This window comes from Urtica dioica, chromosome 11 (assembly GCF_054948205.1).
Source record: "Urtica dioica subsp. dioica isolate 48M chromosome 11, U.dioica_male_clone48M_v1_H2, whole genome shotgun sequence".
In the NCBI taxonomy this organism is placed as follows: domain Eukaryota; kingdom Viridiplantae; phylum Streptophyta; class Magnoliopsida; order Rosales; family Urticaceae; genus Urtica; species Urtica dioica.
The window spans coordinates 12,229,210-12,352,186 of NC_142766.1; the positions used below are offsets into that span (position 1 = coordinate 12,229,210).

The 122,977-nt window shown below is 34.8% G+C and overlaps 11 protein-coding genes across 16 annotated transcripts; 3 read left to right on the forward strand and 8 right to left on the reverse strand.

Annotated features, from left to right (window-relative positions):
- Positions 1 to 13,852: 13,852 nt before the first annotated feature.
- Positions 13,853 to 16,682, reverse strand: LOC149381284 (ATPase complex subunit). Of its 4 annotated transcripts, none has more exons than XM_089629784.1 (7): positions 16,440 to 16,682; positions 16,290 to 16,353; positions 15,733 to 15,894; positions 15,482 to 15,553; positions 14,608 to 14,786; positions 14,384 to 14,502; positions 13,853 to 14,125 (listed from the first exon to the last, which is right to left on the reverse strand). In XM_089629784.1, exons 1-6 carry the CDS (start codon positions 16,625 to 16,627, stop codon positions 14,385 to 14,387), a joined length of 783 nt encoding a protein of 260 aa, XP_089485910.1. In that variant the 5' UTR covers positions 16,628 to 16,682; the 3' UTR covers positions 13,853 to 14,125; position 14,384. The 4 variants fall into 4 exon arrangements, with proteins under 4 accessions (XP_089485910.1, XP_089485911.1, XP_089485909.1 ...); XM_089629785.1 differs by having other exon boundaries at positions 13,853 to 14,159; XM_089629783.1 differs by having other exon boundaries at positions 13,853 to 14,502.
- Positions 16,683 to 20,719: 4,037 nt separating this feature from the next.
- Positions 20,720 to 25,262, reverse strand: LOC149381285 (uncharacterized). Its single transcript, XM_089601328.1, has 9 exons — positions 24,837 to 25,262; positions 24,400 to 24,586; positions 23,808 to 23,941; positions 23,592 to 23,704; positions 22,342 to 22,603; positions 21,663 to 21,815; positions 21,147 to 21,226; positions 20,983 to 21,032; positions 20,720 to 20,867 (listed from the first exon to the last, which is right to left on the reverse strand). The coding sequence occupies exons 1-9, from the start codon at positions 25,260 to 25,262 to the stop codon at positions 20,731 to 20,733; spliced, it is 1,542 nt and encodes a 513-aa protein (XP_089457454.1). The 3' UTR covers positions 20,720 to 20,730.
- A 1,136-nt stretch (positions 25,263 to 26,398) lies between these two features.
- Positions 26,399 to 31,298, reverse strand: LOC149381286 (uncharacterized). Of its 2 annotated transcripts, XM_089601947.1 has the most exons (9): positions 30,809 to 31,298; positions 30,207 to 30,393; positions 29,730 to 29,863; positions 29,510 to 29,622; positions 28,265 to 28,511; positions 27,506 to 27,658; positions 27,037 to 27,116; positions 26,873 to 26,922; positions 26,401 to 26,773 (listed from the first exon to the last, which is right to left on the reverse strand). In XM_089601947.1, exons 1-9 carry the CDS (start codon positions 31,238 to 31,240, stop codon positions 26,637 to 26,639), a joined length of 1,533 nt encoding a protein of 510 aa, XP_089458073.1. In that variant the 5' UTR covers positions 31,241 to 31,298; the 3' UTR covers positions 26,401 to 26,636. The 2 variants fall into 2 exon arrangements, with proteins under 2 accessions (XP_089458074.1, XP_089458073.1); XM_089601948.1 differs by lacking the exon at positions 27,506 to 27,658 and having other exon boundaries at positions 26,399 to 26,773.
- Positions 31,299 to 42,593: 11,295 nt separating this feature from the next.
- On the reverse strand, positions 42,594 to 46,983 carry LOC149381287 (uncharacterized). The gene is made up of 2 exons (XM_089601329.1): positions 45,331 to 46,983; positions 42,594 to 44,378 (listed from the first exon to the last, which is right to left on the reverse strand). Exons 1-2 carry the CDS (start codon positions 46,981 to 46,983, stop codon positions 42,594 to 42,596), a joined length of 3,438 nt encoding a protein of 1,145 aa, XP_089457455.1.
- Positions 46,984 to 47,195: 212 nt separating this feature from the next.
- Positions 47,196 to 54,702, reverse strand: VPS41 (vacuolar protein sorting 41). Its single transcript, XM_089630389.1, has 19 exons — positions 54,138 to 54,702; positions 53,084 to 53,353; positions 52,820 to 52,999; positions 52,448 to 52,708; positions 52,045 to 52,177; positions 51,863 to 51,953; positions 51,141 to 51,243; positions 50,923 to 51,026; positions 50,656 to 50,749; positions 50,417 to 50,572; positions 50,251 to 50,313; positions 50,073 to 50,138; positions 49,723 to 49,923; positions 49,365 to 49,442; positions 49,167 to 49,286; positions 48,981 to 49,061; positions 48,263 to 48,348; positions 48,060 to 48,141; positions 47,196 to 47,964 (listed from the first exon to the last, which is right to left on the reverse strand). Exons 1-19 carry the CDS (start codon positions 54,399 to 54,401, stop codon positions 47,548 to 47,550), a joined length of 2,850 nt encoding a protein of 949 aa, XP_089486515.1. The 5' UTR covers positions 54,402 to 54,702; the 3' UTR covers positions 47,196 to 47,547.
- Positions 54,703 to 57,239: 2,537 nt separating this feature from the next.
- On the forward strand, positions 57,240 to 69,439 carry LOC149381289 (coiled-coil protein). 2 transcript variants are annotated; one of them, XM_089630460.1, is made up of 25 exons: positions 57,240 to 57,657; positions 58,429 to 58,596; positions 59,201 to 59,275; positions 59,353 to 59,431; positions 60,117 to 60,181; positions 60,291 to 60,380; positions 60,561 to 60,650; positions 60,747 to 60,833; positions 60,946 to 61,029; positions 61,182 to 61,300; positions 61,693 to 61,722; positions 61,814 to 61,946; positions 62,726 to 63,286; positions 63,650 to 64,182; positions 64,288 to 64,351; positions 64,467 to 64,560; positions 64,745 to 64,911; positions 65,429 to 65,554; positions 65,944 to 66,014; positions 66,230 to 66,292; positions 68,183 to 68,255; positions 68,514 to 68,633; positions 68,712 to 68,789; positions 68,915 to 68,965; positions 69,041 to 69,439. In XM_089630460.1, the coding sequence occupies exons 1-25, from the start codon at positions 57,400 to 57,402 to the stop codon at positions 69,140 to 69,142; spliced, it is 3,381 nt and encodes a 1,126-aa protein (XP_089486586.1). In that variant the 5' UTR covers positions 57,240 to 57,399; the 3' UTR covers positions 69,143 to 69,439. The 2 variants fall into 2 exon arrangements, with proteins under 2 accessions (XP_089486586.1, XP_089486587.1); XM_089630461.1 differs by lacking the exons at positions 57,240 to 57,657; positions 58,429 to 58,596 and having other exon boundaries at positions 59,196 to 59,275; positions 60,122 to 60,181.
- A 741-nt stretch (positions 69,440 to 70,180) lies between these two features.
- On the reverse strand, positions 70,181 to 77,188 carry LOC149381290 (serine carboxypeptidase-like 51). Its single transcript, XM_089601688.1, has 13 exons — positions 76,932 to 77,188; positions 76,677 to 76,771; positions 76,463 to 76,570; positions 76,125 to 76,365; positions 75,997 to 76,040; positions 75,851 to 75,918; positions 75,669 to 75,774; positions 75,370 to 75,578; positions 75,206 to 75,275; positions 74,807 to 74,857; positions 74,424 to 74,476; positions 74,052 to 74,184; positions 70,181 to 70,720 (listed from the first exon to the last, which is right to left on the reverse strand). The coding sequence occupies exons 1-13, from the start codon at positions 77,080 to 77,082 to the stop codon at positions 70,655 to 70,657; spliced, it is 1,395 nt and encodes a 464-aa protein (XP_089457814.1). The 5' UTR covers positions 77,083 to 77,188; the 3' UTR covers positions 70,181 to 70,654.
- An 8,464-nt stretch (positions 77,189 to 85,652) lies between these two features.
- LOC149381291 (PLATZ transcription factor family protein) lies at positions 85,653 to 87,063 on the forward strand. The gene is made up of 4 exons (XM_089601066.1): positions 85,653 to 85,763; positions 85,911 to 86,108; positions 86,328 to 86,546; positions 86,761 to 87,063. Exons 1-4 carry the CDS (start codon positions 85,761 to 85,763, stop codon positions 87,007 to 87,009), a joined length of 669 nt encoding a protein of 222 aa, XP_089457192.1. The 5' UTR covers positions 85,653 to 85,760; the 3' UTR covers positions 87,010 to 87,063.
- Positions 87,064 to 96,193: 9,130 nt separating this feature from the next.
- Positions 96,194 to 97,123, forward strand: LOC149381292 (Histone superfamily protein). The gene has a single exon (XM_089630208.1). The coding sequence runs from the start codon at positions 96,220 to 96,222 to the stop codon at positions 97,024 to 97,026; it is 807 nt and encodes a 268-aa protein (XP_089486334.1). The 5' UTR covers positions 96,194 to 96,219; the 3' UTR covers positions 97,027 to 97,123.
- LOC149381293 (uncharacterized) lies at positions 97,090 to 103,031 on the reverse strand. The gene is made up of 8 exons (XM_089630207.1): positions 102,928 to 103,031; positions 101,315 to 102,347; positions 100,277 to 100,395; positions 98,730 to 99,689; positions 98,299 to 98,617; positions 97,827 to 97,992; positions 97,583 to 97,688; positions 97,090 to 97,479 (listed from the first exon to the last, which is right to left on the reverse strand). The coding sequence occupies exons 2-8, from the start codon at positions 102,107 to 102,109 to the stop codon at positions 97,362 to 97,364; spliced, it is 2,583 nt and encodes an 860-aa protein (XP_089486333.1). The 5' UTR covers positions 102,110 to 102,347; positions 102,928 to 103,031; the 3' UTR covers positions 97,090 to 97,361.
- Positions 103,032 to 120,316: 17,285 nt separating this feature from the next.
- LOC149381294 (uncharacterized protein At1g08160-like) lies at positions 120,317 to 121,218 on the reverse strand. The gene has a single exon (XM_089600976.1). It carries the CDS (start codon positions 121,163 to 121,165, stop codon positions 120,560 to 120,562), a length of 606 nt encoding a protein of 201 aa, XP_089457102.1. The 5' UTR covers positions 121,166 to 121,218; the 3' UTR covers positions 120,317 to 120,559.
- Between the last annotated feature and the right edge of the window lie 1,759 nt (positions 121,219 to 122,977).

Below are 122,977 nucleotides of genomic sequence, written 5' to 3' on the forward strand. Positions count from 1 at the left end.
ATCCAAATAAAATGGTTACCCAAATGAACAAAGCTAACGGAACAAAACTAAAATTAAGTGGTCACCAGGCAGTTGACATATAAAGCTTGGAGAAGTCAAAGAGATAAAATGTCACTAGAGAGACCACCTCGTAGCTACATAGATCGAAACAACTTGCCATAGTCAAACTTGAGATCGGGCCTCTAATATGTGTCACACATGTCGGGGCCGCCGATGAACCTAGCAAGAGACAAATTTGACATTAGCTACCCGTCAAAACCTCACAAGTCAAGCGAGCTCCCATGAACCGCCCCGTCTCTGGTCATCGCTTTGTCCTCGTGAAAATAAGTTCATCGCCTTCTTAGCTCCAACGACCGTCGTCTTTGGTTGTCCATTTGTCGTCCATGGTCGTTGCACACCCCAGTACCATAAAGTCCATCCAACCACTCCATATCATTGGTTGTTGCTCTACTTTTGAAAAATTTGACTGCTTATTTCCGATGTTCATTCCTATCGCCATCATATTTCACTCCCCGCCAACTGCGCTTCAAAGAATTGACTACATTCTTGTCTTTCTTCTTAGAGCATCTTCAATGCAAATGCAATTTTTTTATGCAAAATATATATTTGCATAAGTGAATAGTGTTTTACAGTTCAAACTCATCTCTATTTACATCTGCTTAAAGAATACTCTGTGTATATTCTTTTCCACTTTAATTTTCTTAAAATTATAATTTTAAGCCTCTAATACTTTTATTTTTACAAAATTGCCAAAAATAATAATTTTTTTCATACCACAATATATATATGTCATTTTTAATATGCACAAAATCGAATGAAATAATAATCTATTTCTCTATTTCATAAAACATGCTATGTAGTAGTGTGACTTAATTGTAGAAGTTTAATTTTTTGAATGAATGAGTTGTATTTTAATTGATGTATTTTAGAATATATATATATATATATATATATATATATATTTAAATATCTATATTTAATTAATAATTTAAGCAATCATATTAAAAAATATATATTAGAGAAAAAGTTGTAACTACAAATAAAAATAGGTTAATTTTAGAATTATTAAAAACTATAATATTAACAAAAATTATGCATTTACTAATAGTGGTGATTTATATTTGATATCAATATTGAAAATGCATCAAAATTTACATTGGAATAAAATCTCTAAAAGTGAATGTAGTGAGATGGTCTTGAAGGCTATGACAAGCAGGCAAGGGGAGGGGAGTACGAGGGAGAGTTATCGAGACTATAGAGGGAAAGAGTAAAAAAAAAAAAAAAAAGGGCTTTACACGTCAATTAAATAAATAACTAAAAATTGTGAAAGTGGGTGGTAGTGGTACAAGGGGTTTCGCTTCCCAAGAAAGTTGTGTGGTGTTCTGGTAAATGGCAATTACTTATGGGGGAAGTCATCGTAAATTACGAGATTTTTTTTTTCTTTTTTGGGGAAATTGTTTGAATTTCTTTCAACAAGTTCCTACTTTCCAGATTGCAACAATCAGTCTTACTAAAAAAAAAAAAAAAAAAAAAAAAAAAAAAAAAACAATCTGCCCTAAAAGTGTCTCTACGACATACAAGTAAATAAAAAGATGGAGCCACTAACTAGAATAAATCATGCAAACTACAAAATATTAAATATATTTGTTAATAATAGTAAATCAATAAAAAGATCTCCTTTTTTTAAGGTGATGTAACTAAATAACCAATTTAAAAGTTATGAATTTATTAAATAATCAAGGTTTATCTCAATATAGTGAAATAATCAAAATATGCATCAATCTGGTTTAAAAAAAATTGACACAAAGATTAATTTTTTTGAAAGTGATAAGTTGCTTATAATAATCGTCAAAAATTTTAATCTTGATCGTAAAAAAAATTAAAAACGAAAATTTAACTACTTTGTTGAAGAAAAAAAATTGAAACTTTGGCTATTTTGCTAATCAATATGTTTCAAATGCTTATTTTGTATCATTTTTTTCATTTTTTGGATTAGTTACACAAACTGAATAAAATTTATTACATGGGATTTTATAAATTCATATAATTATGTATTAATATTAAAAATTACGTGATAGTTAAACTTACTTTAATTAAAATAGGAATAATGTTATTTATTAATATTTTGGAAGATATATATACATATATATATATACTTTTTTCATAAAGAAATAATTATATTAAATAGGAACTTCTACCGACCATTGGAATTGCAAAGCAGGTTTCCGTACATTTGAAAGTGTAAAGTGTTCTCTCTAAAATAAAGTGTAAAATGTTAAAAGAAAAAACAGAAGAAAAAGTGTACGACTAAAAGGAATTTGTTTTGGATGTCTCGTTCATTAAGTCATGACTCATGAACATGTACGATAACAATTTATTATTGATGCCAAAAAAAAAAAACAATTTATTAACTATTGAAACAATATATATGAACAATTTTGATGAACAATTTATTAACTATATATGAACAATTTATTAATTTTTTTGTATATATAATAGAAAATACAAAATTATTTCATTAAGGGTATTTTGGGGAGTTTTTTATTATTATTATTTTTTTTGTAAAAAATAAACGAAAATGGTGATATTTGTAATATAACATTTTCTTACTGTTGATATTTTCCATTAAGTCTACACCATATCCATGACAAGCATGTGTCAGGTGGACTAATTATACCTAATCATAGTAACCAACCAGTTGCTTGATTGGTTAGATATCAGTTGCAACTTGTAACTAATCAAGGGCAGTCAAATGTATATAAGCTCATTGAGCTCGATAGTGAATGGTAATGAAAGTCAATTCATTCACACAAATCCTTAATCTCAGATCTAGATTCTTCAATCTATTCATGGTATCAGAGCTCGAAATCTAGTCTCTTTTCCGTTTCGATTCATTATTCTTCTTCGACTAATGTCCATGGCTCAAAGCTCGGGGACATCGTCAATAGAGAATCTATCATCTGCTCTGCACGCCAATCAGGCATTGTCGATACATCTGAATCCTCCCACGCCCAGACTTGAGAGGTCCAACTACAACCTTTGGCGATCACAGATACTTCTAACGGTTCGCGCTTACAGCCTCGACTGAATCCTCCTTGACACGGCTCTACGTCCTCAACACTTCATCACAAGCGCCGAATCCAATGGCGTCACCACTCAGGCGCTCAATCCGGAGTTTATGCGCTGGTTCCGATTTGATCAATTCATCGTTAGCTGGCTCATCTCTTCGATCTCATAGTCCATGCTCGGATATCTGACTCGCTATGCTTAGTCGGCGGAGATCCGACAAATGCTTCGCTACCTCTTCATCACAATATCGAAGGTTCGAGTTCTTCAGATTCGTTTTCAATTGCGATATTTGAAGAAATTAGCTACTCCAATCGAGGAATACATTTTCAAGATACGTAGTCTCACAGACTTGCTTAACTCCGTTGGACATTTCATCGCCGATGACAAGCTCATCCTTTACATTCTTGGCGGCCTAGGTCAGGAATATGAGTTCGTCGTGGTCAATTTGACCTCGCGACATGACTTTCTCTCTCTCTCTAGGAGGTCCAATTCATATTACAATCACATGAATTACGTCTGGAACAACACAACACTGTTATTGGCTCACATGTTTATAACCCACTCACCGCTAATGTGGCATATCGCAGCGAGGTGGAAATCCAAACAATCGAGGTCGTGGCCATGCTCGTGATCGTGGAAACAACAGATATAGACCGTAATGCCAACTTTGAGGCCGCGTGGGCCACATTGCTGTCAAATGTTTCCATATTTTTTTATGTGAGCTACTCCGGTCCTGAGCAATCCAACTCCAACAATGCCAACACAACGAACAACGCCAACTCTGGAGCATCAAGCTAGACCTATCTCTCATCCGCTCAAGATGAGGAGATCGAGGATGAATCTCAGGCCTTCACCAACACTCCGACTGTAGATGTAGCTTGGTATGTCGATAACTGCGCCACCAACCACGTCACTCCAATTACATCTAACCTGGTAAACAACAAGAAGGACTACAAAGGCAAAGTGAAGTTGATCGTAGGTAATGGTTCCTCACTTAACATCTTTGACATTAGTGATTCTGTATGCTACACGAATATTGCCTATAAGAATTTGTTACTGCAAATCATTCTTCATGTTTCAAGTATCACCAATAATCTTTTGAGCATTTCTCAATTCACAAAAGACAATCGTATTTTTATTGAGTTTAACAGTACTTATTGTCTTGTTAAGGATGAGGAGTCAAGTCAAGTCTTACTCAAAGGATACCATAAAAATGGCTTATATCAACTGGATATTGCTGCTTTTTCTTCAAATCCAGGTCTTGAAACGTCTGAGTCATGCCTTGTTTTCTCTGTTGTAGATAATTGAAGTCCAATTGTTGATGTTATTGATTTGAATGTTGTCAATTATGTTGTTAAGCCTGTAGAACAATCTAAAGCTTGTAAATCTTTACCTGTGTCTAAACCTAGCAATGTTAATATGTGACATGTAAGACTATGGCACCTCTGTAGCAATGTCTACAAACAGTTCTAAGATCAATAAAAGTGTCAAATTCTGTTAATGATATTGTGTTTTGTGATGCTTGTAAATATGGTAAACTTCATCAATTTCCTTTTCCTTTGTCAAATAACAAAACCACAAAGCCCTTTCAACCAATGATCGAAATATCGTTACCGTTTCGGGACACAGATTTTACTAGTATCCGAAGGTAAGCTAGAGGAATACCGTGGAATTTAGAAGAAAAAAAAAAGAAAATGTATAGTTGAAATTATTGTTAACGTCAAGGAATACCGTCAAATACTGTTACCGAGAGGAATATAGTGAATAAATATTTTTTAAAAATTCATACATAACATAGCATAAAAATGAAAAAGTATATAATAATAGTTCAACAAAATTCAACACAAACTCAATGACATAGTTCAATACAAAGTACAAAATCACAATAATGATAATATTCATGTTAAAAATCAACTAATTATACATAAAATTTCATATTCAATAATTAATTCAACAAAAAAAGCTAATAACACATTCAAATCTAAACACAATAATGAAGTTAGAATCTAAGAATTTGAACTAAATCATCAAAAAGTAACGAAAAATTTCGTGAAGAACACTAAATATCATCATATTTTAAGAATTGTCGGTATTTGACCACATACCGGTAAGTTTCTATCGGAATGCATTAAAATTAGCCTAAAACAACTGGAAAGTGGACGAATTCCCCGAAAACACAAAAAATCGGAACGGTTTTCTCAAAATCCAAGAAAAATTCCGATTTTGTACATACCGGTACGGGGACTCTTAAAAAACGGTTTCCTATCCGGTTTAGGGTTTAGGGCCCTAAACGGTATCACATGTCAGTTTCGAGTCCCATGTCCCAACTTGTGCTTGCCTCGTCACCTAAACCCCCATTTCATGCATGTCGTTCATAAATTCTTATCCTTGTGCCATTGTAAAGTTAGCTATGTCCACAAACTGGCATTCCTTCCACTTCATGGCACGTCATGGTAATCAGGTCTAAAGTTGGCATTTTCAAACCTAAAGTGTTTAATGTGGAATCATCATTCTTAGATTTGTTATGTAAACCATTTACTATACAATAGGCTCTCTCGAACCCTCGATGGACTAACACTATACATGCTTAGCTTAGTGCTATCAAGTCAATGACACATGGGATATTGTCCTATATGAAGACAACATGCACACAGTCCACATTAAGTGGATTTACATGATCAAAAGAAAGACGGATAACTCGTTGGATCGATTCAAAGCATGCTTGGTGGTCAAAGGATTTCAACAAACAAGTGTCATGGGTTATTTTGGGACCTTCAGTCCGATGGTCAAAGCTCCATACGTTCGAGTTATTCTCACGCTCGCGATGACCTATGGCTGGGAAATCCAGCAAGTCGACATCAACAGCGTGTTTTTAAATGGTGTGTTTCAAGAGATGGTTTACATTCTCAAACCGACTGGCTTTGAAGACCCAACAATACCCACCCACATTTGCAAGCTCAAACATGCTATGTACGGCTTGAAACAAGCTCCAAGGGGGTGTGGTACGATAGCTTAAAGAACGCTCTATCACACTGGGACTTCATTAATGCCATTTGTGATAGCTTCTTCTTCTACAAGCGCTCTAATGGAAAAATCCTCATTATGATCATCTATGTCGACGATATTCTAATAACCAGTGATGGTATTATGGAAATCAAGAAAGTCATCACGGATCTTGACCAACAATTTGCTCTCAAGACCCTAGGAGATGTCAATTACTTTCTAGGATTCGAGGCTCATCGGACGGCAACGTGCCTATATATCTCACCCAATGTAGATACACCTTGGAGTTGCTCGTGAAAACCAACATGATACCCGCTAAGCCAAGCCCTAACCCGATGTGCCAAAATAAGAAGTTGTTCTCTATAGATAACAAGCCATTCGATAGCCCTAATCTATAAAGAAGCACAATTGGCTCGCTCCAATACCTCACTAGCACGCAATCGAACATTGCTTTCACCGTCAAGAAGCTTAGACAGTTCATCTATGTTAGGAATTCTTGCCCATGAGAGATAATGAATAAATCATAAATGATTACTAAATAGAATAATAGTTTACTTTATTAGCATCATATGATTAGTGGATTGAGCTCTGAATATCAGAATCAATAACAACTATCATCCGTAACCTCCGTATTAAACCGAGTCACGTGCTGGGCACCTGAGTTCGGAAGGTGAGCTAAAACATGACCGATGATTGATATACGTCGGAATAGCTGTATCTAAAGTCATATATATGGAACACTAATGAAGGTTGACCACGACGTGCGAGCATTCTGAACTTGTGATAGGTGCACGACCCGGACAAGGTTGTAGATGTTTTGTTTAAGTACCGTTACGACACACTAACTTAGGTCGCTATGATGGTCACAGTGAGACTTGATCTAAATTCTGAAGTGATTATGGACACTGGATCATGTTACCGCGCTCTTTGACTTATTCGCTAAAAGGCTACTATCATGCTAATCACAGCTTATGTCTTGAGAGTTTTGAAACACGATTCGAGTGAGAAGTGGTTGAAAGATACAGAATCCAGCCTTCCTGAAAGAAGGTCTATGTTCACTCGCCTAAGGGTTGATTCCAGAACCGATAGATTGCCGGCACTTCCAAAGTATGTACGTTCGAAAAAAATCTTTCGCTGGGGAAGCAACGATGCTTAGGATATATATGTATCAAGAAAGCTATACCGAAATAATTGACATTTCTCGATAGGGGTTAAACCTGGAGGATATTGATCACGAACTGACCAGATCAGTAGACACTAGTCACGATAAGTAAACATAATTCTAGTATAAAGGAGGGTTCAGTCTTGGCTTACATAGTGGAGTATTTGATCAAAATTCGTCTTTTTCATCGAATTTGGTAAGCTTCTATTACTAGGTCTATAGTCCCCGAGATAAGAACTCTCTGGTAATAATGAATATTATTATTATAATCTCACAACTACAAATTATTTAGCACCATTCATTCGGAAATTTATCTATTTGACGAATTAAATATTTATTGTGGAATTAATTATTTATTGTTGGATCAGGTAAATCATTAATTGAATTTATTGTTAGGCCTCCTGAACACTGTAAAATTCGAAATTCCTAGGCCCAATAGCACTATGTTGGGCGGGCGCCTACATTAGACTATTAATTACCCAATATTCTATCCTTGATTAGTTGCTAGATTTGTAGTAACTAATTAAATAAGAGAGAGAATAATAATAGTAGAGATATTCTCTCTCCATTAAATAAGTAAATAAGATATTCTCCTAATATTTATGATAATAATAATGGTAGAGATATTCTCTCCGTTAAATAAGGAAATAAGATATTATCCTCATTATTGTCAAATATCTAAATTCCTTGAATATAGGAGAAAAATAAGAAAAATAAATATCATAAATTATGATCTGATGGATTAGAGCAAAAGTAAGATTTATAGTCAAGATCCAATGGCTCATACTTAACTACAAAATAGAAAAGAATAAAGGAGAATTAAATATCTCTAGGATCTTCATAGAATAACTCCTTTCTACCACTATAAATAGGGGTCTAAGAGGAAGCCAAAAATACACTTTTGCAGAGGCAAAAATTTCGCCCATCACACCTAGTGTGGACGAAATTCTCTCTCTCTCTCTCTCTCCATCTCCATCTCCCTCAGAATTTCGTGATTCCATTCACATAAACACGATATGATCTGAAATCATAAATCAGAGTCGTAGTGAGATTCAGAGTGTGCCCACACTGTATTCTTGTTCGTTCGGAGATTACGTTTTGGCAGACTAAGGTGTCATCAAGGCGAAACAAAGGAAATCCCGAGAGTTTCAGAGACATCCCAGAGGGCTGATCGAAGAGGACGATACTGGGAGGCTGAGACGAGACGAGAAGAAGATGAAGAGCTAAAGGATAGCCCGATTTAGGAAGCTTAAGGAGAAACCAGTAAGTTTTCTAATAACTCGTCTCTTTATATTGATTGCTTGACACATATATTAATTAAACAAAACTAGATCTTTTTTTTAACAATCATTAAATTGATTAGCTTAAGATAGCGTAATTAATTTTTTTCCTCACGGTTATTATGATAAGGTGAATAATCAACAACCCTTGGTGTCAGAGCGATTGTTCGTGTCTGATACCAACCCGGTTTATCACCAACACTCTCCACGCTAACGGTTGATCACTGGTCAGTGTGTAAATGACTACCCATGGAATTGTTAGCTATGGTGTCACGTTTTTACCTGTAACGCGCTTTTCCTTCCACATCTTCACCGAAGGAGATTGAGCGGGAGACATTGATGACTGGCACTCCATAAGTGATCATTGTCTTTACATTGGCGATAACCTCCTCAACTAGAGTTCTCATAAACATTAAGCGGTGGCTCGTTCTAGCACTGAAGCAAAATATCGCGCCTTGGCCTCGGCGACAAAGGACGTACTCTGGTTTAAATCTCTGTTCCACGAGCTTGTTTTGGTTGTTGAACAACCACTTCTGATATGGTACGATAACATTGGGGCTAGTCTTTTGGCATTCAGCCTGGGGTTTCAACAACGCATAAGCATATTGAGATTGACATTCATTTTTTTCCGAGATAGAGTGCTCAACAAGGAGCTCGACGTTCGTTTTTTCTGTTATGAGGAACAAGTTCCAGATGTATTAACCAAGTCACTCTCAGTGTGTCAGTTCACTTACATGCGAGACAAGCTACACCTTGAAGACCTCGCTTCCTCATCTGTAGCGGAGTCAAGTTTGAGGGCGGCTATCAGATTTAGTTAGCCATCAAGCCTATACTAAATTCAACCCGGTAAGTATGTGCTAGGTGGACTAATTTTACCAAACCATAGTGTAACCAACTAACTACCTACATTTCTGATACCGACTACAGCTACAACTAAAGCTATTGTTGCAGCTCCAACACCTATTGATTTAACCCCGTTAGATATCAGTTGTAACTAACCAAGGTCATTCAAATGTATATAACTCATTGACCTCGATAGTAAATGGTAATGAAAGTCAGTTCATTCACACAAATATTTAAGCTCAGATCTAGATTCTTCAACCGTTTCATGAACTCAACCTATAATAATGTATAGAATTCAGAAAAATCATTCACAACTTTTCAAAGCCATGGACGATATGATTGTGCATCTCCAACGACTCTTTCTTTCTGGCAAGAACGAGAGAAGAGGTCTGATTAAGTGTTTTAGGAAAAAAAAATCACTGCTATTTTGGTACAAATAATTTTTTAAGGACTTCGCCTTTATGTAGAATTCGAAAGGCAGTTTTGAGATTAATCAGCTGGAAGCAAACAATTTCCTCTATAATACTAGTGATGAAAAGGAAATGAAACTAGTATTAGAGAACGAACCGTGATATTTCGACAAAACATTATGCTATTTAAATATGTGCATGTGGACCGGAAGAATGAGAACACGTGTAAATTTACGACTATGTGGCTCATGATTCATGAATTTCCATATGAGTTCTACGTATATGATCACCGTGCAACCATGCTATACAAATTCTTTTGGACCCGACCCAAGTTTCTCAGACGATGCAATCGAAACAATTCTGTCTTGAACTTTGGTGGTTTAAGGAGAAAGAATTCCAATAAATAATTCGCAATTCATGAGGTTATGGGCAAACCCATGAACAAACTAGTTTAATTATCAATGGATTGTCAATGTGTAGTAATTCCCTTTACAAATATAGCTCAGTAAGATTTTGCAACCTCCCTAGGTGAAGGAGTCTCAGCGGAGGCTCTCCACTCTTCAATGAGGCGATCTATTTATATCCTAAAGTTCAAACTAATGTTGAAAAGATAAAGAGATAACATTAAATATTAAATAGTACATAAATATCTAATGGAACACTAACTTTTTTTTTATTAAATGAGGCATTTGATTAAGAACCACCGGCCGCAAGGTCTAGGAAAAAGATATTCTCACAGACAGAAGAGCTTACTCGACTCCATCGATACCATTCCAACTGAGTATGATAACTCAGTTACAAATATTTCATTGAAATAAGTTGGCGTGACATGTGACGCGATACTCGTTGCGAGGAGCACGATTTCCAGCGGAAGGATCCTTTTCTCCACAAGTTTGGTGACTCCGTGACCTAACGCCTATAGAGACGCGAACCTTGGAATAACGAAGACGCCACAAACGATGGTGAAAACTCGTTTGATAAGTCGGGGATTAAATGACGCCATGATCGGATACGAAAGACCGATTGATAAGTCAGTTTGAACGCCACAAGACTCGTCTTGATAAGTTCGATAAAAAGTTCATATAGAACTCAGGAGAAGACTCTTATATATATATATATATATATATATATATATATATATATATATATATATATATATATCAAAATCTGGATATTTTTTTCATTAAAATGAAAAAGTATATATAAGCATGAAATATCTGAAAAAACAAAAGTCACACATTAAAACTTACTAACAACCATTAAACCATGATTAAGAACCCATAAGTAATCAGACCACGTTATCACACATTAAAACCCACTAACAATCATTAAACACAATCATAATTAAAAACCATTTAAACCCACTAAAATAATTAAAACACACAATAATAATAACCTTTCAGTTTAAGGCCATTAATAGCGCCACTAAATGGAGCTGAAATAATGCTGGTAACATAATAGCCACTCCATTTCAGAATCTGATCAAGGCAATAACGTTTTTGCTTCAAAATATCATCTCCCATTGATAACGTAATCATTTTGACTGCAAAGGTGCAGATTAGTCTACGGCTAACTTTATACTTTTTCCATTCGTCTTGACTTAAACCATGAAATTTTTCGTTGAAGTCTTCAGCCTTTGAATTTAGAATTAAAGCTTTAAAATACCTTTATTTCCGTGCTCGGAGGATCATATCAACATGAGACCAAATTTAAGAAAAAAACTGATAAAATTTGATGCTGAAAATTCATTAGAAATCGTTAAATTCAACATGAAAATTCATTAGAAATCGTTTGTGAAGTAAAACGTCCAAATTCATTGAAAGTCAAAATATGAATCAGAAGTTGATCAATATGGCTAGTTAAAAAAAAAGGTGAAATTTGTTTACATACATAATCGCTTTATCTAACGAATATTTACAATTTTATTGCGATTGTTATCATAATCGAAAATTCGGTGGAAAGTTGATTATGGGACCTACGTTGTAATGCAGTCTTCTTAATTATAATATATATATATATATATATATATATATATATATATATATATTGTTTCCCTTGTTTACGAAGTTTGGCACAAAAAAGGGGCATGCGTTTGAGGATAGAGACGTGGTCACAAATTACGTAGAGAAGTGACGTGTATTCGTTCTACGTCACAATCCAAAGGAAACTTCCGAGGAAATGAGATTAAATAAAAGAGATGATAGAAGGGAATAATAAGACTCTTCTTTGCGTCGAGACAACGCCCAAGAATATGCATGTGGGAAACAGAGGGTATTTTGGTACTCTCACCCGTCTGAGAAGAAAAGTGAAGTCTCAAAGTGAAACTAAACAAAACCAGAAATCCCAGTCAAAGAAATCAAAATCAGAAAGGGTGACAATCGTCCTAGTCAATACTATTTGCATGCAATGCTAGTTGATCTGTTTCGCGTTGAATTGGAAAAGACGTGTCATATGTATTAATTGGGTCAACGTAAACGTGACAATGACACCATAAGTTTTTAATTTCCGGGAAAAAAACCAATTACTACTCAATTTTTTTTAGTACAATTAATTTGATTGAAGATTTCGTTTAGAATTATTAGTAAAATTTTCCAGGTTGATCCTTGATTAATTAATTTTTATCTTGGATAATGTAACTAAATAGTCATTTTAAAAGTTACGGATTTTGTAAAATAATCAAAGTTTGTCTTAATTGAGTGAAATAACCAAAATGTGCAGCAATCTGATTTCAAAAAAAAAAATTTGATCCCAAGATTAATTTTTTTTACGTGATAAATTGCTTATAATAATCGTCAAAATTTTTAATCCTGGTTGTCATACAAATTTTGAAAACGTAAATTTGGCTACTTTACTGAAAAGTTGAAATTTTGACTATTTTGTTAATCAATAAGTTTCAAATTGCGATTTTGTATCATTTTTCCTTTTTATCTTTAAAAAAATAGGATGAATATATCCATTTGCAAAAGGGACAATATATTAAAATTAAAATTAGTGAGTATACTATAAAGTTGGTAGGCCCTAAATTTCGTCATTCAAAATAGAAAAACGCAAGATATGGTTCTATTAAAATCCCAATCTTCATTAATAATTTACCTCACTTTCCTAGCAATACCAATTTCTAATTATGATACTTCCTTTAAGGTCCTAACAACAGACAAATCGATAAATTGGACGGCAAAATACTAGAATAAAACCTTATGATATTGTAACTATTTTTTTTTTAAACACCCGTTTACCCTAAAATATCATTTTATGATGAAAATCATAAAACATGCAGTATAAGCAATGTACAACATGAGAACAAGACTCGCAAACTCGACAACCACTCACCGATAATATATTGAATCACATGGACGACGAGTCCTTGGGTCTCCTGCTCCTAGATCAAATTGCATAGCCGCTGGGCATCCGACTACAGAGAGAGAGAGAGAGAGAGAGAGAGAGAGAGAGAGAGAGAGAGAGAGAGAGAGAGAGAGAGAGAGAGATCTTTGCAGAACATTAGGCCTTCATGGAGATGGGATTGTAAATGGCCTTTGCGAAAGCGCTAAGTTTCTCTGATCACATCAGAATGCAGCCCAATTATACTTGTTCATGCCTTCATCAGTTTTACATCTAAAGGATTCGATCGATCTCCCGTAGTTAGTAACTACATTGGTGCTCGGCGAGAAGTGTGATGTAATTTTTTTTATAAATTATTTTTAAGGAGATTTATAACTGTCGGAAAATATGTTATTTCTTGTGGGTACAGCCGGAAAAATAAATGGCTAGTGGGTCAGCTAATATTATACTGATATGAAGTTTAAAATAAATGCTTTGTATTGACGTGATATTGTGTAAAAACAACAGGGAAATTGACCGCACTAATATCAACAATAATATCATTTGCTTGACACTTACAAAAAATCACAAAAAACTCAAATATTGACATATTTAGTACCAAACCGGTCACGAACTGACTGATTTCGTGACACATTTGGTATTAGATTTGTCAATATTTGAATTTTGGGTAATTTTTAGTAAGTGACAAATAATTGTTGTTATTGCTGTTAATTTCCCAAATAAAAAACGTGTAGAAAAACTCTTAGTATTAAAATGATCACATTATTAAATGAAAAGATGCGCAAAAATCTCAAGTACTCTAAACAAACACTGAAGTCTTGCGTTAAACAATCCAAACATTCCAGAAATCCCCCACCTGAAGTCAAAAACAGGTATTCGTTTCCTTTTCCTTGTTATTTGCATAACTAGCTGAACTTCCTTCCACAAGGTCAAAACTTCCGTGGCCATCTGAGCTTATTTGTTGCTCATTGGTGTGTAAGAATGGTGTTCAAAGCATACATTTTCATGCTCCGATGACACTGAAAACGATATTACTCGAATCAAGTGATTACTCTACAAGGAAACAATTGAAGGCTTTTACTTCAAATTTCGTGTTTCTAGTTTGAAACACACAAACTTATTTATTAACTTCTTAATCCATAGTATGAATCATCCTCAAGAGGGTTTTGGTAATTAGTAATTTTCAACTCATGAGTGGAAAATGCTCATCAATTGAGCTCTCCAAAGTCACGAGAAAGTACGAGTGAACGACCATGCAGCTGATTTAGCTCTTTTACCTCAATCCTCTTCTAAAAGAAGCTTTGTGCAAGAGCAAAGCGATGCTAGCTCCTCTTGAGACGCGGACCCGAATCCTTGCCATCTTATTCTACCGAATTTGTCGAGAAGGAAAATATAACTGCACGATAACCCATATTTACGATGGTGATTACTCATCCGAAGTTTTTGCATTTAGCAAAGCAAAAAAGAAAAAAGAAAAAATGGCAATGAAAAGATTTTGTACCCAGTTAGAAGGTTCAGTATATGAAGTTCTTTTCTGAAGTAATAATGGTCACCAAATGAATAAACAATTTGCCTCTTAAGTGCACCACTCGCTCCATCATCTTTGGATTTCTTCATGAATCGAAGGAGCAACTTCTTGATCGGAGTCCTACACAACAGCCACGAATCTATAAACGATACCTGAAGAATAATATTCTGTCAATAGATATTACGCAATAGCTTAAATACCGAAAAGTAAAAACTATATCCAATTAAGAACATTAAGTTGAAGATGAGTGAACCAAATGTGCAACAAGTGAAATACTTTCAATCTCAGAGCTTTGAAGCGCAATTTCAGATTAAAAAAAAAAAGAAAGTGAAAATTGGACGCACGAGCCCTTGAATTATATGGGAACTTTCACTTCGGCCCTTAACTAAAGTTAATTTTAGTCCTCGAGCTAATTACTTTTGGCAATTTCAATCACTTTGCAGGGATAAGTTAATTATGGAATCAAAATTAACAAGTGATAATAAGCACATGACTAGTTAATAGAGTCATTTATACATTCATCCATGAGGCCCTGGCATTATCGACTGTGAGACTACCCCAGTGGCTCCAATTGTTGCGTCCAATGGGAATCGAACCGAGGACATACAAGGTCCCAAGAATCGCCCTTACCACTAGACCAACCCCTTGGTGTTGAGTCATTTATACTTTTTTATTATCATTTCATTACATCACATGCCTCTACCATGTATCAATTGTCCTAAAAAACAATTATTAACACAAGGACTTGGGCTGTCAAATGATAAGTTTGAGGACTACGTTAACCAAAATTACAGTTTAAGGGCCCAAGTACGAATTCTCGTAATATCGAACCGAGATGACACATCACCTCATATAGGCGGATATCTTCTGAACTACGAAAGGCGTCAAGGAAAGGCAAGCTCCAAGATTCAACCATCGACTATAAGAAAAACGTAAAAGGAAATAGACATATTAACATCAATATTGATAAAAAAAAAATATGAATACAAGTTCTTAACACGATATCAATAGACATCAATATTTATAAAAAAAAATTAATATCCATATAATCCAAGCTCTTAATACAGATTTCTTAAGTTCTATAATAACATCTTGTACCTGTGAGTTTGCTCGGAACGAAATGCAAATTAAAGATGCCTTTGGTGATTCTGTTGAACTCGTCGGTATGGGAACGATTCTCCCATCGGAGAAGCTAACTTCTAAGGCGGGAAACTTCACCGCCGACATTGCAGGGATCATCACCTTGTTCGCCGAAGCAATCTGATACATATGTTACAAAAACAATTAACACTGACAAAATCTTTTTCATAGATATTCTCAGTCACCAAGCACTTCAAATCTCGCATCCTATGTTACTTTATTGTATCTTTTCTCCTAAATCAAGATGATCAGAGACCGACAAATGAATTATATTATGGATATCATGACAGTCATCACAAAAACATCAGAAACTCGGGAACTATGATCTTCCGTAACTTTTCAAATAAATAGGAAATAGAACAAGGGACTCAAATCAGTTCAGTACCTCAAAACAATTATCCAGACCAATGGTACTAAATTACATTCCACAACCTATTTCAAGTCAAAAGTCAACACCGAGCCACAATGGCAGAGGGTAAAAATCGATATTCTTCGAATTAATGGCCTTTTGTTACCTTACCACCATGTTGCTTAAGCTCGGACATATCGGCAAAGTAACCTCGGGTCATCTCATCTGCACTGCCATAGTCAATTGTTCATATGAGAAATGGGTATGGGACCCAAAATCAAAAGGCGGGAAGAAGAAGTAAAAAAAAACAACTCACAGTCGAGCTTGCTCTTTCTTTATGGCTTCTTTGTTTCCGAGATTGTAAAAGTCGAGGAAACGAGTTGAGGATCTCTGGGGAAGGAAATGGTGGGAAAGAGGGATTTCACGAGAGATTTTGTTCTTCTTGATGGTGTATTTGAGAGCTGTAACGGACGATTGAGACAGTACTCTCTTGATCCCATTCATCTCGAATTGCTTTCTCTCCCTCACTCTTTCTCTTCGATGGGGGGTTTTGATTTCTCTGACTATAGTGGAAGGGTTTTATTTAACGAGGCGATGTCAATTTAGTCATTGTCGCACCAAAGTGTTTTTATTTATTTATTTATTATTATTTTTTTTTATGTTAAAACAAAATCAGATGGGCCTCATCAAAACTCAAAACATAGTCGTCCCTTAAAAAGGTGCAACGAAGACAAAAGAGTAATCTTTCCATCTCATTTCACAACAATTTTCAACTATAAAATTTATCGCACAAAAAACGGAAAATCCCCGTCATTACAAAACCATAATCACTTGACTCAATAGCTCATTTACTCAAGTGGTGTGCCACTTGATTACAATTTCTAGACACCCATCTAAATTCACAAAAAAGAAACCTCGTGCTCAGAGTAAGAATCTGCTCAGAAATAGGGATACAAGTAGGACTCTTGCTTCGCAGAGCAAGCGCGTCCATGACCGCCTTGTTATCTCCCTCCACTAAAAACAACTCTGAAGGTTCCTTAATCTTGCCAACCACATATTCATCATGATCCCTAACATTTCAGCCTCCAGCGCACATCTAGCTGCATTGCCAAGCCCACCTAACCCGATCATTGCAGTTTTTGACCACATGATAGATGAATTCGATCTTGGTCCCATTATCTTGCCGAAGATTCCAAAAATTCCGCAATCGTCGCTGAAATCCCAAATTCACAAGAACTCGACCTTTAGATGTAACCATCTCTAATTCAGGGATACGAAAAAATACAAGTACCTCAGACATCTTCGATGATGTGAAACACCCTCTTCTTAATGAAGTCCCTATGCTGAAAGATGTCGTGCCAACTTCTAGTGGGTGACATGTGGGTCTTATTCAATGAGCTTGAAATTTTGTTTTACTTAAACCTAGAAGATTAAGATATTTTAAGAATGAAATATTCTAAATAACAGTCATGATTGTGCTAAATTCTAGGAACTGAATACAAAAATAAGGGGAAATGGTGACAATAATACTCAATGTTTGTTCAAAATACTACTTATATATAACATGTTACATTATAGTGTTCGTTACTACTCGGACCGTTAAGTTCAAACAGAAATTTTAACGACAAAGTATTTACGTGTAATTAAATTTGAAACTTTGAGTATTTTTGCGCTAGAAAAAAAAGAATGAGTATATAAGTAGTGTTTTGTCTGAACATTGAGTATTTTTGCCATAATTTCTCCACAAAATAAAGTGTTGAGATTTTTCCTCTCAATTAGGATTTTTGGAAAAAGTATAATTATGAATACAAGGCAAAGAGAAATAAATTTGACCAACGAAGGCCATTCTCATCCTAGAGAAATTGGTCACACACTCTCTCTCTCTCTCTTAAATATTTATTCCAAAATTCATCTTCCCAGAAACATTTGTTACTATTTCAACGAATCCCTCGTTGATTCAATTAAGCAAATAAGGAGTTAGCCCACTCTATTCGTCTTCGTCCATCTTGAGAACGACTTGGAAGCCTAATGTGTCAGTTTGAAGAACAAGCAAATAAGATGTGCGAAGAATCGAAGAATCAAGGAGGATCCCGAGAAAGCTCAGCCGTCCGAATGAAGAAAGAGTTGAGGATCACAACGAACTGTTCATAAGGGTGTAGCTTACATAAGGACTTCCATGTAAATATTACGAGGTTCCTTTTGTAATTGATTAAAGTCTACTCTTTCGTCTGCATTAGAATATTTGCGATTATGGAATTCATCACCTCATGTTATTAATTCGTTATTAAATTGAATGTAATTTGTTATAATTCAATTATGCACTTAATAATTAATTATATATGATCTGAATTATAATTTAATCATAATTAGAGAATTAGATCCGATCTAACCACACAACTTAAAATTTTGGTGCTAAATTTGACAGCTCGATTATCAATAGATATCCCAGTTAAATTTGTTTAGCGTACTTCCCAACATTATCATCACACGCCACGTATGTGAAGTCTTCGCCACGAGTCTTTGGGATCAGTCTTCTAGTGGTGTAATCCTTAACCACATTGAAGAAGGATTTCAAAACCATTGAGTGTAATTGATGAACACCACGAATATCAAATAAAACGCTTTAGAAAAATAGGAAAAAAAATGAAAAGTACATTTAACGTAGGAATGAAAGAAAAAAAAAAACTAGAATTAAAAATTTATCCCCCATATTTTGCACTTTCTTTGAGAGTGAACAGGCGTACGATCATCTGTTTGCCACTTTAGTATCGTTAGCTCTTTGTACTGACAGTCATTAGTAAGTCCAAGATGATAATAGCAGATAATCATAATATTAAAGTTATCATAATTATAGCAGTTAGAGGAAATGGTGGGATAAATATCTAATATTTTCAGTTTTATACACTTATATATTAATTTTTTTTTTCCGTTATCTTCAAGCCATTAAATTTAGATGGGAAGACACGTGGCAACCACTGAAAAAAAGAATGAGTAAATAAGTGTATAAATTCGAAATCATTAAATATTTATGCCAACATCTTCCCCCAAAAATTAAACTTGACTCTATTTTAACGTAAATTTTTGAGAATTTTCTTAAACAAATGTATTGAAAAGAGAATCTTTATTGCATTGATTTATAATGAAACTCGGATTCTAACTTTAATACAAAAAGGCCATCTATAAATCAAATTTAGTCAATGCCGCTCATTGAGGTCTAATCAGATCAAATTTTTATTTCTCCTAAGAATAACATTATTAAATGAAATATTATCTTTTATCCTTAAAAAGTTTGGGGAGTATTCTCATTTTCGGGTACCTCAATTTCTCTTTAGAAATTTGTCTCACCAAAATAAGATCTAAAGTTGAAGATTTTTTGTTTTCCAATTACAATGAGCACAATGATCTCTATCAAAATACTCAAAATAACAAAATTCCCAGTTAGAATATAAGTTTAAGTATTATCTTGTGAAATAGAGCTTCTCTTTTCAATAATATACTTTAACATGTGTTTAAAAAAAAATTTCAAAATTTTGTGTTAAACTAGAGTCAATTTTTTTTTTTTTTTTTGAGGAAATTGCGGCATACATACTTAATATTTTTTTTACTTTAAATACTTTTACACTCATTTTTTTTTTTTTTTTTTTTTTTTTTTTTTTTTTTTTTTTTTTTTTTTGCGGTTGTCACGTGTCTTACCATTCAAATTTAATGGTTTAGTAATAACGGTACAAGTAAAACAAGTCAGAAAAAAAAAGAATGAATATGTAAGCGTATAAAATTGAAAACATTAGATATTTATGCCGCCATTTCCTCCTTTTATTATGGCAAAAAACAACAACAGGTAAATTTTAAAATTTCCCCCATTTTAAATAAAAAAAGTGTCAAAAGTACCTATTGCTGAAATGTATCATAGTAATCAGAGTATACTCAGCTTTAGAATCAGAGACAAACTATAACATATGAAGACGGGGGTATAACATAATACACTTTCAAGGTAGTGTTTCATAAGAAAACTAAAAGTAGTACTTAATAATTAGATCCAAACCGAGGAGAAACACTAAATTGTTTTAGTGGTAAGAAAACCACAACAAAAATAAAGTCAAGTTCAATGGAAGATGAGGGTTTTCTTCCATGATCTGTGTCACAATCACAATATTAATATACTCTTTTAATTAGTAAGAGCTAAAAAACATTTATTTTTCATCATAGGGTTTGAGACAAGATGATATATCAAACCTTGTTCATTTTCATTGGAGGAAGTTGTTTTGGTGGGAGAGGTCGGCACGCAACGAGACTTCTTGTCTTTGAGTGGACATAATTCATTTTTATACATGTGTAAATGTAAATATGTAATCCTCGTACTATCAGATAGACATCGATAATTAATGTATTTTCGTATTTATTACATTGAAACAGCTCATTAATTAATACAAACAAAATATAACGCGATATTCATTCAAATTTTAATATCTTTGCATCACATATAAGGTCTCGATTTTGTTGGAGTTTATCCCTCGAACATGAAATAACAGTCTTAATACATATATTATATTGCATTAATTTATTGAAATTAGGAATGAAAAAGCCACTATTCCCCTTTTGACTTGTTCCTATTTTTTGAACTTTCGAAGATGTACGTAATATTGATGAATCCATCTTTTGATAACGTTAACCTCAATCTTTCGCTGCTCGACTAACCAATTTGGATCGGTTTCCTTTGCGTACAATATATCCAGGCAATGAGACCCTGTAAAAATCAAGGTTATAGATTTAGCTGCCCAGATATTAATATTATAAAACATGTGAAGACATAATAAGATATAATCATAAATTAATTGTGAAGACAAATTATCAGTAACTACCGTTGGCTGTATGTATGGCCAGAATACTTTTTGATATATCCTCCAAAACCCTATTTGAGGGAAAGAAAATTTTAAATTGATAAACCGTAAACAAAGTTAAGAGAACAATAATTATTTTCATGCTAATTTATAATTTTTTAAACACGAGTAATTAGTATAATTACCCGCCGCTGCTCCAAGGATCTCTGAGGCCGTTGGAGAAAATGATATTGCTACCGAATCTGTTGAGTATCAGCTTTATATCCTGCAATATGCATTGCCACATAATGTGTGCAGTTAGTTACATAAAAATGAGAAATAAACACTGGGAATAATAATACTAACACTTTAAAGAAAAAAAAAACATTAAGATACCATTATCTTCTCAAGGTATTGATCGGGATATGTGACCTATAGCTCACTAGGTAATTAAATGAATAACTATTACGCTAAGATCAGAATGACGCCTATATATAGAAAAAAATACCAAGACTAAAACAAGTCCCTATTACTTCTGCAAAATACCATTATTAGCTACCTAGTGCCACATGCTAACTAATAACCAAATTTAGTCTCTCTCTCTCTCTCTCTCTCTCTCTCTCTCTCTCCTTGCTGCTTCCATACAAAGTACTAAAAATTCGTTTTATTCAACTGGAAAAAGAGAGTAAATTAAATTATGAGGATGATGATGATAAACATACATGGCCACCATAGTAAGAAGTGGCCCAATGAGGGCGAGGAGGGACACCATAGAAGTCAGTGCAGTCCTTAATGAAGACATCAAGATCGAATGCCGAATCTTCAAACATGCTATTATTCTTTCTTCCTATTGGAATCACCATCTCACTGCATGTCTATATATACATATATATGAGAAATATATATTGGTCGCGGTGAGTTAATAAATCCACTCATTTATATTTATATAGTCTCTAAATTATAGGTTACATTTTCCCAATACCAGAATATGAGAATCAATTTTAACTTTTAACTTTTAAGGCTTAGGGTTTGAGGGCACTAATAATCTCCTGAATTTTAAAATTTTGGCACTTTGACGAAACTTTGAGTGTAGGGCTATGCGACTTTAATTTTTGTTCTTTTGGTACGTATAATGATCATCTGAACAAATGATAGCCAAATGTACTGTAATTATTCATTTTTTTTTATCAACGATGTCTATGGAGCGCATGAGAGCTGACTATTTTAACCAAGAAAAAAACGTTACACGTTTGAGATTTTGACAAAAAAAGTCACAGTTACTGATTTTGAAATTAAAATGAAAAAAATACATAATGACGAATATTAAAAAAAATTAGGAGTCACGTATGGAAAAATAAGCCGTAATATTATTGATGAATATAATGATGAATGGATGATTACCTGCCAACTCCAACCAGTCTCAGTCTCAGTCTCAGTCTCAGAAAGAATACGTGGCTGGTTGATGTAACAGGGTTGACGAGATGTAAATGAGACAAGGCCTGATAATATTTTCTCCAAAATATCACTTGAATTATTAGAGGCGTTGTCAATGCCTTGACACACCATATTCACTGGATAATAGTTCGGTGGTTGGCTGTACTGCGCTGCCGCGGCGTACGTTAGCATCAGCGACTTCTTTAGCTCTGTAGAGTTATTCAAAGGCCTACAAATACATGCATGGTAGATGATATACATCAATGATTTCCTCAGATTGATTTATAAGCTTTGTATATATAGAGTCACTGTTGCTTGGCTTACCCTTGATCTGATTTTGTCAACTTACTATAAACGTACGACTCGCTGTTACTCAATACTAAGTTACTATAACTGATAAGCCTTTTCAATGGCCAACTTTTTGCTTTGAATAGACATTCCACGTATTAATTAGTTGAAAATTATTCTCTTTGTAAAACAATATAGGTGGACCAATAATATACAGAATCAGTCGTGAATCTTTTTCTTAGAGGTATAGAAACGAATCTTTTTTTTTTGTGCCTGTGTATTACTAAATCTGCTATGCGCATTCATTTGTAGAGGAGCAAATCTTGTGTCGTACATAGCACTCGAATATCTTATACACAACTAAATACTCTTGCGACCTTATTAATTCCAACCCTAGCACTGAAAATATTGATATTAATAAAGAGTATGGAGTTTTTCTTTAAGCAAGGACATAAGGGTAATTTGATATTTATGTAATCACTACAAAACATAATGAATAAAAAAAAAACGAAGCTCATCATATGCAGCTTCTACAGATATTTATATTTGTTATCTTAATAATAATTTTAACTCTAAAAACAAAATTAAAGGATGGACTTCCAGAAAGTAGATATAAGTTTTGTTTTTGTTTTTTAAATAAGAAAGTAAATAGATAAATGTGCGTACCAAGACTCCAAGTCTCCAAGATAAAGTAAACGGCCAAACTTTTATAATTTTATGTTTTTCAAAATTTGTAAAAGTAATATTTAGTATGTATAATAATGAATAGTCAATATGAAAATTTGTCTACAAACGTAACTAAAAGAAGAAAAAGAGTTGAGTATATATATATATATATATATATATATATATATATATATATATATATATATATATTCATGTAAATATACAACTAACTAGATTACTATATACGTACATATTAAAGTTACCTGCAAGTATTGAATTTCCGATTAAGTATTGCAAGTCCGCCGGGCTTCGAAGCAACTTTATCAATTTCGGACCACGATTTCGCTATTGTGTCATGACAACTCTGGCTAGCTTCCTGTAATTTTAATTATTGATACGTATGATATGTGTTAAGTTTATAGGTATGAAATAAAAATTTATGTATTAAGACAAATATAAATAATTTGTGTGATATTAACTCTAAATTCCTTGGTGACAATTTCGTAGAAACCATTTTGTGGTGTGATATCATCAAAGTACAGAATCGGAGCTGATGAGGCCAATGCTCCAAGAGCAATATGAGGGTATTTCAATCGGAACCAAGAAGCCAACACTGCATAATTATATAAGGAAAAATCAATTAAAATGAAATTAAATATGCTTTACAGATAGATAATTTAGATTAATATGAGAAAATAATTAAAAGACATGCCGCTTATAATTATTATTTTGAAATAAAGTAAAGAAAAACGCACTTATATTTAATGACAAAATTATTCGAAATAAATTATATTCAGATCTATTACTCGATCTATAACTTGTTAAGTTCTGTAGTAAAAACATCTTTTTATTAGTCTATCGAATATTTGGTTGAGAAAGAACCTGTTTATTATCTTTCTTTTGTGAGTGGAAGAGGTAAATTAAGTACTCTATCACTTTTTTTCCCTTCATTGGTTCGTTATCCTAAGGGTGATAATTGATTTCACGAGATAGAGAAGACTAGGGTTTTGTCTTTTGAATTGATATCAATTAGGAGTAAGGATATTAAAAGAAAATCATATTATTACTTACTTCCTCCATATGAACCACCAATAACAATTACTGGAGAATTTGGAGCGAGGTATTTATCCTTTACATGTAAGAGAATTTCTGCGTAATCTGCAATTGCTTGAGCAGAGTTAAAATACCCACGTGTGCTTGCATTACCCATCGCCTCTTTCCTTGACCCAAAAGGAATCGATTTTCCATAATATCTATGCTGATAAAAAAAAAATAGTATATATGCATAAACCAATAATCAGCAACACTTTTTCATCCATATGATATTCGCCTAGAACAGTAGAGCAATGATAAACTTATCCAAGAGTAAGAACATAGGTGCCACATGTTTTTAGGATCTCTTGTAATATATACGTTGACATACAATAATTTTAATAATACAAATAGATATTTTTTTATTTAAAAAAAGCTTAATTATGACCAACTTATGGTTAAAAAAAAACTTGTACCTCTATGTAGACAAGTAGGGCTTTGAATTGAAGGGCGTTATTGTCCAAGAACCCGATCACTTGAATGTCACCGTCTAAAGGCGCTTCCGCTCCGAAGTAAGCGAAGATCGGAGCATTCTTCCCACCCCAATATTTGGAGTTCACAACAAATCTTTGTGGGAAAGTTTTATAGCTTTCGGGCCTATAGTTGAAATGGTCAAGGGTTTGGTTGTAGAAATAAGTCTCTAATAAATCGTTGGAGACTGAGTCCAAAGAAAGGGTTTGATAATCATGAAGGAATGGTGGTGTTCTTTCTGTTGGACTCAATCTTGGAATCAAATTAGGTTTAATACGATGAGAAGGAAGAGAAGAAGAGAAAGAGACTATTGAGAAGAGGAATACAAGAATTAGGCATGCTTGCCTTGAAATCTTTTTAGAGCTCTTCATTTGGGGGAAAATGTTAGGATGACTTTGAATCTTTTGCTTCTAACCTACACGCTCTTATATAGTAATTAATGGTAGTTTATGTAGTGGTCTTTATTTTTTTCTTAGGAAATAGTACATTGAATTTTAGGAACTTTTTAGTTTACATAAAATTAGTCACACTCAGTTTCTATAATGAGTACTTTGAATATTGTATCTAAAGAAATTGCACACTAAATATGTTAATATAGTTTAATACCTATTGGTGTTGAGCCTAATCGGTAGTCGAGCTGAAGACCAGCACCGAGCTCACGAGTGGAATGCGAGGTCGATTGTAGAGTTGAGATCGATCGTTGAGCTGATCACATAGAGCTGGAGACCAGATGACAGTGTGTGTGTTGCCCTAGTTGTTTATCTATAAATATGTTGTAGCCGTCACTCTTATACGCGTGGAAAAGAAAATAGAGAGAGTCGGTACAGAGATAAAAGAGAGAACAAGTTTTGTAAACATCATTCCATTGAATTATAATGATTTTGTAGCGACAAAGTGGACGTAGATCTCATTTTGAGATTGAACTACTCTAAATTTTTGTGTCCTTCTTTACTATTGTTTTATTTAGTTTTCTATTTGTGAGAGGGATTTCGGCGTGGAAATTTCAACAATACCTTTGTTCCTCCAAGAGATATTTAGTGAACGAATTAACATAATGTCGAATTTTCGGAAGATTTTATTTTAAAAACAAATTAATATATATATATATATATATATATATATCATGTAATATTAGATTTTGTAGAGAGTTCGAGCTTGAGAGAGAAAACTACTCTATATATATATATAATTGAAGAAATGAGAATGCATAGTATTGGTGTTATACTCATATGAAACAGCAAAGAGAATGCGTAAGATATGACTAGACATATAGCAAGAAAAGAATCAACAACACATATGAAAATGACACATCACTTTTATGTCTTAACAGCCCACTCAAACTCAAGTCAGAGAAACTATCGGCGCAGCTATAGTGTAGCCACAATAGTCGCAGCTATTTCGTAACATCGATGAGCTTTCAACCGCGATAAATGTCGAGACTAAGATTGCGGCTAAATTAAATTTAGCCGCGACATATTCTTACGGGAGAAATTTGTCGCGGCTGAATGAACTAATTATTATAGTGTGTAATTTTGTATTTATTACAGTGTAAAATCTCTCTGTTAATACAAACAAAATATTACGCATATTCATTCAAATTGATTAGAATTTTTCATCGACATATATAGGGTCAAATGCTTTTTGAGTTTATCACTCGAACATGAAAATAACAGTATTAATATATAAATTACATTCGATTTTATTGAATAAGATCGAAAAGCCCACTATTCCTCTTTGACTTGATCCTATTTTTTGAACTTTTGAAGATCTATGTAATAGTGATGAATCCATCTTTTGATAATATTGACCTCAATCTTTCGCTGCTCGACTAACCAATCTGGATCGGTTTCCTTTGCGTAAAGAATATCCAAGCAATGAGACCCTGTAAAATCAAGGTTATAGATTTAGTTGCCCAACTAATAATACTCTAATATTTGAAGACGTTATTAGGTATAAACAAATTAATTGTGAAGACGCGTACCATTGGTTGTATGTATGGCCAGAATACTTTTTGATATATCCTCCAAAACCCTATTAGGAAAAAAATAAAATTTTAACTTAATGAACAACATTAAATAAAGTTAAAAATAATAAATTTTCATTCTAATTAATATTTCTTTAAACACAAATAATTAGTTTAATTACCCGCCGCTGCTATAAGGATCTCTGAGGCCGTTGGAGAAAATGATATTGCTACCAAATTTGTGGAGTATCAGCTTTATATCCTGAAATATATATTGCCGCATAATACGTGGAGTTAGTTACATAAAAAAGGAAATAATTAAACATTTAGAATAATAATATACTAACCCTTTAAAAGAAAAAAGAAAAGAAAAAGAAGAAGATATAATATCATATTCTCAAGGTATTGATCGGGACACGTAACCAATAGCTCGCTAGGTAATTAAAAGAAATATGTGTTACGATCAATAACAGTGTGACACTAATAGTAGAGTGCATTATATAGAAAAATGCCAGACTAAAAAAACAAATCAGCAAATACTATTATTAGCTATCTCTCTTTCCTTGTTTCCATACCAGGTAATAAAAAAAGCCATTTATCCAAAAGAAAACAGAGTAAATTAAAGTATGAGGATGATGATGATAAACATACATGACCACCATAGTAAGAAGTGGCCCAATGAGGGCGAGGAGGGACACCATAGAAGTCAGTGCAGTCCTTAATGAAGCTATCAAGATCGAATGCCGAATCTTCAAACATGCTATTATTCTTTATTCCTATTGGAATCACCATCTCACTGCATGTCTATAAATATATATATATATATATATATATATATATATATATATATATGAGAAATATATATTGGACACGGTGGATTAATATAGGGATTTATATTTATATATGCAGTCTCTAAATTATAGGCTACACTTTTCGGAATATTAAAATTTGAGAATTAACCTTTAAAATTTAGGGTTTAGGATTTATGGCACTAAATAATCTCTTCTCTTTGATGAAACTTTTAGTGTAGGGTATGTGACTTTAATTTTAATTTTTAAGGTATGTAAAACGAAAATGTGAATAAATTAAAAGCAATAATAAAGTCATGTTACTTTCGACAACAATATTATGGAGTCATCCACGCATGTGGATTTGTCCAAAAGTTTATTTTATGGTTGTTTTAGAACGTGAGCTTACTATTTTGACCCGAAAAATAAGGTTATGTGCATGTTGCACATTTGAGATTTTGTAAAAATAGTTACAAAAATGTCACAGCTGCTAAATTTTAAAAATTGAGAAATTGTTAGTGAAAAAGAAACTATGGAAAAATATTTTAAATTTTTTAAAAAATTAGGAGTCACGTAATGCAAAAATATATTAAACCATGTTTATAATGATGAATATATATACCTGCCAACTCCAACCACTATCAGTCTCAGAAATATTGCGTGGCTGGTTGATGTAACATGGTTTACGTGGTGAATATGAGACAAGGCCTGAGAATATTTTTCCCAAAATATCACGCGAATTAATAGAGGAATTGTCAATGCCTTGACACACCATATTCACAGGATAATTTGGTGGTTTGTTGTATTGCGCTGCCGTGGCATACGTTGATATCAGCGAGTTCTTCAGCTCTGCAGGCTTATTCAAAGGCCTACGCATATATACATACACACATGATATACATATATATATATATATCAATGATTTACTCAGATTGATTTATAATAAGCTCAGTATATAGAGTCACTATTACTATTTACTGCTATTATAAATTAAATAACTAATCTGATTTTATTGTCAACTTACTATATTACGAGTTTACGACTCCCTTTTACACACAATATATAAACGATTTTCAATGGTCAACTTTTTGCTTTGAATAGGCATTCCATTTCCATGTATAAGTTGAAAATTCTTTCTTTATATAAAACAATATAGGTGGACCAATACAGAATCAGTGTTGAATATTTTTATTTTGAAATATAGAACAATTCCATTTCAATGTGCCTGTGTATTACTGTTTACGTATATATATTGCGGAATGTGTACGTATGTATATATGCCACCTATATATATCTATATCTCGATGCGCATGCATTTTATAGAGGAGGATAGTCAATAACACAAAGCAAACCGTGTGTTGTACGTAGCACTCGAATATCTTATAGACCACTCAATATTATTTTTTCTTTATGAAATATATTACTCTTATTACGACCTTCCAACCCTAGCACTGAAAATCATTGTATTACAGTGAGTATGGGTTTTTATTTTTATTTTTTATTTTTTTTATAACAAAGAAATTCGGGTAATTTAATATTTATGTAGTCACTAGAAAATATGTAAATGAATTCATATCAATTAAAATATTCCGCTTCTACGGATATTCACATTTATTATTAATTAAAAAAAAAAGAATGTCCCAGAAGATAGATATTTTTATTTTTATTTTTTTAAATCAGACAGTAAATAGATAGATGTGTGTATACCAAGACTCCAAGATAAATAATAAAAATCTTATAAATTTTATGTTCTTAAAAAATTTCTAAAATAATTTACTAACTATAATATAAAGTCAATATGAAAAATTTGTGTATAAACTCGACTACTATATGCATACAGGGATACACATGAATACATTAAAGTTACCGGCAAGTTTTGAATTTCCGACTGAGTGTTGCAAGTCCTCCTTTCTTCGAAGCAGCTTTATCAATTTCGGACCACGATTTCGCTATTGTGTCATGACAACTCTGGCTAGCTTCCTGTAATTTTAATTATTGATACGTATGATATGTGATGTGTGTTAAGTTTATAGGTATGAAATAAAAAAAGTATTAAGATAAAAATCAATAATTTGAATGATATTAACTATAAAGTCCTTGGTGACGATGTCGTAGTATCCATTTTGTGGTGTGATATCATCGAAATAAAGAATCGGTGCTGATGAGGCCAATGCTCCAAGAGCAATATGAGGGTATTTCAACCGAAACCAAGAAGCCAACACTGCAAAATTAGATATATATATATATATATATATATATATATATAGATATATAGATATATGTATATATATATATATATAGTTTAAAAGAAAAATTAATTAAAATGGAAACAAGTATGCTTTACCAATAGACGATATGAGCGCGAGAAAAAAAAAATGTTGCTTATTTATATTTGATGACAAAATTAATTGAAGTAAACTGTATGCAGATTTATTTTTCGATCAATACCTTGTTAATTCTGTAGTTAAAACATGCTTTTATTAGTCTATCTAATATTTTTTTTTCTTTTTCTTTTTGTGACTGGAAGAGATAAAATGGATTTAAAGATATATATTATTACTTACTTCCTCCATATGAGCCGCCAATAACAATTATTGGAGAATTTGGAGCATGGTATTTATCCTTTACGTGTAAGAGAATTTCTGCGTAATCTGCGATCGCTTGAGCAGAGCTAAAATACCCACGTGTGCTTGGATTACTCAGCGCCTCTTCCCTTGACCCAAAAGGAATTGATTTCCCATAATATCTATGCTGATAAAGGGAAAAAATTTATGAAACCCAATAATCAGTATACTGTAAAAGCATAACCTTTGTAAAAACATTAATATTTCACAACAGTACAAAATAACCATTGTAAAATGTTGATTTTCCACAACACTTAAATTAAATGTTGTGAAAAATCCGTTGTGTAATCCACAATTTGTACTAGTGGTAACACTTCTTCATCCATATGATATTAGCGCAAAACAGTAGAGCAATGACAAGAGTAAGAATATATAAATCAAGTGCCATATATTTTTAGGACATATCTCTTGTAATATATATGTTAAATAATAATAATAATAATAATAATAATAGTAATAATAATAATGATAATAGCGATTTACTTTTGTATTTAAAAATAAGCTTTAATTATGACCAACTTATGGTATAGAAAAATTTGTACCTCTATGTAGACTAGTAGGGCTTTGAATTGAAGGGCGTTATTGTCCAAGAACCCGATCACTTGAATGTCACCGTCTAAAGGCGCTTCCGCTCCGAAGTAAGCGAAGATCGGAGCATTCTTGCCACCCCAATATTTGGAGTTCACAACAAATCTTTGTGGGAAAGTTTTATAGCTTTCGGGCCTATAGTTGAAATGGTCAAGGGTTTGGTTGTAGAAATAAGTCTCTAATAAATCGTTGGAGACTGAGTCCAAAGAAAGGGTTTGATAATCATGAAGGAATGGTGGTGTTCTTTCTATTGGACTTAATCTTGGAATCAAATTAGGCTTAATACCATAAGATGACAAAAAAGAAGAAGAGGAAGATATTATTGAGACGAGGAGTACTACAAGATTTAAGCATGCTTGCATTGAAAATTTGTTAGGGCTCTTCATGTGGGGAAAGTGTTATTGAGAGAGAGAGAGTATTATATTATGGCATATAGGATGACTTTGAATCTTTTGCTTCCAATCTACACGCTCTTATATAGTATTGGTACATAGTAGCTTTTTCTTCTAAGGAGTAGTTTAAGTTGAATATTACTAACTTTTTATTAATTTTTTTTAAATAAATAAAAAAGCGGTAATAAAAATTATTAGAGTATCGACCGTCCATCATAAGTTGTTAGAGATGGATGACCAGGATTAGAAGTCAGAATTGTATTTATATCTAACTAACTGATTGGTTTGTTATACAGTCAAACAGTCAATAAGAATTTTCTCACTCTGAATCATTCTCTCTCGTTTCTCTCTCCTCATCTTGATTCTGTTAAAAATACATGGTTGCATGGTATTCTTATAATTGAATTATCAATATGATATTTCTGATATTGAAATCTAAAAGACAATATACTATAGGCAATTTCTGTACTTAGATAAACATATTTAAGTGAATTTTGCTAGAATCAATTTCGTTGGCCCTTACATTATGTTATTTCTTAGAAGCTATTAGAACTTTTCATTTAGCTTATGCCCCTTTACATATATATGTCGTAACAATATATATTATGATAGTTCTAGGGTATTTAATATTTATAACTTCTTACTAGATATAAACAAATAAATAAAATTGGAACTTTTGACCTTAATGACATAGGAGTTGATGGTCCATGTGTAATTATAATATATGCTCTGGTTTTTTGTCACGCGGATAAAATTCTCAGTGTATACCTATCAATTAAGAAATTGCACTGAAAATGCGACCATCTCTTCATCTGGAAGGAACTAACTCGGATAGTGATCAGGGAATAGTGATAGCTAGGGCCACTGCTATTTCCTTTCTCACTATGCTTTGTATACAATCATCAAACCACAAAAAATGTTGTCATTGTATCTGGATTCTAACTTTCAACTAAAAATATATCACATATGAACATAATGTGATGTAATATAAAGTGATTTTCCATTAAAAAAATGGAAACTCTTATTTATCCGAAAAATTTGTTGTAACTAGTCAATCTTTTAACTTATTTTAAGATGATAGTCAAACGTTCATTTTATTAAAAAATAGTCGATCTACAGTAAATTAATTAATTTATTATTTAGTTTATTAATTTACCACGTGAGCTGTTTTTTTTAATAAAATAAAAATTGGACTATTTTAAATATATATATATATTATCGGACTATTAGTGTGAAAGGAATATTTCAATAATACATGTAAACACACACAATGCTAGCCAAAAAAAAAAAAATGTAAACACACACAAAAGCAAAATAACTAATGGATGGGACCAAAGTTCCACACAAAGTAGAAACTCTAAATAGTCCGTTATTTGTGAAAGCATGTTATTATTCTTATTATATTTAGTTTGAGAGCATTTTCATCTGAACCAGAGAATTAAAATGTTGATCAATAAAATATCGAGAATATGGTTTACTAAGATATTCTGTACCAACAGATATATTGGCGGATATTTTATATTTTTATTTGGAAGGGTAAATGGTTCACTCCCATCCATGGTCAGACCGAGTGAGATAAAAAGACCCCAATTCATTAATTCACCATAAAGTCTTTTAAAAGAGTTCTCCGAACAAGGAATGGAGCTTCCTGAAAAATAAAAAAATCACTCAAGTCCTGATGCATAACCCATTTGCACAACTGATGCATGGACTCGTTCTCACACCTAGGAACCCAAGAAAACATTATAGACTCGAAACATCTCACCAAACTTCGAACCTACGCATAGAGAGGGATAAGAGGCCAAACCGGGCAATATTTGTTGTTCATCAAATTCTCCAAGAGTACCTTATTATCCCCCTCAATAATGACTCATGAGATATTACGAAATTTTGCAAGTTGAATAGCTAAAACATAGCCCATTAGTTCTGCCTCCATTGATGCGGCCGTCTTGATCTTACTTCTCCACATCCATTAGATCTTCCCATTCGCGCCTCTGGCCACTAATCCAATCGCCACTCTTCGGTTGCTAAATGCCGCGTCTGAGTTTATTTTAATGAATCATGTAGTCAGATACTTCCATTTACTCTGTTGCTTTCCTGCGCTCGCCGTACCTTTATCCTTTGTGCCCCGGTCCAGGTCACAAAGTTCAGGGATTCTTGCTTCAGTCCTTTGCATCAACTCATCGCTCAGCCTCGTGACCCCGTTGAAAATTTTATTGTTTCTCCACATCCAGATGGCTTATGAGTGTGATTCATTCACACGAAATCCGACCCTTTTATACGAAAATCAAAGCAAGTCCTTAGGTTATTCGATAACTTTTGGTAGTTTTTAGTGATTTTTAGATTCAATAGAGCAAAGAATGGTTACGGTGCAAAAACAAGCAGAATTGAGCTTAATGGCCCAAGAAACGACCCCCGGGAGCTAAAGTCAAAGCTGGAGAAGAAGTCAACAAAAGCCTCACGCGTTGCGCAAGATGTAGCACGCGACGCGCTGGTAGGCATCAGAGGAATCTCCACGTGTCGCGCAATCCATTTTCACGAGGCATCCAAAGTTTTAGAGTCTAGCGCGCTGACCTCCACGCGTTGCGCTTAAGGCCTTGCGCGACGCGCATGATGGCAAACCAAGATTTTAAGAGAGCTCATTTATGAGCTAATCTTGGCTCTTGGATTCCATCCAACGTTTCAAAATGCTCCAAAAATATGGTATCCAATGCCATAAGGTTCTAATCTAGTCCAAATACATCATCATTTTACCCATTAGAAAAATACCAAGTTTTGGTTGCTCTTGAGAGCCATTGAAGAATAAGAAGAAGCTTGGGAGTAAAGAAGAAGAAGAAGAAGAAGTAAAAGAAGAAGCGACAGTCTCCCTTACCATCATCCTCTACCTCATCTCTTGTTACCTTTTCATCTCAATATTTTCTATTTCTATACTTGTAGTTTTACTTGCTTTCTAAGACTCATTGTGATTTTGTTATTTTTGGAGTTTTGAACTTGGATTTGAGTATTGTTGAAGTTTGTTTATACTATTGATTTAGATTTGAAGTTTGTTGAGTAATTGTGGATTTGATAATTGCAACCTCACGCCTCCACCACAAACAAATTCCCCCGACCTTTCCCACCGCCGAAACACCACATCCACCCCAATACCCAAAGCTGATATGCAACCTCTGCATCTTCTCATAACTAACCTTTGTCTCCATAAAAAAATTACATCCGGATTGCACTCATTTATTCGATTCCGCAGAGCTGTCTTCGCTGCGTCTCGGTTGAGACCACGACAATTCCAAGAGAGTGTCACTAACATTGACGCGGTAGGGGTTGTTAAGGCCTGCCTCCTCGGCCAATGTTAGTGAGGAATTAGCAAAAATCCTCATTGAGCTAGCCTCCTCGATGCTAATCAGAGCTTGTTTGGCCAGATGTGAACTTTTCTTGGTCAACGTCTTCCTTGGTTTGATCAGCTTCTTTCCCTTACTTTCACTTTATCTTCCTTTCCAGCTCTCTTAGAAAAACTCAAGTGGAGATTCCTTGCGATCGCCATTATTTCCCATATGTTCATCTCGCTCGATCCTGCTTCTACATCTCCATCTTCCTTCGTTTTCTTTTTCTTCCTAGATTCATTATACGACACATATCTGCGTTTACTTGAACTCTCATGGGTCAGCTCAATGTCGTCGTAAATTACAATGAGAGCATCCCTCAAGCCCAGTTCCCCTTTCATGGAAATCAGCCCACTAGGCCCCGCTGCAGCAAGAGGCGTTTTTAATATCGGCTCATGCCCATCTCTCAATACCAAAGTCTTGTTCCACCTCATGCTACTTCCTTCCACATCATCAGTGGATAATGTCTCTCCCTTTTGACTGTAGGGACCACTCCCGACAATCTCTATCGTTGTACCAGCCCCAATTGTGCGCACCTCCATTACATCGTCTCGCAATCTGACATTCTCAGAGCCCCATTTCGTTGCATTTACAGTCTTTTCTTCCCCACCACTCTCCATACTTACGCCTACTTGTGACGGTCGACTTTTTCAACTCGTAGCCGAGGAAATACCAGCCGCAGAGCTCATCTGGTTCGTCTTCGGACTGGGCGTCCTGATCTCCATCCCCTCAAGTTTCCTCAATACTTCTCGTTGTTTCGGGTGGATGGACGCTTCCTTAACTGACAGTTTCCCCACCATTTCTGCCATTCCCTGGAAGCAAGACATTGTCATGGATTTAATGTATAGCCACCCTCCATACATATACACTATTGGAGAATGTTTTGACTGGACCAACACCCAATTCCTCTCCCCATACTCATCTTGCTCGTGGCCAAGAAGTCCGCATATAAAGAAGTATCTTCCCAATTTTTTTGTATTTACATTGGATCCTGAGAGGGCTTAAACCATCTCTTTCTAGAAAGAACCCTGCTTTCAGAGGCTTCCTGCCGCCACTTCAGTCTCACTCTCATCGACGTGGCATCTCATTCGGTGTTCCCAATCACTCTTCCTACCATTGCCCCAAGCTGTCTCTCATTCCTCTCATTCAAGTACCCCGATAGAAGACCTAACAAGGCAACTCAGAATGGCGACTCAACAAACGTCACTTCGTCGATTGTCAACATCTCTTGCCAAGGAGTTAACACAAATTGTGCTCCTTTGCAAGTCCAATGACGACCATCCACAAGACTCCACCACCATCTTCCCTCATATCAAACCTGAGCTGAAAAATTCCTTGTTTAATCTCCTTGATAAACCAGGGCCTCTTGCATCTCCACACCATCGAAAACACTTCGTAGATATATTTAGTCCGGACCAATCACGACGCTAGAATTTTCTCCGCCATAAAATACGCTTTCCCCCTCACCACTTCCGCCGTTGTAACAAGGGAAATTAATGTGCAGGTTGCTTGCCAAGAACGACGTGGTTAGTTCCAACTCCTCATCCTCCTCGCTACCCATCTCCAAACCCTTGAATCTCTCAGCTTAGACATTTCGGCCACCCTCACCACTCCTTACTGTAAACCCGAGATCTCCGTAAAAACAGAGCTCTCACCTACACTCGTGTTTCCCACACATCACAATAGTGTTTCCCACCCATAAGAATAAACGCTCACCGCACTACTCACCGGAACAACTCACAAAAGAGAAAACTTCAAAACAATCCAAAAACCCTAAGAATGCTAGAGAGAAAACGCACTCACAAAAAAAGGATAAAAGCCGTCCCACTCAGGCCCGGCCCAAGGGTGGGGCGAGTGGGGCAAAGGCCCAAGGCCCCCACCCAAGGACAGCCCTCTGATTTATTAAAAAAAAAAAAAAAAAAAAAAGGAAAAAGAGCCTCACGTAAAAGAAGGCTGGGCATCTGATTGTGATTGTGGGCTGGGCAGTCTGATTGTGATTCTGGGCTTAGTTATTTTTAGGAATAAGTCCATTGGCCATTTATTATACATGGTTGTCACTTGCATAACGGTAAACAATTAAATGCCAAAATTTGTTGCGATTTTCTTGGTTTGGATGCTGCGATTTGAAGGGTTTGAATGCTCTGGACGTTGATTTTTTTTTTTTACCGTTAAATAGATATTTTATCCTCCTATTTATACTTGTCTAATTCAATTGCTTTTACAATACTCAAAAGTTACCAAAAAAAAAAAAAAAAAAAAACGTTCAAGTGGCCAAAAAAAAAAAAGATCTGGAGATTTTCATATTTAAAAAAAAAACTCAACTTCTTATTGTTTTATTTTCAGGTTTACAAGGAGAAGAGATCAAGATACCAAGCTATTTCAATATTTCCGGGTTTTATCTTTCTCTCTTATTATTTTTTATTACTATTTGTTTTCTATTAGTTTTTATATTATAAGTTTTGCTTTTGTGTGTGTTGCGTTTTTTTTTAATATCAGCATTTTAGTAATTAGTGTTAGATATGTCGAATAGGAAATACCCATCGGGATATGAAAAAATTCAAAAAAAAAAGAAAATTAGAAAGCTTTGTTAAATCACAAAAAGGAGCAATTGAAAAATTTGTTTTAAGCAATAAAAAAGATCAAGCAAATTCAAGCAAAGAATCGAATGAAGAAATAAATGAAGAAGTATTAGGCGATAGCACTGACCCAATTGTAGAGAATACCCATGAAATTGAGAATTCACTAGATGATAATGAAAATCAAGAAACTATTGATGACTTGAGTCGTATTTATGATCCGGGAAGATGGAAAAATTTAGATAACAAGTCAAAAAATTTAGTAATAGAGAAAGGTCCAATACGTGAAAGTGATATAATTTTTCCCAAAGATGAAAATTCTAGACACTTTGCAATTTCTCATTATGTAAGAAATTTATCAAATGGAGAGAAACATGATAGGAGATGGTTGGTTTATTCTAAAGATTTGGACAAAGTATATTGTTTTTGTTGCAAACTATTTGGTGTTAAACAATGTATGAGTCAACTAGGAAATGAAGGAACTAGAGATTGGAAACATCTTAGTTCTAAGTTGAAGAGTCACGAGACAAGCAATGAACATTTGATTAATATGAGTGCTTGGTTTGATTTTCAAGTGGGGTTGTCTAAGAATAAAACAATTGACAAAGATGTCCAAGAAAAATTTAATAAAGAGAAGGAACATTGGAAAAATGTTTTAGTAAGAATCATAGCCATTGTGAAAAGTCTAGCAAAAAATAATTTGGCATTTCGTGGAAGTAATGAGAAAATATTTCAAGAGAACAATGGGAATTTTTTGAGCTTAATTGAAATGATTAGTGAATTTGACCCAATCATGAAAGAGCATATTCGTCGTATTCAAAATGGTGAAATTCACAATCATTACTTAGGACATAATATTCAAAATGAATTGATTCAAATATTAGCAAAAGAGGTGAAAAATACAATTTTGAAAAAAATAAAAGCGGCTAAATACTACTATATTATTCTTGATTGTACTCCGGATGTAAGCCATCAAGAACAAATGACTATGATATTAAGGTGCGTCGATATTTCTACAAATCCTATTATGATTCAAGAATATTTTTTAGGATTTCTAAATGTAGACGACACTTCCGGAAAAGGACTTTTTGATGAGCTTGTGGAAGAACTTAAATGTTTAGGGCTTGATATACAATGTGCAAGAGGTCAAGGATATGATAATGGATCTAATATGAAAGGAAAAAATCAAGGTGTGCAAAAAAGATTATTAGATGTAAATCCTAGAGCATTATATACTCCTTGTGGTTGTCATAGTCTTAATCTAGTCATTTGTGATGTTGCAAACTCTTGTGTTAGGGCCGTATCTTTTTTTGGAGTTCTTCAACGAATTTATTCATTATTTTCTTCTTCTCCCAAACGATGGAAAATTTTGAAAAATAATATATCTAATCTTACAGTCAAGTCACTATCACAAACTCGTTGGGAAAGTAGTATTGAAAGTGTTAAAGCAATTAAATTTCAAGCACCTAAAATTCGAGATGCTTTATTTGAGTTAGAAGAAACAAGTGAAGATCCCAAAATAAAGAGTGAAGCTAAATGTCTAGCAATATATGAATTGGAGGATTTTGAATTTTTGCTAGGTATGACTATTTGGTATGATATTTTGTTTGTTGTCAATTCGGTTAGCAAAAACTTTCAAAGTCAAGATATTCATATCGACGATGCTATAGATCAACTAAAAGGTCTTGTTTCTTTTTTTGAAAATTATCGTGAAAATGGATTTGTATCTGCTATGATTTCCGCAAAAGAAATTGCAAATGAGATGAAGATAGATCCTAAATTTCGTGAAAAAAGAGTTATCCGTAGAAAAAAACATTTTGAAGAAAATGATGTTGATGATAACATAAGATCTCCCGAGGAGTTATTTAGGGTCGAATATTTTATTTTTATGGTTGATCAAGTAATAACTTCTCTTAGAACTAGATTTGAACAATTTAAAGTATTTGAAAATCTATTTGATTTTTTGTTTAACTTTAAAAAACTTAAGCTATTAGATGAAGATACTTTGAAAAAATGTTGTTTGAATCTTGAATGTTTTTTAAGGTATGATGGAAATTCTGATTTAGATGGTTTGGATTTATTTTCTGAATTAAAGGTTTTAAGGGAAGTTTTCCAAAAGGATGATAGCAATTCGATGGAAATACTTAATTATATTAAGCATATTGATTCTTTTCCTAATGCTTATGTTGCTTATAGAATAATGTTGACTATTCCTGTTTCTGTTGCTTCCGCAGAGAGAAGTTTTTCCAAGTTGAAGTTGATAAAGTCTTATTTGAGGTCATCTATGTGTCAAGAAAGACTTAGTGGACTTGCTATTTTGTCAGTTGAAAAAGAATTGTTAGACAAACTTGAGTATAAAGATTTAATTTCTGAATTTGCATCTCAAAAAGCAAGAAAAGTGGATTTTGTGTAATTTTCTTGCTTTATATTTTGTCATTAAATATAATTATAAAAGGCCCTCATTTTTCTTCTCGCCCCAGGCCCCCAATTTCTTTGAGCCGGCTCTGGTCCCACTTTAGTTTAACATGATATTTTATGTATGTTTTAAATATTACATAAAGTATAAATGTAAACTGAAATTCTATATGTTTTTTAAGATTTGGATTAAGTACATAAAATCTCCGCACCAGTCACCACATGATCGTGACAAATGCTTTTCATAAATGTAGCCACTGTTTCATTATTGTCGTTCTCTCAAATAATTAACCGAGCACATACGAGGCAAAAGAAAGTGGTAAAGTTATATATACAAGCATTGTCTGCCTCCATCTTCTATTTAATTCCTCAAAAGTCAAAACACATCTTTCTCTTCTTAACGAGCAGTTGAAACAAAAGATAGGAAACTAAACTGCCTGAATAATCTTGATGGATTTCTCTGGCCACAAAGATTAGTGAAAAATATTATCTAGTTCAACATTTTAATCTACAAGATTTTTAATATAATGCAGTTTGTTTAAGATATGTTCTAGAATACATCAAGATAAAAGATTTGATTTCAAACTTGGAATTCTTCTAAAAGGTGTATCAATGAGGTAGCATATTTTGAGTGAGTTGAAGCCTAATTTTTTATTTTTTTTTTAATATCATAGCAATCGTCTAGAAGGATGACATGCGGCACACTAAGGGATTTATTTAAAATTTTGAAGCATGGAGAAATGACAAATATGCTGGAACATAATGTATTGATTTTTTTTTTTTACTTAAAAAAATTAATATATATATATTGATTTTGATATACTATGAGTATGTCTAATTAACATGACCGAATCTAAAAAAAAAATATTTTATTTTAACTAAGAAAACCATAAATAAAAGGTAAACTTTAAAGAGATTACTTACGAATCATGTAAGAGATTTACTAACTCGGATGATGGAATTATGAGCTACGTGGAAGAATTTTTATTTTAGTATAAATATTCATTGAACAATCTTCAACATCGAGACAACTGCGAATAGGAAATCAACACTATAAACTCAAAGTAATTTCGTAAGAGTTTAAATATGGGGTTAAGTGAAGGGTTGAGAACAACGCGACCGCCCCAGCGATTTCGGGAGCACATAACTATGCAGAAAATCCCTTACCTTATTTCATAGGGACTCTCATCCGACTATGATTGATGGTTCGGATGTGGGTGGAATAGACGCAGAAGCTACAATGCTTGGACAACCCCCATGCTTTGTGTTGCTCGGATTTAATATTTTCATGACTATTGACTTGCTTATGACAACAATCAAATGGTCGAAAGTACGTAGTTGTTGGCAAGTCTATGGAGGATTTCTTCATCAACATAGTTGTTCTCCTTACTCGATGGAATTAAGTCACGACACATCGCTTTCACAAAGCATGGAAATGACATAGCAACTAAGCAAGTTGCTGCACTTCTAGGTGCTCCATTGGAAAATTACACTTCCATCCCCAAGTTCATGAACACGTCATCATTCAAGATCATCACGATTGACCAACCCCTCGCACAAGAGCCACATTACCATCGTGCTTCATCAACTAGACGGAGATAACCCCAACTTGCATTTGAGAGACTATGACGTAGGGTTCTCCCTCGACTCAGAGCTGATGTCTGCGCTTAGGGTGGGGTCCACGATGCTCTTGTTGCACAAGCACGAGACAGGTTACAGTTTGGCAAGCGGTGCAAAGCTCCTAACTTTGAGGATAAAGGAAAAGGTCATTTTGAAGAGATCGAGAGTGATCCATGACTCGCTAAACTGTGTCCTATCTCATATTTAAGCAACAAGAACATCTTGGATCCCACCCTGAGGGCAGACATCAGCACCGAGTCGAGGGAGAACCCCACATCATGGTCTCTCAAATGCAAGTTGGGGTTATCTCCATCCAGCTAATGGAAAGCTGCCGAGGCTACGAGCTCATTCCCAAATCGGAAGTAATTTCTTGAGATCAATCAATTCGAGTTCTTGGGGTTGTTTGATTTTTTTAGTTTATTATTTTTTAAGAAATTATTCTAACTAATCAAAGGATTACCCTCTATTAAAATTATAGTCCAACTATTCAAATATTAAATAAATTGTCCATTCATATAATACATCTCTCTCAAGGATTCTACATATAATACCAAGCAAACCCACAACTGTCCATTCAAATAAATATATTTGTGCATATTATTTAATTTTTATAATTCTGATGTGTAATATTGTGACTTGTTTAGCTTATCTAGCTAATATTTATATTTTTTTATGAAGTCAACAATTTATGAGTTTTTGCATAAATAATAAAGATTCTACTGGACTGGTATGAAGAAAAAGTAAATTCTGTCGTAAATTGATAGAACATAGCTATTATGAGGATTTTTAAATAAATCATAGAAAAGATTTTTTAATTTTAAAAATATACATAAATCATAGAAAATATTTTTTTAATTAAAAAAATAAAACAAGTAAAATCCATCAATTAGAGCTAAATTACGCTTACAAATACCGACGACTCTGGACCACCATCAATTACACCCAATTGACACGGAAAAAGAAAATTAGCTCAGAGTGATGATTTGAGAATGAACGAAGAAGAAGAGAATCAAGATTCTCAGGAGAGAGAGTGAACGAAGTTGTTACAGTGAACAAAACAAATCTTCATTGATTATCTGAGATGTACAGATTTTACTTATATACTATCAGTAATGCTAACCACTCTTAACAACTTCTAACCAATCATACTAACTGAATTATACTAATTACAATAAAGCCATCTTGACTAATATAGCTGAGCTGTCACGCCACCTCAGCTGTGTACTCTATCACTCCCCTGCAAGCTCATGGGGAAGCTTGAAGAACCTTGAGCTTGGAACGCAGGACCTCGAAGTTGGAGCTAGAGACTGGTTTAGTGAGAACATCCGCCACTTGTTCAGCAGCTGGAATGTGATGAACTCAGAGTTGCTTAGTGTTGATCTTCTCGCGGATAAAATGCAAATCGAGCTCGATGTGTTTCGTCCTGGCGTGAAGGACAGGATTTGCAGCAAGATGGACAGTACTCAGATTGTCACACCACAGAGTAGGTGGCTGTGAACTGGATATGTGCAACTCGGAGAGCAAATTCTGTGTCCACACAACTTCTGAGACCAACGACGCGAGACTTCTGTACTTAGCTTCAGCTGAAGAGCGTGAGACTGTTGTTTGCTTCTTGGATTGCCAAGAGATGGGATTGGACCCAAGAAACAGGCAAAACCCTGAGGTTGAACGACGATCAAGAATATCAGATCCCCAATCGGAATCAGAGAAGCCCTTCAAAGTCATCGCTGAGGTTGGATCGCTACGAGTGAAGTTGAGGCCGAAATCAACTGTGCCACTGAGGTATCTGAGGATGCGTTTGACAGACTTCCAGTGGTCCTCTAATGGCGCGTGCATAAACTGACAGACCTTACTTACACTGTAAGCTAACTCAGGACGGGTCATGGTAACATATTGCAAAGCTCCCACAATGCTTCTGTACAGGTGTGGATCTTGGGCCGGAGGACTTCCATAATCTAGAAACTTGTGGCCCGTTGTCAGAGGAGCTCTTGTGGACTTAGCTTTCTGCATATTTGCCTTACACAGCAAATCCTTGATGTACTTGGACTGGCTAACAAAGAGACCTGTCGGAGTCTTTTTGACTTCTAGGCCAAGAAAGTAACTCAGTTCGCCCAAGTCCTTCAATGAGAACTGATTGTCAAGGTTTTTAATCAACTGTGTCACAGCGGCTTCATTACTCCCGGTGATGAGGATATCGTCCACATAAACAAGAACGTAGATAGTCAGCGTAGACGTGTGGAGGATAAACAGGGAATGATCGGAGCGAGCCGAGTGGAAGCCTTCAGCGACCAGGACATCATGCAACTTTTCAAACCAAGCACGCGGTGCCTGTTTGAGGCCGTATATGGACTTGATTAACCGACAAACAGCCTGCGGCCTTGATTTGTCTTCGAAACCGAAAGGCTGTTTCATATAGACCTCTTCCTTCAAATCGCCGTTTAGGAAGGCGTTATTCACGTCTACTTGGTGTATGACCCACTCCTTTGTCACAGCAATAGAGAGAATAACCCGAATCGTCGCTGATTTGGCAACTGGACAAAAGGTCTCCGAGTAGTCGAACCCGGCGACTTGATTGTAGCCTTGAGCCACGAGACGTGCCTTGTGACGAAGAATGGTACCATCTGGGTTCTCTTTAAGCTTAAACACCCATTTGCATCCTATGGCCCTCCGATCAGGTGGTAGATCAACCAAACGCCATGTAGTGTTCTTCATCAGAGCAGAAATCTCCTCGGTCATGCCTTGCTTCCATTCTGGAATAAGAATCGCCTCCTTTGCATTGTCAGGCTCTCGAGTGGCAAGGAAAACACGCGGCTTGAAAATGCCATTCCGAGACCGGGTGACCATTTGATGAGTAGGAGCTGCTTGTGGCGCTGTAGTGTCACCGAGTTGTACCTGCTCAGAAGAAACCAAGCGGCTTTCCACTATAGGATCGCCGGGTAAGGGAATAATGTGTTCAAAATTCTGATTATCAGCAATAATCTCCAAATGAGGGGACGGTGAGGACTGAGATTGAGAGCTGTGTGGTTGTGTGGAAGAGATAGATGGAGAGGGAATGGGTTGTGATATGGGTGTAGATGAGAGAACTTTGAGAGGCACTGTACAGGGAATGTCAAAACTGGGTGGACTGTGTGAGACAACAGCGGACTGTGCAAAAGGAAAATTCAGCTCATCAAAAATTACATTTCGTGCAATATAAACACGGCCAGACACAGACAAACACTTGAACCCTTTATGACTCAAACTGTACCCGAGAAAAGTGCATGGGGTTGACTTGTAGTCGAACTTATGTCTATTGTAAGGTCGCAGATCAGGGTAGCAAAGACATCCAAAGGTTTTAAGATTGTCATATTCAGGGTCTTTGTGGAAAAGAACAGTGAGAGGCACTTTGTTGTTTAGAACACTGGAAGGAAGTCTGTTTATGATAAAGGCAGAGGTTCTAATGGCTTCATCCCAAAATTTGAAAGGCATAGAGGCATGGGATAGAAGAGTTAATGCTGTCTTGACAAGATGCCTATGTTTTCGCTCCGCTAACCCGTTTTGCTCATGAACATGAGGACATGACAGTCTATGTTGAATCCCCATTTCTAGTAAAAGGTTTGTAAAGGCTCGATACTCCCCTCCCCAATCGCTTTGAATAGCCTTTATTTTAGTACCTAATTGTAATTCAACCTGAGCTTTAAACTGCTTAAAAGCTTGTAAAGCCTCAGATTTGGCTCTAAGAAGATACACCCATGTATAACGTGAGAAGCTATCTGTGAAATGGATGTAATATCTATAGCCATTGGTGGATATGGTTGAGCTCGGGCCCCAAAGATCAGAATGTATCAGTTCAAGAGGTTGAGTGTACTTGGTTGTAGAGTTTGAAAAAAGGCAGTTTGTGTAATTTACCAAGGCAACAAGCATAACAAACAGAATTTGGCATTTTATTTATCGTAGAGGAATTACAATGTTGTAACACAGTCTTGATCACCTTATCGGAGGAGTGACCAAGACGGTTATGCCAAATTTGGAAAGTAGGTACAGTAGATGCTATATTGCACTCAAGACTAGACAAAGACTTTGTAGAAACAGAAAAACAATTTGACTCTGAACAGACAGTTTGCACAGATTGACCTGGTGGTGGAGACTTTGTGGTTGATGCATGGACAAGATTAGGCTGGTGAAGATTGATCTGAGAGGTGTCGAAAACATACAGGCCTCCTTTGAGTTTTCCTCTCATCAGAACAGATTTACTGTCAATTTCCTTAACAAAGCACTCGTCAGGACGAAATTCAAAGAAGACAGAATTATCTTGTGCAAACTTAGAGACACTGAGCAAATTCTTAGTGATCTTTGGGACATGTAAAAGTTGTTTGAGACACAGGAGTTTGTTATGCACATAAGGAGATTGAAAGCATGAATAACCAATATTTTGAATTTTAATTCCCTTACCATCTCCCATGTGGACCTGGTCTGTTCCTTGGAACTCTGACTTGGTTGAGAGATTGCTCAAATCAGAGGTGATATGATTTGTAGCTCCCGAGTCTGGATACCACTCTGCTTCTTCACTTGGATACCAGACTGAGTCTTGATAGGTTGATGAAGATGCAGCCATTGCATAAGCACTCTGATCTTGAGAGAAATCATCGAATTGGCACGCCTGTTCAGAATAAGGATTGAAGAGAGTACAACCTTGATTCTGGTGCAAATGAGCCACATTGCCTTGTATCGGAGGTGCTTGTAGTTGACTCGGTCCGGAAACAGAGTGATCAAATCGATAATAGCATTGAGTCGCGACGTGCCCAATCTTTCCACAGACCTGGCATTGAACACGATTGTTCTGCCATTGTCCTCTTCCAGCTTGATTGTTTCGTCCTCTTCCTCGTTGTGATGGCGCTCCTCTTCCTCTGCCATTGTTGGAGTTGAATCCACTGTTGTAGCTTTGGCCTTGTTGATTTGAGCGCTGTTGTTGATTGTAGTTCGTCGAGGAGTAATTGTTTGGCTGGAAAGGCTTTCGTTGTTGGTGATTTCCCTTCGCATAATTCGCTGACGCTGTGTGACCTAGAATCTCATTCTCGTTGTTCTTCTTTTCCAACATTACTTCATGGTTGAGAAGTAGAGATTCCAGATCTGTGACGGAGTAGGGCTCGACGCGAAGGTTGATGGAGGTAACAAACATCTCGTACTCTTCTGGAAGACCGTTCAGAACGGCGTTGATGTGTTCCTTCTCCGATGTCTTCTCTCCGACGAGAGCGAGGAGATCCACAAGGTTGCGAATCTTCATGAGAAACTCATTGATCGATAGCGATTGTTTTCTTGCATTTTGCAGAGCTAGCTTGTATTGAGCGACTTTCGCGCGGACTTGAGATCCGAAAAATGCCTCCAATGTCGAGAGGAGTTGAGCGGTGGTTTCACAGTTCAAAAACCTAGAAACCAGGCTATCTGTCATTGACGAGAACAGCCATGAGAGAATTAATTGGTCTTGTTGCTCCCAATCCAGGAACTCTGGATTTAGGTTATCGGCGAGTTCGTCTTCTTTTGTGAGAAACTTCACTGGTACTACGGAGGTTGTGGATGTGAATTTCTGAAGCCGATGGCCTCGAATCGCGAGCAAAACCTGTTTCCGCCATGACAGGAAATTGTTCTGATCGAGCTTTGTGGCAATTGAATGATTGAACGAAACTGGTGCTGATGGTCGAATCGTCGCCGTGAGTTGGTCGCCTGAAAAAGCACCTGAGAAGGTCTGCGGATTGACCTGCTCTGATACCATGATATGATTTGAGAATGAACGAAGAAGAAGAGAATCAAGATTCTCAGGAGAGAGAGTGAACGAAGTTGTTACAGTGAACAAAACAAATCTTCATTGATTATCTGAGATGTACAGATTTTACTTATATACTATCAGTAATGCTAACCACTCTTAACAACTTCTAACCAATCATACTAACTGAATTATACTAATTACAATAAAGCCATCTTGACTAATAAATGTTGTTTATTTTTAATAAAAAAAAAAATAGAACACGCAGCTTGTGCGAGACAACTATAAATTATTACAATGCTTCAACGAATTAGAAACTAATATCCCAAACAGAAGATATCAAATAAACCGAAACAAAAGTAAAGAGGGCTGAACAACAAAAATGTTGCTCAAACGGAGAAGAGCTTGAAAGTAAAAAAATAAACAAACAAATAAAAAAAAGCCGCTCACTGTTGTCATATTATACAACAACAATAACTCTGAAAACAGACGAAGAATAGTAAAAATAATAAACAATATAGCTACAAATAAAAACCCTATTCACAGATAAATGTGCGAAACCCGATAGCAAAGTCAAGTAGCAGCGGTGGTGCACAAGATGCAACGCATACGAGGCGTACCTGATCCTTCGCCGTCGTTTTCATCTTCATCTTCATCTTCATTGCCGTAACCATTTTCGTAGTCTCGGTCGCGATTAGCTTTGTTGTCGTTGGTGTAATAGTCGGACTCGGTGAGGCAAGTCGTGTGGTAGGCGTGACAGCAAAAGAAGACAATGACCGACACGCTCTGTATAGAGAAAGGGTCGAAGCACATGCAACACCTTCCACCGCCTCTGCTTTTCGACTTTGCCACCACCGTGCTCGCCGCCGTTTCACGGTACCCATTGTCGCCGTCGTTTCTCTTTCCTCGCGCCCCATCCTCTTCGTTGCTCAACAAAACGCCGTGCCTCGCCTCTTTGTAGTATTTCACCAAGAGGTTCACGCAATCCGCCTTTTTTTTTTTTTTTCCAAAGTTAAAAAAACAAAAAATTACAAAAACTGTTTGAGTGAAATATCTATTTATTAGCATTGAAACGCTAGATTTACCTTGAGGATGTCATTGCATCCATGTCTGAGAGACGTTTCTGTTCTGTAATCTGTGACAATTTTCACCAACCGGTCCCTAAGCCTGAAAGGAAGAGAAAAGAAAACCCCCGCCCTGACTGAGTAAGAGCTTAATAACTTTTTAAGAGTCATGATTTATGTGTGAGAAGAAGCGAAAGGGAAACAACTGTTATCGTACAACTGACCTGGGTATCTCTAAGCCGTTGGGTACCATATTGACAATGTAGAGCGGGTCAAGATTGCCGACTGTGTGCTCCAGCAACATTCCAACCTGGCCATAAGCAGAAACAAGTATTTATAATACATTATTCATACTATTATCCATATGTATATATGTGTCTGTACACACACACACACACACACACATATATATATATATATATATTATACTATATATATATATATATTTGAGTAAAAGGTTGATAAAGATCAAGGCTTGGCATTACAGGTCTGATTCCAAGAAATGTCTTAATCATAATATATATATATATATATATATATATATATATATATATATATATATATCACACGTGCATTAGTCTTTCTTAACTTATTCTTCTAAATATTCTGTTTCTAACTTATAGAAATTAGTTGCTGATTTATCTAATATGTTCACATTAGTAAGTCAACTCTTGATTTCTCTTGACATACTTTCCTTCATTTCCCCTTGTAATCTTCTATATAATTACCATGTATTATCAGTTATGAACATATATCAGAAACTTATCTCTTTCTTCGAGCAGTGTTATTATTTTCTATACCACTAGTATCAATATATATATATATATATATATATATATATATATATTTTAAAAGAAACTCGATATATATATATATATATATATATATATATGTGTGGTATATCAACCGTTTCTCTTGAAAAAAATTTAATGACATAGATACCATTTCCGGTTTATGGAGGCACTGCTTAATCAACTCTTCCCAAAGGTCGTCGTCGTGTTGCATTGTCACAAACTCCACAGCCTGTATATGTCAACAAAACTTGTCTCGTCACAGACAAACGATATAAGTATGCAGGGATTTAAAGACCAACCTTAAGCACGCCGTAAGAATAAAACATTTTTTTACCTCTTCCATATCCCCTAACTGATTAATAATAACAGCCAAAGCTTGTTTTGTGTTTCCCATTCTTCCAAGAATGAACACTTTCTCTTTCAAGCGATCCCTTTTCACACATATGTCGTACGCCTGAAATATGATTCATGGGTCAATTTACAAACAACATAAGTAGTGATTCTACAAGTGTAGCTAATTTAGCGTGCATACCTTCTCGAGGGTGTAATGTTGACTATTTCGAAGAAAAGGAAGTAGCATCTTTGGATCATACTCGGCATAGAGCTCAACCTAGTACAGCAAAACAAAAGGAGAGTCACACATGAGATAATAAAAACAAAAGGAAATAGTGAGACCAAATTTTCATACAACCGTTTAACAGGGAATTTTCCCAAAAATTTAATGCGAGGTACAATGTAGGATAAAATTATGTTCATGTTGCGAGTAGATGTGAAATATATATATATATATATATATATATATATATATATATATATATATATACATATATGCTTTCAATACGTTATGAGTATAACGTGTACACAGAAACTTATCTCAACCCTGTCAGTACCTGCATATCGTGGTAATCCTTCCCAGCATGAGGATTCACTACAAATAATGAATGTAGATATAGATGCAAGAAATAACGAGAGTCACACTTCTTGGTTGAATTTAAAAGCTGCGAAACAACTTCCGAGGGAGCAATCAAATCCCTATTTTGGATAAACAATGGAACCGCACGCTTGCAATCCAGAATCATCAGTTCCACGGCCTGAAATGTAGGTAGCTCGCTAATCAGAAAGACAATGGTATAATGGACCAAAATTGGAGCCGGGGGTCAGAGTTTAGAAATCAGACACAAAATTAGAAACATGACGTGAAAATTCTGACAAATATTTTGTTTCTGGAACATAAATATACCTTTTCCCTTATAGAATCATGCAAGTTATGTTTTTCAATGAAGTCAAATATGTCTGGCTTCAAAAGCTGCAATATGTATAGGAAGACAACAACAAACTCGTCAGCGGCGTACTCTCAACATCTTGACAGCCAAAGGCATTACAATAAATTTCATTTAAAAATGTGGCTTAAGGCTTACATCAGCATATAAAGAAAACGCTCTCTCGTATTGCCCATCAATTACATACAATTCAGCTAGTGCCTGAAACAAAGACCGGAAACACGAATAAGACCATATTCATCACAGTTTATTAAAAGATGCAGATTAATAATAGTAATAATAAAAGGACAGTATATATATGGACCTCTTTCAATGCATCTGTCATAGATGAAGTATTTAGCTGAGGTTCAATGGCTGAGATAACAGGGAGTGCAGAATATAGCACAGATGGCCAAGATTTAACAGTCGACAAAAGATCCCCATGGAACGCTGGATTGGTTGCCAGAGCTACAAGGGCAACCTGTGGTAGTAGAAAATTGCACACTTAAGAAATTAGTAGATAAACAGCTATAAAGAGAGCCGAGTTTTTTTTTCCTAGCATACCTCATAAGCAGTATCACGCAATCTTGGGCTGTCAGTTGGTATATATGGAACCAAGACAGGAAGCTGGCGGAGATGAGCAAAATGGAAAACCCACCTGTGAAAAACACTTTCAGTCTAATAATATCTCTTTTTGTAAAAAACTGCAACTTAATGTTTAATCAATGAAATCATCATAAGAGAGAGAATCATATCAAATAATTAGGAAAACCAGATGACAAAGAATTTACAAGAATCTATAGAGATAAATAAACACAACAGAATTTAGACCTCTCCCACGCTGAAGCAGATCCTCGCAATAGTTTCGGACACAAAGACGCCGCTTCAGCATACTTTCTTTCCACGATCAAATGATCAAGGTATCTAGATCCAACCTGCAGATTAAACAAGTATATGTCAATAATGCTCTAGTGACAACCAAATGATTAGATATGAGGTGGAAAAAATAAAATTCTAAAGAATGTACACATTGTATAAAAATAAGATACCTCATCAAGGAGTTCACTTCGGCCCTGTCCTGCTTCAACTGCAGCCAAAGCTTTTTCATGCCATCCATGTTCAAGCAGCCAAGCTATGTGATCTTCTGCATCCCTGAATTTTAGAAAATAAATCATATAAAAATAAAAACAGAATATATATACATATATATATATATATATATGTGTGTGTGTGAAAACATCCATGATAGAAAAGACTATAGGTTATAGCATATAATACAATATAACATGGGGGGTAATAGCTGCTTTGAGTAGTATTTGTGCTGTCTTTAAATGTAAAAAAGATTACTAGCACCAGCTGAAACTTCATTGTCAGGAAACAAACTAACAACAAAAAGACAAACAAACAAAAAAACTAAAAAAAATTAATAATTAAAGAACTCTGTTAAACTAGTAATTTGAATCACTTACATCGAGCCAGTGATGCTAAATGTAGGATAAATCTGTTACTCATGTTAGACACTGATGGACGATGTAGTAATTCAATTATTAGTATAAATAGGCCATTAGAGCATTAGGGTTTCATGTTATGATTTCTCAATATATTTTGGAAAGATTGATTCCCCTCTCGAATTGTGAATTCTCATTGGATTATAATCCTTAATTATTCCTATCAAAAGAAAAAAATCCATTCTCATTGTCTTAGGTGTTCTAGCGTGATAAGATCACACCATCCACTAAATAATCTGTCAAACAATGAGAAGAAAACTAACCTGGGTTTTGCAATGACTACGTCCTTCGGTGACACGATATAGTACAGTGGCTCATCTCCTGCAGCCCACTGCCCACCAGCATAGCTGCTACCTAGAGATGCATGAAAAAGCCTTTAAACAATGCTAAAGCAAATTATGTAATCACCAGACCATAAGTTAAAAGGCAAGCATGTTAGCCTTACCTGAGAAAGGAGCATGAGCAAGGGAATAGTCTTTTGCCTTGTAATGCTCAAACCCATGTACAGGTAACGCATCTGTTGAAATTTCATCATTATTCCATGAGACAATGCGTATTTCTGGTCTCTGTGCGTTTCCCTACTCAAGACATGTCATAAATGTTAGGAAATACTATAGACATATTAGACAAAGTTGAAATGCAAATTTGCTTCTGTCTTGTGCCAACAAAATGGAAGCTTCTCGAATTCCAAACTATGATGGTTTGCATAAATTAATTGACCCCACGTCACAATTCAGCAGCAATATATGAAGTAAGATCAGATAGAATGTTATAAAAAGAATCATCTAAGTAAGTGGGAATAAACACTTTGCAACTTAGATGTCTCCCAAAATATGAGGAGAAAGTACCTGTCGTGATGGGATTGAACTGCTAAATTCCTTCTCCCGATCTTCTTCACCAGGAACATATGCCAGAACAACCAAAGTGTCACCAAAAGGAGCAATTCCAGAGATTAAATAGTTCGTTTGGAAAGATGCCACAATATCGACTTTATTCAAGCTGGACAGTGGAACATGCTTGTACGATCCATTGGATGCCTTCTGTTGATTTGTCCTTATTGATGCAATTTTGACTGATGTTCCCCATCCAATGACCAAGAGCATATCATCCTACGTACGATGAATATATAATATAAATCACAGCACTGTGCTACCGTGTGCTTCTTTGATTTAAGGGTCTAAAATCCTGACTATATATGTTTTTACTTAGTTACTGTGTACCTGCCATACTAAATGGGGTAGCAAAATCTCTGGTCGTGGGCTACCTCGTGGTCTTTCAATGAATGTAATTCGTTGATCATTAACTGCATCGTAAACTTTCACACCAGCGTCATTTGCCCAAGCAATAAGATTTGCTCTCCATTTTACTGCATGTATTGGACCTTCCCCAGAGTGCAATACCTATCATAACAACCTTTTGAGTTATGAGGAACTAAAAGAATGTATAGTATTCATTGTTCCAACAAAAGTGAAGAGTGCTCAAACCTGGTCTCGAAAGCCCAGCCATTTCTTAGAGTTAAAATATAAATTACCAGCCAAACCCCCTGTTACAAATCTTCTAGATGTTTTTTTGGCATAATCCGGGTCTAACGCAACAGCCTTCATAGGACGATGGTAATCAAACTTCATTTTTTCATCTGTGAAGAGGCTGTTAATCACAATAGATCCATCATCAGAACAGCTTCCGATGTATTCACCTTCTGTGTCAAAGCTGAGGTCGTTTACTGCTGCAGTATGAGCATTGAATTCCTTAACCTGTATATGGGCCAAACTTCACAAAATTTATACCTTAACAAAGCACTAAATCCACCATAGAAGATGACAAACGTCGATTAACACTGTAATTTTTCGTCGCATAACGAAGAAAAATGAATTAGCCATATAACTTCTTACAGAGATCTTTTAAGATCCGTACAATGCTATAAAAATGGCAAAATAAGCTAATATCTGACACTGGAATTGAGTTCGAAAATAATGAAAAGAGAAGCAAAACACATACTGAGATCAACCAATGCGTAGGGTGTTCAGACAAGAGACACCTACAACAATCAGATAACTTTGACTGCCTAATTCGATGAAATGCAAATCTGAATTCAAATTTCAGTCGATTTGTCCTGCCTCAGCTTGATGGTTTTCAAGACAAGAACCAATTAAAGTGCCAAGTCTAGGAACTACAACAACACTGAAAGTAAACTACATTACTCAGGGAAAGCAAGATGGCACACAATCGAAGTAGCTCTGCTGCTCGAATAGAACAAAACTCAAACTGAGATAACAGGTGAGCTCCAAAAAGTCCATATTTTAACCAAAACAAAGAAATAAAAATCACAGCTCATTAAAGTTCATATGATCTTCGATTCACCGAAAGCAGAATTTAACCAATCACCACAAATCAGAAGGAACATAAAAAACTAGATTTAATGATTCTGGAGAAAAATCGAATTCAAACAAAAGTTCAAGTCAGGCTAAACGTAAGCGATGATCATCAAACGGAAATGGGGAAAGAAGAAAAGCCTAATCGGAAGCAACGAAAACAGACCTGATTGCCGAGAAAATCGAGGATGTGAACTGAGCCACCTTGTGTTCCGAGAGCGATCATCCTCTCGGCGACGGCAACGCACGACGCGGCATCGCTGGCCAGAAGCGACGGTATACTTCCTCCGAGCCTCTGGTACTTCAGTTTCGGCTCTTCCTCTTCTTCTTCTCCCTCTTCCTCTTCATTTTCTTCTTCATCTTCTTCTTCCTCCTCTCTCTCATCGTCTCCTTCGCCACCATTCTCCGACGGAATCGGAGCCATCTGCATCGAGAACCTCGTCGCCGTCGGAGAAACACTCGCCGCCGATCGAACGATCGTTCGATTGATCTGGTACGGTTCGTTTGTGAATTTGGGTAATACTGTTTTAATATATATATTTGCTTGGTATTAATTAGCTAAAAACAACAAAACACCTTGCAACAATTCGGTTACAAATTAATAAAAATAAATATTTCTTCTGGTATAGGTGGTTCTCCGGTATAGATTTCTCGGGGGTCTTTTGATAGGGACTTGGGTGATTCTGTGAGTTGTCATTTAATTTATGGGACGAGCTTATAGCTGTACCCACCTTTTGGGTTTTGCACATTATCATTTTTTTTTACATAGACATCCTTTTTTTTTCCCCCATAATAAGGTTTACACATTGATGTGATATTTCTTTGGAAGTCTATATCTTTATCAGTGTTTACGTGATAGATGATAATATACTACTAAAATCAAAACTTTAATATCATCGATATAAATATCAGTATTTTAAACATTAGCTAAAATAAATAAAAAAATCATATTCTGATTTGAGATTGTTAAAATGGATTTGACATCAAATGAATTGTACATAAATTGAAGAAGAGTTAAGCATAAAGTCACTTTAAACTCTCTGTATTAAAATTTTAGTCTAATAAAAAATAGTCTAAACAAAAATAATTTGCATGCGTGGAGACATAGTCATGAGTTTGACTGTATGCTTGATATTGAATAAATAAGCGATAATAAGTAAGCGACTATTTGATATAGTTTATTTTAGGGTCAAGCGGCTAAATGGCCAAATAGAACTTAAGGATTTGCAAAATAGCCAAAGTTTATCAAGTATAAGCAAAATAGCCAAGCTGCGATTATTAATCCAGGCAGGATTAAATTTAATCCAGACAAGATATCGGGATTAAATTTAATCCAGGCAGGATTAATTTAGTCCAGAGATTTTATTCAGCCTTAAAATTTAATCCTCGACCTTCTCCGATCTTCTTCTTCTCAGACCTCCTTCCAGTCACTGCAATCGCACAGATCTTACCTCCCGTCGGACTCTCCGTCACGGCGGCGAAGGCGAGGAGATCGACGGAGATTCGTGACTCTCCGTCACGCTACGGCGACGAGGCGGGCTTCCTCGCTGGAAAGGTTCGTCGCCCGAGCTCCTGCCCTCCCTCGCCGGCGAGATAGTCGCCGCCGCCCGCCACATGGCCGACCACCGCCCGCGGCCGGGCCCCGCGGTGCTGCGCATGGAAGTCGAGATGGTCCTCCCGGTCGACAGAATCCCCGGCGGCGAGGCGATCGAGAGTCTGCAGAGAGTGGTGGCTATTTTGGCTAACCTATTGAAACTATGGCTATTTTGCAAAAGCCATAGTTTGAATTGGCTAGTTCATGCCATTTTTCCTTTATTTTAAAGGTCAAGCGGCTATATAGCCAAATAGAACTTAAACTTTTGTAAAATAGTCATAGTTTATCAATTATAAGCAAATTAGTCAACTTAATCTAGGTTGGATTAAATTTAATCCCAACGAACTATAAAGACAAAATGTAAGGTTTATGACCGCTGGATTAAAATTAATCGAGGCAGGATTAAAAATCGTAGTACTCTCAATTGGCTATTTTTTTATACCTAATGAAGACAAGATTAAAATTAATGAAGGCAGGATTAAATTTAATGACAATCTGAAAATCCAACAGATCTAGCCGTGCATCAGATCCGACACCGGAGACGAGGATCTGAAGCAGAACCGATTCCGATGCCTCGGCGCATCCGATTCTGATGCCTCGGCTCACCCCTTGTTCTTCAAGCCCATCCGATTCCGATGCCTCGGCTCCTCAGGCGCGTCACCGTCGATCGCCCAGAGCCTTCGAGGCAGTTCCGCCGGAAAAGCGACAAAGAATTCGTCGTCTTCTGAGCGCTGGCTCCACAACACGATGAGCAGAAAGAAGGAAGTTTTCAGGCCGAAAGTGGAAGGAAATGTGGGAATGTATGTCTGTGGAGTCACTGCTTACGATCTCAGTCACATCGGCCATGCTCGTGCTCATTTTTGGTGGAGAGAGTGATGGCTATTTTGCCTAACCTAATGAAACTATGGTTATTTTGCAAAAGTCATAGTTTGAATTGGCTAGTTCATGCCATTTTTTCTATTTTAAATTGAATTTGAATAGCATATGTATGCATATATTATATTTACTAAAGAGAAAAGGTAAAAAAAAAAAAAAACTAGAAACGTAATAAATATCAGAGAAATTGACCAAATCAGTGTCATTTGATAATTTATTTTTCATTTTCCGCCAAAATACTAATTTGGACATATTTATTAATAGACTATACATACAAATACATTTTTGCCCTCCTTTTTTTAAATTTTGTTTTCTCTTATTTCTCTATCTCCTCTTTCTACATCTGCCCAAATTATCCATGGATTTCAAACCTTCGACAACTTCAATTTATGATCAACCCTCAATCGCGTCGGCTCGAAAAGCTCGTCCAGAACGTGAACGCGCTAAGAGCATCGCGATTTGACTCGCTGGAGGATTTGGTTTTCTCGGTGATCGCCTATGACGGCGAAGGGATCTACTTCTTCGTCGAGCAGTTCGTGTGGCTAATCAAATCGGGGCTGATCGATCTCAATCACTCAAAGACGTTCCAAACGATCAACGCTTGGGCAGAGCTCGACGGCTACGTCGTAAGCATTGCGCTGAAGTATTTGATTGCAAGGTATTTTTGTACTAAAAAATATAAGATGATCATAATTTTATATTAAATTAGATATATTGAATTTTGGTCCGAAGCCTTGTAGTTCAGAAATAATTCCAAAAAAAAAAAAAAATCAGATTTCTATTAAAAAAAAATATCCTCAACAGCAATTAACTTCACCAACGAAAATAAAAGAAAAAGAACACAATCACTAAACACAACTATTTGATCTCAAATTTAATCGCAGAAGAAGCGAACACTCCGAGACTCAGATCTCTGCCGAAATCTAGCCAGCGATTATGACGGTCTCGACGGATAGGGATGCTCTCGCCGGCCGGAGCTGAAATGCAGCCGAATTTGTTCCCCTTCGGCACCGTCTTGGGAAACCCCTTCCTCTTCAATGGCGATCTGAGCGAGGGTCTCGAGTTCGATAGCTCTTCTAGGCTTTTCTTCCTCGCCCCCTTTTTGCTGTCCCAAGGTGGTGGAATGGACCTTTCCAGAGTGGGAGAGAAGATCTTGAGCTCCGTGCGGTCCGCAAGATCTCTCGGTCTTCTTCCGTCTTCGTCCGACCGCCCCGAGGTAATGCGCTTCATTCTCCGATTACAGGGTTCTCGATTTCGATCGAGTTCTTTGTTTCTGTTATGCTGTTGAATTTGGCATTTTTGGAAATGAGCTTGACTCTTTGTTTTGACGGATATGCTGCGTTCCCTGACTTAGTTTCTTCGTGGATTTGAGAGTTCTTAAGTCTGATCGAACTTGTGCATTTCGATGATTTTGATACGCAGTTTTAGTTATGGTTAATGGATAGCTGATTTGCAATAAGCTTTGCAATGCGGAAAGGATGTTACTAAGTTAGCTAACTTTATGTTTAGTGATTTGAAGGTATTTACTAGGACAGTAATTCAGCTACGAAGAATGAGATTGAGCTGGGTTTTTCAGAGGCCTATGTCTTTGATGTTATATAGTGGTGTTAAATTATGTTATCCTCTGTTTGTAGGTATTGCATTTGACATCTGAGCTTATTATCGATTGTTTAAATCTTTTAACTGCTCTTTGTAATTATCCTTGGTTTTTGCCAAGGTACCCGTTTCAAATACATCATGTTTCTCTTAAAAGATAAATCTCTTAAGTGGTATAATGTCTTTTCTCAGAAGCTATGTCCGGAGATTGTGTTTCAGCTATCTTTCCAACTGTGGGGTATTATAAAATTTGAATTTAAATGAAAGCTTCAAATGCATAGAACCAGAAATGAAGTGAGATCAGTGTCTCATGCAGTTGCAAGCTGTCTAATCTGTAGGTATTCAGAGGCCTTTTTTTAAATATTTCTTTTACATGTTATTTTTAAATCAGGTTCCGGCTCGGGCCGCCGCCGCCGCTGCCGTTGCTCGTGCCCTTGCTGGTGTACCGCCTCATCAAAGATACAGCCTTTCCTCGAGCTCCGAAGAATTAAGCTCCATATATGGGAGCAGACCTCATGGTCAACCAGTTGCAGAGATAGAAGAAGAGTTTTATGAAGAGGTGATACTTCTGTAGGACGCTCTCTGCCCCTCTTTTAGTTTTACGTTTTCCAATCACTTGAAGTTTGATAGCTATCTTTGTAAGTCCAATTGTATAGAATAGAATATAGTTAAAGAGGTATCTTATCAGTGGTGACATTAATATGTACTGCAATGACCCATGGAATTTAGGTCGAGTGGTCGTTCCCATGTAATTTAGGGTTCGATTCCTCATGAGGGAGTGGACCTACCAAGCGATCTCGAGTTTCCTCCTCCTAGACGTTGTTTGATTCAGCGGGTGGAACAATTAAAAATAACATGTATTACAATGGCTTAAGATTGTACAGTGCATTCCTAGTTGGTAGAAGAAGTTCATTGATTACTAGTCAAATTCTGTCACTATTTTCTATACCCTCACCATCTAATAAAGCAAGTTATACCCTCTTCATTTTCAGACTGGGTTATTACGGTTCTTAACCTAGTCACTTCTCCTTATGGAATTTTTCTTCTGGTTAATGCATGTATAATTTTGCAGAATAGTCCTTCTACCAAAACATTTTTTTAGAGTCAATATCAAAATCTCTCCCTCTCTCTCTCCTCACGATCTTGTCAATAACAAAAAACAGGAATTTGATCCCATACAACATATTTTGAAGAATATTCCACCAGAAGAAAACGAACTGGAGCATTTTGAGAAGCAGGTATATAACGTATCCATTGTTGTCAAATGCCATTATGGATTCTTAAACCGTATGTTTTATACAAACTATTTTTGCAGGCTGCTCTTAGATTAGCACAGCTAGATAAAGTAGCTGAACGTTTGTCTCATCATGTTATGGAGCACCATGAAGTAATGGGTAAGCCCTTAGTGTAAACTTTTGAACCGTCTTCTGGTGTTACGCGTGCCAAAAAAAAAAAAAATTATAAGCAACTAAGCCACATCAAACGTATTATTTGCTAGACAGCCAATGTTCTGCTAACTAAAGCTAATTAGCCACTGATTTATTAACAGAAATTAAATTGACAATTTTGTCCAAATAACTCAATTAATAGGCAGGAATTATTTGGACAAAGTTGTCAATTTAATTGTAATTAATAGAATCAGTGGCTAATTAACTATAATTAACTAAACGTTGGTTATTAGGCAAACTTAAAGTTTCTTTATGGCTATATAACTATAAAACCCTTAAAAAATAATAATAAAAATATATTTTGTACTAACTCTGCAGTTGATAGTAGTTAGTTGGTTGGATATTTTAAGCAGGTGTTTATGTATATATTGTTGTATGAACTCAATAGAGAGTGCAATTTCAAGCTAGATTTATTTTTCTCGCAAGCTAGTCTGCTGTAGAGTATATCTAACATTTTTCTCTTGTATGCGCTATAAATCAATGTATGTGCAAGTTTCAGTTCACGAGATCACTGAACTAGTTTTAATAGTTCATGTGCTTTTTAGCTAATTGGAGTGCGATTAATTTGGTTAAAATATTAACTTACATTGAGTTAGTTTCAAATGAGATGCTGATACTTGCTTTTGGCCAGTGAAGGGTATGAATTTAGTTAGGGAAGTGGAGAAAGATTTGAAGGTTGCAAATGTCATCTGCATGGTAAGTGTTACTTTTTTTTCTTCTTATTTTATATAGCTTGCTGGTATCAGTTTTTTTCTTTTCTTTTCTGTTCGCCTAAAATGACGCGTGCCTATAATTTTTCTCCCAGAATGGAAGAAGACATCTAAACTCATCCATTAATGAGGTTTCAAGAGATCTCATTGTGAATTCAAATTCCAAAAGGAAACAAGCTCTTCTGGTAAATTCATCTTCTTATATAAGGCAACCCCTCCCTAGCTTTAAATTTTTATTTCCTTTGTCCACGCCACAACCTTAAAATTGATTATAGTTTCTTAGATTGTCTGCCTCGCTTTAAAGATAGTTGATATTTTATAAGTCTAAAACCTGAGTATGTATCACTGTTTGTTGGAAATGTTAGGATGTAGTTCCTGTCCTAATTGAGATTCGTCATGCTTTGGACATGCAAGCAGCGCTTGAGTCACTTGTTGAGGAAGGAAATTACTGCAAGGTGAGTGATTAATTTGTCTCGGTCAGTTCTGTTATATGATGTACAGAATTGAAAGCTGAAGCCTCTGTTTTAAGTGATGTCTTTTTGTATTTACAGGCTTTCCAAGTCCTATCTGAGTATTTACAACTCCTGGATAGCTTTTCAGAGCTTTCAGCGATACAAGAAATGAGCCGTGGCGTGGAGGTAGATAATGATATATAGTTATTGTTCAAGCTCACTCTTACCCTTTCTCTTCACTGTATTGCTGATATTTTAATTGTAATCTGATTCATAATACCGTACTCTATTGATCCAGACTTGGCTAGGAAGAACGCTTCAAAAGCTGGATTCCCTCTTGTTAGGGGTGTGCCAGGAATTCAAAGAAGCTGGTTATATTACTGTAAGGCTTTTTCTTACGAATTTGCAGGAATTATTTTCACTTAAGATATGGTTTTACTTGTGATGTCTCATTAAGCTACTACATCTACCTTGTGATTTTGCTTGTCCTTTCCGTATGAATCGACATTGACAGATTGGTAAATTGATAAACAGGTGGTTGATGCTTATGCCCTCATCGGCGATGTATCTGGTCTGGCTGAGAAGATACAAAGCTTTTTTTTGCAGGAAGTTCTCTCGGAAACCCACTCTGAGTTGAAGAATACGGTGGAAGAGGTGAAGTTTTATTGCTTTGAGAAGATGACTTGTGCATCAAAAGGTTTAACTTAGTTGATAATGGACATGCGTTGATCTAAATGGTGTATAACTTTTGGAAAGAGCCAAATAGCTGATTCTATATAGGCCACACTGCATATAACATTTATGCGACAAGATTTCCTTTTATTAAATTGGAGGGGTATGAATTTTAATCAGTTAGAAGAGTTTCCATTTCTGTTGTACTAGATTCAGTACTAAGGCAAGCTAACAAACTTGTATTCCTTTGAATACTGGTCGTTATCACCGCATAACATTTGTGTTGGCTTCAATTTTTTGCTCCGTAAATACGTGCCTATGATTCCAAGTTTGTAGCTCTTATTTTTCTCATTTTCTTGTCATGAATCTTACCGGACCAGGGAGCAAACCAACAAAACAATCGGTATGTATTCTTTTCCTTCATTCTGGCCGTTAGTATTGCTTAGATATCTTCCTCCTGACTTTCACTTTCATTTTATTATTATTTTTTCCAGGCTTACATATAGTGATCTTTGCCTTCGGATACCCGAGTCTAAGTTTAGGCACTGCCTCTTGGGAACTCTAGCCGTGCTTTTTAGATTGATGTGTTCGTACTATGAAATTATGGTCTTTCAGCCCGAGAGCAAGGTAGGTTCATTGAACTACATATTACTGCACCTTTATTTTTCTAAAAAAAGAAACGACCATCTTATATCGAAAAAAGGCAAATGCCGGAAGAGTTGCAGAACTTGTGAATAAGACCTAGGGGAAAAAGCCCAACACTATTCGGCATGCCGACCGAATAAAGAAACATTATAAGAAATCACTGAATCAGAGTGCTAGCCCAATCCCTTGCAAGTTCCGCCGCCTTCCATTTGCGTTTTTCCATTGTCTTGCGAAAAGTCGAAACAGGCCTTCTATTGAGATGTGGCTATCCTGGTCGACAGCCAGCTTCACTTCCGAACCCCAACTGTCATATTGGGATCCATGAATGGGTGCTTGATGTCTGCAGTGAAGCATTCAGATCAAACAGTAGGGAAAAGAGTCGCAAGGATTGCGCACCTGAACCCTCTTTAGCTGTATTTACTTTCTTTAGCGCCAGTTTTCATGCAAGAACCTGCACCTTTGTCCGAACCGATACCTTCCACACAGCCATATACTACTTTGTTCAAACTCCACTTTTGCTAAAATTAATTTTGTTCGATGCAACTAGTACTTCGGCTTCATTGATATGCTTTTAATGACTATCGTGTAACATTCAAAAGAAAAAACTGTTCGCATTTGCTTACCTTATTGTGAAAAGAACTGGGCTAATTATATATATACACGTATAATATATTCTTTAGTCTTCGGCGCCCATGTTTTGCTTTTATTTTGTAGTTGTTGGGCTCGCTTTAATTTTTATGAGAAATTAATAAATATTTCAGGATACAGCTATCCAGGATCCCAATGTTCTGTTGAAGGAAAATGATTCCTGTTCAGAAGAGGTCCGGGAAGCAAAGTTGGCTTCTGGATGTTCACCAAGTAATAATGGTTCTGTTTCTGAGTCTGTAGAAAGAATGCATGGTTCCTCGTCTACCGCGGAAGCTACAAGCATGAACTCTTTGCTTGAGAGCGAGTCTACAGCGTCTTTCCATTCAAGTGCTAACAATCAAGTGAACGAGGCTAGAGAGGATGACAGGGCTGTATCAACCAGTGGATCTCCTTGGTATCAGCTGAGGAAAGATGCTACAGTGTTTGTTTCACAAACTCTTCAGAGAGGACGAAAGAATCTATGGCAACTAACGACTAGCAGAGTATCTGTCTTGCTTTCTTCTTCTTCAGTTTCTTCTGCTAGTATTCATCAGTTTTTAAAAAACTACGAAGACCTCAATATCTTCATCCTGGCCGGGGAAGCATTTTGTGGAGTTGACGCTGTTGAGTTTAGACAGAAGTTAAAGGCTGTGTGTGAAAATTATTTCGTAGCATTTCATCGACAGAATGTCTATGTAAGTTAATTCTACCAAGCTGAACAGAATATATTCTTCATATTATAGCTTACTTCCTGCGTCCTGTTATTCTGGAGTCATTTTTCTGCTAGTCGATGACAAGTTTTTAAGTTACACACAAAGAAAAAATGAACACATGACTTTAAATATTGGTTAGGTATTCTAATTGAAAATCCACATCTTTTGTTTTTGTTGTATTTTTTTAACTGAAATTTTCTTTAGGTTGAAAAAGTATTGGATATGGTGAATCCTGACGTCTAATTATACTGCATGACAATGTTGTGCAAACAGATTTCCACTTTGTTAGAGAACTAAATCAATAATCAAGATGCTCACCCAATTTTTCATGCATTTTGTGAACAGGCACTTAAAATGGTCTTAGAGAGAGAAAACTGGCTTATAATGCCGGCAGATACAGTACAAGCGATTAGTTTTGCAGGCCTTGTTGGCGACGGAGCACCTCTTGTTTCATCTGATGCAAATTCCAGTCACGCCAGATATCATTTTGGCAAGTCATTGAAATCAGGGGATACGGTTTCAAGGAGCAGGTTCTCTCATTGGCTTCAAAATGGAAATCCATTTCTGCTTAAACTGATGCATTCTTCTAAGGAAGGTGATTATTCCAACCAGCATAACGGTGGAGTCCATGAACCTGATGGTCGTATTGATGATAATCTCCACGACAAGATCACTTCACGAAGCAGTGATGTGAGACACTTAAATGGTGCTAGCTCTGTTGTGGAAGAAGAAAATGAAGACCTTCTGGCTGACTTCATCGATGAAGATAGTCAACTTCCTAGCAGAATTTCAAGACCTAAACATCCACAAAGTCATTCTTCAAGTTTGAATGCTGAAGAGTGTACAGCTCAAACAGGATCATCTATTTGTCTTCTGAGGTTATTTTATTTTATTTTTATTTTTATTTTTATTTTTATTAATATGTTTAAGCAAGTTACCTCATATGAAATCATTTGTTAGGCTGATGCACATTTGCATATCAGGTTGATGGATAAGTATGTAAGGCTTATGCAAAAGTTGGAAATAGTCAATGTGGAGCTCTTCAAGGTAAGTACCTAGTATGCAATACCTTTTATAACATATTATACTGGAATTAATACTGATAAATTAATGTCTTTAAGTTTTCTCTAAATTGTTTTCCTGATTCAGTATATTGCTGCAGGGAATATGCCAGTTATTTGAGATGTTTTTTCATGTGGTATATGAAACCTTTGGTCAGCAGAACAATAATTCAGGCGCAAAAGATGATATCAATAGTAAGTGATTTACTTTACTCTCTTTTGTGTTTTATCTCCCATTTTATGCATGCAATGAGTGTATATATTAGCTCACATTAAGATTTTTAAATTTCTTTTATGATTAAACTTCGAGTGTTTCTGCAATATAACCACTTCCCTTTTGAAACAAGCCGTTGCTAAGTCATATTCTTTTGTATTCTAGATCGATTGAAGACAGCGATATCAAGAATATTGCAGGATTGTGACCAATGGATAAAAGCTTCCTCTTCACAAACAGCTCTGACTGCGTCGTTTATACATGCTGACATCACACCGAGCCCTCCCGGTTTAAGCTTCGGCCATGCACCAGGAACATCTTTAGGTCTTAAGGTATGTCTCTAGGTTCAGGCTAATATAACATTTTAATATGCAATTTTAAGATATTAAGGATAAGGCAGGCGATCTATGTTTATTTTTATAAATAATTTTACATTATGAATAAGTATCTAAAAAATTTAGAAGTACATTTTCCAATGTCTATACTCTAAGACCTGGATGCCCGAATCCTAACATGAGCAATTCGACACAATAATTCCTTTATATGCTTTTGTTTTACATTTCCTTCTGTAACTATATTTACTCAAACACGTCGGCTTTAAAGGCATATTTAACTGTAAAAAAATTTGGAAAGCGCCTATACTCCTTGCTCACTCTCGGGGCATGGCTGATAACCGACTCTTCATTTATCCATTGCTTAATTGTAATGTATTCATAGACCTCTACCCCATTACTTTTATTTTAATGGAGAGGAGCGAATTTTATTAAAGATGAAGGAGCACTGGAAAATGCCAGATTAGAAGTTTCTGTTTGCAGTTCATTTGTAAGTGACATCAGTGTTGTGATGCAGGAAAGATGTGCTGGTGCTGATACAATATATCTTGTTGCTAAAATGTTGCACAAAGCTAAACCTCGTCTCCAATCAATGCTTTTACCAAGTAACACAGCTGCTGTTGAAGATTTCTACACACATCTGGTATGCTATTTTAACAAAAAAATCATATTTTTTTTTTCGAATGCATGTGATGTCTTGAACCTCATTCGGTACCAAATGCCCACTTTATTCATGATTAACCAAGATAGAAATGAGCTTTCACTTGTAGGGTTGTCTTTATGTTTGCAAAAGTTGCTACATTGATAATTTGTTTCATCAATATTTGTTAGTTGCAACGATGTACTGAACACCATGATTATTTTCCTTCATTTGTACATGAATTCTTTTAACATCAGTTCTCAATAATTCAGATATGGTGTACAAATATTTTTTGGGTTCACATACAGTTGAAAGGACTCCTTAAATGACTACTTCTGAGAGAAACTGAGTCAAATGAAATATTGTGTAATCTATTTATTTATTTGGTGTAGGTGGATGTTGTATCCGATCTTACTGAGCACATTCATAGGACAACTGCAAGAACGTTGCTTCATATTAATGGGTACACTGCAATCTTATCTCCCAGTCTCGTTCTTGCTCAACATTTGAAGATCATTTTGCCTAGTCTACATTGAATTTCTACCCAGCTCCTTGGCTCTTATGACTTTGTGATTGTTGTATCATTTTTCCATCGAATTATCTTGGCTTCTACAAGTAGGCTGTATAAGAGTTTATACTAGATTTTTATATTGAATTTTTATTTTATTTTTTATGCAGATATGTTGATCGGATTTCGAATGCAAAATGGGAAGTAAAAGAACTCGGGCTTGAGCACAATGGGTTAGTTTCCTTAACATTGAACTGTAATTATATATATATATATATATATATATATATATATATATATATATATAACTGAAAAAATATTCTATTCGACTGCTTGCCTAAAGTCATCCATGATCCCTATTAACATTTGGTCAGAGTTTGGTATTTTTCTGAGACAATTAATATAAGGATAAATTACATAAATGCCCCCTGAACTTTTGACCATGTAACAACGTGGTCCCTATTTTTATTTTTCTTACCGCATCATCCTTGAACTCTGACAATCTTACAAACTTAGTCCTTCCGTCTATGTTTCTCAACAATCCATCTATTTTTGCCCATATGATTGGCATGTGACTATTTAAACAGGGACAAAATTGTAAAATAACAAAAAATATTGATTTTATAATTATTTAATATTATTAAAAATTATTATTTATTATATAAAAAAATAAATAAAAATAAAATAATTATGTAAAATATGAATTTTTAATAAAAATGAATTGTAAAAATGAATTATTATTTATTATTAATTTTCTATTATCGTGAAAAAAAAGTATAATGGAAATGTCTACTTTTATTTTTCTTACCGCGTCACCCTTGAACTTTGACAATCTTACAAATTTAGTCTTTCCGTCTATTTTTCTCAACAATCCATCTATTTTTGCCCATGTGATTGGCATGTGACTATTTAAACAGGGACAAAATTGTAAAATAACAAAAAATATTGATTTTATAATTATTTAATATTATTAAAAATTATTATTTATTATATAAAAAAATAAATAAAAATAAAATAATTATGTAAAATATGAATTTTTAATAAAAATGAATTATTATTTATTATTAATTTTCTATTATCGTGAAAAAAAAGTATAATGAAAATGTCTACTTTTATTTTTCTTACCGCGTCACCCTTGAACTTTGACAATCTTACAAACTTAGTCCTTCCGTCTATTTTTCTCAACAATCCATCTATTTTTGCCCATGTGATTGGCATGTGACTATTTAAACAGGGACAAAATTGTAAAATAACAAAAAATATTGATTTTATAATTATTTAATATTATTAAAAATTATTATTTATTATATAAAAAATAAATAAAAATAAAATAATTATGTAAAATATGAATTTTTAATAAAAATGAATTATTATTTATTATTAATTTTCTATTATCGTGAAAAAAAAGTATAATGGAAATGTATAAAAAAAAAAGTATTAAAAAAGACGACAAACAAAATGAAAAATGAAATTTTTTAATTTTAGTTTATTAATTTTAAATATAAAATAATTAAATAAAGGATATATAGGTAATTTTAAATATTCAAGTTATTACACAAGTTAAAATAGACGGAATATACTCCCAAAATTTGACGGAAGGACTAAGTTTGTAAGAATATGAAAGTTTAATGACGACGCTGTAAGAAAAATAAAAGTAGGGACCATTTATGTAATTTATCCTTAATATAATAAATCCTTTATATTTGTATGTTGCTTCTCTAGCATAAAAGTAGGGGCATTTATGTAATTTATCCTTAATATAATAAATCATTCTCTGGCAGCTGATATTTCAATATGTAAAATGTCATATTTGTATGTTGCTTCTCTAGCATTTTCGGATACACATAATTAAAGACCCAAAGACCTGACGATTATTTCTGATTTTGACTTCTTGTATCAAGCTCTGAATTTTCCAGAAAAAACTGATGCAACCTGATTGCTTTTGATTATTATATGACATTTGGCACGTTCTTGGCTCTATCAAATTAGCATATCCTAGTACTTAATTTACAAATTTTGCAACATCTAGTATTGGATATCTCCCTTGTGTAGCATATTATTTTCAGTTATTTGTTTTACAATTGGCACATCTTATGACGTGAATTATTGAATCAACACTACAGGTACGTTGATTTGTTGTTGGGGGAGTTCAAGCATTATAATACGAGACTCACTCATGGCGGTATTCGCAAGGAGGTAACGTCTGACTCTGATGCTTGCCTTGGTCACTTTGAAACGATAAATGCTCCGACCTTGATTCTAATATTTACTTTTTCCTTGTGATAATGTCCTAATTTATAAGATGATATTCTGATCATAAATTCGGGTGTATACATGTTTTACACACATTAAGAAGATATAATGCACAGATAACACATTGTTTTTTCTTCATATCTTAGCTGGCTCAAAACCTAGCTCATTGGCTTGTAACTTGTTTTGTTTTTTCGTGGTCAGGTTCAAGATCTTCTCTCGGAATATGGAATTGAAATAGTCGCGGAAACATTGGTTGAAGGTCTATCACGTGTGAAGAGATGCACAGATGAAGGACGGGCTCTCATGTCGTTGGATCTTCAGGTTCTTTTTCAACACTTAAATTTTAAGATGCCAATCTTCTCTGTCGCAATATCAGAAATCCCTTGGTTTCTTCTTCAGGTCTTGATCAATGGCCTCCAACATATTGTCGCTGTAAACGTTAGGCACAAGTTTCTAACAGTCGAAACCTTCATTAAGGTAAAAAAAATAAAAAAAAAACAAAAAAAAAACCGCATACAAGTACTGTGTTCGACTTTTGTGAACTTTTCTTTACGGTGATGGTTTCACACATGTACTGTTTCTCTTTCAACTTTCTCTTATAGGCTTACTATCTTCCTGAAACCGAGTACGTGCATTGGTCACGAGCCCACCCGGTAGGAAATTCTGCCATCCCTTTACATTTATTGCTTATTTTGCACAGGCATCTAATTTATTGGATTGTTATGCAGGAATACACAAGAACCCAAATCGTAGGGCTTGTTAATCTTGTTGCCTCGATGAGAGGTTGGAAACGAAAAACGAGGTTAGATATACTTGAAAAAATTGAATGATCTCTTTCTATTTTTAAACTAATGTTTCTTATTTCTATTTTTGAGGTTTGTATATTGGGTTGGTGTTTTGTATTTCCCTCAATTATCACACTTCTATAGTTCTCAAGTTTTGCAACTCTCAAGGTTTGTATATCTTCCTGATTTAAATTTGTGGTATATAATGAATGGTAGCCCTCGAGGAACAAAAAAAAAAACACTTCATAATGTAGTTTTGGAGAAAAAGTGCATTCAGATAATGCTATATGTAACGGAAGATGGTGAGTTGGAGTAACGATTTAATTTTATTTTTTTCATCAATCTAGACATGGTGAATGTTCAAGTTCATTTAAGTTGGAACAATTTTGATTATCTGGCATGTTGTGTTCAACAAGTTTTAAATCAATCTTTAAGTAGATCTAGTCATATGGAGTGAAATGGGATCCCCGTCTTGTCTTATATGTTGCGGGAAATAGGACTTTCAGACCGTAAAAGATGGTATGAAATTCAGAAACCATTTTCAATGGAACAGAATTTTTGGTACAATATTCTACGGTTCTGGGAATTCTAACTTAAATAAGTAAAATAAACAAGTACGAGTAAAGCATTAAAACAGTACTAAATGAGATTAAATGAGGATTCCAGTTTCATCTCAATTCTCAGATGATACATTTTGGTACTATTTTTTTAGAATATAGTTTTTTTGTTTTTGTTTTTTTTGTCTTCTTTTTTTTTTTTTTTTTTTTTTTTTTTTTTTCTCATTTTTTGGATGGTTGGAAATGGGCATACGATGAGAAGCAATTGATTTTCACCATACTAAAACCAACTTACCAAGAATTAGTTTATTTCCTTTTTACTTCGAGTATGATAAACTTCTCATGGAGTGAAAAGCCGTTCAGATGTCCAATTTTCTGATTTGTTTAAATCCAATTTTCATGAAGGTCTCTCGTTGTTAACTAATTAACTTGACAAGAGGGTTAGTTCACCGTATGCAGAGATTAGCCCAAACATAAAACACTTTTATTAAAGCCGCCTTTTGATGTAGGCACATTGGACACAACCTCTCGAGTCGGACGCTCCTTCACACGCCATTATGTGACATAATATTGCCATAAGATCAAAGTTAAAACGATAATGTTGGCGACTTTCAGAAACGTCAAAATATGACATGATTTATATCCCACGCGACAGTTCATGGATTACATTGAAAAGAAAATTCCCCTGTTCATCGCAGAAAATTGAGAAACAATAAGAGGATACAAATATGCTAAATTTGAACATTGATATAGATAGACAAAAAAAAGTAAGTTATTGAATTGGGAAGTGTCCTTTTCCTTTGATCAGTGAACGTCCCTCACAGACATCGTAATTGCTTAACTGTGCTTGTTTGCTTGCCCCTCTAAACTCTCTACCTTCTCACCACTCCTCGATGTTTCGCTTATTTTACTGCTATTGCTTGTCGTGTACTAAATATATATATATATATATATATATATATATATATGCATATAATATATATCATCACGTCATCACTGTCTACCTTGGCGAGTTGATCATCTGTCCCACCATCTTTAATGCAATACAGGGTTGGTCTACAGGAACCTGCAAACATTTACAAGAGAGTTAAGGGAATTAATAATAATAATAATAATAATAATAATAATAGCGAATATATTAATGATCAAAATTAATACAAATTATGCATTACATAGTGGTAAGTAAAATTAATTTAACTTCAATTTGGATTTTGGATAAAATAAACATAAAAGATTTTTTACATATAGAAAAAAAAAGATGAAAAGGTTGAGAATGATTTGAATTTCTTTTAAAGCTCTGAATAGTAATGTGTCAGATTCTATTTGAATATGACAGATAGTGTAAGATTCACAATGAGATTACACAAAGAGTTACGTAATTGTTTGTCACCACCTAAACTCATTTTTATTTTATTTATTTATAGTTATTAAGTTATTGTCCAACTATAAATGCATGTATTGTACATTACTTGTAGTCTTATATTCGCCAATGACCAGAATGAGTTACTGTTACAATGAATGCTAATATAATGCTTTATATTTGGATCTCTCGGCCAGATATTTTCTTTGAATCAAAGAATATATATAGACCCATCAAAATCAGGTATACCATTAGTACATTTATTGTGCATTGGACTGCACATTTAAGTTTATTACTATTACGTGAAGGCATGGAAATAGGGAAAGCAAGTCATCAAATAAGTATGATCATGTCACCGTGTCTAAAGGCGACTTCTATTATATTATACACAACAAAATAAGCAAAACGTTGACCTACTATACAACTAAAATAATGAACAGAATATTTTTATATTACAACAAAAATACCCTTAAGTTCTAATGTACACAATGCATTCTTTACTTGTGTTAACATTATACATTTACATTCAATACATACGTTTTCTTTAAATTATACACAAATCACTCCTGAAGTTCTACTTGTACTAAAAATATTTTTTTGAATTTGCAAGTCAACTATATTATTCAATTTTTAATCAAACTCAGTACGTACATAGTCAAATATATCGATCTAGCTTTTAGAAGAAAAAAAATACTTGACTTTTTCGTGCAAAATATAAAATAAAATAAAAACTTAGGTAGTGTATTTATTTTTCAACATTATAAAAGATTTCTTCCAAATGTCAACAAAAAGGAATCTTGTTACAAAAAAACCAACTACTAACTGATATTTGGTGAGAGGTAACTTTGTTAATGGCTTATACGAGAAAAATGAAGAGATTAATACGGGAAAGAAAAAAAAAAAAACAGGTATAAAGTTAGCAATATAAGAACTATCTTAAGGATTTTAACTTCAAGCACGGTGATGATAAATTTGTATAGATTTATATATTTAAGGGCATAATAGTACACGTAAAAAGTAACGGGGTGATATGGCGCTAAATAGCGTATATCTCTATACCAACCAGATCGAAGTCTTGCAAAAAATGCACGCTGATATTTTGCATTAATTATTGTTTCGCTGTTTTCCGTGTCATTTCTGTTGTAGGGTATGAGTGAATAATAGAAGACAGTAGAGACATTTTTTTTGTTCAAAGGTACGTTCTGATCCTGATTGACTTTTTTTCCCCCCCTATTTTCTTACGCTTGTAGTGATAAAAATAACAAGACAGTGGTTAATATCTGAGCATCATGACATGTATTTAATTTTGCGTTATAAAGAAAACATTTTAAAAAATGAATTTATTTTTGTCATATGCGTAATGTGTCATGGAAATATTGTTGTAGTTTGACATTTCTAACATTATTTTTCACTCGTTGTAAACAGTACGATTTATAAGCGTGTGATTTTCTCAATCTCTCTCTTTTTTTTAATGGCTATATATCTCCTTTGTCGACTAGTACTTTTAAGACAATTAGATCAGTAGTATTTTTAAAAAGTAACTAAATTTTCATTTTATTAAAAAAATAATCCATCCAATCGAAATAAATTAATTAATTGATTATGTTAATTTAATTTACTTCGAAAAAGAGCTCATCAAGCCGAAGTTAATTAAATTAATCAAACTAATTAATTAATTTATTTCGCATAGTGGACTATTTTCTTAATAAAATGAAACTTTGACTAAAATTTTAAATAAAATTAAAAAATTGACTACTTGCAACAAATTCTTCTAATGATCAAAATTAAATGATTACATAGGACATTATCAGACATCAAAATTAATTTATTTTAATTTAAAAGATCTGATATATGTCGATATATAACATAGACAAAATAATAAAGTGTGATAAAAACTATTCAATAAAATACTTTTCAAATAAGTCTAGCATAGATAACAAAAATTAGGTTAAAGTAAATAAGTATTTTACATTAATTATAAGTTTAACATGGTTGAACTAAGTTTTTTTGGGCGACCGGAAGATGAGAATCGGTTCCGTTATCTTCCGACCAAAAAAGGTACCAAGATTTTATTATTGTACTATGCACGGAACATATAATTCTGGTTACATGCCAACAATGTTTTTAAAAAAGAATTAATTTTTTTCCTTCATATTTGCTTTGAAAAAAATTATCTTTTATGTTTTTTGCTCATGAACAGTACCAAAACTAACCGGAACAGAATACTCCGTTACAGTTACAGTTTGGCCAGAATTGACCGGAGAATATTTTTTTTGTTTGGCCAGAATTGACCGGAGAATATTTTTTTTGTTTGGCCAGAATTGCAGTACTGTTCGAGCGGAAACATTATGTGCCACTTAGAATCAAAACATTATGTGCCATTTAGAAAAGAATTCTAATAAGACTAGATTGGAAGTGTCCGCAAATAATTCCTACTTGAGTGTACTTCAAACATTAGGAAAACACATAAATAAAAGTAGAAACTTGTCCATGAAAGAGTGAAACTTTTCCTCTAATTAATATATTATAGAATTAGATCAAAGTTAAGCATATAAAAAAAAGTATGAAGATTCAATGAATAAGAAATTGAATACCTTTTGTTTAAAATAATCTTTTCAAATGAATATAAAAAGTTGAATTGATTAAGAGAATCAAATTATAAAAATTAAATAAAAAAAACACAAAAATTATTTGATTCTCTGAAATTTTAACAGATGACAAATTAGAAGGGTCTCTCCGTTTATTAATATGACCTTTTGGCAACGACACCGAATCTATTAATTATCACAAATAATGATTGTGTTGTGATGTCAATTTGAATTTTCTTCATTATTGTAGAAAGCAAGCGGATGTCATACTCAATTAATATTCTTGAATTGTTTGAATTCTTTGATGTTGGAAAGTGGGTAGTGTTAGTGGTGAATAGGACGAGACAACCTAGCATGATGCTTGATTATAATAAGTAATTGAAAAAAGATTTTGTAAATTTGTTGTTTGACAGTTAAGATTAGAGATTAATTAAAGATCCATGACTTACAAAATGTCCAGCCCCAAGAATCCAATAAAAGTGGAGGTTTTTGTGTGACCTTGTAAACCCTTTCGTGGGTCTTCTATCGTCACAATACAGAGGCGTTCTATCTTTGCTCAAAAATGCCTTAGCTCCTTCCCATCTACATAATAGGTGAACCATTAATATTTTCAATGAACTAAAATGTTTATTCTATACATTTAATTACTTATTAATTAATAGCGTAATTAAAAAATCTATGTTGAAAAATTACTAACACATTGAGTCATGTTATGGTAGTGTTATATAAATAATTGCTTTTCTAAATATTATAATTGATTTTTATATATATTTATAAAATATGGTAAGAACATGTCATAAATGTGAAATGAGAGTGATTACTTGAGCTTAGAGACCCAAGCCTCAGTCCCCTTTGTTGAACAAATGAGATCCACCTAGAAACATGATCAACCAAAAGCTTGTCATAAAATCAAAGACTATACTCACTCATAAAAGTAGATTTACCTTTATTATTTGAAAAGGAAAAAAAGGTATCCTATTCCTAGTTAGTCAACGTAAATATCCAAAACCCAAAAAAACAAAAAAAAGAGAGGTGATAATAGCACACAAGTGGGTGGTCCACATGGGATAAAACCCTCCCATTTTCTACGGCTTATATACAATGATGGGACGTACAGTAAATATGGATGACTATATTGTTTGTGTGTGTATATGTGAGTATGTGACCGATAGTTTTTTAGAAGATTGACTAAAAAGAATCTCACTTGTCCACTGTAAATTGTTACATTGACACCTTTTGCAAGAAGTTGGTCGACCTGCGTAAGTACAAAGAAAGAAAGAAAAAAAGTATATAAGCTCAATAAATTAGCTAACAAGTTTAAAAAATTTTACTACCAAGCTCTACTTCGAAAATGACAATTCCAAATGGAAATACAAGGTGGGTTACACTTTCAATTATGGCCTTGTATCAAAAAGATATTAATGACAAGTTTGGAGTCTTTTTCTCTTGCGAGATGTTTCCTTCGTTTCTCTTTTTTTTTTCTAAGCAACCAAATTTTTCAACGTAATCTTCACTTCCCCTAATAAACAAACAATCCATAAAATTTCATTTCATTGGCAATTTGTTTTTGTTACAAATGTCGAACGTAGTTTGAATTAGTTACCTCATTAATCCTCGGCTTCATGAAATCTCCTTCCAAGGCCGAGAAAACAGAGTCAGATTGCCCTCCCCATCTGGGTCGAAAACAAGCATTATTAACAAACTAATAAGAATTATAATTATAAATCCTCCCACATAATTCAAGACTAATTTATCCTACACACTCACGTCACGTTTTCGGGGATACCGAGCTTCTTCTTAATCACTCCATTCATCAAGGTATCAAGTCCAGTTCCGCCACCTGGCGAAGAAGACCTCAACGAGCTCAGATATCTCAGATACCTCTTGCTCGACCTCGCTTTACTCGACTGCATTGTCATCAACGACAACGACGAGGCTGAGTCTGATCCCGAATCCACCAGAAAGTTATAGAAATCCTGTAAAACAATCCCAAAGACACCAAATTGAATAAAAATAAATAAATTGTCAAAACACACACACAAACACAATATATTGTCGATTAGTACCACGCCGTTGCTGTTGGTCGTTATGAGGTCCTCGAGCTCGACCCACGAATGGGTTGCTTCCACAAAATGGCCATCCTTGATCTGCTGCTTAATCTTCTCAACCACACTGTAATATGAGCAAATCTGTCTGAGCTTGTTGAATGAATGTTTTTTTTTTAAGAAATTAATTTTTTTTTACGAGCCTGTTTGACATCTTCAATCCATTTTCGTCGAGCCGCGAGACATCTTTGAGAAGAGGACCCCATGAAGCCTGTTTTCATTCATAGAAATATAACCTAGACCTCGCAAATCACGCAGAGTAATTAATCAAGTTCTCTACAACACTGACCACGAAATCTTCGGGCGAGATCCAAGTGTCTCCCAACGCCACTCCTGATAAGAAGATCTCAATAATGTCATCAAGCATTGAAAGGCGACGATGATTGTCATGAGAGAGAGAGAGAGAGGAAATGTGACCTCCAAGTTTGAGCTTCAATTTTCCATCTCCAATGGCTTTCAGAGCGGATAATGCGAGAGTGACAGCGAACTTGCCGCCATAAGACTCGGCCACGATGAAGACAGGGCTGCTCTGAAGCTTGGCGTTGCCATTGAAGAGCTTCTCGAGTAACTTGGTGAGATCGTTCGCTGCTTCCTCGTCTGTTTTCGCAAACAAGCTTGTGTCTTCCACAAAGCTATATCCAGTCCCAACTGGATTGTCCTGTATTTTCACCACCAGAATACCAAATCAATTAAATAGATGTTAGAAAAAAAAAAAAAAAAAAAAGAGTTGATATTAAAGTGTACAAATGGCTTACAACAAACAAGAGATCTCCTTTAAGCAGCCAAGTGGAATTCCTTGGCTTCAACTCTGTGTCTATTGGTCCAACCTCCTCAAAATTCCCAATTCCAACTCCTGAAGCTCCCTTTTGTGTTGTAAGTTGTAACCAAACTCTTGGATCAATATTGACATGCAAAGACTAAAAAGAAAATAGAAAAAAGAACAAAAAAAAAGAGAGAGTAAGTACTCACAGGTCCACCTTGAAGCCAGAGAATGATTGGCCATGGCTTAGAAGGGTCTTCAACTCTGTAGGGACTTTTGTAATGCCACCAAAACATATGGGCTTCTGTGCAAAGTCAAAATAAATAATAATAATAATAATCACTCATTAGTCATTAGACATTACAGACACATGTGTTTCTTTTTTATACGAGTAATGAAAAAAAGTGGGTTTCAAAAGGAAGAATAACGAAAAAGTAGAAACTTGGAAAACGGACAAGACTCACTGGGTCTGACTTCAACGTAACCCCATTCCTCGGAGCCCTCGTCGCTTCTTCCGTTTGTTGTGCCAACTAATTCTTCTGCTATTCCGAGACCGAAGAGTGTGACAAGAAAGCACAGAGCTGAGAGACACGATAACGTAAAGCAAGTTTCCATTTTTGCCAAACAAAGACACGTAATTTGTGATGAAGCAAGAGATCCCTCTCTCGAGCGAAAACACAGAGAGAAACAGAGGCGCGAGATTTACGTCTTTGAAATGGAGTGAAGAGCAAAGCATTTAAATAGCAATGAGAGAGAGAGAGAGAGAGAGAGAGAGAGTGCCAGTTTGGGCGCTTTGTTTGGTAAAAGAATGGAAACAAAGATAGTACGAGAGGTAAGAAAAAAAAAACATGTTATATAAACATTTTTCTATATTGTTTGGTAACTTTTTAAGAATGAAAGGAATATAATATAACTTATTATTTTTTTTCAATACAAAAAAAAAAAAAAAAAAAAAAAATTCAAAGCATGAATTAAATTGAAATATATTAAATTTAGGTTGGGTTAAGTCTTCTATCAATAAGTAATTTTTCTAAGCAAAGGTATGAGCATAAAACGTAAATGTTTATCAATTCATAACTAAGAGCATCTTTTATATATGACTATGACCCCCAGATGATTCTACAATGTTGAAAGATTTATGTTTAATTATTTTTCTTTTCCACATAATACTTAAAGTTTATTTTTACAAGCATCATTTTGTTGGTTGGCAACGTAAAGGTTGCACATTATTGCCCCACAATTAATCACACTATAAATTATTTTTCCAATTTTTATTCATATAAAAGTAGAATAATATCATAGAAGGTGGGAGTGTGGGACCTATGTGGAATTGAAATAAGGGTCAAGCGGCTAAATAGCCAAATAGAACTTAAGGATTTGCAAAATAGCCAAAGTTTATCAAGTATAAGCAAAATAGCCAAGCTGCGATTATTAATCCAGGCAGGATTAAATTTAATCCAGACAAGATATCGGGATTAAATTTAATCCAGGCAGGATTAATTTAGTCCAGGGATTTTATTCAGCCTTAAAATTTAATCCTCGACCTTCTCCGATCTTCTTCTTCTCAGACCTCCTTCCAGTCACCGCAATCGCACAGATCTTACCTCCCGTCGGACTCTCCGTCACGGCGGCGAAGGCGAGGAGATCGACGGAGATTCGCGACTCTCCGTCACGCTACGGCGACGAGGCGGGCTTCCTCGCTGGAAAGGTTCGTCGCCGGAGCTCCTGCCCTCCCTCGCCGGCGAGATAGTCGCCGCCGCCCGCCACATGGCCGACCACCGCCCGCGACCGGGCCCCGCGGTGCTGCGCATGGAAGTCGACATGGTCATCCCGGTCGACAGAATCCCCGGCGGCGAGGCGATCGAGGGTCTGCAGAGAGTGGTGGCTATTTTGGCTAACTTAATGAAACTATGGCTATTTTGCAAAAGCCATAGTTTGAATTGGCTAGTTCATGCCATTTTTCCTTGAAATAAACCAACTCATTCGATCATAACCAATGTTTAAAATTATCGACTACCGACTGATATATGGATTAATATCTTATAATATATATATATATATATATATATATATCGATTACCGATAATATCGATGGTATATCGCTTATATATTGGTTATCGACAATTATACTGACTAATATTTTATAACAAAATATAACTCAAATATGTTGTATATTTATTTTTTAAAATGTATATAATATTTACCAACATGTCTGATAAATATACAGAGATGTATGTATTTTGTGTTTTTTTTTATATATAAACATATATATAAAGTAAAAGCAAAACGAATAATCGTATCCACAATGAAAATCGTACATACATATGCACAAAGTATTTCGGCCACTTATGTATGTGTGCAAAAAAAAGATCGTCTGAAGGCTTGAATGTAATTGTGCTAGTAGTAATAATTTTAAACATAACTCACAACCATTGTAAAAGTGAAATTTATTTTAATTAAAATTAGAAGAAAAAAAATATAGACAGTAGTTTTTGTGGGTCATAGTAGTTTTTGTACCGAACATTTATATTTTCTGATACATCAATGATATACCGAAGTATATCGTTTGTATTTTAAACCTTGTTCTGAACACACCGACGTGGAAATCTTCATTTCCAAAAACTACTCCAATTTTTTTAATGGTTTCTCACCAATTTTTTTCTCATAATACCCACCTACAAAAATCAATTTTCACGCATCCACTCTCATTCTCACTAAAATCCATGGTTAATGGTTCTCCATATTTATTTAATTTCAATGTCATCTGAAAATTTCCCTATGGCATCTCAAATGAAATTCTCTTGGCATCTTCATCTAGATGCTCTTTCTAATATAAAGAAAATTGGGGTGTTTCATCGTGATCCCATTAAAAAGACACTCTAGCGAACTAGCTATTTTGAAACGTTGTAATTTTAATATGATCAACGTTTTAAAAAAATCAATAAACTAGCCTACATGTTAACTTTTTTTACCTAATGTCCTTAATTATTTGTTTCAAAAATTAAAAATGAAACCGATTAAAACCCCACAAATTAAGGAAGAAGTTACCTAATAAACACAAATAAATATTTTCTTAAAAAATGCAAAAAAAAAAAAAAAAAAAAATCGGAATCTTGTTAGTTGGATTTGAAATCGAAGAAAAATGTACAGCCCCTTGAAATTGTAGAGAGCTCGTAATTTTGCTAAACTAGTCTCCAGTTATTATTAACAATAATGAGTACAAATTAACTAACAATTCGGCATCTGAAAATTTGAAACAATACAAAAATCAAGGCATATTATTAACAATAATTAACACAAAATTAACTAACGATTCATAAGCTAAAAATTCTAATACCATAGAAAACCATGGCATATTAATGTTAATTACCAAAAAATTTATTGCCGATTTAAAAACCAGTAAAAAAACATGAAGTCCGGTAATCTAGTGACGATAGTTTACAATAATTTCCATTGATGAACAAAATACAAATTAGATACCATACAAACTCGAATCTCCTCAGAATCTCCGACTTTCGCCGCCGTAGCAGCTAAGATGCAGATGAGGCGTCACTTCTGATCCCAGATACTACTCCTTTATCACCGCGGGCTCTCTCTCGTCATCTCGCTTCTGCTTCCCTTCATCTTCTTCACGCTTTCTCTCGTGATCGCTATGGGTGTGAGATGGATGGCCAATTGCTCGCGGTGTTCCTTCGTCAAGAACAATGGCTTCAAGAGGTCGTCGTTGAACTATAGCTTCATCGCAGCTAAGGTTCATGAATTCTTGGGTTTTGTTGTTTTTCTTTTTCTTTTCGAGTAAAATTGTTTGTTTTTTTCTTTGCTCCATAATTTTTTTAGAGAGAGAATGAGAGAGTAGATTTTGGAAATGAGTGAAATAAAACATGTAAGAATTCATATTGACTAACTGCCACAATTAAGGAAATAAATAAAATGATTATTATTAGCGATTAATAATTCGAATTCAAAACTGAGTATAATTTGAGAAATGGTATAGATCAAAAACTAAAACACAAATAATAGTGCCATGTACGCTAATTGAAAATTCCTTTTAACTTTTCCTAAACCTTAGCTAGATTGAAATTCTCACGTTTGAAGTGGCCTAATCGGTGCTAAATTCAATTAAATTTCGGATGATATTGAGAAAATTAATTATTCATAGATCCATTGTTCGTGTTGCATCTATGAAAAAGCAAGCATTGTAGCCTTAACATGCATTAACACGAATTAACATGCATGCATTCAGTGACGGATCTAGGAGGGGGCCAGGGTGGGCCAATGCCCCCCCTCAATTTTTGAAAATTATTTTTTAACCCCAAATTTTTATATTTTTTTTATAATTTTACCCATAAATTTTACTAATAATTATGTTTTTGACCTAAATTTGTAAGTTTTTTTTTCAATAATGCCCCTCCTAAAAAATATTTCTCAAATTTGCCCCCCCTTGATTGAAATCCTGGCTCCGTCACTGCATGCATTAACACGAATTAACACGGGTGAGAGCCGACCTAACCTCACGAATTCCAGATCGAGGCAAAGGTCTGGTCACGTCATCGTGCAGATCTATGTCTGACGTCTCCATGGGTCGACACTCGCCTGATGGGATCGCCGGCGCCGACGCCATTCTTCCTCGTGACGCGTCTCCGACGGCGCTTCCTTCAAATCCGGTGGATGAGGATGAGCCGGTCATCTTCGCGAGTCGGAGCTCGTCCATCGGGATCCATGGAGGTCTATTGCGAGGATGAGGATGAGCCGGTCGATTGCGCGGTGAGCCTCGACGTCCTCCGCGTCGGTCGGTCGGTGGTGCCGTGCTCTCTCAGCACGTATAGGCACGCTTCCACTGCCGCCATTTCTAGCTCCGACTCTAGCTCCGACTCTAGCTCCCCAGACGCTGTCTCTTGTAAGACTAGACCAAATAATAAGCGAGAGAGAGAGAGAGAGAGAGAGAGAGAGAGAGAGAATCTGTTGTTAATCGAAAAATCAATCTTCATTAAGAGTGTTGGTATTCTAATTTTATCGTACATCAAATTGAGATTGCTATATCTATATATGGCATATCAACGTGCATTGGTAATTGAATTTTATTACGTACATAGAATTGAAACTAAAATAATATTGCATATCAATGTTGACTTACTTATTTTGTGTATCTGATTATTATTTGTTAAAATGATAATCACAAAAACAGCGAAAATGACACCTCATCAATTTTGGCAATTTCACCAAAAAAAAAAAAAAAAAGATCAAACGTTGGCTAATATGCAATCTTAATGTTTGCGTGCAGCTAGTCCGTGTAATTTTTCATAATTTATTAAGTATCAAGTTCACTCAGAGATAACTGATCTTGTATCAAGTGAATTAGGTTTATGAGGAGAGAAATAGTTTTTGGCATGGCTGGAGGCGAGACGTGGGCAACGGAGTTGAGGCGATTATATTAGGACGAAACACATCCAAAAACCCTAGGAAATTTCTTCGCGGCGCTGAAACAAGGAGGGCTTGGAAACATTCCGCAACCGGAAACGAGTGAAGCTTTGGCGGATTTTCTTCTCGAGAACCATTAGCCCCAATAGATTATTGTTTAATCAATTAAATAATTAAACAACCTCAAGGGATTTCTCCGGAGAATCAATTCTCTAGAGAGATAAAAAAAAATTATTCTTTTTGTTTTGTTTTTTATTTTTCTTTTATTCTTAATTTAATTTTAAATATGTTCAAGGGAAATTCTTTTATTTATTAAAAAAATTAAATGAATAAAACAAAGCTGTATGATAAAAGAGAAGGGAAAAATAATAATTTTCCTTTTTAAAACTATCACGTGATGAACACGTGCATATTTAACAGAGTTTTTGATGAAAAAGTTGATTGAGGGACTAAAAATGCAAAAAATTTAAGAATAAAGGGCAACAAATATAATTTTGAAAGTTTGTGTACCGAAGTGATACAACTGCCATAGTATCGGGGGCAAATGTATCATTTTTTTTTATTATGAATGATTACTTAATTACAAAAGAAAATATAAATTTTGAGATAATTAATCGCATAAGTGTTAAAAACATAAAAAAAAGGGAAAATATCATGAGTATCCCTCGTGTTTAATCGAAATGCGAGATTTATCCCCTCTATTTTTAGAAATATCAGACATATCCCTTCAGTTTAATATAAATGATATATACATCCCCTAAAAAATATTATATTATAAATATCACCATTTTTCGTTTATTTTTTACAAAAAAATAATTTGAACTCCCCAAAATACCCTTAATGAAATAATTTTTTATTTTTTATTCTATACAAAAAAAAATTAAATTAAAAAATTTCTTTATAAAAAGTTAAGGATTTTTTTTATAAAGAGAGATTTTAATTTTTTTTAATAAAATAGTAAATAAATATTTATTCTATTAAGGGTATTTTGGGGAGTTCAAATAATTTTTTTTGTAAAAAATAAACGAAAAAGGGTGATATTTGTAATATAACATTTTTTAAAGGGAGGTATATGTCATTTATATTAAACTGAAGAGATATATCTGATATTTCTAGAAATAGAGGGGATAAATCTCGCATTTTGATTAAACACGAGGAATACTACAGATATTTTCCCAAAAAAAAATGAATGATTTAGTTTTAGTTATAAAATTTATTTTAGAATCTTAGATCATTTTTATTATGCATGATTTCTAAATTACAAAATAAAATATAAATCTTAAGATAATTAATTATATAAGAGAAAAATATGTATGTTTAAAACAATATTTAATTTTCATAAATTGCAATATCTCATAACATTTTAAAACATATCGAAATGATCACCATTTTTAATCTTCATACAATTTTGTATTTTTACATAAAGTATAAAAAATTATAGAAAAACAATTATATATACACACACTTGCACATTAGAGAACTCTTCAAATGCACTAAAAGAGCTATCCATTGTTATCTTTGGCGCAATCTCTTAAAGATAAATAGATGTTCTAGACTTACCATTTTTTTTTTCACTATATGCCTCCTTGCCTCACAAATAATTTTTGAGTGACATACCTCTCCCGGGTAAGAGGGGGCGGAGCACCGACTTTATCTGAGCCATTTTCATTCCAATGAAAATGCCCTCATTCTTAGCATCCTTGCCCCAATCATGACATTAAACCGTTTCCATTTGCACTACACAAAAGACGGAGAAGCCAATGTCAAAATTAGTCGCAACATTGCCTTTAACGAAAACCACTCTACCCATTTGGTGGAAGCATCAATGGAAGCTCACCCGTAAAACCAAAACCTTCATTTGGAAATTTAGTTATGCATGGCTTCCCGCCAACCACTAGGACAAAAAACGTCATCCGGTGCGACGATTGTCGCACCAAATACCTCATATGTCGCACCTAAAAGTTTATTAGGTGCGACAAAGTCGCACGAAGTCCTCACTAGGAAGAAAATAATTTTTAAGTATGAGCGTATATTTTGCACACCAACCTCTTGAAATGATTGTCCACTTTATATCGACGTGCCTTTGATGCCATTGCCCATACTTCTCATCCTCTCGATGATCTACGATCCCAAGATCATATTCATGCTCTCCTTAACAGTTCTTATTTAAAGCTGACCATATGTGATCCCGCGGGATCTCATTTCCCGTATTATTGGTACTATATGAAAAATGAGAAAAAAATTGTACTATTAAATGTGTTATTGAGACTTTTGTCTCAGGTTTATCCGGGAAATGGGACGAAAATGTCATCCTCATTTAACATCATTTAGTACCATATTTTTAAAATTGTATTTTTAATTGAAAATATAAGAATTTTTTTAAATTTTTTTTAATGCATTCATGATTATAATAAAATGAAAAAATAAATATGGGAATTATGAGAACCCGGGAACCGCGAAATATGGTATCGAGAATTCCTGGTACCTTGGAAAATGGTTCCGGGATTTCTCGGTACGATTTTTTACGGTTACGGGATTTCTCGGTACCATTTTTTAAGGTTCCGGCCGAGAGTCTCATTTCCCACAAAATATAGGACGAAACTAGAGGATCCCATTTTTTCGGATTTTATATGGCCAGCTTTACTATTATTACCCTCCTCAACTCGACGCAACCACGGCTCTCATCAACATTGACCCTGCGGTTTTTTTCCTCAACAATTGCTAGGACATCAGATTCCCTTTACAAACTAACAACGGTATTGTCATAGTCTCTCACTTTGATCCCCGTTATCCTTGCTGAAGCTACAACGATCCTTGTAGGCGTCAAACTAGCCCACGAGAGTTAAGTAAGTCAGATATATGTTCTCTTTGATTATCTGACTTTCATTCAACTCATCTCTTCCCCAACAAGCGGATTGAGCCTCATGCTACATCTCCTTAGCGTTCTCCCCTACCTCGATAATTACTCAGCTCACTTGTAAAATTTCCTTAAAATTTATTAGTTAAGTGACTTAGAACCACGAAGTTCAACTCTCACTGTTTTGGTCTGGTAGTCATTAATTTATTTTCCATAGAAATGAAAAAGTGACGTCTCCCAAAAAATCAAATTTGAATGTTGGAGTGAAAATTAATTATTGTCCATACTTATTTACAAACTTCATCCCTCAAATATCTCTTTTCTTATGAATATATTATTTTTTTTTAATCGTCTTTTACTTATCGCCACCTGGAAAATAAAAATAAAATGTTTACAAAATATTATAAGAATTACCAGAAGAGAGAACTTGTAGACGTTCCCTCGATTTTGAATCAGCCTATCTTTGTGCCCCAGCAAACTCAAAGAGACGCAAAACATAAAGAAACCCATTCCGAGTTTATATATATTCCTTTTTCTCCATACATATATTGCGTTACAAACAACCTAATCTCTCTCTCTCTAAGACACAATAATCTCACGGTTTAAAACATACTTGACCTAACCATATTATTAATCTCAGCCCTTGATCCTGCCAGCTATTCTAATGCGTTTATAATAAAAAGAATAATGAGCATATTAACTCTATTAATATATTAATATTTAATCAACCCTATAATCATATTTATTGAATTTACTACATCTTCCAGCTTGTCTTATAGCTTATAATCCTTTCTCTGTCGATACACCTTAAGTTATTCGCTATTTCGTACCCTCTTCTCTTTATCTCTTCATCTCTCTCTCTCTCTCTCTCTCTCTCTCTCTCTCTCTCTCTCTCTCTCTCTCTCTCTCTCTCTATATATATATATATATATATACACACATATATATCTTTGGCTCTCTATATTGCGCGTCTACCAATCCTTGAAGCCTCCACATCCAGGCCACATCACTATATGTAATGGTAATTATACAATGCACATACCTTTGTTCTTATTACTATTGTCTATGAGATCTCTCTAATCATGAATTGTTACAGTAATTTGAAATGTGTCCAATATCTATTAATATATATACATACATTTTTTTTTTCTGTAACTACATAATATAGGAGGAGAGAAATAAGAGAAGCAGAGAATTGACACCGGGGTGGGTGGACGGGATGTTGGGGATGGCTTTCTTCTCGGTTTGTGGGGCCCACAGGGACGGGCCGCGCAGCGAGTGCAACATGTACTGCCTCGACTGCCACGTCCCCGCTTTCTGCTTCTACTGCCGATCTTCCAGCCACAATGACCACCTTGTTATCCAAGTAACCTTTTTTTTCAATTCTTTTTTATTTTAGTGTTAATTAATAAAATGCAAGTAACATTGCATTGTGTGTATAAAATAAAAAATTATCCGCAATTATTTTTTTTTATAAATCTAAATTTTATGTTTATGGTATTATGTGATAAAATGCGCAATTTCTAATGTGTAGGTTAATTAGTGATATAGTTAAAATAGAATTAGTTTTTGTGCACATAATTAGATAAGGAGGTCGTCGTACCACGACGTGGTTAGGGTCGGGGAGATCGAGAAAGCGTTGGACGTGAGTGGAGTTCAGACGTATGTAATAAATAGCGCGAGAGTCGTGTTTCTGAACGAGAGGCCTCAGCCTAAGGCTGCCGTCAAAGGAGGCCCTCATTTTTGCGAGATTTGTTCCAGAACTCTCTTGGACCCTTTCCGTTTTTGCTCTTTGGGTTGCAAGGTACTTAATTCATGACCCTTTTATTTTCTCTCTTTTAGTTAATTAATAAGAAAAAAAATTATTTTAAATCACATTTCTAATAATATCAATTTCAAATACAATTTATATTCAGATGATGAATTATTGAGGGTCATAGTATCCTTATCCTCACTATCCTCGTCAAATTTTGAAGATATAAATAATTAAATAATAATTCTTTTGTTACATCTCTTAGCTTGTAGGAATAAAGAAGAATGGGGATGCAAACTTTGTGATCCCAGGCGGAAGGAACGAAGTGATTCCATCAAGAGCGGGACAAGAATTGGGAGAAGTGTTAGAAGATAAAAATGAGATGAGTGATAAAAGAATAATAGTCCAAGGAGATCACGAAAATGTGTACCCAATTAGCACGCTTCGTCCAACACATTCCAATTCATCAAGAAGAAGAAAAGGCATTCCTCATAGAGCACCTTTAGGGCCCTAATAACAATAAATGTAACACTCATTAGCATTATATTTATTATTATTACATGTGAGATGTTGGGTTCCATTTAGTTTTCTTAACATGGGATTAGCTGTCCTTTACTCAATTAATACCCTAACGGAATATATATTATATATATATATGGTTAAATTAGGTAAATACTTTAGCTGGTGCAATAATAATGCTCTCCATTCATAAAGCTTTTTCTAGCCAACACAAAAGTTGTACATGCCATCTAGACTCACATGATCTTATATAATACTATTACGTCTTCAATAATTACAATTTAGCATGGTTGTCTTGATGTATCAATATCATATATATGTGCTGAATTGTATTTAAATAAAGTGGGGAGCTAACATCCATGTCATAAGTTCATAATATGGTCTAAAATCGTTATCATTAAATGGAACAAAACACCCTCAAAACTTGTTTGAGATACATATCTTTATATGCGAGTGATTTCTATTATCTTTTTATTCTTAAAATTTAAATTTTTGTTATCATTCGTGCTTAAATGTTCGATGTAAAATATGTGAATTTAAAAAATGAAGAATAGTAAAAAAGGAAAAATATGAAACAAAATAAATCACTTACATTATATACCCAAACATGATTGCTTTAAATGGCCCAATTTTGTGATATAGTGTAATGTTTCTTATTAGAATACTTTATTTATTTATTTCTGTGAACCGGTTCTCAAGAATTATTTTCCTTGCTTAGTTTATGTTTTGTTTCAAATATTGTGAAAAGTCTTTCCCCATGTCCTTGGACTAGAGTAAATGATAAAAATGCACGAAGAGGTCTATCAATCAAATATCTAAATTGCAAAGGTGTAGATCTAACTCCGTAAAGTAAGTAGTGACTTTAACGTTGAGCTCAGCTTCTTTTCAATTTCTAACGAAAATGTGTTATAAATATGTTTAAAGTTTAAACACGGTTTTGGACCAAATTGTATTATAAGGATAAAATTAAATTTGGACCTATAGACTCTCTAAGCATTGATTATAAACTCTCCATTTGATGACCAACCTGATTTATTTGATCAATGATGGTCGTATCTTAACTAATTACAAATGTGAAAATGTCACAAATTGACAAGTATAATTTCTTCGTCGGTATGTTTTAACGCTATTTTTGTGTCAACACTTAGAACCGTCAGTTGCTTGATCTAACGGTCGGACCCGATGACAGCACGTAGGTTGAGGTGATATGAAGTCTTCTCTTCTCGTTGTCCTTATCTCGCCGGAAAGAGGTTGTCAGTTCCTCATCGTCTCGTCAATGGTTGACTTTTGTGTTCTTCATTATTTTCACTTGTTCGTGTTCTTCTTGTTCTTCGCATTCTTTGGACCTTTTAGTCTTTGAATTCTCGAATCTTTGGTTCTTCGAGACCTTTGTGTTCTTTGTTGTTATCGAGTCTCCGCGTTCTTTGAATCTTCATGCCTTTGAATCCTTAGATCTTTGAATCTTTAAGTCATTTGTGTTCTTTGGGTCTTTAAATCTCCGAGCCTTTGAGTTCTTTGCGTTCTTCGAGTGTTCGAATATTCATGGTTGTCGTTTTCATCTCGTTCCTCATTTTCGCTTCCTACAAAATAAGAAACATGAATTAGAGGAGCACAAAGTGTTTACCCCGGATGCGCGCTTCGATGCTCAACATTCGTAGAATATGAGGGGGTCTAAGTCTCGTCTTATATGTCGAGAGAAAAATATTTATCTAGTGAGATAAAATGAAGGGTACTTATAGAGGTGCCTTGGAGACGCTAGGACCAAGGGGATGAATTGAAAGCGAGATGGAGTTGGCGGCACATTTGGAGGGTTGGCGTCCTCTAGAAGGAGTTGGAGACGCCTTAGAGGAGGTTGGCGGCATAAGGGTTGGTTGCATGTAAGGGTTGGTGGCCAAGAGGGGTTGGCTGCAAACTAGTGGTTGCAGCCACAGCCTAAGGTTGGTAGCAAAGTAGTGAAAAATGGTGTTTGACGGCCATTTTGGGGGTTAGTGGCAAGGAGGAATTTGGCAACCTTCCCTAGAGTTTTGAGAGTTCTCGCTTGCGATTTTGTATTAATTTTTTGTTTTGACTTTGACTTGAAGGTTTTGTCAAGGAGTATTGCTTGAGGACTTTGTTCGGGAGTCTATTTTGAGAGCTTTGCTCGAAACTTTGTCTAGAAGCTTTCGCTCGAGAAACCATCTTGAGAGCCTTGATTTCAGAGTTGACATGAGGACTTAAGAGTCCCGTGGACTTGAATTTGACTCGAGGACCATATCGACTCGAAGATCCTGATTTGGAATCGACGTGAGTATTTGAGAGTCACCTCATGGACCTGAATTCAAGTGAGGACTTGAGAGTCGACTCAAAGATCTCGATTTAGAGTTGACATGAGGACTTTGAGAGTCTACTTGTGGACTTGAGCTCGACTCGAGGACTTGAATTCGAATCAAAGACTTGAGAGTCAACTCGAGGATCTCAATTAATTTGGAGCCGATACGAGGATTTTAAGAGTCGACTCTTGAGGACTTGAGAGTCGACTCAAGGATCTCGATTTGGAGTTGACACGTGGACTTTGAGAGTCGATTCGTGGACATAAATTCGACTCGAGGACTTGAATTTGACTCTAGAACTTGAGATTCAATTCAAGAATCTGGATTTGGAGTCGACACGAGAACTTTGAGAGTCGACTCATGGACTTGAATTCAACTCAAGGGCTCGAGATCTCGTGGATCTTGATTTGGAGTCGACACGAGGACTTTGAGAGTTGACTCTTGGACTTGAATTTGACTCGAGATTCTTGATTTAGAGTCGACACGAGGACTTTAAGAGTCGATTGTAGATTTGACTTTGACCCAAGGACTTTGCTTGCGGGCTTGGCCTTCTTGCATGGACTTGCTTTGTCATTGCTCTCGGAGTGTTGTTTTTATCTAGTGAAAACAGCGATATGACAGTTTGAAAATTTTAAACAAGATTAATAATGCGTCAACTCACGAATACGTCATGATTTATAATAATATGCTAAGTATCACATTAATTATGTGGCCCAATGATAAAAAACGGTTTAGATAAAATGATACTTGAAATTACATTATTAGTGTAGAACTTTTTAAGATGATTGTTAGGTGTCAACTCATGAGCTAGTCATAAGTTGTTTTATTGATCTATGGCTGGGTACATTGAGTCAAGAGAGAGTTTTAATTCAATAGATCCTGAAAGTTAGAAACAATTGACACCTTGCAAAAGTCTAAACTAGTTTGGTTTTTTTTTTTTTTTTTTTTTTTTTTTTTTTTTAAGCCAAAGAGAGCAAAACTAAGTTAATTGGACTCTTTTTTCATTTTCTGTTTTGCTAGCTAGTTTCCTCTTGCTGACAAGTTCGTATTGGTGTTTTGATGACATTTGATTTAAGGTAAAAAAATGTTCAATTTACCCCTCACTAAAATTCTAATGAACATATTTCGATTTTTTATAGTGTTTCTTAACTCGTGGTTGTTTGATGCTTTTTAGGTGATTATGAAAAAATTTCGAGGGACTTGAAGACCAAAAATGAAGGATCATTAAAATCAATACTCACAGTTAGTAAAATCTAGTTTATAATATGTGTTTAAGAGAGATAGTTTTTGAAATTATGTTTAGACAGAGATAACATGTCGCACACAATGAAGAGTCAATATATGCAACAACTTGTTTTGATGCAAAGAATGGATAAATAAATAAATAACGCGTAAATAAAATGACACAAGATGTGGTAACCCAGTTCGGTGCAACAACATCTACTCTAGAGGTCAATGTACCGAGTGGAAAGAAAATTTACTATATGAAAAGTAGTAAAAGTACAACAATAGACTTATATGAACAATCCGTGCATCAATGTCATTTACCTAATGCTATTCGTGAATTTCAACTCAGGTTCCCTATGAATTTGAGTTCTTCTCACTTCCACTCTCAAACACTCTCTCATGTGTTTGGTAGATTAGAAGATGTGTTTCGAGAATTACACTACAAAAATCACAGATTCAGTTTTCCAGTCCGTCGATCATGCACGTTTAGAAACCCTAAAAGTGTAAACAAATGTCTCAAAACTACTAAGGGGGAAGCGCATGACTTTTATAGTATTCAACACATTTGGAAATCGATCTAGGGTTTCCTTACCCATACACGCAAAGAGAACCAAAGTAGAAAGTGTTCCGCAAATCATTCTGGTAATTCATGAGACTTGCCAAAAATACAACTTTACACATGGAGACAAAGATGTCTCAACATATCATAGAGCATATTGCCATACATCTCGCCAAATAAATTTGCAATAAAAAATAAGTCAACAACACACGTAACGACAGTTTTTTTTTAGAATTCACCCGTCTTAGACATGTTTCTAAATATTTTTCAGCTTAATATAACTCGTTCCAACAAATATTTGTCTGAGAACGGAAGTCTCTGCGGCTAATCTTGAGACTTTGTGTAGAATTTGTTAAGACATTTGAATGTTTGTCAATTTATATAATTAATGAGTTTTTATCTAATTTTTAACAGATATATGTATATAATAAGTAAAAACATAATATTATGTGTCTTATTTTTCATTGGCATTTTCATGGACCGCCGTTTTATTATACTATTTTATTGGTTGACAATTACTCGTTTTTCTGTAACTTTTCTCCCTACATTTTTATTGATCGTGGATATTTGAAATGAAATCAATGAAAACTTGGAAAAAGCTTGCTCTATCTTTTCATTTGTTTTCCCCTCTTATTTGATCACTTGTCGATTAATGCTTTTTGTTTTTAATCAGATTTGTCGATTAATGCTTAGTAGTACATCTATGTTTGTTTTCAAATAAGCTAACGAGCCAAACCACATAATATACAAAGAATTAATAAGCAAGAGCTTCGTCCTAAACTCTTGTACGGGTTAGTATTAAATTCGTGGTCCTAAATCGATATAAATTTTTATCGTGCAAGTAATTCGTTACTATCATAATGAACTCAATAATAACAGATCAGGAAACTAATTAAGATACCATTTAATAATCTTGTTTCTGTAGGAACATAAAACCAAATCATCAACAACCAAATCCATGACCAGCCTCAAATCAATTCCTCATCTGTCTCAACATCACTCACAATAAAATTCTTTCACTAAAATTAAGCAAACGTTAATTTTTTTGCTCTCTATTAAAACCCACAAGCACATTGATTGTTACCATACCAATATAGAATTCCCTTTCCAATTACACCCTAAAAGAGAAAGAAAAAAAAAACAAAATGGGAAACAAAATTGTAATGGTAATTATGATGATATCGTTGTTGGTGGTGTGTGCGGAGCCACTGCCGGAGTGTGCGAAGCTGTGCATGCCGGTGTGCCTGAAAGTGAAAGGAGCCAGCATTGCCAATTGCGAGCAGGCATGCCTCGCCTACTGCAACCAAATCTCGGGACGCAGCCCAGGCCGCGGCGGAGGCATTATGTGATTATGATGTAACACTACTCTTTAATAATTTTATGATTTCGTGTTTCCTTAAATTGGTGTTGTACACTGATTGAAAGTTTTTTTTTTTTTGCCCAAAATTTGTAAAATTCATTTGGCTAACATTTGAATGCCATTATCTTTTTTATATCAATAAATTACCGTCGGGGTTTTTGGTATTTTATTTCAATTAAATAAAGATTTTTTGTTAGAAATTAACCATTAGGGGTTAAAATTATGAAAATTGGAGTTTTTAATGATGAAATTAGGCTACTTGAGACGTTAAATTAATGTTTTGTTATTATGTATTTTTCTTCTAAAAAAATTTAGGATTTTAATTGGAAAATTAAGATTTAATTATGTTATACCAGATTTGTCCTTAGAACTATTTATAAATGGGTATCTTTTTTTTATTATTAATAAATAGTTTACAACTATATACAAGAGTTAAATATTATTGTTTGAAATAAACACTTGTGATACAAATCTTCAACTGCTTTGAAGAAAGCACATGTAAAAGTGTGAGTTAAAATGGCTGAAGTTCAAACACATCAACGACTCTTTAACAATATCCTCAAGATCCTTGAGGGTTGGTGGATAAATCCAAACAACCCAGATCCATAACTTAAGAAAATATTGTCCGAAAACTCCCATCTCATGTTCGGCTATTCCATAATAATAATAATAATATACAAACCAACCGCTCAGTGATAAAGTAAGCCTATCGTAAACATTAAAATAGAAAATCAGTTAACCACCACAAGACCAAGGAAAGGACATTTAGGCGTTGGAGCAAACGGAGAGGAAATATAGACAGGCCAGAGCGAGATAGTCCCTCACGAGACCCCTCAGACTCATCTTGGTAATCGGAAGGTAATGAAAATTTGATTTCAAATAAAGTGTCTTTCATTTTTTTTTATCGAGGGTGGCACTTCCGCTAGGTAATTTGGTGCCTTTCATTGCTTAACGGAAGTAGAATTTGCATTAGGTTTAATGGAAATATGAATTTCTGTTAATTTCCATTAACTAATTAAAAAAATTAAAAAAAAATCAAATTTAAACGGTAAATGAAATGGACTAAACTGTTAAATTTTAAAAGAAAATACTAATATGTAAAATGAATTTCATATTTAAAATAACGTTTTTTTAAAGTAAAATATTACAACAATATTACAAGTAAAACATTACATTAAGACTATATTTCATTAATAGTCATGTTTTGAAAGTTTATATCAAAGTTATCAACAAGATCAATGTTCACAAATATTTCTTGAGAACGTTGTTCGTGTTGACACCAATCTTTGTAAACGATAAGTGACTCAACCATTTCGGGTTTCAAAGTCTGCCTTCGATCGTTAATGATGTGACCGAGCTACTAAATGCTGACTCGGATGACACCGTTGAAACCGAGATCAAATGTATGTCTCGGGCCATCTTAGACAAGATCGAAAACATGTTTTCATGTTGACGCCACCATGCTAGTAAGTTGAGGTCATCTTGGTTCATGGAGGCAAATTGTTGAGAGGTGTATAGTGCGATCTCGTCGTGTTCAGATGTCTCTTGAGTTGGTGGGGGATGTGGTGACGATCTTGGAGATGAAGTTTCGCCTCGGACAAAACGAGCTATATCTCGGAACATTCTTTTGCTTGTTGATGAGTGTCGGGATGGACTCGGCTCGGGATAAGTTGGAATCTGTCGCTGGTAATACCTGAAAAAGGAGTAAACTCTTCCACGGCCCTAGCATGATCATGTGTAACTTAATTTTGTCTAGTATGACAATTTAATACTGTAAAAATGTCAAATAACCCCCAAATTTCATTCCGGGGTCTAGGATGCATGCAAAACTATACAAGTAAGGAATTTTTTAAGTTCCCCAATATTTAGAAAAATTTTCTCTCATAGATTCGACGCATGGTTGAAAATTTTCAAAATGGTTGCAATCGTGAATATGTTCGGTAATTTTTGTAACACTATGTATCGCTAAATAAGATGTGGCTCTGTAAACGGCAGACAATGCACGTGTTTCATTGTAAAAAAACGTGAATAAAATGAGTAAAGTACTTAGCCACTGCGATGTCTGTTTCGGTTATGTCATGGCCTCCTATTATGTTCACTATATACGTATAACCTCTACATATCTATCGGCCAAGAAGGAATTCAACATTAAATATGTTAAGTTCCACCTATTCCTGTTATCGGTGTGAAAAGTTCTCTCGTCAAGACTGTTAAATAAAAAACGCCTCTTGAGGTCATCTAGTATCTGGTTTGAACTGTTTATCAAAGCTATGGCTTCTATAATCTTACTAATACACTCGGAAAAATGCCTAAACCCGACTTTCACTAGGTTTATGATATGGGTAGCACACTTTTGGTGTAAAAGAGAGTCTCGATTGGGTATCTTAAGGCGTAAACTTCTCACCATGGCGTCGTTGTTGGTGGCATTATCAAGAGTTATTGAGATGATTCTCTCACGAAAGTTCCACTCTTCTATAACATCTAGAAAGATTCATAGCATGACGTTTGCTGTGTATAACTATCCTCTATTCTTTTAAAGGCTATGATCATCTTGTTTAGATTTCAAGCTTCGTCTATGTTATGAACTACAACAGACATGTAGTCTATTTTGGCATTTCTGACCATATATCAGAAGTGAACGCTACGTTAAACCGAGCAGACATGAACCAAGTTCTAAGTGTGTCTTTTTCTTCTAAAAAAAATTTCAAAATTTCATTTCGAAAAGTTTTTCTTTTAATAATGTTAATATCAGAAACTAGATAATATACAAATCTATCAAAGCTTTCGCTTTATATATGAGAAAATAATTGGTCGGTAAAAACTATGTACTTAACACGGAAGTTGGCATTTCTGCGAAGCAGAAGATGACACGCGGAAGAGCTTCTTTTCCATAGCTTCCGACTGAATGCCCAGAATGACCTCAGACTATTGGCACAGAGAAAATAAGATCTGCCCAGTGCTTTTTAACTCTATTTAGATTTAAGCTTTATAACTCTACTTAGATTTATGCTTTTTGAATATTTCATCCTTATAATTTTTAGGTTTTACGACTCAAATGTCAGAATTGCAACACGACCACGAATTTATCACCATTACTTTACACCAAGGATCGATGTTAAGAATTACGATTGCCCGTACACACCCACACGAATTACGATTACCCGTACACACACGCACACACACAAATTGACTTTGAAAGTATATATTCGTAGTCAAAATTGTTAAAAAGTGCTCAAGGAAATTAGTTCACATGTAGAAATTAGTTCACATGGATTTGGTTTAGAAATTAAACCGAACGGATATCCGCGATATTGTTTCTTGGCAAGATTTGTCGTCTACTAATCTCATCAAAATCAAACATAACATGTCTAAAAATTTGCGCGCACATAATATACCGAGCAATAATATATCAGGCAAGTGACTGGAGAGTTGTAGATTCGCATACATTTATTTATTTTTAAGAAAGGATATTTGCTATTTTGAGTGGGTTGATTTAGCACATTTTCACGTGTTTGGAATTAATTTTGTCGGATCCCTCGATTAACATGACTGAATTTTACTTTTAACCCACGTAGCCTTCGAGCTCAGAGCTCACTCGACAGCTGTCTAACACTTGTCATTCACCTCCTTCACTTACTGGATTTTACCGTCCTTCCCGTTCGGTGCACATTTGCTATATATATTCCTAACAGTTTGGTACGTCGTAGGTGTAAGTGGTAATACAATCCGTAAAAAAAAAGGTTCGAAAAAATGGCTCCAAAGCGCAGAGTGGTGTCTGTAAAGAAGAAGGTTGTGAAAGAGAGCACTGTTGAAGTAGCTATGTGGGAGACCAATAACAGTCAAACCCTAACTCAAAATGAAGACGAGCTTTTAAACGAATTCACTACTACCACCACCACCACAACCAAAAAAGCTCACGAAGTTGAACGAAACGAAGACGCTGCGAAGAAGACTCCCATTCCAGTGGAAGACAAATCAAGCCCCGGAAGAGAAACCGAACCGAAACAGAAGGAAGTTGAACGAAACGAAGACGCTGCGAAGAAGACTCCCATTCCAGTGGAAGACAAATCAAGCCTCGGAAGAGAAACCGAACCGAAACAGAAGCCGAGAGCTCTTTTCGACCAAGAAGAAGTGCCAAAGGAAGCCAATCTCACCCCCACAAGCAGCAACGAGGACGTTAAAGAGCAAGACGAAGAGAAGTCCAAGGCAAAGACAGAGACCGAGACAAAGGCGAGAGCGACGAGCAAGGGAAAGAAGAAGAAGAAAGGGTCGAGAGAGACGTACAAGATATACGTGTTCAAAGTTCTGAAGCAGGTTCACCCAGGGATGGGAATCACGGCCAAGACAATGACGATCATCGACAACATGATGAACGACATGTTCGAGAGGCTCGCCGGCGAGGCCTCAAATCTCTCGACCCACACCAAGAAATCCACAATAACAGCGAGGGAGATCCAAGCCGCGGTCAGCCTCGTCCTCCCCGGAGATCTCGGCCGCCATGCCGTCGCCGAGGGAACCAAGGCCGTTTCCAACTACTTTTCCTACCCCAAGTCCTAGGATGTTACTTTTTTTGTTTTCCTTTCTTTTTGAAGCCTCAGTAGTGTAACATGTAATAGTAAATACTATAAATATGGGGTATATATTATTTCTTTCATTTCACTCAGTATTCTTATTGTGCCAAAGAAACAAATCAAAAGTAGTCGTCGGTGGTTACAAGTTACAACTTACAACTCAACACTCATTATACATCATATATCAAAATAAGAAAGAAAAAGGAAAAAGAAGGCCCAGATGGCAAAACTATGAGCCTAGGTTGTTAAATCAAAGGTTTTTTTTTTTTTACCCTGTACTGTTATACCTTTTGGCAGTTGAATATTTTTTGTTTTTATTCATTACAAGATTGAATAAGCACGGATCACCTCAACTACTGGGGCGTGACACATCGGACATTTTCCTTTTGTCTCAAACAAGTCGTTGGCACAATTCGAACATGTGCACATGTGCCCACATCTGCAACGTGTAAATATGATGCAAATAATCAATATTTTTACGTAATTAACAGAATAATGTTTGCACTATAGGAGACCAAAAGGTATAATCTTCGAAGCCTTACCTGTACAGTAAAGAATCAATACTGCTATCACAGCATACGCAACAAATCCCTTTCCGTACATTCTCCAACTTTGAGTCATCCCATGAAAAGCCAACCTCGCAAGCCGCTGAATAAAAAATATCCAAAATTTAGTCCCATTTTTATTAAAGACCCTTAATGACAGGTTTTCTATGATGCTGCTGAAAAAAACATTCATTTATCCACGCCTAAGCAATGGAAAAAGTGCCAAGTTGAAAAGACATGCCTTGAGAGCCTGATGACCGGTTAAGCGCAGCAGAGACTTCTTGCCTAATGGAACGCTGCAACTCGAGTTGCATGTCCATGCAGGTCTCAAGCATCCTCTGCAAGTTGTTCATCCTCTGCTGAAGCCGGGCCATATCGATCCTCATGTCGTTAACGATCTCCCAGTCCTACACCAGAATTAAAGATATACAAATATGACCCATGCTCGCATACATTTTAATAAAAAAAACAAAAGAAAAAGACACATTAAACGCTACCGTATAATAACAAAACAAGAACATCGACTAAAATCTACGAGCCTCGTCATAATTCACCCAGGAGACTACCCCATTGGCCCAATTGTTGCATCCAAGGGGAATCGAACCGAGAATGGCAAGGTCTCAAGAATCAACAACCCACAAACTCAGAACGTTGTTTATGTGTTTTTAAAAAAAAAAAAAAAAAAAAAAAAAGATATGAAACATATTACGTACCATCCCTAGACGGTGGTGGACATCATGTTGGGTCCAATTCTCACGGTGGGATTCTTGGTCCCACACCGGAGGCGGAGGCGGAGGAGGCGGCCTGGGCGCGAGAGGTAGAGAAACAGGAGGTGTGACCGTAGCAGCATTCTCACGAGCTCCGGCCTGATTCGCACTAGCCGGCTCCAGATCCTGATACACGGATTCAGACGGTAGTGACCCATTCAACTCCCAGTCCGCCGCGGCATTGCCTTGTCTTTCCACATACGACTGTATCAGCTGGTTGAGGCTCTCGCGGAACCCGCTGTGTAGAAGATTCGAGACTCTTCTTCTGCAAAAACGAGAACGAAAGAAGAAGAAGAAGAAGAAAAAAAAAAGATGTTAAAGAGAGTTGGAACCATCTACAAGGATGGTCATTCGGAAGACTGGGATTGGATTTGCACCTGCTCAGTAGTTCCCTGATTTCCCTGCTGTAAACGTTCTCGTCATCAGGAAAGTAGAACGTTTCGGATCGTCTGGCCGGAGCAGCTTCCTGATCTGATGATGGCCCATCTAGCCAACTTTCCACGGCCTCTTGGAATCCGCCTTCCTCTTGCCATTCTTCTGGAGAATCGTCTTCAACCCGGCTATTTTCTCTCTCTTCATTTCCCACCGACCATCCGAGTTCAATGGGTTGTTGCTGGTTTTCGTCAGCATTTTCACCAACAATGTCCCTCCATTCAGTGTATTCGGCAATGTCTTGATCCCATTCTCGCTCCTCACTCTCCGAAGACTGGTCCTGCCACTGTTGCACCTCAGAAGCAAAATCTTGCCTGCTTGTACGATCAACGGTGTTGGCTTCTGAATCATCACGGGATCCAGATAAAACAGGAAAATCATTTTCCTGCATACTTGGTTCAGATTGCTCTGTGGCTTCATCACCACCGGATACTACCTCATTCCTATATTGTCCGGAAACGTGCAATGGATCTTGGGCATCTTCATTAGCAGTATTTTCGTGAGAATCAACACCAACATTTTGCTCGGTGCTCATTGTCCTTTCATCAGATTCAAGACTACTTGACCATTGCCATTCTCTTATTTGAGAATTATCAGGAACTATTTCCGGCCATCCTTCAGCCAACAGGGCATTAGATTCTTCTAAATCCACACGTTCAAGAGCAAGAGTTCTGCCACCCAACTCCTCCCGATCATTGGACGTTCCATGGATTTCATGCCCTTGGTCACTTCCTCCATAATTGGATTCTGATTGCTCACAGTTATCGTTTATGATCTCATATGAGTTATTTCCTTGTGTTTGTTCATTTACATCCGAGTTAGCGTTGTCATTAGATATCTCAGAAATGCTGCCGCTTGGTTGAGCAGCACAAACAAAATCATCCGGCCTTGAGATAAATCCTTCCCTGCATTACAAAAAGCACTTTAAAGGGATGTTGACTAAATTAAGCATTCAGAAAGTGTTTCCAGCCAGTTTGTGGCATCTTAGTGAGAAACAATATTTGTCGATTAATATAATATTATTTAGATTTCCCGTGGGAAAAATAAAAAGAATAATGACAAAAAAAAAATCCATGATACAGAGAATCACACTACCTGCGTAGACAAGCAAAGGAGGGAGGGAACTAATATTTTATTCTCTCTAGAAGAAAACAAACAGTATTAATACTATGATGGTATTTACAAAAATAAATAAAATAACCTACATGTGACTCAAACCCACCATGGTTTTTAATATGTAACTTCTAAAATTATTTCCATTCATAAGGGACCCACCGTGTGGCATTCAAACACTTAAGTCGGGAAGTATAAGTTGAATATTAAAGAGTAAAAACCCTTCCAACCCGGGAAATAACTCTTGGGGAAACTTTAAGCTACATAATTTAAAGAACATCGTATAACTACTTTAAGAGAAAAATACACAAAGAAATTGCACACCATTTACACTCATTAGAACAAGTCAAACTAGAAGAACATTAAAACGCATGAATACCTGAGACCAGAGACTGTATGTTTTTGCCTTAGTAGGCCTAATTCACGTTCAGCTATGGATGAAGGTCTCCCACAATCAGTCGATCTTCCATTTCGCAAGAACCAACCTCTAAGTAGAGACTGAAAAAAATAGTTTGAATGTAAATTACTTCACTTACACTTTACCTTTTTCAACGCATCTAAAATAAAAATCTAACACTTAGATTTCCATAAAGTACATCAAAATAGCACTATGCCACTGCAATAACAGATTTTAGTTCTACTACTTCAAAAAATTGCATGGTATGTTTCATTTCAAGTAAAGCAATCTAAGGACAGGTTGAATCAAGGTGCATTACCAATCAAAATATATGGCATTTTATCTTTGATATTATATAGCAATTCCTCTACAAAATGGCTGGTTTCTTTTTCTTGTTTTTTTTTAGTTACTGATTTTGCAAGTGCCCATGCTTCAAATAACCAACATTTTTTTCAATTTCTGTAGCTGACATACTACTAATCACGTATTTCTTTCTGTTAGACTCTGTGAGGCCAGTAAAAAAGTCATGTTCAACTAAATGCTATCATCTCATATTGTAAATCATACAAGCAATTTTCTAGTACCAGAAAACATGAAACACTTAAACAAAAAGCTAGTAGGAAACAGTTACAACTACATCTCTCACTGATCGTACTGAGACAGCCTCAACGCCAACTATGTGATTCAGTTAATGCTACACTTATTAACTTCATGACATACCCAACCACTCGCACTTTTAAAGTTCCCGGACCCTTACTGACACACAGAAACTAATTTGTGACTGCCAAAAGTATAAATTTACACTTTAAGCGACCATGAAGATACTTGGATAAAATTTGAGATACCAAAGAAGGAAAGGGAATTAAAATTTACACCTGTGTGGACATGAAATGAAACTTCGATAGTAATAGCTCTATTCAAATGCGGTATAGGGGGATAAAAGGTGAGAAAAGAAAAGAAAAAAAAAAATATAGATGATCTAATAGTCCTTCAAAAGTAAGAATGGCTCTCGCAACATACCTGAATGCGGTTGCGATGAGGAAAAGTTGTTACAGCTCTCTGCTCCAACAAAGCTTCAAGTTCCGTTTTCCTTTCCATCTCAGCCTTCTTGACCATGTCAAGTAGCGCTTGTCTGCCACACAATCTGCGAATTCCTCTTCGAACATGTTGGGTCCGACCTTCATTCTGGTTGACGGCCGACCCATCACGAATCCTTTCGATCTGACTGCCCAATTCAGCGGGCTGATCTTCTCTGCCGCCACCACATGCACCTCTGCGTTGAGTGTTATATTGCACCCACTCCCTTATAGCTCTTACCCTCTCCTGTTCAGTTTCACCAAGCCACTCTGACCTTGAGCCATTGTTAATATGAGAGATATTGGGTGTTGTACATTCCCCGGCACTGCTATTCATCCATTCTCGGAAAACTCGCCGCACCCGACCCCTCTCAACTGCGCCGATATCTGCAGAATTCTCGCTGGTGTAACTCCCTGAAACATCGCGGTCGTCGTTCTCACCCATACTTGCGTCCTCAGACTCGCCACTATGTTCACTTCCATGGCTCTCGGAACTGTCCATCCTCAAGAGATCCGGAACAAAACTGTCGCTCCTTTGTTGAGACAACCTGTCGCTGATCCTCTCCTGAGCACGACTCACCGCATTCTCGTCCTCGAGCTCTCTCCACATCTGCAGAACCGAGGATGCACGGGTGCTTACCCTGACCCCATCCTCGCTTTGCCTAGGTCCTCGTGTCTGTGATTCCCTGGGGAAAGAAGAATCGAGCACCACCACGTTGTGTAGTCCAGCAATAGCCATTTTATACAGCCCTCCAGAAGAAATAACTTAAAAAAACTGTGAACCCATACGAATAAAATGCATAAAAAAGCGCATTTATCTATGGGAGAAAAAGAAGCTTTAGATAATTCCTTTGTAATCAAAACACCCTAGTGATAATGTCAGAACACAATTCACAACCGGAATGCAATCGTCGACAACAATGCCCGTCTGGTATACTGGTTTGATTGTCACCAATCTGACCAATTCACCCACGTCTCTGCATTATAAAGTGGAACAGACTCAACAACAACATAAAGTTATTTAAATATGAAAATATGGAAGGGATAAAAGAAGTCTTCTAACTAATGTATGGAAAATCCACGTTTTTTTATCGGAAGGGGAAAAATCCTCTCATATACAATGATTGAACTTCATAATCCAAATCACCCAAGACGAAAATAAAAACTTTTGGAATCAATTAAAAATCGTCTAATTCAACGAAAATCCGCTCGAATTCCAGAAATAAAGAGAAGCTCAGAAATGGAATCTCAAAATACTAAATTCCTCCATTGATAAATCCAAACGCGAGATTTTGAAACAGTCAACAAAAACAAAAAGTCTCCCACGTCTAACAACAGACAAAACAAAAAATTCATCGCATCCATACACCATTATTCTCTCAAATTTTCGGGCAACCAAACAATAAACCAAGAACCATTTCCAAAACAAAATCCGCATTCGAAACTCGCGAGATAAGAAAACAAAAAATCTGAAATGAAAATGAAAAACAAGAGAACAAGAGAGCAAAATGTTAATTAACAAATGGACTTTGCGAGGAGACTGAAGAGAAAACTCACCGAGAGATCTCGAAGTAAAAGACAAGAAACCCTAGCAATGGCGAAAGCAACAGCGACGCAGAAAGAGGACAGAGAGAGAGAGAGAGAGAGAGAGAGAGTTTTTGTCAGATATTCAGAGAGAAGAGAGAGGGAAAGAAAAATAAGCGAATTTATGACATGAAATGACACGTCACAAGCGTCTGTGAGGGAGGAAAGGGACATGAAGAAGCGACACGTGGACTTTGTCGTTTCTGTGGTGACGAATTAAGAAAGAGCTCAACGGTCTAAGTCTAACCGGCGCCGTTTGAAATCCTTCCTTTTTTTTTCCCTTGTTTACAGGCTACGGCGCCGTTTTGTTCCGTTTTGTTTGGCCTCTATTCTGAAGCGAATCCGTTTTACTTTAATAAATACAATATAACTTATACAAGATTGTTTATAAATTTCTGAGGATTTATCAGTGAATATACACGCTTTGAGTTTATTTGAATTCATCAACAAGAAACTTTGGATTTAATCATGTTGCCTGAAGATTTAATTTATGTATGTTTGTTATTCTAAAACATGGTCACAACTTTTGGGAAAGAAATATTGCGCAATTAATTTTTTATTCGTATATTGCAATCTCAATTAGTTGTTATAAAGTCGCGATTGTGGGGAATACAAACTAACCAGATAAAAACTGGAAAGAAAAACATTAATGTTGTTAACTTGTACTTTAAGCAAAATAATAATACCATTTTGAATATAATAATAATATTTACAAGTTCATGTAACAAGTTCATTATGGCTAGCTACAAATTAACATGTCACAACTTTGAACTAATCTTTTTTTAAAAAAAAAACAAACCAATCTTTTATAATTTCCAAGTTTCTATTAGAGTTAACGAGCATTGAAGTTGGTTAGTCAAAATCAGCAATCGATGTTGTATCTGCGAGTACATCATTGATTTACAAAAATATGTTTCTTAACAAGAAAAAACAAGCATAATATCTTAGCTCAAAACAATTATATAAACACAATAACCTACACTCTTAAGGAGTGAAATATATTGCAATATTAATCTCAAGAGGTTAACATGTGTTAGAAAATAGTTTGTTATTTTTTAAAAAAAATTACTTACTTTATAGATCGAAAAACTATATATATATATATATATATATATATATATATATATATATATTTGCAGAAAGAGGTACACTTTGTTTTTTTTTCTCCCCTGCAATTGTTTTTTACTTCTATTTTTTTGTAAGCCATTTTTCTGGTTGGTAAGTTTTTATTGTTGAAGCTTGAAATCACAGCATCATGAGATCATCTTGGTTAAGCTAACTTAGAGGAAAAATAACTAATCTATTTATTTTTATTTCCATCTTCATTTTTGCTCAAACTAATCTATTAATGGAAATTACTTTGAATTTGACCCACCAAGTCAGATAATTGATTCATATTCAATATGGAAATTGATTTCCAATTATAATTGGCTTTAATTGATGAGGCAGGAAGTTGGTGAAGGGCGTCCAATTTTTTGAAAACTATAAAAAAAAAAAAAAAAAAAAAAAAAAAAAAAAAAAAAAAAACTAAAAAACGTCTAAACTTTGATAAGTGGAATTTCGACATCCATTGATAATCAGCATGGAATTATTTTTATTGTAGTTTACCTTTATGAAATGAATCTATGAATGGATTGGAATCTTAAGCATGGAATGAGTTGTATTTTTTTAAAAACAAAAGTGGTTATGGATATAGTTAGTCAATAAATGTGTTTTCCCAAAGTGAACGCAAGCTAGTTATATCATGTTTTATTTGCATATTATAACAAAAAGTTTCTATTGTCATAATTAGTACTCAGTTCAACTTTATTTTTAAAAATCCTAAACTTTTCTTGCTTTCTATTTTACTTAGATTTAGTATGTCCCCTCACACTTGATGCTACTAGACAATGTACCTATCTCTAAAAGCTTCAAAAACTCGTTTTCGTTTTCATTTTCTCAAAACTTCTTTCTCCTATGATATATACTTTATTAAGTAAAATTATTCTCTATATTAAGTCAATTCCATATCATATCAATTAATCGGTTATTTTGTACTGACTACAATTTTTTTTTTTTAAAGATTATACACTTACTATTGTAACGCTAGTACCACTATTACCGAACGAACACAAGTAGATATTGTCTATTCGTTGTGGTTTGAGCAAAATCTAATATTGTTCAAGGTGTTGCATTTTGATATCACCTGTCTCATGTGGAAACTTTAGGTCCTTTTTAGTAATCAATTAAATGTTGAGTTGATTTTATTCTTGGAATTGTTTGAGATATGATCATATTTGATATTTTGATCTTGTGCGATATTTCCGAGTTCTTTTTCGACTCGAGTAATATACTCTCTAGGGTTTTTCTCGATCGCATTATATAATATGTTAGATTTACGCCAACATGTGCATCTGTTTTGTTATTTATTTGTGTTATTATTAAGAGTTTTATAGTTATATAGAGTTCTATAGTTTCCAAATGAGAACCACAGTCGAGGCGCATAGGGTCCTAACCTAAGGGTTTAAGTTTCCAAATTTGCTACTGAATCCTTACTTATTTTCCTTCTTCGGAATATACTCTCTTGAGTCTTTATTATGTTGCAATTTGGTCATATTCCTATCAAACATAACAATTTTCCTTCCAAAACATGAAAATATTACTTCAAATTTAAGAAAGTAATTTTCTTCCTTATATTAAAAATATATAAGGCATTAAAAAAATCATTTTAAAAAACCCTCATAATTTTTTGAGATTTCATCGAAAACTTTTTGTTCGGTAAGTCAACTTAATTCGAGACGAGCTCAAAGCTTCTTAAAACTATTCTATGACTTTCTTTCAACCTTGATAATTTAAAATTCTATTCTCTAACCATTCTCGCCTTTTTGAGATGTATCCTTTTCGCAATGATTAAAAATTGCCCCTGTCTGGTTTAGTTTTCTAATCTTGTTTTCTGTTTTCTAATTATAAATTTTACAAAACACAACTAGAAAACAAGTTTGGTTTGGTTATTAATTTAGAAAACAGATTTGGAATTATGTTTTTTTTGCTTTGAAATTTAGTTGGAAAACATAAAACAAAACAAAAGTTGTTTTCTATTTCATTTCCCTTATATACTTAAATTATAATTCTTAAACTTTAAATTAAAATCTAAAAACAATTGAATGGAAAACATAACCAAACAACATTTAAAATACTCTGAAACGTAATTTTAAATCTGTTTTTTAAATTTAAAATTAGAATAAGAAAACAGAATTTAAAACAGAAAACGAGATTATAAAACTAAATCAAACGGCTCCATTGTAGGAACATTTTTCTATGTACCTAAATATCCACGAGACTAAGATCTCAAAACTCCTCATATGAATTGTTTTGAAATATCTTTTCTATATACCTTTTCAATACTATTATCTTAACTTTGGTTCAATCTTGATTTCCTTGGATATGAATTACGTTCTCCCATAATGGGAAAAAATTTCGGTTAAAAAATGGGAGTCCCATTGCAGGAACACTCATATTTTTATCATGAGTTCATGTCGTCTATATTTGACTAATGACTATAATATATCTAATACATCATACTCTGTAATTTCTACACAAATTTAGTTCATGTTATTGTTTTTCAACATACATTATAGATTAAGTTGGAGCTTATTTTTTTTAAAAGTTCATCTCTGTGTCTGTGTGTGACCCGACCGTACATGATAAATTTGTGTCCCCACGATTCTAATAATAATGAGGAAAAGAAGAAGATGGGGATGTAATTGAGATATCTTAAAACATTTCACGTGGTTTAGTATTTGCCGTTGATAGATAAGAGATTGATAAATCACAATTTTTATAAACCATTTGTTTGCATTGCAATCGTTTTCTACAGTCATTAGGTTTGCCGTACTTTCATATCTTTATGCAAAAAGAAAAGCACAGCAACTAACCCTTATCATTTTTTTAGCTACTTCTGTTTTTTTTTTTTTCCTAAGAATAATAAAAACTTTTTTGCCTGCATTCATGGGTCCTATTATACTTCAAGAATCATGTATCTCTCTGCCAAATAGTGATTATTTCTCTCTATCTATTGTTTTAATCCATTTTATTTCATATATCAATGAATTAAGGCTTTGAATATCTGTTCTTTTAATTCATCTTCCAATCAACTCTACTAGTTATTGCCAACATTATCTTAAAGAGAAATAATTATGTATAGACCCGTGATCATCATGTACATTATTGTTGAAAGGTAAATCTAACCCCTCAATACGTTGGCCTGAGAGTAATATTGTTATATATTATTATTATATATATAATACATATATACAGAAATTACTCATTATATATCTTATTTTAAAAAGTACTATTTACTTAACTAGAATTGTCACACATTTGATTACAGGAGACTCAAAATTTATATCACTTTCTTTTGGTTATATTTGTCGTTCAAACCTCTTTAAATTAAAATGTCGAGTTTGTACCATCTATTCAATTAAATGACGAAATTATACCACAAAATACTTAAATGTGTAACGAATATTTAATTTATTGAGTTTTCATGAATGTCAACTTTGATATTCATATATGAACCTCATTTTATATGTATTCATTCGCACCTTATAGCCCTATATGTAATTTATTTATTTAAAAAAAAAAAACAACGATCTCTTGAATTTGAAACATCGTGAAGAACACCGTTAGAGGAAATGATAAAAATCGACATTCGAAAGTCATCGAAATCACTTATTTGTGCTGAGCGTAAAATCCATAAATTAAATTCGCAATTTGAGGGATATGAATTTTATTAGTCTATTTTGATAAACCAGGGCTTGTGGAAGGAAATGAAGATCCGTTTTCATTGGCCACGGAATTCTGTGCTTGACTAGAATGAATTATTCCTTCTAGCGTTGACCGGAATTCCACTTTCCATGGAAGGAAAATTTTCATTCCATTGATGGAAATTTCCACATCCATAAATTAAAAATTAATTAAGTAAACACTTTTTCAAATGATTAAAATGTAGTATTTTTAAATAAGGACAAAAATATAAAAATGCTCAATATAATTTATTGAAAACGACCTCCTTAAAACCTCTCTGATGGTCGGTAGAGGAAATAGTACCTTATTTATATTCAAAATTATTTAAAGTTACAAATACAAATCTAATCAATAAAACTCGAAAAATCGAAATCGAAATCATCCACGAGATTGAAGCTAACAAACGTCTCTTGAGCTCGTTTGTCATGTAAAAGCCAATCTTTTCCAACAGTTAACGCCTCCATCATTTCATGAGCTAGACTACATCTTCTACCATCGATAATGTGACAGGAGCCTTGGATGAAACAGTCAAGACAAGTATCAAGAATATGTCGCGGGCTATTCTTGACAAGATGGGAAACATGTTTTCACGCTGCCTTCACCACGCTAGGACGTCAAGTGTATCTTGTTGCATGGAAAGAAACCGGGACGTGTTGTACAATGCGATCTCCTCGTTGCTGGCCGAATCTTGAGATGTTCTTGAGGAAGTTGGCAATGAACTTGGAGATCTATGCACACCTTGTACGTGTTGATAGAGTTGTTGAAACATGCCTATGCTTTTACGTGGTGGACTCGGCTCAAGTTGTGATCCAATCCTCGTTTGATAAGTCATGAAACGATCATAAAAACCTTCCACAACTCTGGCGTGAGCTTAAAATGTGATTTTCACCAGTCATATCCACTAAATATTGTAAAAAGTTCCTATACCCTTCAAATTTGATTCGGGGGTCTAAAATGCACCCAAAGCCGTATAGAAAAGGAATTTTTCATGTACCCCATTATTTGTTATATTTTTGCTTTCATGGCTATAATATGTATGGTCGAAAAAGTGGCCGTATGGTCCCAAGAGTTGGGCGAGTACGGGGTCGAGTTCCAACCAAAAACCGCCATCAAGGGCCTAGCAATATCGTCCTCGGTTATGTTAGCATTACCCGTACTGTTGACAAATTGTACTATGACCTCGAAATAACCCAGAGAAAAATATTTTCTCAACATTAAGTATGTTGAATTCCACCTAATTCTATTGTCAAGATGGAAGGTCCTCTCATTAGTAGAAAACGCCTCTTTGGAACTATTGACCCAAGTAATAGCGTCCCTAATTTTGGCAATGCATGGGTCATAGGTTTCAGAACCGGATTTGACTTAACGTTGTTAATTGTGGCATTATCTAAGATTATGAAAATTATTATATAACGTATATGCCACTCTTCCATCACTTGAAGTAGGATTTGTATGATGCTATCGGCCGTGTGGCTTCCCTCAATTCTCCTAAAGGCTATGATTCTTTTGCATAAATTCAACGACTCGTCTATGTTGTGAACTACCACACTCATGAAATCTATCTGACTATTGTCCGACCATATGTATGAGGTTAAAGCTACACTAAACGAGCCCGACATAAATATGGCTTTCATTTTTTTAGTTTCTTCTCGAAAAAAACTTAAATACGTCTCTTCGTAATTGAATCCTCTTAATCATTTGAATACCAGGGGCTAAATAATATATGAATCTAAGAAATCCCTCATATTCTACATGAGTAAATGATTGGTCTGTAGAAACAATGTAATGAACAAGTTGTCTCTTAAACTCGATGGGATCGTGAGAAGTTGCTTGGTGAACTTCAGATGAAATGCATTTCTTGTAGTGGTGTATCAACGACGAAGTCCTGTGTAGGTTGTAACCAGTTTTCGCAATTTTTTCACATTTCTCACTTTTTCCCGCTTTATCCTCCCTTTCACCGATTTCTTCAAAGTATTACCACATCTTTGATCTCGATCTTTTTTTTTGGTGGGTGGCAGGCCTCCTTCATGTTGTGGAGGTAGGTATTCTTCCTCCTCATGTTAAGGTGATGTCGGCGGCGGATCTTTATCGATTTGATTTTCATAGTTTTACAATTGGTCTCGGCACACTTGGTATGGATCTTGATATGGTGCGGTGGTAATGGTTGTTGAGGATATTAAAGTTGTTTTTGTTGAGAATAATAAAGTTGTTGTTGTGAATAATTGGGTTGTGGTGGATATCAGGTTGTGTATAATAAGTATATGGATAAAAGTTTGGTAGATTATTTGGAACATATGGACATATTGGGTCGATTTGGCTTTCGGTTTGATGTAACTTGGAGGTAAGTAAAAAGTTGATGGTGGTTGGGTTGGGTTGGGTTCGGTGTTTTCAAGATTAGGAAATTGAGATAAACCGAGCCAATTTTGAGGGCATTGGTTCAAGGGAGACTCGTGACTTGGTTATGAATTTTTGGACGGTGGTGTGTTTGAAGAACTTGCTTGTGAGGAACTGGCTCGTGAGGAACTTCGACTTCGACGATAAGATTCAGACATTTTTTAAAGCTAAAATTATATACTAAAAATATATTCTAAAACTACATAAGAAAATTACATATGAAATATAATGAATAAAAAAATATTTGAGAAGATTTTATGAGATTTTGAGTAGTAAGAGAGAGTATGAGAAGATTGTATTGTGAGGTGTGAAGAAATGTTGTGAATAAAGACAGTAGTTAAGGAGAATGAATTAGAGAGATTAAACATTAAATAAAAAAAAATTACATACACCTTATTATAGTAGGATTCATTTGTAATAAAACAAAAGCCAATAATTGATATATAATATACGTTACATTGTTACAACTTGTAACTTACATATGTCAGATCAGATTAAAGCTATATTCATTAAAGCCATATTCATTTATGACCGTTGGATTTGCAATGGCCACAAATCCAGCAGCCAATATTTATTTTAAAAAAATATCCTGGCATTGAAGGCGTTATGTGACTCTGCCACTTCCTCGCAACTGACCCACGAAAGAAACGGGAGGAGCCATTTCCGGGTCCTTTTACCCGATTCCACGCGTTCAACGGTACGCCTCCCTACGACTCGCCATTGTCGTCGGAAGGAAGCCTTCCATACGCCATTCCTGACCGAAAGGAAACAGAATTCCGCCGTCGTTCCGTACCAGAAACCCAGATTTAATTTTGATTTAGTTAGATTTCAAAATTGCGGATTGGGGTTTTTTTTTTATTATAAATAAATTACATATGAGATTATAAGGCGTAAATGAATGTGTAAAATGGAATTTACATATAAATATAAAAGTTAACATTAATGAATGTATAAACTCGATATTTTTTAAAATCGAAGATTAAACTCGATATTTCACTTAAACACAAAGTATATATGTGTCATTTAAAAAAAAAAATTATAACTTAGTCACACAAACTTAGTCAATATTTAGTTAATGATTATAAATTAGTCAATTTGATGATGTGACAAGTGATAATAGGAGTTTATATTAGCGAATTTGATGACATGACAATTTGATTAATGATAGAAGTGGCTAATATTCAATTCTAAATAAAACGTAGACTAATATATATATATATATATATATATATATATATATATATATATATTTAACATTTCAACAAGGCTATTAGAATACCAAAAAAAATGGTTGAATAAAGGGAAAATAACACATTTATACCCTGTGTTTTAGTGAAATGTCGAGTTTAACCCTCGGTTTTCAAAAATGTCGAGTTCATACCCTCTGTTTAACTAAAATGACGAAATTATACCATCTGTTTAACTAAAATGACGAAATTATACTCTGAAATGAATAACAATGTCACAAATCTCCCTTTCATTGATATTAACTCTTATATAAGAAAAACCGAATCAAATCTAAATCAGTACCCTAACTTTCAAATTCTCAATTTTGAAATAAAAATAGCCTTAAATTGAAATTAAATAATAAAACTCATACCTTCTAGGAGATGACTTCATTCCGTGTTCGAATTGTAACTCTAAATCCTTGATTCTCTATTCGAATATGCGATTTTGATGACTATCAACTATCGATGTTTACTCATTTGCCTCTTTCTGTGTTCTTCACGATTAAGAGATTGTTGTTTATTTTTTAGTTTTTAAATAAATTACATATATGGCGCGAATGAATAAAGATAATTGGTGTTTATATATAAATATTATAGTCAACGTCAATGAAAAATCAATAAAAAGAATATTTGTGACACTGTTGTCTATTTCAGGGTATAATTTCGTCATTTTAGTTAAACAGAAGGTATAATTTCGTCATTTTAGTTAAACAGATGGTATGAACTCGACATTTTTGAAAACCGAGGGTTAAACTCGACATTTCACTAAAACACAGGGTATACATGTGTTATTTTCCCTTGAATAAATTGGGTTGCAAAAAGGACAAAAGGGTAATAAAAATTCGGCAAGGAAAAACGGAAAGTCTATCAATTAAACCCGGAGCTTAAACAAAATTGTAAAGAGCAAAGATAATGAAAAAGAGACTGAAGGGACCCAAAAATGGCTACAAATTCGCGGACATCTTAACTTATGGCAAATGAAAAAAAAAAAAAAAAGTGTGATTTATTGTGCTTTCTTAGCTGTAGTATTTAACATTCTTTTAGTTTCAGTCTCTTCAGCAAAAGAAGTGATTAAACCCCTACAAGGAGGCCAAGTTCCACACTTCTCGCTATAATATCTCTCTCTCATTTTTCTTATGCCCGAAAATAAAATACCAACAAAACAAGCAAAGAATTGATCGGTCCACGTGGATGTGTTTGGACACCTTAAAGGGAAATAAAATAAAAATAGAGTGTCCAGTGTTTAGATATTTTGGATTACTTTCTAGTTTGATGGTCCAAAAAGTGATGTTAGGCGATGATAATACGTAAAAAAAATATCTAATCTATAATTTTTCTTTCCCTTTTATAAGCTCTAGAGTGTTCCAATGGAGCCCATGTAAAAACATGGATTAAACCCTGTTGTTGTGTTTCTTTTAATCTCATTGGAGAGGAGACACTTATGTATCCTTGCTTCTCTTTTCGCTCTCTGAGTTTGGCTTAGTGCATGAACCAAGTACAGCTTGTCATTGTTCGTTGTGACCGTGCGAGTGTGACAATGCCAATACCTATTTATTGCGAGATATGGGTCATTATAACTCTAGACCGTAATCTATAAGAAATGGGCTTTTACGTTTTTGTTTATGGAAGATTTCACAAATATCTTACTGAAGACGATAATTTTCTGTTTTCTAAATATGCTACAGATATCTCATCTTTTTAAATTTGAGATGATTAATTTTTTGTTATATTAAATGAAATGGTAAATATTTAATAAAAAGTTAAATTGTAAAATAGTAAAAAAAAAAATTGAAAAAAATGTGAAAATATGATATTCTCATAATAAGAGTGAGAAGAGTGGTATTTTCGAAAAACATGTTTAAAGTGAGGCAGTTCCATGTTTTTTATTATGATAATATTGATTAAAGTCAAATTACTTGAATTGCTACAAACTTAACCCAACGAAAACTCAATATCATAAAAACGCATAAATATATCACAAACACAATCATAATCACAATATTACAAGAAAAACTCGTGGGTTAGCAGTCTTGAAACGAAGATGAAAAGTGAATCATAAACAAAATCAAAATCAAAGTGAATCACAAACAAAATCATTATAATATGGCATACTAGTTTTTTTTTTTCATTTAACAACATATCACTCACCTATTGCAAAGTGCATTTTTAGGAACTTTTCCCTATTAAGATCTATGCGCGAAGAAATCAAGGTTTATGATCAATTACAAAACTTTTCCCCAAACTCTTGAACGTGTCACAAATGCCGCTTCCATAGTCACAAACGGTCAGAGTAGCTTGATGATGTCTGAGATCCGGCACATATGCGCCACCATCACCAAGCGGGAGAAAAACTTTGTTTGGGCCAAAAAAGTGGAAGAGAACACAAAATTTGTTGAATGCGTTTTTTAGAGACTTAGAGACTATATTATAGCATAGCCATGGTCAAGCGGGTCGTCGCCGGAGTGCTCAACGATGGAGTCAAGGAGCAACTCGCGGCGGGCTATGCGATTCCATAAGGGTCAGGATACATAATTTTTATTTAATTTTCGGGGTCTATTTTATAAATAAATATATATATATATATATATATATATATATAAATTAAGGGTACAAGAATATTTAAGGAAACTAGTTTAGCAGCACATCCACAACCTGACATGTTTTTAATTCTATTAAAAAAGGGTCAAGCGGCTATATAGCCAAATAAAACTTAAACTTTTGCAAAATAGCCATAGTTTGTCAACTATAAGCAAACTAGCCAAAGCAAGATTAATCTAGGTTCGATTAAATTTAATCCTAACGAACTATAAAGACAGAATGTAAGCTTTATGCAGGCTGGATTAAAATTAATCGAGGCAGGATTAAAAGTCGTAGTACTCTCAATTGGCTATTTTGCTATACCTAATGAAACTATGGCTATTTTGCAAAAGTCATAGTTTGAATTGGCTATTTCATACAATTTTTCCTTAAAAAAAAATAAACAAAAGGAGCAAATTCGTAGTAACTTAAAAGTTGGACAACTTAAAAAAAAGATACGGAAGCAAGTTGTGACTCATGCAAGAGTTAGTGGAAATTATCCTAAACTATATCTTAGGTATAAGATCTAGGTTTGAAGAATGAAACTAAAGATCGCGCTCTCATAAAAAAAAATGCGGCGGTATGATACCAAATCTGAATATGGATAATCGAAGCATAAAAAGAAAAAAGGAAAAAATGAGGATGTTCAAGGATTAAGATGAAAGATTCAAATGATCATGAGATGAGTTGTTATTTTATTTTTATTTTTTTTAAATAGAGCACCTTCATTATGAGTGTAGCCGTTCAAGGGACATTTAAATACCTTATAGTTATTATAATAATCTCAACCTTCTTTAACTCTTGCGTATATTTATTTAAAAATATATTTTTTAAATTTTGTTTCCATAATTATCTCACTATTTCTCTCACTTCTCACAAACCTTTTCAATTTTAGGTTCCTCAACTCTCTCTCTCTCTCTCTCTCTCTCTCTCTCTCTCTCTCTCTCTCTCTCTCTCTCTCTCTCTCTCTCTCTCTCTTTGTTAATCCCCCGAAAATCTGATAGGTTGTAGTCTCGGAATTCTATTGGAAACCTTTTATTATCATTTGTCGTGAGGTCCAACTCACACGTCCTTTTAATTGAACCAACAATCAAATAATACAAGGATATTTATACGAGATGATCAAACGAAAAGTTGACATGGACTATTGAGGAATCCTTTTGGTGGTTCCTCTATGTCTTGCTAGTCTGGATTAATATATGCAAACCGTTAGTACTAAGTATACAGTGTTTGCAAAGATTGATGCATAGTGTTGAGAAAATATCGCAATATGTGACGACTATTATTGAAGTACAAACACTTCATTGATTCATAATTGGGATATGGAGCTTAGCCCCATCTGAGCAATATTATTAAAGTACAAACACCTCAATAACCAGAAACTTAGCCCCATTTGAGCATTGGATAACTTAGGTTGTGTTTGGTAGTTAACTCAAAAAGTTTTTGTATTTTTTAATTTTTGTAGTTGTACTGAAAAATTATTTTGCAGTTGTTTTCAAAAAGCTGTTTGGTATAGTTTTCATTTTTGTTTTTGAGAAAGTGAAAAAACTGAAAAAAAATGTTTGGTATAGTTTTCATTTTTGTTTTTGAAAGAATGAAAAGAGAAGATAAAGAGAAAGAGGAGAGAAGAGAAGAAAAAAAAATTTCAAAAACACATTTTATTTGTTTTCAGTTTTCTTTACTTTTTTCCAAAACAACTTCAAAATTTTTTGAAATTTTTTTCCGAAAACACCTTACCTAACACATTTTTCAGTTTTGTTTCCTATTTTCACTTCTTGAAAACTCAAAAACAGTTTTTGAGTTGATAAACAAACACACCCTTAGTTTTCCATTATTATTATTTTTTTTGCATAAAAGAAATTCTATTCCATATGAAGGCGCTATAAATGAACAAATTACAACAAATTAAAATTCCAATACACTAAGTCAGCTTGATCAATTGAATTAAGTGTCCCCCTAATAATCACCGAAATACAAGTGCATGACTGAGCCTACTCAGAATATGTCGAAGAATAATACTTGGAATTGGAAATAAACTCTTATTTAATCAAGAGCGACACACATAACACTCGTCGAAACAACAATCAATCAATGAATGACTTCCTACTAGTCTAAGGAAGACCACTTTCTCAAGTTTGACATCTACATTTTAAACGGAAGCTTGTGGTCATACGCTCGAGAATATGAGGTCTGTGAACAACTCATCTTCACTAGTATTGCGCGCCTGAAGTTCTAGAAGAACTTAAGTGAAAAAGCATACAATGCTAAAATAAAGAACACTAGGCTGACTATAAGTAAACATTCATCCAAAAATTAATCTAACAAAGGGAATATGCGACTAAGAAACACAAACGAAAAATTCTAGCGAAAAAAAACTGCTACACCATCGGGATCCCTAAAAAGCTATTTACTATTCACTAGTATCCCAACTCTCATTCGTCTATCCAATTAGTATCAGACTCGTATAAGTGGGATTGCTGCGAGAGGAGCGAGACTCTTTATCACATCTCTACGGGGACCTCACTGGAGAAAAGAAGTTGGACCGAAATTGAGGGGAACACTCCACACCGACGGTGACAATGATGGTTCAAGGAGACGTTGATCCGACACAAGAGAGTAGTGAGGACCACAACCACGGCCGATAAACTTCACTTAAGCGCATAGCACCCTTGCTCAATCTGCAAGGTGAGACTAATTAAGACCAACGTGGCGTCAAAATTCAACCGGTTTGAAAGAGCATGAGAAAGTAGAGAGTTATGAGAAATGAGGGAAACAAGGAAGGACAAGGAAATAGAGAACATGCCTCCCCCATGTCAATATTTCATCTTCGGTAGGTTTAAGATGACATCTGACACCTAGGGGAGGGAGGCGACGTAGAAATGAGAATGATATTTCTAAAATCCCACTTGAGATCAAACGATTTTAGAGTATAGAGAAAGGAGACATAACACAATCCAATTTCACTTTGTATATTATGTCTCTCAAGGTATTAGGTGACCAAACCGCTACAAACACGTATTAAATAATTTTTATTTTTAAAATCTATCTTTAAAGTTTAAACTTTAAATACACAATGTGAATATCCCTCCAAAATGGTGCCATGGCAAACTCGTAATATTAAATTCTAAGTACCATCTTCGTAATCAAAGAACTATATAGCAAACACAAAACATTTCAAAAAATATTTCATAAAACCCATCCAATCTAGTGCATGTTATTACTTTGGGAATTTGAATGTTATTAAACGTGTATTACTATAATTAAAACGGATTTTGAATGTGTTTTGGGACTCCTAGAGGTTGAAGAGAGAGAGAGAGAGAGAGAGAGAGAGAGAGAGAGAGAGAGAGAGAGAGAGAGAGAGAGAGAGAGAATAAGAGACCGGGAGAAGGATTTTTAAACTGAGAGAGAGAGAGACTATAGCTCTTAGTGAATTCAAGGTGTTCGAGTATTACTAAGATTCTTGGTTCAACATAAATTTATTGATAACCCTTATCGAGTGTTAGGAACCTCTTTTTTTTCTTTCAAAAAATATTTGCATCCCATGAGGGTTTTCAAGTCCCTCTGTCCTTTTAATGTTTCCGCGAGTCAGATTAGAAAAAGATTAGATGTATGTGTAGGGAAAGTTGTTTGACGGACAGAAGATGACCTAGCCCAAGGACTTTAAGATCCCCCACCGAGGATATTGAGCTTAATGTCTACCTTACTAGTTGATATCAATAAAAAAAAGTAGACTCATTCAGCTCTCGTGATTCTTGTGTCATATCACTTTGAATGAATGCTTGATCGTTTGAATTGTTACAATGCAAGCACTCAAATTGACAATGACATGACACTTTTTTTTGTACAACTTAGCATTGTGCGCAGTAATGATTATGACATTGGTACCCCTGTCCGACACATATGTCCACACTACTTTTAAAATAAAAAACCTAATAAAATAATGAAACACACCACAACATTGAGTAGAGTGAGACCTACTTTAAACAACTTTTGACCCTACTAAGTATTTTTTTTTTTTTTAATGTAAGAGGCTATAATAAGCTATGTGGATGCATTGGATCGGAGTTGCTCTTAGAAGCAACAAGTAAGCTGACTTACTAGTGATTGGTAGCGAATTCCGCACGCCCAGCCACTACATAGTGAAATTAATCGGTCCGTGACATCTAAGACTAAGATATAAAAAATTATATTATTTATCATACTCAGATAGTCGCTAAAAATTTCAGAATTTTGACTATGTTGCTAGAGTATATACAGTGTGATTATTTCTATGTTTTTTTTTTTTATCAGATTTGTCATTTCTATGTATGTATCCCAAATTCCCAATGTTCTATATTTAAAAATTTTGTCCCAAGTAAATGCCACATGGACAATTTGCAGGGTAATAAAATAAGCATTAGCCCAGCATAAATGAATGTGTGAAGTCCAGGTGAACTTTAAATTGGTTTGCTTCTAAAGTTAATTCGCTGGTGATTCCAATAATATTCAAATTATACATAGTATATATAACATTACTGCAAAAATCGGATTCAGTTGAGAAAATGCTAAATAATTACGTATTAGACGAACTAGCCATGTCCAAACGTTTAGATTGCAAAATAGCCGACCTTTGAGAAACTTTTGCAGAATAGCCAATATGGGTGAGCTGGCAAATCAGACGTGTTTTTTCTACCTAAACTGCCCTTATTTTTTTTTTTTTTTAACGTTGGTTTTATATAAACTAAAAGAATCAAAATGAAAAAATCAACCAATGATCCACTTTTAATGCTTATTTAACTGAATTTCCACGTTTAATCATAGAAAATATACACGTTCAGATTTGAAGAGACTTTTCCCTCACGCCCAGCCAAACGCTCAGTCCCGTGCGCGATAGCGTGCCCCGTCTCGTGCGCAGCACCGGCCTCGCTCGCCGGCGTCCCAGCCGTCCCAGCGCTGGGCCTATCCTGGTTGGGGGCTCCCTCCTCGGCGATCTCGCGCGCCAACGCCCTGGGCGGGCTCGGCTGCCTGCAGAGCCTGGTCGGCCGCGCCGCCGGCCACGCCGGGTGAGGCCCAGTCGCCCGGAGGAGCATCGCCTGAGCCCACAACCTCGATGAGAAGGGAAGACTTATCTTGATCTCCGGAGAGCGCATTCCCCCTGCCCCCGCCGTGGCCGTCGACGCCACCGGTGCCGCGCCGTCATCCACCCAGGTGTTCACGGCCAAGAGGCGCCTTCACCAATGACCATCACTCGTGTCATGGAAGCACCAAACCCCAAGGTATTGAATCAGTTATTGAACGATTTATAGGTTTTTGTTATCTGTTTTTATGTTTGATATTTGTACAGGAATTAAAGATCTTGTTTTCAATCATGTTAATTTATGTTAATTCTTGTTAATTTCTGTTGACGATCTGGTGTTAATTCTTGTTAATTTCTGTTAATTCGTGTTAAATATCTGTTAATTCTTGTTTTCAATCCTGTTAATTCTTGTTTTCAATCCTGTTAAAGATCTTGTTTTCAATCATGTTAATTCTTGTTAATTTCTGTTAATTCTTGTTTTCAATCCTGTTAATTTATGTTAATATCTGTTAATTTCAATCGCCGGTCTCGCTTCAAATTTTTTGTTTGACTTTGTTTTTGAATTTTTTCTCGTGCAGTGTAGGTTTGGTTGCGTGTTTGAAAGATAAGCATTTATCACGGTGGATTTGTTAGATATGCATTTATCACGGTGGATCTGTTTTAGTTGGCATTTATTCACGCGATTCCAATTTCATTTCTTTCTTTTTTGGACGCGGGAATCTTCCAAATATTTTGATTTGATATTATTTAAATGAAGGGCAAATTTGTATTTTTTTACTGTTAATGTGGCATATTTGGCTACACATTAAAAATAAACCAAAAGTTAGCTATTTTGACAATTACAACGTTTGACTTTGCTATTTTGCTCGGGCTCCCTAATTTTTTTAGCTCGCAATATTTGCGTAGATAAACAGATAGTTGTCTGCTATAGTTTTCTTTTCGTAATCCTTGAATCAAAACAATAGCTTGGAATGAATTTAATGATATTATAGTCTTCAGGCTATAATGATATATATATATGTATTTTTTAAAAGAAATGAAAGTATAAAGTCTTAGCAGGGCGATATATATATATATATATATATATATATATATATATATATATATATATATTTACCAATGACTCACGAAATGTTATGGTTTTAAAATATGATTTCTTAATTTATTCAGAAGTAATTCGCGAAATCATGCACATTTTCTTTCCTAGTTATACCAAAAAATAAACATGTTGGAAAGAATTTTTATCCAAACATTGATTGGCCGTGTATTAGCAGACGATATATATATATATATATATATATATATATATATATATCACAAAAAAGAAATGAAAGTCTTTCCTTAACATACAATAACAAATGAAATTTAGACAAAAGAAAATCCAAACATTTTTTTTATCAAACCCAAACATGTTTGAAAAGATGAATCAAGAAAGGCAATACACCAACTACTCACAAATCAATAGAACAGTTTCATCTAGAAAAAATAATTAAAAAAATAAAGTAAAATAAATATATATGGAACAAATCACAAATTAAGCCCTTAAAACAGTTTATGAAAGAAATCAGAGTTCCACATCACACGGAGTCCTCTCGAAAGTCTTGGACTTGGAGAACCGGACCAAAACAGGCGAGCAAAAGATATTTAGCGTGCGATGCCCTGACTTCCAATCCCCAACCCTAAACTTAATCCTCGCCTTGAGTCGCAAGCTAAGCTCGATCTCCCCGGATGACCTCTCGAGCTTCAAATCCGAGGGGACAGAACCGAGCAGCGCGGTAGAGTGAGCACCAAGCTTGATGTGAAGGCGAGTCACGTTCCTATGCCTTTGGTAGAAAGAATCATGCACGTTGTAGGCCAAAATTTGATCATCATACCAAACCCCAGACTCAACCTTGTCGTAGTATATCGAGACCTTGGTGTTGGGGTTGTAAGACCTTACAACAAAATCAAATGTCGCGTTTAAGTGGTTATCTTTGGCGATGTTGAAGCCGTGGATTTGAGCATCTTCGACGCTGAAAACAAGTCGTTTTGGCTTGAGGACGAGCCATATGGTGAGTATGGCTATGCCAACGAGGACAATCACGGCTAGGAAAAATATGGCAATCGAACGGAGGAAATTATGTTTTGGCCTTTGTGGCCTTCGTAAATTTGCCTCCGGATTATTGGCCATTATTTTGTGATTGCTACTCTAGAATGATTATAGGGGTTTCATATATGGCAGAGAGTACGTAGTGCTTAGCAGGGCAATCAATATATAGACATACTTGTGCTTGGGTGTGGCTCTCTTTTTTATTCACGTTTGCATGTCGTACACGAAACTCAAGAAATATTCATGGGGAACAAATTAATGACGATTTGTGCGTGTTACATGTTCTTTTCTTGCATGTGAATGTTGGAATGTACAAAAGTTTATTAAAGTGAAGGAGAAGGAGCAAAATGGATATATTCTGAAAAAGATAGCTATTCATGAATGTAAGAAAGTGTAATATTATATTGAATTTGATAAGCTTTGGTATTAATTATTAGTTGCTTATTCAAATAATATTGGTGTTTCCTTGCCTTGACCTCTTGTTAAAAACAAATCATAACATGATAACTAGAACGCCACTCTTTTAAGCATACAAATAGTATTGGTTACCAATCGTTCAATTAGTATTACTTATTATCGTAACATTTCCATGAAAAGTTTCCATGAAAGTTTAGATCTCTCCCGCCTCTTAGCGGAGAAAATAAATTCATAATCCTAATGGGTTGTTTGGTAGTTAACTCAAAAGGTTTTTGTTTTCTATTTTCTAATTTTTATAGTTGTACTGAAAAATTATTTTACAGTTATTTTCAAAAAACTGTTTGGTACAGTTTTCATTTTTGTTTTTGAGAAATTGAAAAAACTGAAAAAAGTGTTTGGTACAGTTTTCATTTTTGTTTTTGAAAAAATGAAAAAAGAAGATGAGGAGAAGGAGGAGAGAAGAGAAATTTTTTTTTTTTTTTTTTTTCCAAAAACACTTTTTATTTGTTTTCAGTTTTCTTTACTCTTTTACAAAACAACTGCAAAAATTTTAAAAAAATTTTCCGGAAAATTAAACCAAACGCATTTTCGTTTTTTGTTTCCAATTTTTTTAACTCAAAAACTGTTTTTGAGATGAGAACCAAACATAGCCTTCGTGTCTTGAGAACCACGCTCTCAGAAACGCCGAAAGAGAGCATAGGAGGTTTTATTCCTATATAGAATTTTCAAATAAAAAAACAAATTATTTAATTTTATCTAACTTTAGTCATTTTAAAGGAATAAATTTGTTATGAAATCTAGCACTTATGAAACATAAACCATATTTTCCAACTTAAATAATTTGCTATTTTTTTTTTTTGTAAAGAAAAATAGTACTACTAATAAATTATAATCTAATAGTGTAAAAACACTAATAGCGTTTATTTGTACCTGGGTTCCCTGGACTTTCTGAGTATGGTAGATTGATCCTTATGTTTTTTTACACGAGTTCATTTCAACGTTGACCTTAAAGAGTAACATTATAGCATTCCTATAAAGTGAATCCGAAGCGATTTTAATCTACTCGATTAAAAAATAGTTTCAATATGCTTAGGTTTAGGCCTTTTGTGATGTACTACTTGGAGACATACGACAGTACACTACTTCACTTATTATGGATCTTTTGACAAAGTCTATTCATCCATACATTCTATTTTTCATTTAAAACTTTCCTAATCATTGCATTAATAAAAGGAATTTTTGTATGAAGTAATTAAGTTAAACAAATTCATTAACAAAATGACTAAGGTTTTATTAGCTATTGCATAGTAGCTACTTATAATGTAAAAATACTAATATCTCTCTCTCTCTCTCTCTCTCTCTCTCTCTCTCTCTCTCTCTCTCTATATATATATATATATATATATGATTACATTTTGAAAAAGAAATCGTACATGATTTTGATCAATTTTTTTTTAGCTCATAAACTCAATTTCG

Excerpts from the sequence above, each read along its gene's own strand:
- LOC149381284 (XM_089629784.1), bottom strand. The coding sequence starts at position 16,627 with ATGAATGGGATCAAGAGAGTACTGTCTCAATCGTCCGTTACAGCTCTC. Across the intron at positions 14,787-15,481 it reads AAGATATCCGCCTATATGAG|GTATCGTTTATAGATTCGTG; the intron begins GTGATGTGTCAT and ends ATTATTCTTCAG. Across the intron at positions 14,503-14,607 it reads ATACTGAACCTTCTAACTGG|TTATATTTTCCTTCTCGACA; the intron begins GTACAAAATCTT and ends GTTATCGTGCAG.
- LOC149381285 (XM_089601328.1), bottom strand. The coding sequence starts at position 25,262 with ATGAAGAGCTCTAAAAAGATTTCAAGGCAAGCATGCCTAATTCTTGTA. Across the intron at positions 22,604-23,591 it reads CGGAAATTCAATACTTGCAG|GCCTTTGAATAACTCTACAG; the intron begins GTAACTTTAATA and ends ATGTATTTGTAG. Across the intron at positions 20,868-20,982 it reads GGCCATACATACAGCCAACG|GGTCTCATTGCCTGGATATA; the intron begins GTAGTTACTGAT and ends TGATTTTTACAG.
- LOC149381286 (XM_089601947.1), bottom strand. The coding sequence starts at position 31,240 with ATGAAGAGCCCTAACAAATTTTCAATGCAAGCATGCTTAAATCTTGTA. Across the intron at positions 28,512-29,509 it reads CGGAAATTCAAAACTTGCCG|GCCTTTGAATAAGCCTGCAG; the intron begins GTAACTTTAATG and ends ATATATGCGTAG. Across the intron at positions 27,659-28,264 it reads ATAGTGGTTGGAGTTGGCAG|ACATGCAGTGAGATGGTGAT; the intron begins GTATATATATTC and ends ATATATTTATAG.
- LOC149381287 (XM_089601329.1), bottom strand. The coding sequence starts at position 46,983 with ATGGTATCAGAGCAGGTCAATCCGCAGACCTTCTCAGGTGCTTTTTCA. Across the intron at positions 44,379-45,330 it reads CAGGTCAATCTGTGCAAACT|TCCGCTGTTGTCTCACACAG; the intron begins GTCTGTTCAGAG and ends CCTTTTGCACAG.
- VPS41 (XM_089630389.1), bottom strand. The coding sequence starts at position 54,401 with ATGCAGATGGCTCCGATTCCGTCGGAGAATGGTGGCGAAGGAGACGAT. Across the intron at positions 53,354-54,137 it reads TCGATTTTCTCGGCAATCAG|GTTAAGGAATTCAATGCTCA; the intron begins GTCTGTTTTCGT and ends GCCCATATACAG. Across the intron at positions 50,573-50,655 it reads TGCGTGATACTGCTTATGAG|GTTGCCCTTGTAGCTCTGGC; the intron begins GTATGCTAGGAA and ends CTACTACCACAG.
- LOC149381289 (XM_089630460.1), top strand. The coding sequence starts at position 57,400 with ATGCTCTCGCCGGCCGGAGCTGAAATGCAGCCGAATTTGTTCCCCTTC. Across the intron at positions 61,030-61,181 it reads AAGAAGCTGGTTATATTACT|GTGGTTGATGCTTATGCCCT; the intron begins GTAAGGCTTTTT and ends ATTGATAAACAG. Across the intron at positions 68,256-68,513 it reads ATGGCGGTATTCGCAAGGAG|GTTCAAGATCTTCTCTCGGA; the intron begins GTAACGTCTGAC and ends TTTCGTGGTCAG.
- LOC149381290 (XM_089601688.1), bottom strand. The coding sequence starts at position 77,082 with ATGGAAACTTGCTTTACGTTATCGTGTCTCTCAGCTCTGTGCTTTCTT. Across the intron at positions 75,276-75,369 it reads GGTATCCCCGAAAACGTGAC|ATGGGGAGGGCAATCTGACT; the intron begins GTGAGTGTGTAG and ends TTTTCGACCCAG. Across the intron at positions 70,721-74,051 it reads TTCTTGGGGCTGGACATTTT|GTTCCTGTAGACCAACCCTG; the intron begins GTAAGTCATGGA and ends AAATGTTTGCAG.
- LOC149381291 (XM_089601066.1), top strand. Across the intron at positions 86,109-86,327 it reads ATGACCACCTTGTTATCCAA|ATAAGGAGGTCGTCGTACCA; the intron begins GTAACCTTTTTT and ends GCACATAATTAG. Across the intron at positions 86,547-86,760 it reads TTTGCTCTTTGGGTTGCAAG|CTTGTAGGAATAAAGAAGAA; the intron begins GTACTTAATTCA and ends TACATCTCTTAG.
- LOC149381292 (XM_089630208.1), top strand. The coding sequence starts at position 96,220 with ATGGCTCCAAAGCGCAGAGTGGTGTCTGTAAAGAAGAAGGTTGTGAAA.
- LOC149381293 (XM_089630207.1), bottom strand. The coding sequence starts at position 102,109 with ATGGCTATTGCTGGACTACACAACGTGGTGGTGCTCGATTCTTCTTTC. Across the intron at positions 100,396-101,314 it reads CTCATCGCAACCGCATTCAG|TCTCTACTTAGAGGTTGGTT; the intron begins GTATGTTGCGAG and ends TATTTTTTTCAG. Across the intron at positions 97,480-97,582 it reads ATTGATTCTTTACTGTACAG|ATGTGGGCACATGTGCACAT; the intron begins GTAAGGCTTCGA and ends TACACGTTGCAG.
- LOC149381294 (XM_089600976.1), bottom strand. The coding sequence starts at position 121,165 with ATGGCCAATAATCCGGAGGCAAATTTACGAAGGCCACAAAGGCCAAAA.